Source organism: Lissotriton vulgaris, chromosome 3_1 (genome assembly GCF_964263255.1).
Source record: "Lissotriton vulgaris chromosome 3_1, aLisVul1.2, whole genome shotgun sequence".
Classification (NCBI taxonomy): domain Eukaryota; kingdom Metazoa; phylum Chordata; class Amphibia; order Caudata; family Salamandridae; genus Lissotriton; species Lissotriton vulgaris.
Genome location: NC_141689.1, coordinates 1853127300 through 1853271478, shown reverse-complemented (window position 1 = coordinate 1853271478; position 144179 = coordinate 1853127300). Strand labels below are relative to the sequence as shown.

Here is a 144179-nt window from a genome sequence, read left to right as displayed (position 1 = left end):
GCCACTTCAAAGATTTACACACAAAGATGTGTCTGATCCCATTCCATGGGATGAGGAATGCATGCGCTCTTTTCATGAACTGCAAGATACATTTGTGTTGAGCTCCAACATTGGGAATGCCCGACTTTAACAAGAGTTTTACATTGTTCTGCAGTGAGCGCAAAGGTTGTGCACTATCAGTTTTAACGCAAATTTATGAAACTGCTTGCAGACCTGTTTCATATTTTTCAGCTATGTTAGATCCCATAGCTGCTGCTTTGCCTGGATGTTTGAATGCGGTTACTGCAACATATGTGAGCTTTGAGCAGTATGAGAACATTGTGATGGGTCACATGTTAAAAGTGTATGTACCTCAATCTGTTGACATTCTGCTTATTCGAACTAGAACACAGCATCTTACAAATAGTCAGTTAACTAAATATGAGCAAGTGATTTTGGGAGTAGAAAATGTGACTGTGACAAGATGCACGAGTTTAAATCCAGCTTCCTTGATGCCGTTACTAGGGCATGAAGTTATGATGGATGAAGCAGATCATGATTGTTTGGATGTGACTGAACTGTGTACCAAACCACGTCCTGACATCCAAGATGTCCCGTTGCTTGAGTCAGATTATGTTTTGTTTGTGGTTGGATCCTGTTTGAGAGATTCCAGAGGTACCTTGCATATGCTATCTGCACTGTGGTGGGTGTAGTAGAAGTATTGTGGTTGAAAGTAGTTTATTCAGCACAAGTGACTGAATTGATTGCACTTACCAGAGCTTGCAGCATTACTGAGCAAATGAGAGTAACCATATTTACAGAGAGTCAATATGTTTTTGGGGTTGTCCATGATGTTGGGCAGTTCTGGTCTCAACATGGGTATATGACCTCTTCGGGTTCACCTGTACGAAACAGAGAGAGTGCGAAAAACCTACTGATTGCACTACAGCTGCCAGCACAAATCACAGTGGTGAAATGTCTGCTCACCAAACTGGTCACGATTATGTGATGGTTGACAATTGCTATACTGATGAGATCGAATCATTGAAAGAACAAACTGATGGCACAGAATGCAGATTAATGTTTTCAATTGTAGAAGCCTGGGAAGAAATCAAAGAATTGCAAGATGCAGTACTCCAAATTGAAAGAAGGGTGGATTAAAGCAGGGGGCATCCATCGACAGGAGGATGAAGTTGGGTGTACATAGATGGGAGGCCAGTCTTACCAGATAGTCTATTGTCACCCATTGCAAGGAATTGCCATGGTCCAGCACATGGGGGAGAGATGCTTTCTTGCGTCTCTTTCGACACACCAGGTATAAACTTCGATTCAGAGCCATTGCAGAAAGTCTGTGTCAGAGATGTGTGACATGTCAACAACAAAATGCAGGAATAAAAACATTGGTCAGTACAAGTCATTTGGGATAAGCAGGGGGTCCTTTTACCCGTATGAGGCTAGACTTTGTTGAGATGCCCACATGCAATGGATTAGATTACGTCCTTGTGATTGTGTGTTTGTTCTCTTGTTGGGTGGAAGCAGGGCCGGACTGGGAACGAAAACCGGCCTGGCAAAGTGCTCTGCCGCCCCACCGGGGGTGGGGGGGGGGGGGGGGTCAGTTGGGGATGCGACCGAGCTCTTTGCCGGGTCTGGTTTTCGACCAATTTTGTTACAGGGCTGATTTTGCAGTTATGCTGCAAAAACTGGCCTGTATCAAAAATGGCCCCCAGGGGCCCAAAACCGACCCCACCCTTGAGGCACACCGGGGGATTGCCCGGTGCCCGCAACGGCCAGTCCGGCCCTGGGTGGAAGACTACCCTGCAAAACGCAATGACAATCTAACAGTAGCTTACCTGCTTCTAAGAGAATTGATCCCACGATTTGGATTTCGGACTTCTTTGGAATCGGATAGAGGTTCACATTTCAATAATGAAGTAATATGAATGCTTTGTGCTGCATTGCTAATTGTACAGCAACTACATTGGGCCTATCAGTCTGAGGCATTTGGAGTGGTTGAACAGGTGAATGTAAATGGAAGTCTAAAGTCCCAACTGGCAAAGGTGAGTGCGTCCACATCAATGAAGTCGCTTGAGGAACTGCCTTTGGTGTTGATGAGTTAGCGAAGCATCCCAGACATAAGAACTGGACTGTCCCCAAATAAAATAATTATGGGGAGGGCTACGAGGCAGCGTACACTCTTAGCAAATCAGCTTGTGGATATTACTGATGACTTGGTACTCGATTATTGTAAGGGATTGGCTGATGTGGTGTGTTCTATCTCTCACCAGGTTGTAGAAGTCGCAACTACAGTACAACAGGAGCAGTGTCACAACCTGTGACTGGGTACTGGTAAAGAAGCACATGTGTAAATCCTGCCTGGAACCTCATTGGTGTGCGCCTTATCAAGTGATACTTGTAACCACTAGTGCAGTGAAATGTGGTGGCCTGCCTAACTGGGTGCAATCCGCCCACAGTCGTCGAGTCCTATGTCCTCATGAAAGTGTAGGATCTGCAGTGGATGAACTGGTGGTGACAGAGAGTCGTCCCATTCAGATCGATAACAAAGTAGAACGGTCGATTGCTATTAGGCCTCAAAACACTGGTTCAGACAAGAGTCAAGGACAGTTGGTCGTGGCTGGTGATGAGGGTCAGACTGAAGGGGATCTAACTAAGCAAAGTATTGGCTCAGATAATGTGAACGGTGTATCACAAAAACAAGTGAGAAAGGGAGATCGTTGGCCCAGAAAATCTGAAAGGTTGAGACACATACTTACTGCAGTAAGATTACCTTCAACTGTGATTGAAGTCTCAAGTCAATCTGAGCAAAGTGACACAGACGGAGAAGAAACTGCAGTGCGCAGAACAAAAAGAATGAGAATACCAAGTTAAAGATATGCTGAACCAGACTGGACTTATTTAGCAGCTGCAAATGACTGCGATTTCTGCTACATAGATTCCAACTCACAAAAACTACTTTGAAAGAACTGTTGTAAAGGTGCTAGAGAAGTAAAGGCTGAAAAGAACATTGAAGGGCAAGAAGAAAAGTACATGATCGGACGCTGAAAGAAACACTCCTGTCAACCCTTACAATACAAAGCATACTATAAAATTAAAAAAAGAAATGAGTACCTCTAGATTTGAGTTGGGAGGTCCAAATCTGTCCTCACTATGGCGTAAACGTATATGTGCTTGCTTCTTAACTGCTTTTGTTGTAATATTTGTCTTGTTATTGATAATGCTAAACCTACCTCATCATGTGTATTCTAATTCTAAAACTCATGTGACTACCAGTAGTGAAACGATAAGGGTTCAAGAAAATGTGGTTGTGACTAACGAATTAACAAACACCGATTTACATCATGATCAGTCTATTAATGATTTCTCACTAAACGTCTTCAGTAACCTCCTCTATGAGTACATGGACACTATGGATGTGAGAGACTGTTATACGTGCATGTAACTACCTTCTACTGTGTCTGAGGGAGTGACCTTTCATCACTTCCCTCTAACGTATGGCATTTCTTGTTGTGTACTAACAAGTGTATTCTGTTGTAAAGGGCAATTTCAATATTACTATTCAAATTATGATTTGATTCTTTTCAGAAGTTCCAGTCAAGAAAAATGTAATTGTAGTACCAGATGCATAGAAGGCTGAAATAATGGGAGAAGTTTTTCAAGCCTACCTTGACTATAGATACAGTATATGCGCACTGAAATAATCTCAATTGTGCTTTACATGGTGTAGAAAAGGATTTTCTAAATTCAGTAGAAGATCGACAAGGGGAAACAAAAAGAAAATCTGAATCACAAATAAAGATACCCCCATGGGCGCACAGGGAGGGTGAATTGAAAAAGGGGAAGACACATGCAGCCATGGCTCTGGATTTGCAACATAGAGGGAAGTTGTGCATATTGAGAAGCAAATCAGGTCATAATAACAAATTTGTTGGTTCCATTGAATGTGATAATACTTTCCTACTTGTAGGAGGTTGGGGAAAATATTTAGCAGGAGCAGATCCTGTATTTCCAGGAGTCTATTATGTTTGTGGGAGGAATGCTTATTACAGGATACCAAAACAATGGTATGGATGTTGTTATATGGGAATAGTTTTTTCCAAAAATGTATAGTGTAAACAAAAACAGTGGAACCAATGAGAAAGGACATACACGCTTAAGAAGAGGAATTAGTGCTGCTGAAATTATTGGGGATATTTTTGGAGCTATAACTCTCAGTAAGGGTAATACAAAATTCACACAGAATTCGGAAACGTTCAACTGTAGTAGATCTGCTGTCAACTGATACTGCTGGTGGATTTCTTGTCATAGATGCTGAGATGGTTGCTATCCGATCTATGGTTATACAAAACCGGCTTGCTTTAGACGTACTTCTAGCAAAAAAGATTCAACAGTGTTGTACTTATATCACCAGCATCATGACTCTAGCTAAATTGTTCGAGAAATGCATCCATTCGCAGTTATGCAACCACATTGAGAAATTTCAACTCCTTGACCTCTACCAGTCAGGTTTCAGAGCAGGGCACAGTAGGGAAACAGCAACTAACACACATTATGGATGTTGCCTTGAGATCCCTTGATCAAAATGTCCCTTGTCTCATGATCCTTCTCGACCTGTCCTCAGCATTTGATACCATCAAACATGAAAACTTGACTGCTCTTTTTCAACATAGGATGGGTGTTGCAAAGTCATCCTGTGCCCTAGCTACCCCCCAACTTTTTTGCTGGTGGTAACTGACTCTGACTGAACAAAGGGCTCTGCCTAACCAGGCCCAGGGCAAGTGATTGTTGTATCCTCGTGTGTCCCCTCGCGCTCGCCGCATGCACTGGAGCTTGGAATTCTACGTGTGTATTGATTCCATGTATGCCTGTGCAGCGGTTGGCGTGGGCTCTTGTTCTTCCTAACTCGGCATATACAATAAACTATCTTTATTCATTCAACGGCGTGCAGCGTTCATCTTCCTTACCAGATTACTTCACTGGCGACGTCGGAGAAGCGAACCCACGTGATTTAGGAGCCTACAGCCCCGGGACCTCCGGACAAGATTACCGTTGCTGAAGTCGTGTGCGCAATCTTCACCATGTACTTCGCCGAAGCTTTGTTATCCTATAATTGAAATCATCCTTAAAATCCCGCTCTTTCTGCTTAAGCGGTGAGACTAATACTTTTTCTTCGTTTTTCTCCTATTTCGCTGGTATTTAAATCAACGCATGCGCACTGTCACGCGCTAGGAACACTACCTCTTGCGCGAATAAATGCATGCGCATAAGCTCGTGCTCCACATTCTGTTTTGCATCACAAAGCAGCATCAGCACAAGCAAACTTCATGCTCCACGTTCTATTTTGCATCACAAAGGCAGCGTCAGCACAAGCAAACTTTATTCTTACAGATCCCTCGCCTTTGTGACATCACACAGCTCTTCTCCTGGAAAAAAATTTCTCTGCTCATTTCAGAACTACAATTACCTCACAATAATCTTCTTATCAAAGTAATTCCATCCTAGACTATTTTCAACATTGTTTATGACATCACCTTTATTTCTAATAGCAATTCTTTGTTAATTGAAATGGAGAGTTTCAATGCTCCTCCTCCATTTCTAGCAAGTCCAGGTGAACCTCCTTTGGAGTGGAAACAATGGCGTGAAGGTTTTGAAGCTTATCTTGAAGCAATTGGTGGGGAGAATTACACTGATAAACGCAAACTCGCAATTCTTAAACATTCTCTGGGTGCTGAAGGAAGACAAGTTCTTTCTCATTTACCTCCCCTAACTTTCGACAACTCCTCAGAAGAAGAAACTGATGTTTATGAAAATGCCATTATGCACCTCGATAAACAGTTCATCAAGAAAGTTAACGAGGTTGTGGCACGTTATAAATTTCTGAGTAGACAACAACTTACTATGGAACCCATTGATTCGTTTGTGAAAGATTTAAGAATTCTGGCTGCCAAATGTAACTATCAACAGTTTCATGATCAAATGGTGAGAGACCAACTTGTACATAACGTTTCTGATGTAAAACTTCAAGAAAAATTACTAGATGCAAAGGATTTATCTCTTTCAAAAGCTCTTGATATTGCACACCGTTTTGAGGACATGCAGTTAGGTATTAAAGAGTTGTCCGATAAAAAACCAAAAGAATCTTCTTTGGAGAAACCCAACATTTCCGTAGTTCAAACCATCAAGAAAAATCAAACTGAATCTATTTCCAACAAACCAACGTTTCCTTCTTCATCATATCAAGGCTTTAGAAAAGAAGTAGTTTGTTTCAAATGTGGTTTTCCCGGACACGTGGCAACTGATAAAAGGTGTCCTGCTATCGGACAATTCTGCAACTATTGTAAATCGAGAGGTCATTTTGTTAGAATGTGCAAAACTCGCAACAAGTCCAAAAACTTTTCCTCAGATCCTAGACGCAGATATTCCGATGTTCAAGCCGTGGACATTGATGATGATGTTTTTGATGATATATGCACCGTATATGAAGTAGGAGAGGAAAAAAAAGATTCACCTTTCTGTATGCTACAGATTGGTTCCAAATCTATAAAAGTCATGGCGGACTCTGGTGCAAAATACACTTTGATTGGTGACGATGTTTTATTGAAGGAATTTCCTGATGTTATCTCCTTGTTTCCTTCTGACATTAGACTATTGGGTTATGGTAAAAAAAAACATTGAGGTGTTTGGGTACTTTTGCTCCACTTTATCATTCAAGGGCAAATCTATTCCAGCTAAGGTATATGTAGCCAAAGATGGGTCATGTTTGTTGGGTTGGCCTCAACAAAGAGAATTAATGATGAAACTAGATCCCAACCATCCGGATCAAGTTCTGGGGTATTCTGATGTTATCAATTCTGTTGATGTGTCCTCTGGGAACAAATGGGAAACACTCTTTCCTCAAGTCTTTTCCTCCAAGTTGGGTTTACTTAAAAAATGTAAACATAAGATCATTCTTAAACATAATGCTATTCCCAAGGTACATAAGGTACGCAATATTCCTTTGGCCTTAAGGGAATCTGTTAAAAAAGAACTTCAGAGACTATGTGACTTAGATGTAATTGAAGAAGTTGAATCCTCTGAGTGGCTTTCTCCTGTAGTCGTTGCCCACAAACCCAATGGGAAAATTCATCTTTGTGTTGATATGCGCGATTTAAATTCAAATGTGTGGGTTGATAGACATCCTCTACCCAATATCGGGGAGATGTTTTCAAAACTTAAGGATGCATCTATTTTCACCACACTGGATTTGTCTAACGCATATCATCAAATAGCTCTCCACGAGGATAGTAGACATCTTACATCTTTTATAACCACTGAGGGTGCTTACAGGTATAAGAGAATGCCTTTTGGCTTAGTGTCCGCGTCCTCAGTGCTTCAGCGGGTCATGCACAACATGTTCAAAAATGTTTCTAATGTATTATATTTTCAGGACGACATATTGGTTTTCGGCAAAGATGAATGTGAACATTCTGAAATTCTATTTAAGGTTCTGTCCATCTTACAAGACAATGGTCTTACCCTTACCAAGGAAAAGTGTAAATTTGGCAGAGATTCCGTAGATTACCTAGGCCATTCCATCAGCAAAGAGGGTATTTCTCCCAAATTGAGTTTAGTTAAGGCTATTGAGAATGCTCCCGAACCAGTCAACAAGGATCAGCTCAGATCCTTTCTTGGTTTAGCCGAATATTACGCAAAGTTCATTCCTTCCTTTTCTGACAAAACTTCTCACTTAAGGAAGTTGATGAAAAACCAACAACAATTCATTTGGGATGCCAATTGCAAAGATCAATTTAATTTTGTAAAGAAATGCATTATTTCTGCTCCTGCCTTATCCCCTTTTGACACCAATTGTAAATCATTTATTGTCACTGATGCAAGCAATGTTGGCGTTGGTGCGGTGCGGATGCAGAAGCAAAAAAGTGGTTTTGTCAATATTGCTTTTGCATCGAGACCGTTACGTGGCGCTGAAACAAAATATTCTACTTTGGAAAAAGAATCTTTGGCTTGTTGGTGGGGAATTGAATTTTTTCGCAGATATGTATATGGTACAGATTTTGTTATACGCACTGATCATCGTCCCCTTGTGGATCTTTTCACAACTAAAGGTTGTGGTAAAGCCACTTCCAGAATTGCAAGATGGCAGTATAAATTACAAGATTTTCATTTCTCAGTTGAATACATTCCAGGAGCGAAAAATGTTCTTGCTGACTTCCTTTCTAGCTTACCTGTAGAAGATGATAACCATGTTGCTCCTGATGATGATCCTGATAAAGTTGTGTCAATCTGTGAGGTGTCCAATGGCTGCATCCGTGAAGATGATTGGGTACTGGCTTGTGGTGATGATCGTGATTACTTGGATGTCTTGTCTTTTGTTAAAAATGGTTGGCCTTCCAAGAGCAGTTTATCTCCTAGTATTTTACCTTACTTCCATGTAGCTCAAGAGCTATCCATCCAAGATGAAACTTTGTTGAGGGGTTTGCTTTTGGTTGTACCACACGGTTTAAGAGACACCGTTTTAGACATGGCTCATGAGGGTCACCCGGGCATGTCCAGTATGAAAAGGAGAATAAGGAGCGAATTTTGGTGGTCAGGTGTCGACAGGTTGATTGAAAAAAAGGTAAGATCTTGTGTTGAATTTTGTGTGAGTGACAAATCGCAAAAACCTATAAAATATCAACATGATTCTGTCTCGAGACCTTCTAGGCCTTGGGAATGCGTTTCCATAGACATTGCTGGTCCGATGTGTTTAGGTCGTAGTCCAGTCTATGCCATTGTCTTGATAGGCCAGTTCTCCAGTTGGCCTGAGGTGAAATTTGTTCCCCATGTATCTTCTAGGGTCGTTATCGACTTTCTAAATTAAATTTTTGAAAAAGAAGGTTTCCCTACTTCCATCCTTTCTGATAATGGCACACAGTTCACCTCTGCGGAGATGAAGTCCTTTTGTTGCAACCATGGTATTTTGCACAAACGTTCTTCAGTGTATTATCCTCAAGGTAACGGCATGGTAGAGAGGTGGATCAGAGTGCTTAAGGAAGGTTTACAACTTGCTGTGTGCAACGGTGAAAATTGCTATGATGCTGTTAGGAAACTTTTGTGGAGTTATAGGAACACTCCTAAGTCTGACGGGGATTTGTCTCCTTTTGAAAAAATGCGGGGGAGAAAGGGTGTGTGTAATATGAGCCTGCCATGGATGAGGGATCTTGTTGATGGTAAATACAGGAAACTTAATTCTCCTGTGGTTTGTGCTAATACCAACAATCAGTGCAAGGTAGGAGATTGGGTACGTGTGAGAAAGTCTGGTTTTATTAAATCTGGTGTGTCACACTTCTCCGACCCCTTGTTAGTTGTTAGAGTGGGAAGACAAGTTGTGGAATTGTCATACGGAAATGTTTGGAGCCTCTCCAAGGTTGTTAAAGTTCCGTCCCTGTGTATGAGGCAGTCACCCTCTAGTGGTTCTACTTCCCCTAACCAGTCAGGAACCTCTCTTTCTCCCAATTCTAGTCACTTTCCTACAACCACTCATCCGCACCTGCCTGTTCCCATTCCTTCTCGCAAATTGTGTAGTCCCCGTCTAAGGAAACCCCCTACTTGGCTCAAAGACTACAATGTTGGAAAATAATTTTATCATATCAAACTGTTATGTTACTTTTATTCATTGTATTACTTGTATGCATTTTTATGTTATTATATTTTCTTTTTCTTTTCTAGAAAGGAGGATGTGTTGTATCCTCGTGTGTCCCCTCGCGCTCGCCGCATGCACTGGAGCTTGGAATACTACGTGTGTATTGATTCCATGTATGCCTGTGCAGCGGTTGGCGGGGGCTCTTGTTCTTCCTAACTCGGCATATACAATAAACTATCTTTATTCATCCAACGGCGTGCAGCGTTCATCTTCCTTACCAGATTACTTCAGTGATATGCTGAAAACACTTAGAATACAGTGAAAACACCTACATACACTAGGGTACATTAAGGGTTGGGGTACCCCTGTCATTGGTATGACCTACCCCATATGGTCCTAGTACATAATAAGGCAGGGGGATTGAAACTACCTATCAGTCCCTAGTATAATAATGGGGAATGGCAGTGTAGAGGCCTGTAGCCCTTTCTGCATTTGCATGTGTGTCCTGCTGAAGCCTGAGGTATTTTAAAAAGTGGCTCTGTGATACAGGACTGCTTTTAAAAAGTAAATTGTGCCCAAACTCGACTTTTGTGTTTAGGGCACTTAAAAATGGTTAACCCCCAGGGTCTTCCCTAGGTGTCCCAGGGGTGGGGGTCAGTTATCTATAAGGTGGACCCTTATAAAATTAGTTTTATATGCCCTGGGTAAAGTGAAATTGCACATTTCACTCCCCACATTGTGATTAAAGTGCTGCCCAAAATCGACACTGGTGGTAGGAGCACTGTAGAGGGAGGATCTGCAATATTTATGCATATTTAGAACCCCCGGGGTGGGGGTCCTATAGATATATATAGCGTACTTATAAAATACGTTTTTATAAGCCCTGGTGCTGGAAAAATTGCCCAAGTCACTTTTCTATTTGCAAATCCTAGACCATAAGTTAACATTGGAAAAGGTTATTAGTTAGTAACTGGAGAAAGAAAAGCCATAAAACTAGGATTAAAGGACTCAGTAGAATGGTAATGATAAATCCAACAATATGGTATTGTTGAATTTATTGAATGTATTGTAAAATGTACAAACAGGAAGCTATAAGACTTCTTATGTCTGAAGCCAAAATTCAACCTGTACTGCTCTGCCCTGATTGGTCAGAGATAAGTGGGTGAGCCTGGCTGCTTTGAAGAGGTGATACATTAGGGGTTAAGAAGCCTCTCAGGGAGGAGAGGTTGCTGGGCATAGGAATGCCAGAGCAGGGGGAGGAGTCGTAAACCATGGACTATAAGAATAAGGGGGGACGCCAGGGTCATTTACAACTCTCCTATTTGACCCAAGGCAGGTGCTAGGTTTAACAAAGGAATGAGCAGATGCAAGGGCGAAAGGCTATGGAGATTACCCATCCTGGAGGTGTGTTAACCAGCTCTTTTCTTCCTGCTGAAACATCTGACATATTGAATTTTGGAAGAAAGTGGTTTCTGGGTTAGCATTTTGCCACACTCTGCAGGAAGTGGTCAGACCTTTGGGTGGAACCCTGCAGCCCATTGGACAGGAGTGACCTCCTGCTTGACCCAGAGAAGTTGGAATATGTATCTGAGAAGGACAGAGCGCCTCAGATCTGCTGCTTGAAACTAAAGAGAATCAGAAGGGTCTGCGCTGAAGAGTTTGATGTGCATTTCCAAAGGCCTGGACTCTGAAGATTTCACCATTTTGCACCATTTGAAACTACAGTGATGTGTATCAAACCTGCTTTAAAAAGAACGAAAGAGTGGATTCCCTGCAAGCTACAGGTTAAAAGAGCTCACCTGGACATCACCACAAAGAATCCCCAGCCTGGAGTACCACCAGTGGATTTGTAAGGGTTTTGTTCAAGTGTATTGTGGGAATTGAAGTCTCATACTTTCAAAGACCCTCTTGGAGATTCCAGAACCTTGGATTGTGTGTTGGATACTTTGGGACCCACAAGAAGAACTTCAGGAAGGAGTTCTAACTGGACCAAGCCTGGAGACGTTACCTGAAAATGAGCAGGAAAGACAAAAATGGGTCACAATCCACTTGTGTATTAATGCAGTTTTGACATCACTGAATTGTCCAAGTAGATCCTAAGCTAGAGACATCCAGCTGTCAACTGATTCTAGCTTAAAGCGACCCCTAAACTACATCCCAATCTGAATGAGCACAATTTATTGCAATACATCAATTTTTAATCAATTCTATGACAAGCTGATTAATTGATTTTAGTCATTTAATTAATATAATCATTAGAGATCGTTCAACTGATATGAGCATCATTTGTAATGTTCTCAACCTTGTTTCCACCCCTACTCATTTAATCTTGTTTAATAAGAAACGTGTCACCCTCTTGTACCTTCCTAGATATGTGTATTCATTAGAAATTGTATTATATTTGTAGCATTCTCAGTCTGTTACTCACCCATGTGAAAGCCCTTTACTTTTAAGTTGGGACATACAGACTCTTTATTCTGAATAGCACTATGTGATATTCCCTTTGAAGACCTAGTTTTGGTGGGTAGGCACCTGATCACTGAAAGGGTTGAGCACATCAAATGAATTAGCAATACTTGAAAAAGCCCAAGGCACTAAACTAATGTCGGATCAGAGTCAGGGCATGAGGGTGACAAATGTTTGTTCTACAACAAAATGAAATGTGCATACATTGAAAACAAAAATAAGAACATGACAAATGATGTTGATATGCTGTCTAACGAAGACATTAATTAAATAAATGAACACATCAATCAGCTTTTCTTGTTGTACACTTCAAGGCTTATATATTACAATACTTTGATACACTTAGATTATGGCTTGCTACCAACGTTTATTTGAATTTTATTATGAAACTTTTGTTGATGCCACGGTCTGATGCCTGTCTCTACCTGTAACCCTTAGGGAGTGTTTATTATTATACTGTTGTCCTTTTTTTAACTGTGATAACATACTTTGCTAACTACTGATGTGATTCATTGATCAGAAGCTGCTCCTATTATAGATGATAGACTCTGTTTCTGTGCAATTGGAAACTCGTATGAGAGTTTATCAGGAGTGTTTCAGTAGACTGGAATCTAGTGAGGTTTCTGTAAGGACTTTTGGTATCTGCTCTTGCTCAGTCCTGTTGCACAAGGAAGATAACAACAGAACAGTGAAAAGATTCAGAGGCTTATTTTTATGCAGCCCTTAACCTCATCGATGCTGCAAATATTCTTCTCCGATGCTGGGCCATAATAGAACTGGGTGTGGTCATGACGAGCTCAACACGTCATGAGCACACGAGCACTGTGCCTCATGACGAGCTGAGCTCGTCATGAGCATCGAAGGGGCTAATACTAAATCTGTTAATATGTAGCTTAATTGGTAAATTCACAGTTGGAAGTTTCCCTGCAACTGGAACACCTTCCTGCAGATTTCCAATCTTTACCCTTCCTCTGGAAATCATTGGATCTACAGGTACTATACAGGATACCGTCAGCCTGGAGATGAAGTGCAAAAAAAAAAGAAACAAGCATTTGCAATGCCAATATGTCGGGCTTTCAGTGAATACTGTATGGCAATGTGAAGCGTTGCAAGTAGATAGCATAGGAACAGATATTTATTCATGTGTAAACAAAGAACTGCAGAACATTATTAGTATGGGTTAAAATGTCAGATGACAGTTTCACTGTTAAGCCAAAATTAGCAAATATAAGCAGGATAAACACTGCCCTCCTCCCACCTGCTTTGCTGCCAGAGAAAAACACCATACATTATCTAGCTATCAAGCATATCTTCCCACAACCGCATCCACAACCTCCCCCCTTGTGTTTTCCCTACAACCCCCTCTGCCTCCTAAACCCTCTCTCGTCCGGCTCGCTCGCCCCCAACATCCCAACAGTTGCACAAATTTCCCCTTTCACCCTCTCTCCTAGCAGCCTTACTACTTCTCCCACTATCACCTTAATACTCCCCCATTGGCATATAACTCACACCTCCGACTCCCCAACAGCTTCATCAATTACTCCAATCCTGTCTCCCGCCACACATCCCACCCTTTACCCAGCTAACAGACCCCCCCTCCTCTCACATATGCCAATTGACTCCTGGGATGACCACCTCACACCCTCCCACACCATTGCCTCCTTGCAACCTTAACTCCCATCCCTCCCCTCCCCTGGTTTCCCACCAATCTCACGCCCCAATCCAACGCTTCTGACCAATTGGGACCATTCTCTACCCCCACTAAATCTCCTATCCTCCCTCCCCATCACTCTTCTTACTCAATCTCTCCAAAACATAGAACTCCACCTCTCAACCATCGTGTTAGAACTCTCCTCCCTCAAAAATGGTTTTCACTCCCTCGCCTCAAAGAATCTTTCCAGTCAAACATACCCCCAGGACCTCTTTCCTACGAACCCTTCATCCCACTGCGAAGGGTCTACTCCCTCTATTGAAACCACCTCACCTGATCCTCCAGTAGTAAATGCTCTAACATACCACCCCTCGTTTCGAACTATCTCACCCCCCCTGCCCTACCTAGTTACAATTTAAACCTCCTCGCCTCCACGCAAACCACAAAGTCTCTCCCACTTCACTCATCTATCCCTGTGATCCTTGGTACTAGTAGGACCCCATCCTCCCCTGCTTCGCCCAGACCTCCACAACAACTCACCACTACCCACTCCTGTTCCCCCACTAAAATGATTGACCCCAAACCCCTCAACCGCATGCTGGTTAACTGTTGTTCAGCTTCCTGCCATGCAACTGACTTAGTCTCAAAGAATCCTTGCAGTCACACCTATCCCCTGGACAGCTTTCCTACGTACCCTACACTCCGCTTCCGAGGGGCTACTCCCCCTTTCGAAAGCTCCTCACCGAGCCGCCCTGCAGTCAATGCCCTAGCTTACCACCCCACTTCTCGGACCATCTCCCCACCACTGTTCTTCCTGGCTCCACTCTAAACCACCCTGCCACCTCACCAACCACAAATTCTCTCCCACCTCATTCTTCTATCCCTGTGATCCTAGGAACAAGTAGGACCCTGTCCTCCCCATCATCGCCCAGACCTCCACAACAACTCACCACTATCCACTCCTGCTCCCCCACTAAAAGGACCAATCCCAAATCCCTCAACTGCATGCTGGTCGACTGCCTTTCAGCTTCCTGCCATGCTACGGAAATCGCTGAGACCATTCTTAGCGAATGCATTAACATCGCCTTTCTGACTGAAACATGGCTGAATGACCACTCCGCATCAATCCTTGACCTACTTGCACCCCCAGGTTACACCATCCTCAGAAAAGACAGCCTTATCAAAATTGGTGGGGGCCTCGCCATAATCTTAATCTATAAAGATGAACTTCTACTCACACCCGTCCCACACCCTGACCTGACTACTTTTGAATATCTGAGCGCTGAACTCACAGGTCAGGGCTCCCCCCGATTTGTTTACATAATATTTATCATCCTCCTGGAGACCCTCTCTTCTTTGTCGATAAAATTTCTGATCTTCTTGTTCAATCAGCGGTTAACAACTCTAGTTATCCCTTCCTTGGGGACTTCAACCTCCACTGGAATAAAACTGATGACCCCTCGATCAACCTTATTAACGACCTACTTGATATCAGCACCTTGAAGCAACTTTGCAATTCTCCAACACACGACAACGGTGCCACTCTTGATGCTGTCATCTCCAGCAAAGACCTGGCTATTCTCACCAACATTATACCCATTGACTGGTCCGATCACCACCTCATCCTCTTCACGATCAACAGCTCCATGTCGTCGTCCTCCCCCCTCTAATACAACTAAACAAATTAAACTAACCATAAATGTTCACCTTATCCCCCCCGGGCAAGCTGGATACTTAAATAAAACGCCAGGAACCTTTTTACAGAGGACGAAATATCGTCACAGGAGGAAAATACCCGAATAATACAGTATGGAGAGAGACTGATTTTAACCGCTATCTACGGGCCAAAACAACGTGAAAAATAGACTAAGAGGATAACTGAACCCCAATGACGTTGTGGCAGGGGTGTTGAACAAGAGACTAGAGGTCGAATTTGATCAATCAAGCCTTGAAGAAGTCTGTGCATTAACACCAAATCAGACGAAACACATGTCGGCTAGGAGGTTTTATGAACAATCAACGCATTAAATAAAAGAAAGAAAAGAAGAAAACAAACAGCGACTTGTGATTTGTTCGTTGGTTGCAAAGTGGATTTTTTTGTTAGCTCAGGATAAATGTTGTGTACTTAAATAAAAGCCCTCCTACGACTTACTCCTCTCCCCCACACAACTAATGACCTTACGGATCATTACAACAGATCCATCGCTGAGGTCCTTGACCAAATTGCACCAGCCAAGCTCAAACTACAAAAAAGCAAACCATCTAAATCCTGGTTCAATGCCGACCTTAACAATGAAAGACGAGCCCTCAGGCAAACCAAACGCACTTGGAGGCAACAGCCCTCCTTCTCCAACCTTACCCTCCTCAGAGCAATACATATTTATAACGAAAAAGCATCCTTCTTCCGTTCACAACTTGACCGGGCAAAAAATCAACCGAAAGAACTATTTAACATTATTAAACACCAAACTACTTCTGCCCCCCCCCCTAATCTTACAACTTCGGTCGAAAGATGTGAGGAAATGGCTAGTTTTTTCTTAGACAAAATCACAGAGATTGACCTATCCTTCGCCGCTCCACCCCCACACAGAACCTACCTCCCCTCCCTAACTTTCTCCCCGTACCGCCTGTCTTTCCTTCCCCCCCCTCGGACTCGGCTCAACTTTCCAACACTGTCCCCCACGTGGGACACCCCCCCCCCCCCCCCACACTGTACCACAGCGAAAGAAAAATGCTTCCTGGAGTAACTTTAGTCCTATCTCAGAAAGGGATATCCTTAACATCATCTCCAAGTTGATACCATCCTCACATACCAGAGATCCCATCCCAGCACATCTAGTTGAAGATCTAGAACACATCATTGCCCCGTATTGGCCCACCATCATCAACTCCTCCCTCTCTTCCGGTTTGGTCCCTGCTTCCCTCCAACTAGGTCAAATTACGCCATCATGAAAAACTCTTTAGCCGACCCAACAAACTTAAACAACCTGTGCGCTATCTCTAACCTTCCGTTCTTATCGAAGGCCCTAGAAAAATGCGCCCTGAGCCAGCTGAACAATCACATCAACTCCTTAGACGCCTCACAATCAGGTTTTCGAAAGGGCTGTAGCTGAAACAGCCATGCTCAACATCACTGACGACATCCATCGCTCCCTAGACAAAGGTGAAGCCTCCCTTTTCATTCTTCTTGACCTCTCCGCTGCCTTCGATACTGTTAACCACGCTGCCCTACTCAACATACTAAACAACCGTTTTGGCTTCGACTGAACTGTTCTAAAATGGTTCACTTCCTTTTTTCTACACAGAACACAACAAATTATAATTAGAAATTGCCTTTCCAAACTTCTATCTGTCACCATGGACGTCCCGAAGGGTTCCATTCTCTCTCCCACCCTTTTCAACCTCGTCATGGAACCCCTCACCCTCATCCTCACACAAGCTAACATTGGTTACCACTCTATGTTGACAACATCCAACTTTACTATAGAATCAAATCCCATGCTGAGATCCCTCATCTCAATGATACCTTGACCAAGATCCAATTATGGTTCCATCAAAATCACCTCAAACCTAACCCAAAAAACCCAGAAATCATTCTATTCCGTCCCAAAAACAACCCTCTACCCATTTATCACTGGATCCCTGACATCAAAGCCCTTAACTGCCCTCTCACCATCTCTAACTCTGCCAAATCCCTCGGTATCAGCATCAATCAGAACCTCAGCCTCACCCCCACATAAAAAACTCAGCCAAAAGTGCTCTCTTCGTACTCCAGCACCTGAAAAAATTCCAACCCTTCATTCCAACCGATGACTTTAAATTGGCTGTGCAATTGTTGGTCCTATCAACAATTGACTACGGTAATGCCACCCTCACAGGTACTCCGAAAGTCCACCTTGCCCCTAACAAAGCCGTTCTTAACATTGCTGCCAGGCTGATCACTGGCTGCAAACGATACAACCGCATCTCCCCCGTCCTCAAGGACCTCAAATGGCTCCAGATTGAAGGCAGATCCACCTATAAAACTGTCTGAATCACCCACAAAGCCCTCCATCAAAACACCCCATCTTACCTCACTGAAAAACTCCACAAAGCGGGCTGCACCAGAACACTGAGTAGCACCAACGCTCTTACCCTTGTCCCTCCTCTACTAAAAAAGAAATCTACACAATCTCGATCTTTCTCGGGAAGTGCACCCTCTGTCTGGAATGCTTTCCCTGAAGAACTACGCTGAAATCCCTCCTACCCCTGCTTCAAAAAAGTACTCAAGCAACTCCTTCTTAACAAATACTGGAGCTCTTAAGTACTTGGTCAATAATTACTCTGCCTTATGCAGCTATATCCCATCCTACCTCTACCACTCTATCTTCTATGACATGTTGCTTAATCCTTGATCTTCCATGTTCAGCTCCATTTAATTTATGCGCCACATGTGCAAATTGTTTATCTTACTGTCTCATAAGTACCTATGCTGAATGTCAATCTGAATCTTCAATATAACTTGTAAAGCGCTCTGAGACGCCTGGGTCCAGCCAGCGATATATAAAACCTTTTTAATAAATTAATGTCTTGTGTACCCCTGGAAGTCCAATCAAAGACAGTTGGATAAATAAACAAAATGAACACCCCTGTGGGGAGGGCAAGCAACTTTTGGTGGAAGCATACTACCTCTACCCAACCAAAACATATATTCCTGGTTGCCAACATGTGGGTGGTGCCAAAGTCCATCTCCTGGTGATTTTCACATAATTGCTTGGCAACAGCTGAGCTGTCAAGCGAAACCATAAAACAAAGTAAAAGGTCCTTTGCCATTTTGCACCCACAAACTAGGACTACATCCCCACAGCCATCAGGACTGCCGGAATGCTCCAAAGTAGGAAAGAACTGAAGATGTGCCACTTGAATAATGATACTTCATGATGCAGTACCTGTCTTTTTGGGTTTAAACAGCTTTATATAAGCCAAATTCGCATAATAAATAAGGCAAACAAGAAGAATATAAAAACAAAAAAGTATGCATATTTAACTTGATGTACCGAAAAGCTGTTTATGGTTTTATATAGTCTGAAGGGAAAGAAGGAGCGGTACAAGAAGAAAAAGAAGGGAGCGAAGTAGAAAAAAGGTGATATCAATACCCAATTGAAGATCAAATAGTAGCATGCATCTAAATGGAAAGAGAAGTAATTAAAAAATACAACCAAAAGATAATACAAAGTAAATGTGTGGAAAAAGGCAGAGAAAATTACAGATTATGGGGGTTTAAAGTTTTCAGAATGAGTAGGAATTACATTTTGTTTAACAAGAAAATGTAATAATTAGTTAACGACATCCAATAAAAGTCTATTAACCTGCGGTCTACAAAAAGAAGAAATCCTAACATCTAATCTATGATAATGACAAACATTATTCCACCAGGCAGCAAATGATATATTAGTAGAACACTTCCAATTAGTAGTGATTTGCTGAATAGCTAAGGCCAGCATAAGATAAAAAAACCTTTCTTATCGAATTTTAACATAATTGCATCTGATAAACTACCAAGAAAATGCAAAGAGGTGGACATAGGACAATGTAGAATAAAAATGTTTGAAAGTTGAGACCACATTTCCCCCCAAAAAATAGCAGGAGGACAGATAACAGGAAGATGTAAATTTTCCAGGCAAGTTCTATCTAAGTTTTAGCACAGGAGGGGATTGGGCTGAAAAAAGTATCTATAAATAGGCAAAGCTTTAGAAGCAAGTGTAAGCAATGTTAGAAACGAAATGGGAGACACTGGGAGTTGATGGAAATGAATAACGAATATCTAAAGTAAGTTCCATAAGGATAGAAAATGTATACCAAAATGCTTATGGACAATTAAAAGATGCTTGAAATTGAAGAAAAAAAATGAGAGTTCAAACCGTGAAATAAGTCCTGAACCCAAATAATTCCCTTTTGTCGCCAAAACTACAAATAAAGGGGCCAAATATTTATAAGAATCACAAATGCCATAAAGGAGAAGACAGAGGCAGAAGTCACTTTGACGCCTGACTTAAGCAAAATGTTTTACGGTGTGTCCAAAAATCTCGAAAGTTTGCCCCCCCCCCATCTGCTTAAAGTTTTTGGAGATGAGAAAGAGAAATTTTAAATCTTCTGCTGTTCCAGTGAAATTTGGAGAGAAGAAAGTCAATTTTTTGAAAGTATATAGATGGAATGCATATAGGAATCAGATAAAATATATAATAAAATAGGAGTGATAATTTTAATGGAATCAAGGTGGCCCCACCGTGACATGAAAAGGAGATTCTAAGATATTTAATCTTAGGCTTAATCCAATGACAACCTGTGGGTTCAAAGGAATCCTTATCACAAAATTTTGTAATGGGCAAAACCTCAATTTAATCAGAACTAACTTTATATCCCGAAACAGCAGAAAAAACTGAAATTTTATGAAGGAGAGCAGGAATTGAAGAATCTGGATTGGAGTGAAAAAGAAGAATATCATCTGCATAAGAAGATCATTTTAAAAGGTAATCACCATAGTGAAAGCCTAATAAGAGTATTCTTGTGAATCTATACTACTATTATAAAGAGAGAAGTGTGTCCTTTGAGCCAGGTAAACTCAAAAACTACACCACCAATCCAAACACCCAATACATCTTTGAAAACGTCAGGGCAAGCAGATGGACATAGGCTATATTAAAAAAACAAATATACGTTATTTAAAAAATTTAATATAAAAAAAGTAGTCCCTTGGAAGAAGCACCGGCCGCGACATGCGTGCTGACATCAGGAGCGTGGGGAGGAGCGGCGTACAGGAGCAAGAGGAAGAGGAAGAGCGGGGGACGTGAGCGCGGGGAGGAGCGGTGGACAGGCGGGGAGGAGCGGTGAGGAGTGGCGGACAAGCGGGGAGGAGCGGAAGAGCGGTGAACCTGAAACAGCCTTAACGTCGGGGCGGGCGGGGGCACTAAAGCAGCCTTAACGTCAGGGCGGGCGGGGGCCCAGAAGCAGCCTTTTGCTCCCGGACAACGTCATGACGGGCTGCTAGTATGAGATAAAAAGGGTTCAAGAGCTAAAACAAATGAGGTGATAAAGGACATCCATGATGACCCCCCCCCCCCATTGTAATGGAAAATAATGGGAAAGATGGCATTAACTAACACAGAAGTTCCTGTTGCTGAATAAAGTAAAGAAACCAAAGCTGTGCCAGGCAAGGGGTTTAAATATATAAAATAACCAATTCACCCTATCAAATGCTTTTCAAGGTAAATTGACAGTGCAGCTAAAGGATAAGAAAGAGTAAGAAAGAGAAATAGGTGTATTTAATACATTAAAGAAAATTCTTGCATTGTCCAAGGTCAAACTGCCCTTCACAAACCCATATTATTCCTTACTTATTAATTTGAGTAAAATACTCAAGACGCAGAGCAAGTAATTTGGCAAAGATTTTGTAATCAACATTTACTAGAGAGATGGGACAATAATTTTTACATTGAAGAGGGTCTCGACCATCCTTATGGATTAGACAAATTGTAGCATCCAGGAAAGTTCCTCCGATTTTACCGGATTCATAACAGAATTTAAAAAGATGTAGCAATTTTGGTAATAGCATATTGCAGAAATGTAGATAAAATTCCACAATAAATAAAGCCATCAGACCTGGTAATTCACCTTTCTTAAGTGAATTGAGGGCACTATATAACTCCAAAATTGATAAATCAGTTTCCAGGGATAGGGAATTAAATGAATCATGAGGAGGAGGTATATAATCAAGTTACGCCTCAATAAGAGAAGAATGAGCATGAGAATAAAGTGGTTTGTAAAACTTTATAAAATGTCTTTATCCTTGAATAAGTGCAGCCCATCAGAGGAATGATAGAGGCAAAAGAAGTATGTTCTTTGAAGAACCTTTGAACAATTTACTAAACGTTCACCTACCTTGTTATGGCCTCCATTATAACGAGCACTAGTACGCAATAAGATGGAAAAGGCATTGTCTGTAGTTATCTAATTGAATTATAATTTAGTAGAGACAAGTTCTTGTAAAGAAGCATCAGAACATGTAGTATAGAATTTATGTTTTAATCATTTAATGTTAGGTAACAGGGATTTCTGCTGTGTAGGAACATTTTCTTTTTTTTAGACAAAATCAATGCTAAAGCTGCATACTGCAGCCTTAAAAGTATCCCACACTAACTGGGGGGTGTATCAGAATCAGCATTAAGTAGAAAAAAATCATGAGCAAAAGATGTAAAGGAAGAGGAAAAAATTGATCTAATAAAAGAGAATTGTTTAATCTCCACCTATTTGACTTGGGATATGAAGGGCGTAGATCCAAATCAACAAGTGATGTATGGTCAGAAATAGCAATGGGCTCAATAGTGGAGGAAATAAGATTTTGAGTTAGATATTTAGTAATACAAATATAGCCTTAACGAGAAAGGGAACCATGTGGAGGAGAATAAAAGTTATACTCCTTGGCAGTAGGATTGCATAATATCAATGCATCAACTAAACAATTTATTGCAATAGTGGACTGGAATTGTTAGTGAGAATTGTGGGGAATAAAATGAACCAAAGAATAGCAACCAATATAAGGATCCATTAATTGGTTAGAATCACCACCTATAATAAAAAAATCATCTTTAAACTGGAGACATTTCTATGTTATATTAGGCCAGAATAAATAATCTGGTTGAGTTGGACCGTAAACATTAAACACAGTTAATGGAATATTATTAATAAGAAGTTTGACAATGAACCAACGGCACTCCGAATCAGTTTCTTGAGAGATAACAGTACAATTTAGCCTTTTATGACATAGAAGAACTACTCCATTCTTCTTCGTAAGAGATTGGGAAGGAAGAACTAAACCAACCTAATTTTATCTGCACGTTAAATCCTCATCTTCTGTAAGATGAGTCTCTTGAAAAAGGATTAAATCGGGGTTATAAGAAGCTAAATGTGATAACATTTCTGTTGTTTAATAGGATTAACAAAATCCTTCAAATTCCAAGATATTACTCTGAATGTAATATGCATGAACAAAGAAGATGAATACAGAACAATTAATATGTTATTTATTTTCAATGTAGGGCACAATTAATTACCCTAACATAAGTAGATAATTCTACACAGACTGATTTTTATTTACAAGTCAAAGGTGTGGCTATGGGGTGTTGTTTCACCCAGAAATTGCTAATCTTTTGATGGATTGTTTTGAAATGCAACACATCTTTCAAGACACCTCACCTTTCAAATCTCACATTATAAAACGAGTATGTTTCATCAACGACATTTTTAAGATGTGGAAGGGGAACCAGGAGGAGTTGGAACAGTTCCACATGTAGTTAAATTCCCGCACTCCAGACCTGAGATTCGCCAAGTCATCAAGTAACGTTCAAATAAATTTTTGGGATGTCTGGATATTTGAGAACGAGGGCAAGCTGGAGGTGAGTTTATATACCAAACCTACCGATAGAAACACGCTTCTAGAGTATACCTCAAGACATCCTAGGAATCTCAGACAATTTGCCCTATGAGCAATTCTTGAGAATCTGCCGAAATTGTTCAAATAAAAATGACTATTTTAAAAATGCGGAATCTTTACAACATAAATGTTGTGATGGGGGTATCAGAAGAAGTTGGTTCGGGCTGCCCTCAAAAGGGCATGGTACACACCCCAGGAAAGTCTTCTAACACCTAAGAGTAAACAGGACTCTGAACAATTGACATGTGCGCTCACTTTTAATCCTAAAGTTAATAAAGTGAAACAAATTATCTTACTTAACTGGAGGTTGGTTGAACATCTCAATATCCCCAAACCATTCTTTTACTTTCGGGGAGGTAAAATCCTACGACAATATCTGGTATGAGCAGCACATTCACAACCTGTCTAGAAAGATGTGAGGGGTTTATTGGATCTCCCAGCGTTGGTAGGGCATTACCGAAGCAATAATTGCGCTGCATGCCCACAGACAAATGATTCATTATTTGTATTGATTCACAACAAAAAACATATCCAACAGATGTTATCAAATTGTAACACAAAAAACTTTGTGATATGTCCATGTGGGAAGGCATACATCAGTCAAACGACCCAGGCTGTTAAAATGCGAATATTACAACATAAATCGTGAATAAGATGTAGAACACAGGGAGCCCCACTAGTCCAGCATTATGTGCAATGTGGACACAATGAGAATGATTTAAGCTGGTTAGTACTCTTGGGGGTATATTCACGAAGAGCTATCGCCGAATTAACGGCACTTTAGCGCAGCCAAAGTCATGATAAATTTACTGCGCCATTCACAAGCTGGTGCTAACATCCCACAGCAGCGATTTTCCCATGATAGCAGCAGCAAAAAACATTGCCACAGAGGCCCTCCGCAACCATCGCTAATGAGATGCAGAGTAGGCGTTCCTGTCTAAAAAGCCATGAAAACACGACACCTTAACATTCACAACGACCAGCCAGATCGGCGATAAGAACACAAAACATGCGATAAGGCGTGTTACCAGCAGGAAAATAACACCTGCTCTGACCTGGTGTAAAGTCAGACCATAGCCTGCACCACAAAAGGAAGCCCAGCCCAGGGCACCACGGAAGAACAACAGATGCCATGGAGCCACATATCATGCAGCCCGGACACCCAAGAGGGCCACAACACCCACCCGGAACACCCCCCCCCGGACCAACACAGAGGCAGCGCAGACAAAAACAGAGGCCCCCCCGGAAACAAATCACAAAAATAGTCAAGGTGAGAAGGAAGAACCGGCAGTATCCATCGTCATCGCCGAGAGAGACTGAATGAATTTCCTGATATCTGCTGTCTCGTCAAATGTCAAAATAATTTTTTTAAATTTAACTTTAAATGTGCAGGGATGAAACAATCAATAACCTGCACCCATAGAACGCAATGCAGTTTAACTATGACTGTTGAAACATCTTGTGAGAGCAACAGTTTTGCACCAGACCACATAAGTTGCTTCTTAGTCTTTGCTGCTTGTAAGACTTATAAAAGGTCTGTAAATTAAAAAAATAATATGAGGACACCATGAGGCCTTGTTGGAGAAGAGGATTAAGACAAGAGAGGACCTAGGCGAAGGTGTACGCTGAATTTTTAAATTGGTAGTTGAAGGTAAATCCACAAACTTTGGCAACAATTAGGTGAAGGTGGAGAGGGGGTCTGCACCCTCAATACCTTCTGGAAGACCATGTAAACGTAGGCTGTTGCACCGATTTCTATTTTCTAGGTCTTCAGAGAGCTTTCTCAATAATAACACATCCTTCTCATTAACAGTGATTTTAGAAGATGTGTTTCACATATCATCAACTAAATTCTCCATCAAAGTCACTCTAAACTCCATAGATGACCATTTATCGTCCAGTACTTGAATACGACTATTATTTTCCTCAATAAAGGGTCGTAAGGCATGAATTTCCTCCAACAGTGTCGACAGAGACAGGAGAAGACAACTTCGAAGGAGAAGCAGGATCCTGTTTAAGCCTTTGATGGCAAAGGAAGGTGACTGTACTTTTAACAGTGGAAACGCAGAGGCAGCTACACAAGATGAACATGAATGTGGATGAACATGAATCTTCAACGAGCGACACTGTAGATGACCATGCAGAGGCAGCAATAACTTTATGAGATTCTTTACTGGAGTGTAGGAGATTTTTAGCTCTGCCCATAAATGACATGTGCACTTCTGCAAAAGGAGAATGAGCCTGTATGAATTAAATTGAGCAGCTGAGACCAATAAGACTCCTCAAACAATCAATACCGGCAACGCAGAATGAAGACTGCTATGTAAAAGTAAGAATGACTCCTCAGAGAATTGCAGGATTAATACAGTAGATGGCTCATAAAATATATAGGGTAAACATAGTTTTAAAACAATTCTGCTGAGGCCATTAGTCTAAAAGCACTAGTTGAGCAAATAGAAAAGGTATTTATCAATAATACTTCAACCGCAATGAAGTGCTGAGGAGAAATGATTAAACACAATAAAAATACAAAATGGTGGCTGCATCTGTGCAGGAGATGCCAACAGCAAATTTCAGTTCCATGAGGGAATGACAAATATTCCAAAAGCAGGTCTCTTGATGTTTACCTGCATTGAGCCGGTTGTTTCAGGGACAAACACAAAGCACACACCGCTATGAAAAATTTGGCAGTTTCGATGCGCTATGCTTCTCCGGAGCCAAGCAGCCATCTTGGGTGGCATCCAAGCCACGCACCCTCCGATGTAGTAACAGTTTCATCCCGCTCCTAGACACCAGCTACCCCTCCATCACATGTTAATTGCATTTTTGCCTATGATACTGTATAGTGAGTCATCACTTTTCAGGTAGATTGAAATAGTCACAATTTGAGTGGTCTCCGACGGGTGACAAAACCTGCTTCAGCCCATGGGGGACCCATGGTGTACCTATGCCCTGGGTACCTTAGTACCATATACTATGGACTTACAAGGTTACACTAGTAGCCAATTTGGGGTGTACCTAAGTACTCACCATATCCCATGTAGGAAAGATTCACAGAGACAGGGGTCCTGATTAGCAAGATCCCAGGCAGACTAGTCAGAAAAACAATGACACCAGCAAAAAATGGGGGTAAGCATAAAAGCAGATTCTTCTTTCCTACATGTAGTAACTTGTATTGCAGGCACATTAACTCACATTAATTAGGAAATGGTTGCTTTTCATGGAATGGGAATACTAAATTGAATAGCTCTGGGTATTTTGTTGTCAAATGAAGGTGGTGTGCTGTGTACTTAAGTTCCAAAAATAGAAAACAAGGGGACCCTACTCACAACGGAATCAGGGTAATTAATTTTTTTTTAAGAAGAACAATGGCACCTTTGGAATAGATACTGGATAATGATTTAAGAAAGCCGTAAAATACGTATATAAGGACAGGGTTTGAACTACCAATACACCATTCTAGTTCAATAAATTGTATTGAAAAAAATGAATTGCAGTAAATATTAATATACATGAAGCAAAATTATTTACAGTTGAGTAAAAGTGTCCCAAGTGAAAATATGAACCAAAGTATTTAGAATAACATAAGTGATAAAATGTGCAAGGTTTCAATAATTTGTTATTCATAAAAGCGACCACTTTCTTTCATCAATTTATATAACATCTATACAATCATAGAGTGCTGTATTCAAAGGTTCGCTTTTCTTAGTTGTCGACGGCGTTTCGGACCTAGCATGGGTATAGGGTCTCTTCAGGACCTATGATATGGGACATCTGATTTTAGAAACCGCTAGGTCGGTGAATTTTGTGAAAGCCGTGTGTTAGTGAATTGAAACTACTTACTAGGCAACCCAGCCAGGTTCCCTAGTAAGGGCCTGCGTCTAGTGATTCAGCGTGGGAGCACGATGGCTGTCTTCACGTTGTGAGAAGCTACACTGAGGTGTGCAATTATTTTCATTCAAGTAAATATTCGGATTAAGTTGCTACTACCAATGGTAGGGGGAGGACTGCGTCTGTCAGCCTTCTCCTCGGTACAATGGTCATTGTACCGAGCAGAAGGCTGACAGACGCAGTCCTCCCCCCTACCATCGGTGAAAGAAACCACCTTGGAGAAACTGCTACTACCATTGAGCAGCCGCAACCTCATTCAATTATTTACTTGAATGAAAATAATTACACACCTAAGTGCAGCTTCTCACAACGTGAAGACAGCCATCGTGCTCCCACGCTGAATCGCTAGACGCAGGCCCTTACTAGGGAACCAGGCTGGGTTGCCTAGTAAGTACTTTTAATTCACTAACACACGGTTTTCACCAAATTCACCGACCTTCTAGCGGTTTCTAAAATCAGATGTCCAATCTCATAGGTCCTGAAGAGACCCTATACCCATGCTAGGGTCGAAACGCCTTCGACAACTAAGAAAAGCGAACCTTTGAATACAGCACTCTATGATTGTATAGATGTTATATAATTTGATGAAAGAAAGTGGTCGCTTTTATGAACAACAATTTATTGAAACCTTACACATTTTTTCATTTGTTATTCTAAATACTTTGGTTCATATTTTCACTTGGGACACTTACACACTAAGTGTATATAAATATTTACTGCAATTCAATTTTTTCAATACAATTTATTGAACAACTAGGATGGTGTATTGGTAGTTCTTTCTTTTTGACATCTCCCTCAAACCCTGTACTTATATACGTATTTTACGGCTTTCTTAAATCATTATCCAGTATCTATTCCACAGGAGCCATTGTTCTTCTTAATAGCGTACTTAAGTTCCAGCAGTGCTACATTTTTGTGCCCGATACCAGCATGGAAATGAAATAATAAATATATTAACTAATATTGCGAGAGAAGCTAAAACCCCAGAAGAGACTAGTGTGTGGGAAACAGTTGGTTCATTGTTTAATCAGATTAAAAAGGGAACTGGAAAGATCGTAGAATGATTTGGTGATGCAGGTGGAAGCCTATTTAAGAATACTAACACCATAAATATTACCGTTGGCCAAGTTCTAAAATTAAAGATTTTAGAAGTTATTTATTTTAAGGTAGGTTTAAAACATGATTATGAAAAGACAGACAACCAGAAAGAGAAGATATTGAACTTGATGACCTAAAAGCCAGAGTTTGATGATGAAAGGAAGGCCTTGTAGAAGGCAAAATTGAAGAAGCCAAGAATGATTGATAGTGTGTAGAGTAATTTGTTGAGGATTCAGAAATTAGAGGGGGGTGGGATGTCAGTGTTTTAAATTAATGTTTGACTTAGTTATTTGGTTGGCATAACTAGACAAGTTTATATGAACTGGTAAAAGTAAGCCTGCATTTGGTTTTGCAGTGACAAAATGAGAAATGCTCGTTTTAAAGTACATGACTGAGTTTCAAACCTGAAAATAAGTGAAACAGAAGTCATTTTATGGTATGGTTTTTCGAGCTGAAATGTAGTCATGTGTGTTCCTTGAACCATAGCCACGTGCAGAATGTTCCTATATTTGCATCAAATTCAAGGCTGTTTGCCAGATTCTACTCTAGCAGTTGTACGGTCTATTATTTTTAGCTGCTACACACGTCATGTTATTTCCTTCATTTTATTTTAGATGTATGACTTTTATAATGACGCAAGAACGTAGGTATTCCTAAATGTCTCTCATTCGATGTATCATTTCCTTGAAAAATTTCTGGTTTATGTGCAAGTAACTTTATTAGTACAGTCCTTTGATATCTGATCTTAACCAGTCAAGAGTGTTATTTTCACTGCTTCCAACCCACACATTGGGGCTTTTTTGCGATGTGTGCCTCGCTTTTCTAGCTGCAGAATTGTGCACACTATGTTAACCTATTGCTTTATATCTGGAGACTTCTCAGTTTCGAAGATAAGAAATGTCTACGTTATTCTACTTGATTTATACTTTGAACTGTGCATGTTCGACGTTAGTCCACTTGCCCAATCATACTTTGGTTCTGACTATTCACTTGCTCAGGAGGTTGCCCCTATGGTGAGCCTCTCACAATTGCATGATTGATGCCGATTTGACCAACTAGTTTTTGCTTTGTGTAATGAGTCTTGAATTTGAATAAACTTTTATGGTTTTGATTTCAAATGTTGCCCTGTGGAGGTTTGTTATAGTTGCACAGGGCTATCTTTTTATGAGACTCACATGAGCCTGATCCTCTGTCCGAACCCTTCTGTTAATTGAAACATTGACAATATCCAGCCATTTGAGACTTTTACATTAACTGCCCATAGAGAAAATAGATCTACTAATGGCTTTGGGTCTTTGCCAGTGGGCCTAATTCTCTGGTGGCCCTGATGCCTTAGAGCACTACTGGAGGGCTATACCATGCATAGGCAGGATAGACCCGCTGGGAGAGGAGGGGGTATCGCTATTATAGCTAAGCATAGTCTACGATGCCAACGGGATACTTCCCCCATTTTAGATAGTGAGGCGGGGAGCTTCACTGTTAAAGTAAAAGAAGGCTGTACGTTGAAGGGATTCCTTATCTATAGACCCCCAGGCCCTATGGCTCGGTTTGGGGAGAGTCTAGTAGAAAGCATTATGGAGGCTGCGCTCCGTAGAGACAAAATCTTGGTACTAGGGGATCTTAATCTTTACTTGATTAAATCCACTGACAACGCTACCAAGGACCTCTGCCAGGCGCTAGTAAACCTCCAACTGAATCAGATAGTAGGTGGCCCCACTCACCAGCTAGGACATTTGTTAGACCCTATATTTGTCAACTGGGGGGGGATGTAGAAGCAATGACTCCCATCCCTATCCCATGGTCGGATCACTATCTGGTACCATTCTCCGTACGCATTCCCGGGACAAGATCATTGGTGCCAGCACCGTTATATCCCTCTAGGCTCAGATGGGCAAACTTCTCCCAGGCAAAGTTCGGTGCGGCACTCATCAAAGGAGGGAGTCCGGGGGGGGGGGGATGATGCGGATACTGCTAATTCCAACCTCTGCAAACGTATCACAGAGGCACTTGACTGCACGGCTCCACTCTCTCGTGCTAAAGTAGGTGGCCGCACTCAGAAAACTGCCCCGTGATACAGTGATGAGCTGCGGGCTGCAAAGGCAGCACTGAAGCGAGTAGAAAGGCAATGGCGAGTGGCCTTTTCGACGGAATCCAGGGAGATTTATCTAACTGAGAGGCGACTCTATCACAGACTAATCAGGAAGTCCAAAGCTGTACGCTATGCCACCAGAATCAGTGAGGCTGGCAACTCCACGAGGGACCTTTTCTTGCTTTATTAATCTCTCTCGGGTGGGATACCAGCTACTGCCCCAGATGAGTGTTCGGCGGAATCTTGTGAAAAGATCGCAAACTTTTTCGCCGAGGAGGTAACTAAAATCTACTCGTCATTTCCTAATCACCCCATGGCAGGGACTGAGTTTGTGGAAACCCCGAGGGATTGGGGGAATAGACACAGACTGACTAACTTAGTTACCCCGCCCCCGGAGGACCTCTTAAAGATATGTAAATCTATCAAGTCCGGATCCCCTCGGGACCCCACCACGCCTAAACGGCTAGCGGATAGCTTGCCAGTATTGGAACCTTACATCAGGCATCTGTTAGACCTGTCATTTAAGACTGGGATAGTGCCTAGAGACTGGAAGCAGGCGGTGGTTCTACCCTTGAGGAAGAAATCAAACATCAGTTTCGAAAAATTAGAGAACCTCCAACCTATCTCCCTTCTGCCCTACCTGGCTAAAGTGGCAGAAAAAGCGATTAACGTACAACTGATGGATTTCGTGGAGGAGGCTGGCCTCCTGCATGACACCCAGTTTGGTTTCCGTCCCCGCCACTCTACCGAATCGGCGCTCCTGATTGCAGTGGAGACCCTACGCCAGGGGGTGGATGAAGGGCAGACCATGGCCCTCATCCTACTGGACCTAAGTGCAGCATTCGACACTGTAGTACATACCACCTTGCTACAGTGTCTGAATAATGGTGGAATATCGGGCACTGCACTTAGCTGGTTCCAGTCCTTCCTGACGGGGAGAGGCTTCCAGGTCCGCCAGGTTGATTGCTATTCCGGGGAGATCTGTTTGGGACAGGGCGTGCCCCAGGGCTCGTCACTGAGCCCTACCCTGTTCAATCTTTATGTCTCCCCAGTGGCCTCTATAGTGGAGGGTCATGGCCTGCACATAGTATCCTACGCCGACGATATGCAGCTGGCTATCTCCCTATCGCGCGCACCGGGTCTTGCAGTGGACCAATTCAGAACCTGTATGCAGGAGTTGTCAACCTGTATGTCCACCAATTGCCTCAAATTGAATGGCAATAAGACAGAGGTGCTCGTGGTGGGCGGGGGGGTGGGGTGGGGGGGGAGGGAAGTCCATCTGTGTGGTCGTCGGCGTGGTGGCCCTCTTGCCTAGGCGAAGCTCAAACCCCCTGTTAGGAAGCAAAGAATCTTGGAGTTTGGCTTGACTATGATCTGTCCTTTGGACCCCAGATAGGCCGTGTGGTGGGTGTCTGTTTCAGCGTCCTAAAAAGTTTGCGGAAGGTCTTAGATCTACTTCACATGTCTGCCCGCAGGACGCTGGTACATGCCCTCGTCACATCGCGCCTGGACTACGGCAACCTGCTGTACCTAGGAGCATCTAGTAGGGTATTAAATTGTCTCCAGGTGCTGCAGAATGCGGCAGCCCGCCTCATTCTGAAGCTTCCTAAAAGATCGGCCTCCAAAGTAGCCCTTCAGACTATTTAATGGCTTCCAGTGAAGAGCAGGGTCGGGTTTAAGGCCCTTTGTACCTGCCACCGTATCCTTTATGGGAGGGCACCAGCACCACTCCAGAGCCTGGTCTCCAAGTACGAACCTACGCGAGCATTGAGTTCCTCCCATGGTGGCCTACTAAAGGTCCCTAGGACAAGAAAGGCTCGCATGGGAGGCAGATCATTTCGCTACTTGGTGGCGAAGGGCTGGAACGCCTTACCCTTGGATCATCGCCTAGAATGGTCTGAAACGGACTTCAGGAAGAAGCTAAAAACACATCTCTACACACGATAACTCTAGCCGGCTCTGCCGCCTGCCTGTATGAGTTTTGTCGGTCTTAGAGCAGGGACACGCTAGTTGAGCGTAACCGCGCGCTTTCTAAAACTCCCTTATTATTATTATTTACAAAGCATCTTTCAGAAAAAATGTAGTACATTCATTGCGGTCTACGTCTGCCCATCAACTTCTCAATCCATTTAGCAGAAAAGTCAGGCGAAGCGACTCTTATTTGGTTAGCTCATATTGACTGCCTGAAATGGTTTACCTAGTTAGCTTTGTGATATGGTCTTTTACTTGATCCTCCGGCGACACTGATAAATGTCTCTCTTCACTCTCCCATGGGTTTTCTTACGGTTCTCTATGGTCTTCAGTGGAAGGATACCAACACAGGTAACAGAGCACTTTATACAAACAAAATCCATCTAGAAGGCTTAGTATATGTACTGCAGAAACTCACATTAAGTGGCAGCGAATTAGCCAGTATTAAACCAGCCACAGTAAAGGTTCCGAAGCATCCTCAGGTGACCAGCAGGAATGGGCATTCTAGAGCCAGCCACGTTAAAGGGCTTTGGAGTTCCCCTGTGAGCGGCTGAGAAGCAAACCAAAGGAAGGGTTAATATACAATCAGAAATAGCGCATAGTCAGAGGAGTGAACCCAGGAGTGATAGAGGAGTAACCCAAGAGGTCAACAGACATCACACATGCATGAATCTTTAAGATCTACCCAAGAGCGACGATAGCATAGCCCATTAGATTGGCTGATGTTAAGAGACCCACGTGATAGGGAATGTAAATCAGTGATTAATGGAGAGAGGGGTTCAACATTAGATGAGTGGTAGGAAGGATTTTGCCAAGGGTTGTCACCCTATGCCTCACTTAATCCTATGAGGCACAAACAGTGAAGATGCCAAGAAGATACCCTCAAGCTCTCTGCCATGTATCTGAATGATGGGGTAGGTGTTTAAGTAAGAACAAAAATGTGCCAGGAGGAGGTCAACAGTATGGTGTTAAGAACGGGCACACCCCTGAGCTGCAGGTAACCACCAAAGAGAAGCGAGACTATGTCCTTTACAAAGGCAAAGAATGCAAGATCCAGAAGTTCGGGGAAAAATAAAGCTGTGAAGGGCACTGGAGAAGGTGGGGAAGAAAACACAGGAGCGAGAGGAAGGAGGACAATGATGGAAATTATCTCAACCCCAGAAGGCAAAGATGCAGCATTATGGTAAAGCGCTTAAAACATGCAGAGCCCAACCATTCACAGCCGATGGGCTGCGCAATATAAAAATAATAAATAAATAGCGCACACCATGACAGACTTACAGACACATGATGGGCACTAGCAATGATCTCCAGGGCTTTAGATCCAAACCGGAAACGTTTTTAAATCAATGATTTCCCAATAAGTTGATATTCCTACAATAGAAGTAAACTTTACACCACACACTAGGGGTTAACTCCCAACTATCCTCACTTGAAGATGCCATCTGCAGGCTTTCAGAGGACAGGGAAATGCTGACGTGCATTATGGTTAACACCAGGGGTAACTGGATGCCTAGGATCTTCATTTTCAAGAGTATTTCCTTCGTGAACTCTATCTTCAATTTCTAAGAACAAAGACATAATCTACCGGTTGAATTAAGGGTCATAAGAAATGAGAAAAAGGATAAGGTACATATTTCTTCCTGAAAACATCACTGATAATCACGGAGCGTCCTGTGCTTCGAAATGTCCAATGAAAGCATACTTTAACAGGGGCTATTTACTTTGTCCACTCAACTCTTTCAAAAACATCCATTAAATCGAGCCTCTAGAAAGTGCATTATTAGGGCACAAATGAAATGACTTTTCCCACTGGCAAATACAAGTAGTAAGGTAACGCCCTCTTTTTGCACGACCACCCTCAAAGTTTTGGGCTGATTCAGGTGATTTGTCAACTCTGAAAAAGCACTGAGGCCTGCTAACCAGACCTCAGTTCCTTGAACATGTAAGTTTGATTGGCCTATACCCAAGTGGCATAAACTAACCTATAAGTCCCTAGTGCAGGGGTCTTCAACCTTTTGTGCAGTGAGAGCTACTTCTGATCAGTGAAAATGATTGTGAGCTACTGAAGGCCAAGCCACTCGTCCAATATTACCAGACACCCCCCATTCACAGTTTCATTGAATCGAAGTTTAATTTTTATAGAGCCAGAGACTAAGGTTTTAACACAATACTTTGACTACAGGCTCTATGGCAGAGCTGCCTTGTGTGTCAGTGAGATCTTGGTCTTTGAGGTATGCATGAACAAGTATGCATACCAATGGGATATATATAAATGTGGGGGTGAAATAGAGTCTGTTGTATGTACTTGCGGCACAGGACATAACTATTACCAGACGTGGGCAGTTCCATGTATAACGCAAACATACAACCATTTTTTTAATTGGAGAAATATGAAGTGAAGAAAAATGTTATGCAAAAAATAACACTTCTCCACTTTGAAATGGGAGAAAATGTAAATGAGTTTTATGGAATACATTTTATTAAAGTGTGGCATTTACAAACAGCAGGCATCTTGGCCCCAGTGGCCTGTCAACATGTTTTCATATTTATAACAGAAAAGTTGATCCATTTGGAGGAATTTAAAGTAAAGAAACATGCTTCTTAAAATATTGATACAAAATTGATTTAAATTGAAGAAAAACAGACAATTTTTCATAGAAATAATTTTATCCACTTTAAATGTTTCCCATTTGAAAACAATGATAGTATTTTTCAGTTACAAATATGGCATAGTGTCTACTAGCCACTAGGAGCAAGAAGGCTTCTGTTTGAAAATGTAACAATTTCAAATGGGATAAATTGAAAATCAAGAGTTAAATCGAACATTAAGTTAATTCTTCATTTTAAATTCCTCTCAATTTTCTCTCATTTAAAAGCGGTCAGAAACATAATTTTGCTTTAATGCTCCAATATGGAGTTGACAAGAACTTTTATTTAAGGTTTAAATACTTCAGTTCCTCTGTGCTCTTGGTCAAGAATCTGACTCCAGCACTGCTCATTATCAGGCCCTGCTATCTGCAAACTGAAGATCATAGAGTAAAATAAACAGTTTTCCCTTAAATTTAAAAAGGAAAACGTGCCCCTGTGTTTATTTTAAAATGAACTCTGGGATGTGAGGTACTAGGTTTGCACAATCGACTGGTTGGAGACAATTGCCCTAGTATATGGCACTGGGGTACCCAGGGCCTGTACGGTAAAGTGTCCACCACAGAGACATCAGCTCTTGCTGTGCCACCCATAGTGGGACATGGTAAAATGGGTTTCTCAGCGTGCAACTACAGATTGGTAGAGCAGTTTTAAGAACTGCTAACTCGACTATGCTATTTAAACCAAAGGCAAAGCTCATAATTCCCTTTTTAATGAGTATATGTAACCTTACAGTAGACCTTTCGAGTCCTACGGCAGGGTGCAGCATGTTAAAAAGTAGAACATGTGTTTTACTTGTTCTAACAATAAAAATTTACAATTGTTTTTACTGTGGAAGAGACTAGCAGCCCCATTGGAGAGTATAGATTTGCAAACTGACAACTCAGATGTGCTAACTTCTGAATTGGACTACTAAAGTTGGCACTTCCAGGAATAAAACAACTTGGTACATTGAGCCTAATTTGATGCCCAAGTTCAAATTAACGTAACTTTAAGTTAGTTGCCACTCTGCAACTCAAGTTTCTAAGTGTCCTTTTGCAAATGCTGCTTTCTACCAGCCTGTGGAGATGTATAAATGACTCGCAGAACAGCTAACAATAGAGGCCTGCTGCTGAAGACTATATTACTGTAACTCCATGTAGCTTGTAATAATGGCTAAACTGATGGACAGATTACAAAGACTGGAGAAGCGAGAAGTCAAGTGGATTACAGGTCTGAAAAAAAATCACGTTATTCTTTAGCAATTACAGGAAAAGACATTGTGCCTGCTGCGCAAGGCAGCTGATGGCACTTGCCCTATAAAACGTTCAAGGGTTTCAAAAACCTTAATATTAGAGAATCTGTGGGTAAAACTTGCCTCCTTACTACACAAGTAGAGAATGGACAGAAGGAAAATATTTGCCTTCGGCTTTAATTAATCAAACGATCAACCTAAGTACCAGTGAGGTTTCCCACGCTGCAATTCACTTTGAAATATTATTGCTGTTGTGCTGTGATTTAATCTTATGGCAGGACCGATTTCAGCCAGAAGTTATTATTCTGGCCGCATCCCAGTCCATCGCTTTTTTGCACACCCTGCCACCTGTTTGGTCCCAGCCATATGCAAATCAGTCTTGATCTTGCTCCAATGGGAACTGTCCAGCTTGAACTGCCAGACTTGGTCCTCCCTGAACTGGAATACAAGCAACCCAGGACCGGTTTCAAACTAGTTAGGGCTCTCCAGCCAGGTACAGCGTGGTTCCAGTGACCCCACATCTGAGCATACCCCTTCCACTTAGTGCAACACTGAAGTATACATAAAGTGATGGGTGGAATGCTTGAATTAATCTCAGCCACTGGTAATTACTTGGGGCCGTGTCCCAGTCCATCATTACTTTGCACACCACAGGCCGTATTACATAAAGTACCCCGGGAGCTCAGCAGGTGTTAGTGCCCCCTTTGCGCATCCCCGGGGCACTTTGGTATTACAGAAGGGCCGCAGACGCTTGTGCCCCTTCTGTAATACCGATGGTGCTGGCACAGGAAGCTTCAGCTCTATCTTAAGGGGGGCATGCCCAATGTAAATGAGGGAATCCCTTTGCCTCTGCGCCTGCACCGTATTACAGATGCGGGTGCAGAGGCAAAAAAGCTCTCAGGAGGCACACTGACAGGAGGCGGGAAATGGGGTCCTATGGACGCCCAGACATCCCCTTACAGGCAGGTGCAGTCACAGACTGAATTCACCCGCAAGGGGTTCTCTATTCCCCTTTAAAAGTACAGATGGGTGCCGCCTGCACTGGGAAACAGAGTGGCTTCAAAGCAGCCGATCCGTTTTCACATGAATCTGCTGCCCCCAGGACAACACGAGTTTGTGGCTATCCTGAGGGCAGCACACTCATCATAATATGACACATTTTCCTTTATTGCGCTGTGCCCACCTTCTAAAAGGTGTGCCCAGCGCTATGAAGGAAAGTGCGCAATATGTATGATGCTGACCCAGGTAACCTCTGTACAGACCCAGCCATCTGCAAATCAGTCTTGATATTAATTCAACAATTCCATCCATCCATTTTTGTATAAAGAATTAAGGGCATATTCACAGGAAAATATTGAATGAAGGGCCATTTTTTAAAATATGCATGCTGAAGAGTTTGATTTTATGTAGCTGGAGGCAGTGAAGGTTGAAAAGTAACATTAACCAGTACACTCTTCCATTGCAAATTCAAAGTGTCTTCCAATGCACAAAGCGATAAGGCAGTATACATCTATTTAAAACATACAAACACGGATTATACCCAGGGTAGGGAACTGGAGTCTATGGGGTCTCAAGGGTGAGCTGGCCTTCCAGCACAACAAATACAAACAATTGTCCAATGTGCCCAGGGCACAGTGACTTCTTGAACCAGTGCCCTCCTTAAGCAGGGGCCTATGCCTGTAAAAACAGTGACAGTAAAGTTTGATGACAACTTTAATCTATACATCAAGTGACCACAAAAAAGTAAAAAAAATAAAAAAAAGTAAAACTGGTCCTGGGAAGATCACCTAGGTGAAGTTTATTGTTGTAGGAAATACCTGTACAAAATGTTGTATTGAGAGCCAAATAATTAGGGGTGGGCGGAACTTGTGGAATTTGACTCAGCAGAAATCTAAAGAGTTACAAAAAAACTCTGCAAGATTCCTTGGAGTTCCACCAACAGGCAGAAGTAGGGAAGTTGCGCAATTCGTGCTGTGATTTAGTGCCAGGAACTGTTCAACGGCACCATGCGGCATGCCAGAGGCGCACCTACTCAAGTCGATTTTGCTGCTGCTCGATTCGTTTTTCTACATGAGCAGTAGCCTTCTGACTGCGACCACCCGCATTAGAAAAAGCTCCATGTCCTCCCAGGAACATGAAATCGCTCTTGGGGGATGCCAAATCTCACTCGCACTCGTCAACTTACCATCCAGGAGCAAAACGCGAGAATAAATTGTGCCACGCGGCGATTGCCAGAATTTGGTCAGAACTCCATGCTACAAGACTAACACAGAGTCAGAAGAATTCCGCCTATGCCACCGGCGGAACAGAAAATTTCACTCACCCCTACAAATAATATCAAATACTAGTCTCACATAGCGTCCAGTACATCCACTTACTCTTGAAATGCCATGACCTGCTTTCTTTGTGTCGAAAAGTTTTATTAGTGCACTGGAGATATACAACAGGAGTTCAAATGAAGGAGTAGTACAACAGTGAACTGTTAACTGTAGGGTAGTGAGATAGTTTATACGGGGGAAGATAGGGCAATTGAGAAAAGGGATGTGTGAGGAAGAGCGGGGGGTTGGTGGGGGAAAATATGGGAGAGGTTGCAAAGGTCGGAAATTCAGCCTGGGGGGGGGGGGGTTAGAGGCAGACGGCCAGTGTTCCAGCACCAGACGTGGGGCTTTTCATTGAGTTTCATTGAAGGGGGGTGAGGGGATCCATGCCAATGTTGTCAGTTTTATGGAGTATCCTGGAGAAAGGGAGCCCACGTCTGGGTAAACACATCAGTCTGGTCCTGCAGACCATAAATGACGCATTCATAGCAGGCCGTCCGTATTATTGCCACCAACGAAGCTTCCTGAGAGGGAGGCAGGGGAGAGCGCCATTTGCATAGGATGCAGAGCTTGGTTAGGGATAGTGCTGTGTGTGGAGGCGGCGTTGTGGTTGGGATAGTTCCGGCAAGCGTCCAAGAATATGTAAAAGAATAACAGGGGGGTGTAAAGGGGAGCTGAAATGGCATGAATGTCCCAGAGTATCCGCTACATAAGACCAGAAAGGTTGGAGTGAAGGGCAATTGCATAAGATGTGGGTATGGTCGTATTGAGTGTCCGTGCACCTCCAGCAATTTGAATGAGGCAGAAGACCAGCCCTCTGAAGTTTTTGCGATATCCAATGCCACTCATTAAGTGACTTAAATAGACAATTTCGTAGGGTTTCTGGTGCACCTCTGTCCAGGGCTTCGGGCCAGTCCTCCTCCTTGGTGATTTGGAGACAGTTTTGCCACTTGGTGTGGAGACTACGAGAGAGGGGTTGCGGAAAGATGCGAGTCATGAGTGCATTGTATAGCCCCAACATCACGCCCCTATGTAAGTCCCTCATGCTCAGGTACTCCACCCCTGGGGAAGATGGCAAGGACCATGGGCGAGGTCCCAGGCATCCCAGCAGACAGTGCTGCAGTTGCAGGTGTTGCCAGGCCCGACACAGGTGGAGGCAGAGTTCCTCCACTAGGTGGTTAAAAGGTTCCAAGTCTCTGGCTAGCAATACCTGGTCTACTGTGAGAATACCCACTGCAGCTCATTGCGGCCAGCAAATGGTCTGGCCATTGATGCAGAGGGCTGCATTTCTCCATAATGGTGCCCTGCTATTAAATCGAACTACTCCAAAAAGGAGGTGGGTGGGGCCATGAGCTGCTTTCAAAGAGTGACCTCATATTTTCAGAAGATTCATAGGAAAGATTAAATGGGTCATAAGTCACCTGACGCTCTGTTTGATCATCAGCGTAATATTCTTACCAAACATGTAAACACTTCTGCTTTAAATTGGTTCTCATTGTACAGAAACTTTACCAAGGGTATGTCAGAAATGAGATATAACACCATCACCACCACACAAAATAGAGAAAGACAGAGGGAATACAACTCCCTGTAAACGGGGACTTTATTAACAAACAACCAGATATTCAGACATGTGAAAGATATGTTAAATATAAACATATTTACAGGGAATTGCTTGAATACAAAATTTATTTACATTTCCAACATTTATTTACTTTTTCCAACAAATTATTTTTTCCACTCGTTACCAATAAAAAGGTAATAAATTTAACCACCTGCTTTAACAGATGAAAGTAAAGAGTTACAGGTTAGTTAGGAACAATATACTGTGTATTATATCATTCCCACAAATAAATAGTTTGGGGAGGGGACGTGAGCTGGTTAATGTAGTATGATAGAACTCATTGCCAGCGATTGGGTTAAATATGATCAACATTAGTGCATCGTAGGTTCAAGATCTATAGCCGAATCCTCAGAATGGTTGCCATAATTTGTTGTTCTTCTCTCCAACACTGTTAAAAAATGTAATACTAAAATACATTAGTGTGGTTAATATTGAATGCCGGAACAAATCCCGAACACTGTAAAATACTAACTTAATTTGTCAAGATTCTGTGCCTCCCAATTCTCTCCCACAGGGAGTTTGTGCGCCATTCTTTCCTGCTCCCAACTATATTTAGCACACCAGGTCAGGATGGAAATCCCAGAAACCATCAGAGATTTTTCTCCCACAGAAAAACACTAGCCCCATTCCTACTCATTCCAATGAGGTCTTCCACTCTTATAACAAAAGCATGTTAGGGCTGGATTCTAAAAGCATGTTAGGGCTGGATTCTAAAAGTACCAAAATATAGCCTTCTCAAATTATTTAGGAAACGAACCTCGAAATCCCAATCTCTAAAATGGAATCAGGAGAATTCACGCAGAGAAAGTGCTGTGCAACAGACCACAGTCTGAGTCTCTTGTCAGATGAAGCTAGCACCGGTCCTATAACTCCACTGCTACAAAAGCAAGACAGACTGAGAACAACTGAAGGGCTGCCTTGTATTTCAGGAATATATTTCTACCATTACGTTGCTCACATTGCTCAGAGGTAGGAATAGGAAGCCAAACAAACGGACCAGGAGCATACGATACTACCTGAGCATACAAGTGACAAGGAGTTAGGTTTGCGGCCCTAAATGTGTAGTAGCCAACAAATCCAGGTTTATATGACATATACTCTTTGCATACCAGTTTCTTTCACCACACATGCAGGTAGAACACCAAACACGTTTAGGCAGCACCCAAATTCAGAGTCAAACAAATAACTTCAGGAGAAGTGAGGCACGCCAGGAACAGTGTAAACACCAACACCAGTTATGCAAAAAATCTGTGCTAAAATAGAAGATTTAGAACCATGTTTGCTGTATCACTTCAAAACAAAAGGAAAGGGTGTTCAGGGAAAAACAGAAAGCCAGTATTTTATGGTTAGTGGGGGAATGTGCTAGAAGGTTGGGTCGAGAAGTTAACATTCTAGAGCAGCCATTCAGCGTTTTTCTACATTTTGTACAAAAATTAACAATGGTCACTGAACTCGGGGGGCAATACAATTATTTAGTACAAACTACGGTAGAAATGTCTCTTCTTCTGGAAACACTTAGTTATTAAAGCGCATTAAAACACACTTTGTTTCAGACACACCAATAGGAACAGGAAGAACACTCCTACGAACCGGAAGTTTCACAAACATGCATAGCAGCTTTCAAGTAAACGGCAACCTGGTAAGGGAATGTGACGGCAAAAAAGAATGCATCACAGACAAGGCGGAGCTGTAACATTTTGATATGCACGCTAAAGATATGGCACTTCCGTAGTTTAGAAATAAATCCTTAAAGCAAGACTCCATGCTGGCAGTGGGACACAAGAGAGAGTTAAAGGCCAACATAACCTAGTCAGAGTCGGAGTAATCCTGCTCACCAGGTGAGCATTTCGTGTTCAACATGGTCTTCCTAACACCAAATCCATCTACTAAACAAAAAGGCATAACTATCATTGCAGTTCATTTTCCACACAAACTGAGGTCATCTTTGAACTTGTACGCAGCTACATCAAGTATTTATAATATTTACGTACAAATTATAAACTTGATTTCAATTAAAAAAAAGAAATAACATCTAATGTGCTGGTTACAAAACTGGAGTCCTTTATGGTAAATTTCCAAGATGTATTTCTCTCTTAGCGTACCACCAACATACAGTTGTCCTTCCCACACAGCAGAGGTATTGACATTGCATTTTTGCTCTATCGCGGACGCTTAAAATGTATCCGTATTGTCATGACAGAATAAAGACAAAAGAAAAACGTTGTAGAATGTACCTAAATTAGCATATACTGTTGACCAGCAACATTGTCCTGTATTACTCCAGTGCAATCAATATTAGGAAATATTTTATTGTACACTTTAAAAAAAAGTCTTTATATACACAGATTTTACTTCAGTAATGGTTTCCATATTTTACCCAGAGTGGCTTTTCCAGTGTCTTTTAGTTTAATTGAGGACTTCTCCATTATACCCCTTTCCTTTAATGAAGTCACCGTTTTAGCATGTGGGTTTGGACTTGCTTCTATTTTCTTTCCACTAACTCTCAGACTACTTGATCGGTTTAGAGACGCCACACTGCTATTCTCTTTGGCGGTCGGGCTTCTTGCCAGGGTCTCAGTCTTCCCTTTCGGCTGTGGCTGAGAGGACAGTCTTGTGGAAGTTATGGTTTTTGAGGGGGAAGGTGGATCCCCTTTTGAACGCCTTGATGAGGAAGCCACGGTGTTCCTTGCAAAACTTGGAGTAGCCGCAGGTGCCTTTGGACTAACAGCCACTGGAGTCTTATTGACATCTGACTTAACCTGGGTGTTCATGCTGGAGCGGCAGATTTTAGTTTCTTCCGGCTTTGGTCTCTGAATATTCCTGACCGGTTTCGCACTTGGTTTTTTGATTGAGCTCTTCCTCTGCAGTTGATCTCTAGCAAAACTGGGGCTGTTTGATGTAAGATTTCCTCCTCGCTGTAGTAGAGAATCTTCAGTCACTGAGCTGCGTTTAAAAGGGCTTCTTGGCAGTGTGTCCATCTTGCCCCCAACAGAGTTGCGGTGCACTGACTTAATTTCTGGACTGCTAGTTTCCCTAACTACTGGTTTGATATCTGTCCTTTTCAAACTACTGGCAGATCGGTTGGATTTAGACATGGTAACCACCTTCCTCATGTTCTCATGCTCAGTATCATTGAGCATTCGTACTGGTTTTGAAGGCGATGAGTTGCTGTTGTGAGTGCCAGGTAGTCTAGAAGAACTTGTAGATTTATCTTTCAAAGAGTTGCTTCTGTTTCCACCCTGCATGTCTTTACCTTTTGTTATCCTGTCTCGGTGAAGGCTCGACTTTTTGTTGGAGTCTACTGCCTTCGTGTTAAGTGGAACAGAAGTCTCCTTTGCAGAAACAGAGCTCAGCCTAGAGGAGCGCCTAGAGTCCTGATTTCTGGACTTGGAGTTTACAGAAGGGCTCTCAATTGTGGTTTGATCCGCTGCCATTTTGAGATCACTGCTTTCAGAACAGTCCAGAGTCAAAGAGCAGTCTGTGGTGTCTGTTATATAGAACAGCTGGCCATGCTCTTTGCTGTCAGAGATGAACGTTTCTGGAGCAACACCACTTGAGAACGAACCTTGTGTGATATTTGTTTTACTAGGTGAGGTATCATTTGCACAACGAACACCTTTAGAACTTTTGGTAGATGCTAATGTATTGTCTTCTGTAATACTAAGAGACAGCAAACTCAAGTCATCCGATGTCTCCACTTCCATGACACTGATATCCTCCACATTTATGAATGGCACCTCTTGCATGTTTTTAGGACTCCCGCAATCAAACTGCTGCAATCCCTTTACTAGTTCATATTCCTCAACATTAACCGCCAATGGACTTAAAGTAGCTCGCTTCTGAAGGCGGTGGGCATGTTCTACCTTATTATTGTTGTCATCAGGCATCTCCACAGTGGTAGCATAGATATCATTTAGGATGCTGCATGTTGTCTGTGAATGTTGAGAATCTGATTGAGAGCTAGGATTGATTTCCTCCTTCTGGCTTAAGTGCAAACTATTTGATTTGGTATCTTTGTAGTCTTTTTCCTCCATCCAAGCTATGCTTGGCCTTGCTTGTCGCACGTTTACACGTGGGAGGCTATTGAATTTATTGGTTTCATCCACCTTAGTGGTGTCTAGGAATGTCCGCAACTCTCGGTCTTTTGGGAATGCAGAGGAATGTCTAGATCGCCTAGAGCTGGGGGCCCTGCAGAACGGACTTGGTGGTCTCTGTTGAAAGAAAGGTAAAAAGTCTTCAATGCCATTGGTTGCCAGCAGCACTACATCATTCTCGCTGCTACTTCGACCAAAGCCCCCGGGTTCCAGTGAACGTCGTCTTATCTCTAGCTCCTTCAATCGTTGTTCCTGGCGGAGGTCTTTGATTTCCCTTTCCCTGTTCTCCTACAAAAACAAACAAAAAAAACAGTGTTATAGTACGATTCATTAATCTCACTACCTACAATCATTTAAAAGCTCATAGCTTAGACTGATAAATAAAACATCACAAGAATATGGTATGAAACATAAACCAAACAAGGGTTTCTTAAGTAAAAAAAAAAAAATGTACCAGTTGAGAAAGACTAAAAAAAGGACAATCGTTCTGCAAACCTTCAGTAATATATGTGCTATAAAAGTGGTTTGCCCTAACAATCAATTATTTTGCAGCTGGAATATTTTAGTCTAGATGGGAAGGGTTACTCATGTTCATAGATTCTTCACCTGCATATATAAGTAGGAGCAGAAACTGCTTTACGACATTTAAGTGGGACTCATTGACTATGCAACCGTGATGCTTCACAAGACCAGCATCCACTTCTAAAACATAGTTTACTTTATTATCAAACTAGCCATCAAAGTTGAATGAAAGTTAAAATATACATATCTGTGAGTGAAAAGAAGCTATGGACTGCTAGTAGTAATTGTGGTAACGGATTCCTTCTTACTCCTTTGCCTTGCTCTCTTGTATTTCTCAATCTAAGTTTATAAGTTGGTATCAGCATAGAGTTAAGCCAGACAGGGTGCAAAACCAAAGTAGACAAAGGACTTCACAAATGATATGTAAAGAACAATGCTTGCGTACAGTAGCTAGAGCAACCTGTGGTAGGATTTGCTATGACTGTTTGGAAATTTCTGCAGCTCAAACTGCAAACAGATAAATCCTATTGGAACTTCCTTGAGACAGAGTTAAAATCAAAACACTAAAAAGGCAAGAACAAACCTAGCACAGAGCACCAAAATAAAAACCATTTCTGGTGAATAATTTTAAGCTGTCCCTATTCCGATCCCAAAAGAATGAATTTCAATTATTCCAAAGGAAGCAGGTATGGCCTAGAAAACTCCTTAAATCTCTTGCCAAAGGTGTCTCCCTCTGTAATTACGCCCAAGAAGCAGAAACAATTCCGGGCTCTTATGCACAGATCTGGGGATAGGAGTGGACAGTGCGAATTGTACTTTAACCAAAGCAATTTGAAGCAGAGAACTTTTTAAATAAGAGTTGAAAGTTAAATGTGGTTTTTAGTGAGCAAGTGGAAAAGATTATGACAAACAATTCCGTATGTAATAGGACTTGCCTACCTAAAGCAGTTTCTAAATAATTAAGAATCAGATCAAGAATGACCTCATTCAGGTGGTCAACATAGAATGTCAGAAGATCCCTTCCTATTCAGATTGTGGGGCCTTTAAAATCCCCTCAAGGATAGTTAACAGTGATGGTTCAAGAACTCTGAAGACACCTTAAGAAGGAAAGCTAAATCAGTAAGACATGTCACCTTGGCTATAACAGCCATGCAACGTTTTAAAACCAAATTAACTGAACTTCAACAATTTCCTTGGTGAAGAAGGAAAATCTCAAAGTAAAAATATTCAGCAAGGCTTTTTTTAATATGGGGAAATTCAGACCATGCAGGCAAAGTGGCTCCATCACACGTTTCTTCTGTAGAGGTTTATGGTCACTGAGCTAAATGATAATCATTGATATCAAGAGACATTGGTTTGGATTCCCATAAGGCAAACTCAGTCTTTTGCCTTTTTAAAGTCAATACAGAGAGCACCGTTGAATAGGTCAATGGTACCATCATGTTAACTACATTGCTTAGAAACAGCAACCATGTGCTATGAAACACTATATAAAAACAATATTATATGACTAACAGGTTTCAAGCTAGCCAACAAAATTCATTTCTCTTCTGGACAATAAGCGTAGGTTCAAAATGGATACTTTCAGATGAACATGCAGATTAACAGATACAATTCTGCAGGTTTCAACTTGTGTTCCTGCTAAGGTGTAAACATAACCTGGTCAACAGCACACACGAGGAGTTGGCAATGCCATTTAATTCAAACCCCTCATGAACTTCAAACCCTTCATTATAGAGGTTGCCGTCGTCCGTTGCTAGATGAGAAGATCATCGCTCACTTCTACTGTATATAGTACGCCTTGATCCACATTTCTCCCTTTGTGATAAACAAGGCAAGCTTCCTAGATGGAACCATGACATGATAAAAACCAAGAACTGCATAACAGGAAAGGCACCATGGACAATGGTGTTCAAACTGCACAAGTGTTGCAAGAGTCTCTGATGTACCGATGTGCTGCACACTTCATTGGAGTATCTAGGAATCCTTAAATCTGACTCCAACCAGACCAAGAGAAATTTCTAGCAGTTAACCGCTCCCATCTTTAGAACTTTTTCTAGAGATTTGACATGAAACATTTTATCAAGTATAACCTATTGCCTACTGTTAATATTGCAAAGAACTAACTTAGTAACCTGTCTTTCTTGCTAGACTAAATTCTTTAATTCACTTCCTTTCCTGTCTCTGAACTTTGTTTTGTGGTTGAGAAGCCTAAACTTTGCAAGTCAGCCTTGGGATGAATTATCTTTCTGTGGACATTGGTGCTCAGGTCTATGTTCTGCCTAACACCACAACAAACTCCTTACAGAATCCTCCTTACTACAATACAGTTCTCTACTCGGATTGTGCCAACACTTTAGTTTTAAAACTGTAACAAGACTATGCATTCTTTTTCCTATCTGACTTCCCATTGTAACTTAATAAAGATTGCAGTATTGATACTCATTTTGTAACGTTAGCCCAGCCTAAAGCTGCTACTTTAACTACTCATTAAACCAGGATACACATTGCAATATCTAATATTACAAACATTTTATAAAGATTTGTCCTGTGTCACAGTGGTTCGTTCAATTCGACAAATGGATGCGAGCTGTGACTCCTCGGTCCAAAACAGTTCTAAGTTTCCATTGTGTGTTTCACATCTAACTCGGCCTTAATGAGTTCTACAACCATTTCTCCTCAGCCAATGTAAGATCTGCACTTGGCATGTCAGGTTATCAGCATGGTGCTTTCTGCCATTAGTACTGCCCTGAAGCAGTAATATTGCTCATTAGGTTCAACTTAAGGATAAAAGCTTATGCTTTACCTATCCACAACCAATTACTGGTGACACAGACTGCTGTATCCATGGCCGTATGAAAGTCTTTCCGGAGGTCAGTCTGCCTTCTTAGGAGGCACACAGTACTTTCAACGATAAATGCTATAAAGAAGTCTTTTACTTTGTCCATTTGAACGTATTAATGGCAAACAATGAGGGCAGAACTCTGTGCAAAATTCACCAATATATTGATCTACTTTCTTACTGTCCAGGAAATCCGAGACTGGGACTCATCCATAATGACTTCTACCAAGGAATGGCTTTGCCATAAGTAATGTATTCTCCTTCAATGATTAATGAACGACCAGCCTTAGATCAGCTTTTCCTACCCGGAGTTCCACAGAGCCAATCTCTCTAGAAAACTAAATATTATATTAATAAAGGTTGCAAGCATGTAAAACTCAAAATGAACAGTAAATGTGAAGGAATTTGAAATTGGAGACTAAAAATGAAGTTGTTATTCTCAGCTTAATTCGGGGGTGCAGCGCAAGTACAGTAAACAGAATCTAGTAAAGAAAATAAGGTCCTCAGTTAAACGACTGATATGTGGGGACTAAAACAGCACGCGTTAGAAGTAAAAAAAGAATGTCATCTATTGGATCCTAGCATAATTGATTCAGGTTTTAGAAATAAAACCACATTTTTTAAAAGCTCTAACCATCTTAAAATTATGATTTTTTATATTTGTATGTTGATTAAATAACAGGATTTATAATATGTATTTATTTTCATGTACATTAGTTTCTCTATTACTGTTTTGGGGTTCAAATCACAGTAATTGTTCAGGCTGGGTTCCCATGTTCCAGTACTAATTTAGTATAGGTACACAGAAATTTAAAGCTTAAGAACTGCTGACCTAGATGTCATTGGTGGCCCAGGAATTAAAGCTTTCGCATTGCAAGGGATCAGAAAAAGATCTTCGGATGGCAATGTTTTCATACACTTGGAAATGGAAAGAGGCATTCTGATCAGCCCAAATTTTCAAGGATCAGCTGATCCTAGAGACCAGGGATTCTCGCAATATGGTAGCTGTTTACCATTTGGTCCGAGAACCTCAGCTTAGGAAGAAGCCTCAATCTGCCTTAAGTGTTGCAGCAGTACCCAGCAGAGGCTTTACATCTTACAACATAGGTTTTGTTGTACAGTTGAGACCCCAAAAGCGAACAAGGCGACATATATCTAACTTGAACTTGTGAATGGAAGAAACACCTATAACTTATCGACTTGGAAGAGAAAACTTTCCTAACTTTGCAGCTGGGATCCCTGGTGTCCCTAGTGCCAAAGTACAGAGTTTACTTGGAGCCGCATGGCAGATGCGGCTTGAAGGTTTAATGCCTATTTGATAAGGCCATGCTTAATCATGTAAAGCAATTAGATGACCTAAGGCTACTAGACCACAAAATAAAACCTCTAAGTAAAAGCAAAGCAGATTAAAACTGCATAGGCACACCACAAAATAAACAATTGAAAATACTTGTACAATAAGCAGACAGTTATATAAAAAGAGCAAAACACGTAAATGGCACTTGAGAATTGCATGTTTTGAGGTCTTCCCAAGTGCCTTAAAGAAGAGGCAAATTACATAAGTTACAGCTCCATAAGTACATGACAAAAGGGACACTTGCAGGAGCTGCAAATAACAGTACATAAAGTGGTTAAGGGTCCTCCAAAATAGATTGGAAAGGTTTCACAAGTGCAAGCAACCCCTAAAAACGATACCCTGCTGTAAGACCTGAGAAAGGAAGAACTCTACTGCTTGTATTACAATTGACGACAAGCTTTGGCAAAGCAAACAAGCCAGTGATTTAGCCAAAGCATGCATCTTTAGCACAATGGAGAGACACAAGCAGGAGATAGTCAGCAAGAGTATATAGAAAAGGCATGTAATGCAAACAATCCCTCACACCATTTAATGCGCACTCTCGATTAGAGGCAGAAGGATGCACTCAACCAGCCAAAAGCATAAGGTGTTGGAGAAATACTCCACTGGGATAAAGTAAGGCTTAACAGAGTCTCAAGCTAATTACTGGTTAAAGAAAACCAATAGCTGAAAGGGGTGGATCTTAAGCCCATTCCAGTTTGATAGTTTGAGTCAAAACCCAGACCATAGTCTGGAATTCACCCCAAGACACAGGGTCTTGGGGTGAATTCCAGACTGTAGCAACATTTTAACAATGGAAAAGAGGATAGAACATGCAAGAAAAGATTAAAACTATATGAGGAGATGCAATGTGCTCTCCTCCGATTATGCATACAATGCCCTCTTGCCAAATTATAATCTGCTATAGATTTTTACAAGTGACTAGGAAGATCATATTAACAGAGCGTAACTGGTTGTAATAAATATCAGCAGACTAATTTGCAAAGTATAAAGAAGCCGAGACACAGGTTCATATTAACCCAGGTGAAATTAGCCCATAAGTATTTATTTTCCATTACCTTAACAGCTTTGTTGAATTTATCACAAAAATCTCGGAAAATCTGGAAGCATTCATCCAGCTTCATGGTGTCCTTGTCCTCACAGAAAAAGTCAATCAGAGCGTGGCTCTCCTTCGTCAGCTCCTCCTTCCGACTTTCTAGGTCTTTTACTTCAGTCAGAGATGCCTAAAGTGAAACAAGAGCACCATAAGCAAGAATCGCATGCATTTTAGCCACACACACCAAAATTCAGGTGAGCAGCAAATAAATGTTACTAACTAGCATTTTGTATAAACCACTTCAAGAACCAAAACTGTGCAGTAGATAGATAAAGTTGTGGTCTAGTGGCCAAGTTGTCGATTTCGAACCAAGGAACCCGGAGCCCTTGGTTCAAATCCAGATGCTGGCAGGTAACGGAAATTTCTGAGATTCTGGGTGAATCACTTAATCTCCCTGTGCCTAAAAGCGATATGTGGCTTGTTGCTTGTCCCTAAAGTCAAGAGGTCCAGGATGGGTGATAGATCTTTTCAGCTCTTGGCAGCCAAGAGCTGGAACAAACTCCCTCCGGAGCTTCGGCTGGAAACCTCTGAGTTTAGGTTTAGAAGAGCTTAAAACATACTTGTTCCTTCATTAATAAGACTTGCGCGCCACTGGTCTAGGATTTTGGTATCTGTCTCTCCCACTTACTTCAGCGCAGGGACACGCCGTCTGGCGTAACCAGGTGCTTTATAAATTTCATTATTATTATTATTAGAAATGCAATTGTATATGCATGAAATGCAATAAAATTCCAAGCTGTAGTTCGCGAATTGATGTACACAACAGTTTTGACAATAACTCCAAAAATGTACTGCAACATCTCCCAGCGCCCCAGTATGCATCCTGCTCTGTTTCATCCCAGCTAAATTGATGCTATGCACAATCCAAACTTTTTACTGTTAAATTTGCCTGAGGGCAATTTCATGAACCAAGCAGACTAAACAATAAAATATGATCAGACCACCACACTGAGTGGTAATGTAGGCATGGGATACACAAATAATAACTGGACAACAGTTCAAACAATCATTGTTGCTGCTGTATAAATAGTATAAACGATAAATGGTGTAGTTAGCCCACTTAAACAGTTTTCGCACTACCTATATGCAGGCTTTACATTGCTATTGGCACTGGACTCAAAAAAATGGCACAAAGCATTTGTTTTGTCTGGAACAAAATCCCATGTACATAGCTTTATTACATAGGCTAGATTTGGTTTGATTTTTTTAATATCCTTAAAATAAAAAAGGAGAGCTGGTTAAAAAAAGAAAAACAACCTAAAAATAACAGTAGAGTGAAGCAAACAGTTCAATACAACTCTTCAAAAAAACTGAAGAAAGATTGTTGAACCATGCATCTAGAGGCACACAGGAAGTATCCACCGTGGAGTAAGCATTATGATAAATTACATTGTCTTTACATGTCAGTTTGAGAAGGAGGCAAAAAAAACTGGATTGAAGCCAACGTGGAACAACTCCCGGACAAAATAAAACTGGATATGGAAACTGAGAAAGAGGGAATCGGAGCTCCAATCTCTGTATAGTACCTTGGGTTATGAGAAGGCAATAAATGTTAACTACCGTAATCGCCTCTCGACTCACACCAGAATAAGTAACATAACAGGGAGGTTTACCCCCAACTTGTTTAATGGCAAAGATAAGCTTATAAATAGAGATACTTATTTTATGGTATTTGAGATTCCCATCTCTATTCATCCGTATTTATTTCTTATTAGTTTAATCTGTGTTCCTCCCAATTTATTTTGGGCTTGGTTTTAAAACATTAAGTAGAAATTAGTGGTCATCCCCATTTATTTTACGGATAAATGTACACTCGAAATGACTGATGGGTTACAATACAATGAATACACATACATTATTAATCAATGGATTCATGAAAACGTGCACATTTTAGTATAATCATTCTTCACATCTGCAGTCATTTAGGCCTCATTGGGAAACTCCCTTCCCCAACACAAACATGTAATCCACACTTTCCCCTTCCTAATGTAAATTTCAGTTTAGAGTTCTATATTTGCTATCAGACTTCTGGCACACCGGTTATGTGCCTCAAGTCTTCCTTACTGGTTACAGCCTCATGGGGAGCACTTCACCATGCACTTCCCACTTGTGTTGTAAAGACCAATACGTCTTCGAATCCCAATCATAAATATATATTTTTTCATTTTATACGTTTTTATATAGCGCGGTCTTTACCCGAAGGTTTCTGAGCGCTTCACAATAACAGTAGCGTTACATGAGGAGACAATAACAAGTGGGCATGTTACAAAAGCAAACGTTACATTACATGAGGCAAAGGTGACAATTGTGCATGTATCAAAAGCAAACAAAATACGAGAGGTAGCAAATGATACATTACAAGAGGAAAAAGTGACATGTGTGCAAATTACATAAGCGTACAAAATACAAGAAGAGGTATAAAACTGCAATAAATGGCAGACACTCAAAACACAACACCACATTGGGAAGGCACTTCTATAAGCATGGAATACAGAATTTCCTATAGTGGAAGAACTTCCTTCAGGGAATAGAGAGGGTGTGAATTAGATTTGGAAATGTCTTTAAAGGAGGAGAACTTTGAGGTCAGTTTTGAAGGACCAGGAAGAGGTGGTGGTCCGGAGCGGAGGCGGAAGGGAGTACCAGATTCTCACTGCATTGCCTGAAAAGGATTGGGCCATCGATCTTTCCTTTTTGAAAGTGGGAAGTTGAAGCAATACATTTTTCCGCATTGCGTGATGGTCTAGAGCCTCTAGAGAGTTTCACTTTATTTGCCAGGTAGCAAGGAGAGGAGGAGTGCAAGGCTTTGTGGGTGATACAGGCAGTCTTGTAGATCGATCTTGCCTCAATGGGAAGCCAACGGAGGGTGGATAACATGGGAGTGACATAGTCGCTTCTTTTGGCCCCATATATGAAACGAGCTGCTGAATGGAGAACAGATTGAAGGGGCGGCAGGTGGGATTTGGGGAGGCCAGTAAGAAGAGAATTGCAGTAGTCCAATCTAGAGAGAACCAGCAATTGGACCAGGGTTTTAAGGTCTTGCTCCGGGAAAAAAACGAATCCCCCAAAGAAGGTGCAGTTGGTATTGAGCAGACTTTGCAATGGAATTGATGTGGGAGAGTAGATTGAGTTTTTTGTTGAGTAGGACACTAAGGGATTTTGCGCTGTCGACAATGATGGGTTTATTGTTGAGTAGATTTATCTGATCCATCCATGATTGAACTGGAGGAGGAGAAAGTGAGGAGGAGAGGAGGAGGAATTCAGTTTTGGAGGGATTCAGAATCAGTTGATGAGTTAACATCCAGTTTTGAATGGAGTCGAGAGTAGATTTTAGGATGGTAAGACCGTGTGTGGAGGCACCTTAAGGTAGATTGAGTGTCGTCCGCATAGAGATTATAGAGGATCCCGGATTTACTTAGGAGATTTCCCAATGGTTCTGAATAGAGGTTGAACAGAGTGGGTGAAAGTATAGAGCCTTGAGGAACACCTTGTCCTACAGCGAAAGGAGATGAAAGACTGTTCGCTATTTTGATCATTTGGGATCTATCAGAGAGAAAGGAAGCAAACTATTTAAGTACAGTGCCCTCCATGCCCATTCTCTGTTGAAGAGTATTAAGGAGAGTGTTGTGATTGACAGTGTCAAAGACGGCAGAAAGGTCAAGGAGAATTAGAAGACAAACCTCCCCCGAAACGAGCATCTGCTGTGCGTCAATCGCTTGCAGCAGGGCTGTTTCAGTGCTGCAGTTTTGAATGAAGCCAGACTGGAAAAGGTCAGGAAGATAATTGTCCTTGATAGAACGGGAGAGTTGTTTAGCTACACATCTTTCTGTGATTTTCGCAAGAAAAGGTAGGTTAGTGATGGGGCGGAAGTTGTTGAGGTTGTTCGCATCAGCGGTGGGTTTTTTAAGCAGAGGGGTAACCTGCCCAGTTTTGAAGGAAACAGGAAGGCAGCCTTGACAGAGGGAGAGGTTAACCAGAGGGGTCCAATAGGAAAGAGAATGGGTATAGAAGTCAATGACACTAGGGATGGGGTCAAGGAAATGGTTGGAAAGCTTTGTTTAGAGGAAGCATTTGAGGAGGGCATCTTCAGAGATGGGGTCAAAGTTCTGCCAAATGGCTAAGGATTTGCGCTCCTCTGGAGGGGTAGGATGAATGACCCGATTCACAAGTGATTTCACTTTTTCATCAAAGAATATAGCGAATTCCGCTGCTTTCTTTATGAAATATCATAATTGTATCAGATTTTTCATGTGAAAGATCAGGTCTGACTGGTTCTGTAAAGAGTAGCACAGTGGGCACAAATCACAAAGGACTGGAATGTGGTCCTGAGTAATTACCATGGTTGAGGTTATTTCATGCAGGTCATCAATTACTTTTAGGTTTTCCTAAGCCAAACACTCCAACCATCCATAATCAACAAATGTGGGAGAATAAAAATTACATCAAGTAGCAGATAGAATCTCTACAGTCTCCTTGTAACAAAGGCACATTAAAACTTAATCTGATGTTCAGCCAGGACTCCTATCATTATGTGGCTATTGCATGCAGGACACGATGTTAAGAAATTAGCCTTTTAGAAATGCTTTCTGCTACTCTCCCACACAGTAGATAAAATGTACAGTGTGTATCAATGAGGAACAACGAGTGTAGAGCAATCGAGCAAGCAAGGTCACTTTCATTCAGACTTTGCCAAATGCTTTCTAGCCACTATAAACTTCAGAGTTCACGAGTGCCCAAATGTCATTAGACAGATGGTGAAAACTGAGCCTTTTGAGTGCACAACAGAAAACAAATGCTCGCACCCTCAATGACAAAGAGGAACTAAAGATTCATATCATATGCCTAGTGAAGACAGACCACATTAAATCAGAATCGTGTTGCTCAGAACAAATGGTTGGATTTGAAGAAGCTAAACCAGTCCTGGACACATTAACATATCTAATGAACCTGATCAGGGCAGGTGCATGCCAAAGACGAATTTTATGAAAACGCCCTTTGATCACGTGTCAAGGAAACGCCCAGGTGGTAAAATGTATTTTCCATCTGGAGCACCAAACATCTTTGTATTGTCCCTGAACCAGATAAGAAGTATCAGGTGGACAGAGCATTCAATGCCAAGCGCAGACCTGAATTAAAAAAAGTAAAAAAGTGCACAATGTGAGTCTCTACAAACTTATACAAGAGCTTGTGTTTGCCTACAAACATGTGGTCTAAAAAATGAGAGCCCTTCAATGGTGGCTTATCGGCGGCCTTTTTTGCACCCGATTTGGGAAGAAAGTAAACGGTTCTGACACCAAAAACCGGGTTGCAAAGATTTCATGACAGTAGGATATGGAGGACTGAATTTTCAATTGCAAAACAACAAGTATCTGCTTAGAGCACTGATAAATCCTTTGACTTAGATTAGAGAAAATACACATAGGTTTTAAATTAATATGCCTCTTTTTCCCGCTGTCCGTCACCCCTAATAATGTAACAACGTGGTCGTTACAACAACCGCGTTGTAACCACGCATACCATTATCCTGTAAGTTGTAACAACAACTTGCGGGGGGGTGCTGGATGTTGGAATAGTATAATTTCCTATTGCAATTCCAGTCTGTGCGGACAGTAGGGAAGGTGTTGGATTTTAAATCCAACGCCTTCTCCCCCCCCCCCCTCTGCAAGTCGTCGTTTCGACTTGTGGGGTAATGGTATGCGTTGTTACAATGCAGTCGTTATAACATGTAGGGTGACTGTTTCATGGTCAGGGTTGTTTACCGTTTTAAATATCATCTGTGAAGATGGGAATTTACCTGCAAGAGGCACTCTTTACTTCTTTCACTGACAACAATTGTTTTGGACACTGGTACATGCATTTCTTGAAGGAAATTTCTATTAAGCTAACCTTTCATCTGAAAAGAAAGTTGACATGCCACAAACTACAGATGCTTCAATGTCTGGCAGCTGTCCTGTTCGGTGGCTCATGAATATAACCTTACAAGCCGAAACACTGCAAGGGCTGCGACAAAATTATACATTACAGCCAGAATCCATGACTTTCGATTTCCTTTTTTTATCCCTTTCATAGTAATATTCCTTTAGTGTAAGATCAACAGTAGGCAGAGAGACATTTTGATGACTGAAGCAAATGGTTGCTTACTCTGTATGTAAACCTTTCTACTCAAAGCAAAACGAAAAAAAGGCCCATCACTAGCACAAAAGTAGCTTACATGGCAAAGATCTACTAAACTTTATGCATGCTGGGCTGCTTAACTTCAAAACGACAAGACCTATGTAGAGTACAAATAATGGACCTGAAAGAAATTTGATGGAAATGACTATTCACACATTTTGAAGCTCGGACAAGCCTTTAATTTGATCCATTTTAAGAGTGAGGCAAACGTGTTCAACTTTTTCATTAGATTGCCAATGAATCCAGCATATATACCTCCTTTCATCTCCCAGGATCCAAGTTTATGTCTTCAGTCTGTTTAATCCCTTATCTAAAATTTCTAATGTATGCAAACTGGTTGAACACCAGTAAAAATTAAACTGCAGAAGTGATGACAATTGCCTTGGTTCGGTCATTCCGATTATGGGTAATACCCAACTATATGAAAAAATAAATATACAATAAACCACCTTCAGAACTGCATAGAGTAACTCAGAAGCACGTCTGACGTTCTCTGTGTTCACCAATACCAAAAGAAAATAGGTAGAAGAGCCAAAACTGAACTATTAAACTTACAATCTCTTTTGGGCAGAAAGGGCCTATCCAGTGGCGATTAATGTGGCAACTGACAAGCTCACCAAAGAAAAATCAAGAATTTGAGCATAGTATCGCGAGCCACTGTTCAGCCTAGGGCATTGAAGGCAAAACTTGCCAGAGGAACTCCCATCCTTAAACAAAAAAATTTTCTTGGACAATTATTTATGATACAGACACTTTACATTAAGAAAAAAAAATTAAGGCTATACTCGAGAGCAATTTAAATGTCAAAATATCAGTTGGTCTTTCCAATGTTAAGACTTAATAACTTTATTGCTCATACCTGGAGGAACTCTTCTATTTGTTGCAATAGCTCAGGATCCTTGCTGACATTGTCCTTCAGAGAAGTTGTCTTCATGGACAGAGATCTTAACTCCACCTCGATGTTATCGATGGATAACCTAAGAACACAGGTACAGAAATAAGAAATAAGTCACTGCACCTTGGATACCGAGTATACTTTGGTGTGGCCAAATGTGCTTCATAATGCCGAGTTGGTGAAGCAGAAAATTCAAACATGAGCACCTCCTTCTTGGTAAATCATCCAAGAAAGCACGCGGAAAGCAAACGTTCACCTAGACCATGAACTCTGTACACATTACTAATACACAGGAGATACTTAGTTGAATGTCATGGATATAGAAAATACGTGTCAGATTTTAAGTAACAAGTTGGTACATATAATTCATACTGAAAACAGACATTGTACTGCTGCATAACTTCATTGCTGAATTTAAAACAGGAAACTAAATATCACTAATTGTAGGGATTTACGAATGACTTGGCAAATTACCTACAAGACCGATTTCTACTCTTGCACAAAAAGAAAAAGACCAACTATTGACATACACCAATAAGGTGTCCTCTTGTGTCCACAAAGCTACAACAAACGAGACAAAACTGAATATCTGTGCTTTAGGAACAATGTGCAGCTAAGCAAGCATCAGCTCCCAAGGCCTGCACGCAGCCTCGATTATACATTCAATTAACATTAACAAAATTATATTTTTTTAAAAAGGCAATTCTGAATATCTGTGCTCTAGGTCATATGTTCAGTTAAGCAAAAATATTGCTGTGTGAGAGTTAAAACCCCAAAAAATTGATAACTGCTTACAGCTAAAAATAATTTGGTCAAAACCTATTCTTCTAGCATTTTGTCAAACGCAATATATCATCTTGGGGACTCCTGCCGAATGGGCCCGAGCTAGAAAGGCCAGAAAACTAAGGTGGTGGGGAGAAGTGTGTGTGTGTGTGTGGGGGAGGGGGTGAGAGGGGAGGAGTTAATTAAGGGGCCGAGCGGGAGAGGCTGGTTAACAATGGAGGGAACAGGCAGCAGGAAGACAATGTAGGGCATGGAAAGTGTGGGCAGACAAAGGAGAGAGTGGGACGAGGCCTGGAAGACAATGCAGGTCTTTCATCGGAATTGTAACAAAGGCTTGTAAAGTTAAAACAAAAAGAAATATAAAAATATAATTGAAAAGTTGACAATTAAAATATCTGGTTGGTCAACCAAATTAGAGCACAGAAAAAAGGACCACCTGCAGGGCAAATGATAATAGCAGTTAGACAAGTAAGATGAGAAGTGCTGTTAGCGCTACGAGGGGCAGGGGGGCAAATGAGAAGGGTCTCAATGAGGGTGTTATATAAAATGCCCACCGGTCAATCACAGGCGCCGATCATTTGTGTGCATACCTTGCTTCCAACATCCTTGTTTTGATCACTTTTATCACACAGGGAAGCATTACACTCCTTTCCCATCAATAGCAGGTTATTAAACAGGAATTGTGAAAGTCAATAGGACTCACCTATGCGAGAGCTACTGACTTTGTCAAAGTATTTTAGCCATGTTGTACACCAGTGTGGCTTCTATTAAAAATGGCTAAATGTTAGTGGCATAGAGGATAGTGGCTTGGAGAGGGGCTTGGAGCGTTGTAGATTGGAATGGTGAAGAATGGAGTAAGGGTATTGTGGAGTGGCATAGAGTGCTGTGCATTCTAGCAGCAGAATGGAGCAGCAGAGAGTGACGTTGCGTAGTGTGGCATACAGTGGAGAGGCATAGAGTGGACTGGTCTAGAGTGCATTGCCTAGAGTGTTGCAGAGTATTGAGGGAAAGAGTGTAGGGGCATTGATTTCAGCTGCAGAGTCCAGTGGCATAGAGTGAAGTGATGCAGAGTGTAGTGGGGTAGAGTTCATTGGCATAGAATTTAGGGTTACAGAACAGTGTCAGAGTGCAGCGGCGCAGACTAGAGTGCAGCGGCGCAGACTAGAGTGCAGCGGCGCAGACTAGAGTGCAGCGGCGCAGACTAGAGTGCAGCGGCGCAGACTAGAGTGCAGCGGCGCAGACTAGAGTGCAGCGGCGCAGACTAGAGTGCAGCGGCGCAGAGTAGAGAGGCAAAGCGGTGCAGAGTAGAGAGGCAAAGCCGTGCAGAGTAGAGTGGCAAAGCCGTGCAGAGTAGAGTGGCAAAGCCGTGCAGAGTAGAGTGGCAAAGCTGTGCAGAGTAGAGTGGCAAAGCCGTGCAGAGTAGAGTGGCAAAGACGTGCAGAGTAGAGTGGCAAAGACGTGCAGAGTAGAGTGGCAAAGCCGTGCAGAGTAGAGTGGCAAAGCCGTGCAGAGTAGAGTGGCAAAGCCGTGCAGAGTAGAGTGGCAAAGCCATGCAGAGTAGAGTGGCAAAGCCGTGCAGAGTAGAGTGGCAAAGCGGTGCAGAGTAGAGTGGCACAGCGGTGCATAGTAGAATGGCAAAGCGGTGTGGAGTGGCGTAGAATGCAGTGGTGTTGAGTGCAGTTATGCAGAGCAGAGTACATTGGCATAAAGTGCAGTGGCATAGAGTAGAGGTATTGAATGCAGTTGTGTAGAGTGCATTGGCACAGAGTAGCACGGCGTAGAGTGCAGTGGCGTAGAGAAGATTGTTTCAGAGTAGGGTGAAATGGCAGAGTGCAGTGGGGTAGAGTAGAATGGCATATAGCAAAGTGGGGTAAAGTGCAGTGGCATAGATTAGTAGTGGAGTACATTAGATTGGCGCAGAGTGCAGAGGCATAGAGTTCAGTGTTACAGAGTAAAGTGCATTAGCACAGAGCATATTGGCATAGAGTGAGGTGGCGTAGAGTGCAGTGTTGCATAGTGGCATAGAGTGGAGTTGTGCAGAATAGATTGGAGTGCAGTGGTGAAGAGTGCATTGGCATGCAGTAGAGCGGCAGAGAGTAGAGTGCAGTGCTGTAGAGTCGAATATTCATGGTGTGGTAACACACTGCCATTAAAGACAAAACATTTTCAATTGAAATGGCCATTACATTTGCACAGACATACCGTTTCACTAATAAAACTATACAGCACACAAATGATAACATATGGAAATGGCATCATATAGTGTATTATGTTATGTTATGTTAACATTATTTATACAGCGCACAGCTGCCCCAGCAAAGGGGCGTCCTGGCGCTTAGACAGATACTACAACATAACACGCAGGAAGAGGGAAAAAAAGGAGGAATGACTATCCAAGAACAGGAAACAAAAAAGTTTTAATGGCACGCCTGAAGGCGGACAGATTATTCAAAGCTCGAATGTGCACTGGGAGCGAGTTCCACAACCCCGCGGCAAGCACTCGGTAAGAGCGGCCACCCATTCTGCTGAGTTTAAAACGGGGACAGACCGCAAGATGAAGAGCCTCCGATCTCAAAGATCTCGAAGGGATGTAGGGGATGAGCAAGTAGGCAAGTGCCGGCGGCGAGGAGAGCTTCATGATTTTAAAGGCCAGACAGACCGATTTAAACTTAATCCTTTGTCTGACCGGCAGCCAGTGAAGGGCAGAAATAGTGCTGGAAAAAGAGCAATGCCTGGGAAGACCAACAATGGCCCGCGCCGCAGCATTCTGTACCCTTTGTAGCATGGATGCCTCAGCCTGGTTTACCCCCAACATCAGCGCACTTCCGTAGTCCAGCCGAGATAAAACCGAGGCTTGGACCACGTGCTGCCGGGTGGCAGTGTCAAAGAACTTGAGGACCGGTCTTAAGCCTCGCAGGATACCGTAGCAGGTGGCTGCAACCTTCTTCGTGTGGCCTGTGAAGGTGAGCGCCGGATCCAGCCAGACCCCTAAGTTTTTTACTTCGGAAGCTGGATGGGAGTGATGCCCAATTCTGGAGGACACCACTCGTCTCCCCAGAGCTCAGCATGTTTCCCCAAGACCAAGACTTCAGTTTTTTTGGCATTCAATTGTAAGCAATTGGTTCTCAACCAATTTGCTACTGCCACAAGTCCAGCTCGGAATCTGGGGGCATCCACTTCAGGGTCTCCACTCAGTGTCACCGCCAGCTGACTATCGTCTGCATATGAGGTCATCGTCAAACCCCACTGTTTGACGATTGCAGCTAGCGGTTTCACATAAAGGTTGAACAAGGTAGGGCTCAACGAGGAGCCCTGTGGGACCCCCAGATCCAAAGGATGAAGAGTGGACTGGCAGGGTGGTATAGCCACCTTAAAGGTTCGATCAGAGAGGAAAGATCGGAACCACTGAAGGGCGGTCCCTGCTACTCCAGCTTCCTCCAGGCGCTGAATCAACACACGGTGGGACACAGTATCGAATGCAGCGCTCAGATCTAATAGCAGGAGCGCTGCCGTACGTCCGGAGTCAAGCACCAGGCATAGATGCTTGATCATATAGAGCAGAGCGGTCTCGGTACTGTGTCCTGGCCGGAAGCCATTTTGGCTAGGGTCTAGTATCGGATTACGAGCAAGGTGATCAGATAGGATGGAATTTACATGGGCTTCGGTGACTTTAGCAGTCCAAGGAAGAAGAGATATGGGGCGGTAGTTCTCAGGCAAAAGAGGGTCTGCATTTGCCTTCTTCAAAACTGGGGTGACTACCGCCTGTTTCCACGAGGAGGGGACCATTCCGGTTGACAACGACAGGTTGATCAAGGTGAGTATCGGAACTCGACACAGAGGGGAAAGCGTCCTAATGAGAGCTGGCTTCAGTGGATCCAGAGGGGATCCGCTGAAGCCAGCTCTCATTTGTTTTTCTAATATTAAAGTATTTGTTTCCAACACACTTCAGAATTTACAAATCAGGTGCTTCATTTGTGCGCTCCTAATTCAGAAATGCCAGCACAGTTTATTTCAATGTTGTGTGCTAGAAAAAACCTTTCCTACCCCCAGTAACCTGCAGTTTTCAAAAACGAGCACTCGTGGAAGAATACAAGCGGAGTTGGGGTGAAAAGGCTTTGCTCCTTGGGAAGGACAAACTCCTGCTTTATCGAATATCTTATACAGTATGTCTTGCATGTCCTTGCCAATTGAAACATATAGGCAGCACTATACACCCTACAAAGATGTGCATCCTTGAGCATCAGAGGGCTATAACACACAAAGATGATACCTATCCGGTAGCATGAGGTTTTGAATCCCATCGTCAGAGCAACAGGAGTCTTAAGATTCTTCTGTATAGATCATGTGCCACCAGATGTGAGAGGAGGGGATAGAGTGCTTATACCCAACATGCTCGAATCCAGATACATCGGAGGCTTGCAAATAAAAACTCCAGTGGGTCTGAATGGCAGAGAAGAGCTAGAAGTACATCTGTAACCTGAAGAATTAGGACATTATAGACTGTGATGAAAAGTTAATGAATCAATGTATTTAATGGAGTGTACATTAATTGTTGTTTGCGTTCCCTTATTTTGCAATTTTCTATTTCATTTTCTATTATCTAATTAAATAATCAAGGACTTGCTTGGATTTTAAGGAAGGATGAGTGTTTCACTTCTGATGTCATGGAGTATTCAATCAGAGTGTTTTTAGAGTAACATGTTAGTATTACGGAGACCATAGAATATGGATCTATGCAAGCCCATATAGAGCATAATAATAGGACGGCAACTCAATTATTCCTTAATCTGACACCTAGTCCATACAGGGCATGATGATTTGTTAGATTGGTTACTTTCAACTTTGGGGGGCCGTCGCAGTACACAGGAGTATATGGAGGATGCCCATTTGGGTTGTATTACGTGATGACATGCAATCGTTGCGGTATATGTTTTTGGATTCAGTATGGATTGTGTTATCAGGTTAGCACAATTTCCACACAATAAACGTTACGCAATGCATTGGATATTCTTTTCGGAGACAAGATTATAGATATATATTATTATTATTATAGGAGCTTATAGAGCGCCTGGTGACGTCTCTCAACGTGTCCCCGCGCTATGGAGAAGAGTGTTGCTTAGATGGAAGCAAAGCATCAGACAGTTTAGATGGTGAAAAGATATGTTTTTAGATGTTTCCTAAAGGATGTTTCACTTTTTTCCTGTCTGATATTCATAGGAAGGGTATTCCACTCCTTAGCTGCGAGAGTGCGGAAAGATCTGCCTCCAAGTCTGGCTTTTTTTGGGCGCATGATCTTAAGCAAACCTGTTCCCTTCGAGCGTAGGGATCTGGAAGGTTCATAGGGTGAGGCTAAGTCAGACAGATAGGAGGGGGCTCTATGGTGAATGATTCTGTGGCACCAGAGAAGGGCCTTGAATATTATTCTCTTTTATGGGCAGCCAATGCAGAGTATCCAAGGAAGGTTTAGAAGGAGCTCTTCGCGGGAGTCGTAGCACAAGGCGTGCTGCTGAATTTTGTAGGACCTGTAACTTCCTAATGTTTTTTTCTGAGGTGCCCAATAGAAGCACATTCCCATAATCAATACGGGATGTGATGAGAGCCTGCGTCATGGTGCGCCTGGAACTCAGAGGAAGAAGATCCAGGGTGCGACGGAGCGTCTTCATCACTCCGAAGCATTTTCCAACTGTTTTTTTGACATGACTGTCAAATGAAAGTTTGGTGTCAATCCAGACACCCAAGTTCTTGGCCTCCTGACTGGGGGTGGGTAAGGATCCCAGACATGAGGGCCACCAATCCTTGGTCCAGTTGGTGTTGTTCCCACCTATGACGAGTACCTCTGTTTTTGTTCCGTTTAATTTGAGGCAATGCTCGTTCATCCATGTAGCCAACTTGCACATACATAAGTTGAAGTTATCTGCCTCAGAGGAGGGGGATTGAGACAGGGAGATCAAGAGTTGAGTGTCGTCGGCGTAAGAGACAAGCTCTACGCCGAACGATTGGACCACCTCTGCCAAAGGAGACATATATAAGTTGAACAGGGTGGGACTCAGGGCAGAGCCCTGAGGTACCCCCTGTTCTAAGATCAAACTGTCAGAGAGATAAATCCCTCTTTGGACCTGAAAGCTTCTGTTGGTTAAAAAAGCCTTCAGCCAGCCTAGAGCCTCTTTAGTGACTCCCGCTCTGTTTAGACACTGTAGCAGTATGGAATGAGCTATATATATCACACACAGACACACACACACGTACGGGTATACACACTTTTTTTCAACACACCAGCCAAGATTCTGATTTCCAACCTTCACAAACTTTTTAGTTTTAAGTTCACCTTTGCCCATGCAGAGTATTTCAGGGAATTACAAGACAATTTCACACAGCTCAAACCTGGTCAAAATCGAAAGATATAGGCTGACTTAACCTGCAAGTTTACCTTTTGCATCACTTGTTTCCACAATGGCAAATGCCTGTGAAATTTTGCTCTGCAAGCTTACCTTTTGTGGCACATTATCGCAAAAGCCTCTATGCGGACACAAACGTGGGAAAGCATCAAAACCAGATAATACTGCAAAGATTCCACACAGAACTTCATGGAAACAAATCTTTGCAACGTCCCACATCCCAGTGTAAAGCCACACAATAAGTTCTTTGAGGCAGAGGGGAAGGCTCTCTGATTACCTGGCGGCATCCTGGACATGCTGGATCTTCTCCGAAAAACTCAGAAGAGCTGCATCTTTCTTCTGGGCCTCCTGCAACACACAAAGGTACGCTTAACGTTATGCACATCGGGATTCTCATCCACAAGCAGGTAAAAGTAAAGAAAACATTTTGGGATAGTGCCGTTTACTCAAATAACTGAACCACTGTGGAACCAAAAGTCTACAAACAAAACAAAACTAGATAGTGATAGTGAATCGTGTCAAACAAATGTTTACTAGATGGTTATTCAAGCATGGTAAGGATAAGTATTGCCTGCTTTCATTCGTGCCATTGAGAGCAGCTGCAACAAAAATCTAAAACCTTACAATTTCGTTGTAGGCGTTGTTTTTTGCCGTATTTGTTTTCTTTTCTTTTATGTCTTTGATGTAGAGCAAACTAGTTTAAAACTGAAGGGCTATCCAGCTGTTGCTGAACATCCAACAGCATGGTCTTCGGGTCCTGACTGCGTCCATGTCACACAAACCAGGTAGTAAACCTGGTTGGAATAGGAGACACATGCACATTAAATAAATATATACATATTACATCGCAATTTTGAGGCACGAGGAGGTAAATGATGTGCCAAGAATCGCATAAGTCATGACTAGTGCCTAAAGTATAGCTAGTGGAACTGACAAGAGAGCTCAAGTTTACATTAGGTGGTTCTCAAACATTTGCGACAAACAAGTGAGCTTAAAGTCAATGTGCTTTACGAATATGGACTAGAGGTCGTGTTCATCTCAGAAAGCTGTTGGGCAGAACCCTTGGCACAATCTGTCTCTAAGGTTTTACGTAGTTGATGCAGCTAAATGTCAGTAGCCAGCGGTGTCTGAAAACGATTTCAACACAACTATTTGTAAAAGCATTGTACCTAACTATTGTGCATCCCAGAGCGGCACAATTACACTTGTTGTGACAAACACATAACTCTGACCACACAACAGGCTTCTTCCACAACTTGAATCCAGGTTTCAATTAACGTCCAGACTGTGGTAGGCTATGTATGTTTTTAAGACACACAAGAAAAGATACATGCAAGGAATGAAAGAAAAAACTGCTGCAACTGTGTGGTCTGACCAACAACTTACTTAAAATATTTTTTCGCAATTTAACCATTCAATCGTATAAATATCTGGATTAAGCAATCTTTTAGCAGCTAAATCACATTAATTCAGAAGAACTAAATATTCCTTGGAAACTGTCTGTGGAATGCCGTATTATGTTTGAATCTCAAACCAAGTATAGTTTAAAAAGCAACACTTCAAACTGCCTCACAGAAATTTAAAAATCCTTATTGATTGTGTGCGTCTTTGCCCGGCTCCTGGCAGCATCATATTGATCTGTGCATTGGAACATTAGGATCTAGGGGTCTATGCAGTTCGAAGGATCCTTCCAGTCTTTATTGGCTTTTATTCAGAAAGTGGCGAAGAGTAATTTATGCAGACATCTCCTAATAGGTGCACAAAGCACCTCCTTTTGCACATATGAAATGTCACTGCTCTAAAGAGGAGGTGTTCACTGCAGATTATCAGCACTGTGCTTTGAATGAGCGAGCTAAGGCTATATTCAATAGAGCTTCAGAGTAATTTGCACCGTGATTAAGCGGTACTACAAGAACAGGAACCACCGAAAATCCACCCAACACGAGTTAATGGGCACTGTTCCTTCTCAACATTTTGGTTTGAGTGTGTGGTATTTAAAAAGCACTAGACCAGGTCCTTGCTTTCTAGACTTTCAGATGGACCAGACCCAGAAGGAACGTGACTTTCTGTACCCAGACAGACACTCTGGTCTCTATCGGGATACAACTGCCTGCCTTTGTAGCGATGATCTCACTAGGAGAGCAGAAGGAGGCAGCGTGCATATTTTTCATTATAAAGCCACAGAAATGAGGGATCTGACAATACATCATGGCTGATGGCATACATAAAAAAAAGCAAAGCTTAAGTCATAAAAGTGCCCTCTTCTACTGCTGTGAAGATAGGCCATGCTCCACAGAATACTTAAGACAGAGGTGCTCGCACAGCCGTCCAGGCACCTAAAACCAGATTGGCAATCGCAGGCCAGGACCAAACCTTGGTGTCAAATGTGCTAATTTTCACAAACTCCGATTACAGACCAGCTATGGAGAGATTGTTTCTGGACAGATTACCAAATCAACAGCGCATCATTCATAAAGGTATTGCCCACAGTGATACTGTAGTGGACGGAGACTAGAACTTGGGCTGTTGACCAGACAAAGCAGACACTTGAGGGGCGTGAGGGCCCACACATACTTCTTACATGGCCCACAGCAGTTAGTACCCAGTACCCTGACCTCAGATGTACAAAGAACGAGTACTGTCAGTCAGCAGGTCTGCACAGGGATAATGTCCATCAGTACCCAATGCGGTTTATAGAATGTTTTAAGGTGCATGCGCTTCTATACTGTCAAGGCAAACCCTCCAGCTCATCTTGCTATCCACAGCAGGCAACATTTGATGCACATGCATCTGTGCAGTTTGCCCTCCTCGTGGATCCACAATTTGGGAACAGTTCTAAGATGTGGATAATCACCCCAAAAAATATTGGATGCATAATTATTCCAACTATTCAAGCTGAAGAATTGGGTATATAGCAAAAGCAGGAAGTGCTCAAATCACTGCACAGTTGGTGACACTAGAATGGACGGTCTCCACATGCTACAACCAGGTCTGCAATTAACCTGTGTTATATTCCATTACAAGGTGTCAAAATGAGAAGCTTGGAAATATACAGCTCTCTCTGCCAAGTGTTCACCCAACTGTAGAATTCACCTGTGCACACTTGAATGCTCTACCAAATTTAATTTGGGCAAGGCAGTCGCTTCTCTCAAGCTACAGGGCATTAAAACAAACTTGAAACAGTTTTTATATCCCAGCCACTGTAAAAAACCATACTCCCAACATTCTCCCTGCGGCTGAAGAAGGCTTATTACAATTCATAAAGAGTGTGCATACTCACAAAAAGAACTCCTCCCTACAATTACTTACCAAAGCAACAAAATGGAGCAGATTCATTCCAGGCTTGTTCGCTTTTGTGTCTGCCAGCTTCAGCAAGGACGACAACTTGAAGCCAACAGCGTTGCCAGCATAGCCTCCCTGAGGGGAAGAGAGACAAGGCGCCTTCAGAGGAGGGCTCGGTGAAGCAAACAAGGAGCTCCATGCAGTACTGAAAAGAGATACTCACTGCGTTCATGATATTGCCAGCCTGAAGAACAAGGTACAAAATGGAATGAAGCTGCTCACACGTCATTAGTTCTGGAGTGCAGAGAAAAAGAGGATATAAAGAATATTAATCCAAGATTCCTAATTTGACTAAAGGCTACACTGCATAGTTTAACAACAAAAAATTAAAAAGGGAATAGAAGAGCTATGAGAGAAAAAAATAAGAATCCTATTGCATACATCAAAACGGAACCCTGTGTTTAGCTCTTGGTCTGGTGAGCAACCTATAACCAGGGCAACCATCAAAGCTCACAAAACACCCGGCGCAACAATTCGGAGCTATAGAAAGAAAATGAATGGGCCTCAATGAATAAGAGGCCGCTTGAAGAAGGCATTTTCCAAGCTCCACCGTCTATGTTCATGGCGCATTCGTGCACCGCAGGATTTATGTCTGTAGACTCAAATTAGGGAACAGGGCATGGTGCTGAATAAAGGGACTGTGTTAAATGAACTTTTAAACATGAAGCTGGGTCCAGCTTTCAGGCCCTTCACCTCCTCTCCTCGCCACCCACACAAGCGCCCTTTGATACCCCCGCCTCTGGCCATCAGCACAGGGCCTTGTGGAGAAGATCAACAAGAATAAAAACCCACAGCATTGGGGAGTGGGAATGGAGACGGAAAACCAGAAAAGTCAGAGGAAAAACTGCTTCTGCAAACGCGGTCTTTGACCAGCTAGGCTAGCCAACGTGGGCAAAGGGTTGGCCAGAGTTTGCTTACCACGCATGGCAACCAGGATCACCGACATCTGCTCGTTCAGAGAGGAGAGCGAAGGTGCAAATTCCTTCTTTAGCACCATTGCTTCAATTCGGAGGGAATAGCTGTAAAACACACAAACAAATGAAACAGATCACTGTGAGAGCACTCGATGCAAACAGATTTATTGCCAGACTTACAACAAAAACAGGATCAAATGACTTACTTTGGCACATGTATAAGTAAGCACATGAAGGAGTCGGCCAGTGACAATTTAGAAAGGTCCCCACTGAAGGCCTTCAGTATCTTAGCCTAAAGAGAGATGGAATAAGGAAAAATATTAAGGAACATAAACATAAGGGAGAAAACCGCTCACAACAAGGCACAATAAAGTAACTGCATAATTTAGCAAAAACACCGGATAACTGCCAAAAGTCAGCCTAGCGTACAAGACCGCGCTCAGAGTTAAAAAACAAAAGAAAACAAAAAATTGCAAATATTTTTATGAACCATTTTTTTCAAGCTCAGAACGTCAGTTCCGTGACACTGGCACAAAGATCTTGGAAAGATTAAAGAAAAGACTAGACAAAAGAACACCATTTTTTTCTACGTTTCTACAAATGAGCATTTACGGGCCCATCTTTGAAAACTCAGAATTATAAACTGAATATGCACTCAGCAAAGTTAACCTTCAAGAAGGGTTCTGCCACAGTGGTTATGCCCAGTGTACACTACACAGGTTTATTTATTTTAAAAGTTTTGTATAGCGCGGACAAGACCCCGAGGGGTATCGGAGCGCTTCACAATAATGGAAGGGGTGAACAAGGAAAGAGAGGACATTGTAGAGGGAGTAAGAGGTTCATACAGTAAATCACATATTGTCTAATATTTGTGAGTTAACTACGGAATAGGTGTGTAAAACATACACTGCCTGCTGTCTGGACTCCTATTGGAGGCCAAAGCAGCATATAGAACCCAAAAACCATATCCATGCCTTCAGACGTCAATCACACATTCCACATTGTGACAAATGAATAATGACAATTTTTGTCAATAAAAGTTAATAAAATAGTTCTTTTTTTTCAAATTGGTTCTTTCGCCCACATTACATGGAAGACTACATCTAATCATGCCCCATTCATTAATTGTAACATGATTTCCATGCTTTGGCGGACTTTGTCAAAGCTAATGCGCCAAACGCAACCAGCAGATGAAACCTACAATCCAATGGGTCTCAATGAATCAGAGTAATCTCTACCACTAGAACATGGCTAGGCCAGAGGTGCGGTGCACACGTCAAAACCTCATTTTAGTAATCACAACCGAACCTATGTAGTTATCAGTGCAGTATAAGGGTCATCTGCTTATGGTGCAATGTTGTATGTGAGATGTGCAACTGACGACTCAGGAGTTGAATATGTACTCGAGATCAACTTTACACCGGAAGCCCCATGTCTGGCATGAAGGAAAAGGAAACAAGAAAAAATTCTGCTGTGCACACACACCCTTACGAAAGCTAGCCTTTTATTCTGCCACTTCGGGATTATGCAACCACAAGAAAAGGGACAAGTTCAGCCTTGGGATGGTGATGTGTGGATCCAACTTCATTGGAAAGAAAGATAGCAGCCATGACGCGGTACAGTATGGTGGCACAGGAGGACTCCTGTGACTTCAGCTCTTTTCCAGCAAAAACATTGCAAAATGGATGCATGCAACTCAGCTGCCAAACGTGACTTTCCCGTTTCCAGGTTAGGAAATGGCAGCCATTGGACAACTCCCAACATGCCCGTACACAGAAGCGCCTGCAGCCAACTTGCTACAATTCTGGACATGAGTAAGTCAGTATCTGAAGACCGGGTATGATCCACCCCCTCTTGTGCCAACTCCACTGCACCCTAGCACACTGTTGACACTAATAACCAATTATATTGTAGCTTCCGGTCGCAACCCAGCAACATAAAAAACACCACGCACACAAACAAGAACATTCCCTTTTTCTGATAACACAGGGCATGCAATGCCTAAGCGTTCGCTTATGCAATAACGTGAACAACCTGTTTGGTGCTGCTATTCACTCGTTAGTTTTGAGGCTGAACAACCAAGTTATTACAGGAAGGGAATACAAGGACCAGAACTGTCAAACAGAACACAAATAATTCACCAAAAATGAGCTGATTCCAAGTTAAAAGTTCCCATATCTTTGCAAGTTCAGATTTTTTAACTGCTAAAAATGTTTGTCCCTTACTACTATGAAAAAGATACCCAGGATGTTTTGCGAATATATAAGTATTTGCATCAGCAGTAAAATTTTCATGGAAGCACTAGTATATGTGTGAGAAAAAGAAAGTTGTTAAGGAATCCACAATAAAACTACCTAGAGCAATGAGTACGGTGAAACACAAAGATGTTTTTTCCCAAGAACACTGGCACCTCAGTCATCATAAGAATCAGAATGCCAAGCCATGGTCTTCATTGACATGATAAACGCAGATGCTCATACATGCCCAACAAAACGTACAGATGGCAACAGGATGCTTTTTTTCCATGTCCTAAATATGTAGGTCTGTGAGCAGTAGAAGTGTGTGGCTGAAGATGTTCTCCATGGACCAGGACACTGGGTTGGAGTCAGTCTCCAGCGCCTCTTTAATTCTCCTATCAAGACTCAGCTCTTTGATGGTAAAGGAAATCCATGGACTGAGTCGAAGGATATAGGAGTAATAAAATCCCACCAGAGGACGCTTGAAGTTTGGACCACAAACACCCAATTTAGATGTGTCACAGTTCACCACATGGACCCTATGGTCAGCTCTCAGACGCATGATGCAGGGAGCAGCGGGAAGCCACTGATGGATCTCTGCTCAGTCTAGCATTAAAGAGGGTAGCCACAGGTGTGGGGAAAACCTCCAGGAGTAACAAGGTATCTGGGGTCTTTCAAAGGAGGAACGAATGCACAAGGTAGGACACTTACTAAAACGTGGTCCTTAATTGGAAGTCATCGCAAAGACGTGCTCTGCAGAAACGTTATCATATTAGTCAGCCCAAAAACAGGCAGAAGTACTGCATTCTAGGCCCTTTGCACCCTATCCAAAAGACCCTCTGAAATTTGCAAGTAGAGGACATGAAAGCCTTGGGTGTGGGAATTAACTGCAAGTCCTGCAGCTATGGCAAAGTTTCTTGAGGAAGAGAGGCGATATTGGCTTAAGTTAAGGAATATTATAAATGCAGCTTTTAAACACCTACCTTACATGGGTCTTAAGAATAGACGACAGTTAAAAAAAAAAATACACAAACACATGAAGTCCTGGTTGTTTTGTTGTTTTTTTTTTAATTGAGCATCAGTCGGACGATGGCACGGGCCTACAACGGTGCTATGGTGCTACTATGTGGATACAACATAGTTACTCTCCAGGATAGGAAAAAGAAAATCACAATCCAGGCCCAGAACGCATCCACCTCATGACTCAAACCACACGTGAGAAGCAACTTGTGACAAAACTCTGAAATTGATATATACTGCACACCTACACGCTGGATGGGACCATAAAACTCTGGCACAAGGAGACAAATATTGGGTGCACTAATAGCATTTCCAAATATTATATATTTTTAAAGCTTGATTATCTTTCATTGACCAAGTATGGGGCCGGTCCGTTCCTGTTTTTGAGATCCCAAAATACAATTTCTGGTCTTAATGGAAAAACCAGAAACAACCAGCAAATGTTTTAACTGACAATATATTTTAGATGGGTGTTCGTACATATGCTCAAACCCCTTGCCTCAGCACCCTAGTTCAATATTTTAACCTTTTACCATTGACTCGCATCGATCCGACTCCCCAGTAAAATGTTCACCTCCATTAAGAGCCAAAGGCCAAATGAACTGCACACACTGCGTGATATGTCCGAAATCAGCCAGTTTACCAGATTTCCCTGCAGTACGAATTTGGGCTCCTTCACAGCCCAGTGTTGCTCCATAGGCAAAATAGACAAAAATGAAGCTCGTCTCATTAAAAACACATTACTTGCCTCTCAATATATCTATTTAAATTGAGGGACTAACAAAGGTTTGCTCTTTGAGAAGGCAGAGTGTCTTTTATTTACACAAGTCACGTTTCACTCGATTGCCAGATACCTGGCTGTAGCATCTGTGCCAGGAGCAAGTGGAATTCAAAACAATTTGCTGAGATCCATCTTTTCAGAATAAACAGCTATTTCCAGAATGGCTCTAATGTATACGGTAATCAAAGACTCGAGCAAATCTTAAATGTTCACTTAACTTTTCTGGACGGGAAACCACTGTGAATCCGGTCCATTATGTCAAAATATTGCAATAAATATATTTCATTTTGTGATGCAAAAATACAGCTTTTCAATGAAGCGGGGATCTGCTCTGTACCGCAGGAGTGCATGTGACCTAGCACCCTTCCCTGTAGCAGAATTGGTCGAGGAAAGGACAGGTGTAAATAGTTACCGAGCTGGAAATATTCTAAATAACTAATAATTTATTCGCGTGGTTTTATAAGATTAAAAATAACACTTGTTTGTTCTAGCCATTGGCCACTAATAATGTATCTGTTTTTCAAAGCCAATCAATCTTCCGTGCAGCTATCCAAGAGCACTTGATCTGTAGTCACAACATACAGGACGTGTTCACTGGTCACAGAAGGCTTTGAAAAGCAAATGGCGAAACAGACATGAATGTAAGCAAAGAAACCAGATGGCACCCTAGAATAACTATTTATTACAGCTCGCTAATGAACAAACCAGTGATTTCACTAACTCTCCTAGCAGATGTGCTGCTAGATTAGGTCTCTCTGGTTAAAAAAAGTAGGTTATTTTTAAAAATGCCAGACGGGAACTACAAAGAACACAGTTTGCCAGTCTGTAATAGCAAGACTTGCTTATAATTCAGTAAAGCAGATTAAATGTGCATCGTTTTTTCAGGATACAAAGGCAACTCATATTTCTGTATTCGTGTACAATAGTCTTCAATTGAAGATAAACCGTGCATAATGCACATCTTCTTTACTAAAGATCCAGGCAGTTAGCACTAACGCATACCGACTGGCGAAGAACCACCAATCACGTTATATATAACACTCAACCTTCTAGTACTGCCTGCATGCGTCATGAACAGGAACCTTATATGCCATCTAGAAAACGGTGCACAATAAGAACTCTGGGCAAATAGCCCGAGTCTGGCCACTCTAAGGTATGCTAGGATGATATTGGGTTATGTACAGAGTTGCACTGCAACAAGAATGTGACGAATACTGAAGTGCGGCAGATAAAGAATAATTGTTCCTTATGTCATTATATGCCTTGGTGGGAAGCTTGCTAGGCTCATAAGGGTTGTGTCATAATACTGTATCTATAAATGTCATCCGACATGAATATCATGCGCTAAATATGGTTCATAAAAATATTGTCCCAATGTTTACAGATTTTCTATCATCGACTCAAATGGAATGGTATTTTTTGTAGAATATATTTTGGGCACAATTTTTAGGTAAGACATTATTCTAGCGACAATATTCTGGTCTCACAAACTCAGTAGGGCTTCAGGGTAGACTTGATAGGCGTCAAAGTGTTATTCTAACACTTCACTGGCCAGGTTGCCAAGATTATCATTACAGAAGTGAGGAGACAGCACTGCCATTTTCGATTAGAAAAGGGACACAGTCCTTTTTAGGTTTCGCTGGGGAACGGAACCTTTAGGCTCCGCCTCCAGAGAAATCTATTGATTACAGTAAGGACTCTGGAATACGCCCCCCTGTCCCATTGGCTAGCTCCATAAATGGAGCCTAGCCATTGGACGAGGGGCCTGTCCGTCAATGCCGGACCAGACACGGGGGCGTTCCCGAGATTCTTTGGCTTTTGCCGACGTCACGCGACGTCAGCCGAAAGCCGGGAACGCCCCCGAGTCTCCTCCGGCCGGGCCGTGCTTGCTGCTGTCCTGGGCATCGTGAGTGTTTTTCCCCGGCACGTTTCCCGCCTCCCTCCCGCCGTTCGTGTTCTCTCCCACCCCCCTCCCCCCTCACGCCCCCTGTGTCCTCTCCCGCCCCCTCCCGCCGTCCGTGTCCTCTCCCACCACCCCCCCCTGTCCTCGTAGGTGCTTGTTACAACTTCCGTTTCTGTGTGCACTGCAGGGTGAGGAGGAGGACCTCTCTGCTGAGCCAAGGGAAAGCTGCAGGAAGGGACAAGCCTTTCACCGGCGCCCGTACCACCGGAGGCGTTAGGAAACCTGATACTTCTGTACGAGGATTACTATCTGGAATAGAAAGAAGCGAAAAATAAAGCGATCGTTTGGCTGTGAACCTGCTCGCATGGGAAGTGTTTATTTTTCTTTCCTAAAGGGGAAGCTGGTCTGAGGCCTACATAGACAGACGGAGGATAGGATCCCTTTACCATCCCTGTTAACAGCATCAGCGGGAATATGGCTTGAAAACGTCCTAAAGTCTTGCTTTTACATTTTTTTTTAAACTGGAAGGATGGACGAGAATCTGTGAGCGCTGCCAATCGGCACTTAGACTGAGCTCTCCAGCAGCAGCTAGGTGTTCTCCTCAGAGTGCCTGCTCATCTCGTGCACCGGAATGGCTATTGGATTTATTTAGTTTACTTTCAGCTGGAGGACACCTTGATCACCCCCCCCCCCCATAGGATGCTGTGAAAATCAGAAAGGAAAACGGCACCATCTTTGCTTTTTCAGAGCTGCACTAGGTCTTGGATGAAGAGTGCTACTTTACCCTTTCCACGCTTGTCTTTTTTCTGTTGTATGTGTACTTTGAATGTTTCTCCACGCTTTCCTTCTTAGTTGTCAGCTATTTTCGTTGCTTCTTCTTTCCCCGCCCCGTTATTTGTGTTGCTGGCCCCATTCACGTTTGTAGTCTGTTTGGTTCCAGTGAGTGTTGGTGTTCTGCCTTTTAGTGCCCTGTTAGTGTGTAGCCGACATGCTGATTGGAGCACGTGTGCACTGCTGCTATTACTTGGCACACGTGTAGTAGTTGTTTATTCTCCATGCGTGTGGGCACTAATGTGTGTGCCCGTGTTTAACCATATGTGGTCGTTTGACAATGTTTATAAGCTGGAAAGACTGATAATTTAGTGGATGTGTGTAAAACTATATCTGTCGTGGGCATTTCCTCTTAAGTGTGTGTACTCTTTCTAGGACAGCTTTTTCTGTATGTAAACGTGAGGTTGAGTACTTTGCCCATGTAACTAGATATTACTGGCGCCATTATAAATGTTGCCACTCGCTTCCCTGTTTGGTCCTCTAGGCGTGTTTGTCTCCCTTAATCAATGATCGTAGTTGCAACTTCGTCAATTGGGGACACTGTGCTGCTGTTTTGCTAGCAGACCCTGTGTGTTTGAGTTGCTGGTGTGATTGGTGCCCTTTCCCGTATGCAACTGTTGACGGAGAGCTTCTTCCGCTGTGTAGTTGTAAATAGTCACTTGTGTTCAGGTGGAAGTAAAACTTGTCCAGCCCCCTGCGTTCAGCTCTTAGTGGTGGCACTGTGTGCGCAGCCGTTAATAGTGACCCCCTCGCGTGCGTGTGGTTGTTAAGTGGCTCGTCTCCTGTGTTTAGCTGCTCTGCTTTCACCCCTCCCTCTTCCTCTCTCCCATGCTGGATGTGTCCAGGCCCCCGGAAGCAGCAGCTCCTCGTCCTCCCTGCTGCCGATGAACATGGGGGACTACTATGACCCGGAACACCCTATTGAGTAAGTATTTGCACCGGTGTGGCTGTTTCTGTCTTTCCCCTGCTTGTTTACTTAACCCTCCGCAGTCTGAAACAACAGTTTACGACGTGTTCCCGGCACTTCTCCCTCAGAAAATAACGTGCATGTGTGTGTTTTTGTGGGCTGCGGCAATCATGCGGATGGTACATCCGCCTTGCCTAAAATCTGTCACCATGTTAAACAACCTCGCTGTGCTGTTCCGTGTGTAGTTTGTTAGCGACGCATGTTTTTATGCTTACATTTTACAAAATGAACGTTTTTATAAATATTTTTGAATTGACATATATTTTGTTTTGGTGATTGGTGGCCGTACCTAATTTAATAGTAGTAAACACCCCGGTCTCACAAGTTTACCAAAATGAAGAAAACCCACGGCGGTAGTACTTTATTTTGTGGTGATTTTAAATGAACCGTCGTACGTAGGATTTCATTTCCTTCTCCTTAGACGTGTGGCAGTTGGGCATTATTAACAGTTTTGTTATGTGATCTTCAATGCCGTTTTTAACCCTTTTTGACGGTGGCCGCGGTGTACTACCCCCATTGGTTTTATCTGGTTTGAGGAGCATGTTTGCAGTCTCCCTTTTAGTTACTAGATATTGAACTGTTAAGGAAAAAATACGATTGTCGGTAGACCAGCGGCCTCATTCCCCCCCACGTAAATGGAAATATTTATTTTTGACAGACCCGTGACCTCCACACGGTCACTATTTTGTCAACGCTGCGCCGACGTCGCCTGAGAAACGCGGCCTACGTGAGGCCTGCACAAAGCTCCGGATCCTCGGACTCGCGTTAGCAGGTCTGCCGGAGGAGGGTTTCGTTAAAAGCTAGGCGAAGAAACAGGGTTTTCCCTCCGCGTTTCTACGCGGTTACCGTCTTTCTTAACCGAAATGCCTCTCTGCTTTCGAACCCTGGCGCAATTTATGCCGGGAATTTTTCTTGAAAATATTTTTTTAAACGACTTTTTCTGTACAAACAATATTGCCGTAGTCCCATAGTTTAGCCACCCGTGTTTACTACAGTGTTACCACTAGAATACACCCACGCCTGGCCTCGCTCAATTTGAAGTTCTCTTGGTTTAGTGCACATCTTAGTGGTTCAAAGTCTTTAAGGAGCGATACTTTGTGTCCTTGGACAACGTGTTAATTAATAGTTTATCGACAAAATTAAGGGTATAGAGCTTCGGCTCTTTTAGAGCCAGCTTGAAGTTTTAAAATGGCCAATAATAAAGATCCATTGTGAGCCTCGACTTGATGAGTAAGGCTGTTGTAGAAGACATTAGGTTTACACAAAGTGCTTGAATTGTTCTGAGGTGATTCAGATTAGGCTTCAACGTTTTTAGATTCTCAATCAGCGGGATCTTCGCTACGGTGCAGAACCTGTGAGAGCTGTGAGGGCTGTGAGGGCTGTGTGGGCTGAGAGAGCTGAGAGCTGTGTGGGCTGAGAGAGCTGAGAGCTGTGTTGGGCTGAGAGCTGTGAGGGCTGTGTGGGCTGAGAGAGCTGAGAGCTGTGTGGGCTGAGAGAGCTGAGAGCTGTGTTGGGCTGAGAGCTGTGTGGGCTGTGTTGGGCTGAGAGCTGTGTGGGCTGTGTTGGGCTGAGAGCTGTGTGGGCTGTGTTGGGCTGAGAGCTGTGTGGGCTGTGTCGGCTGAGAGCTGTGTGGGCTGTGGGCTGTGTGGGCTGTGAGCTGTTGGCAATATAAATAACAATGCCATAAGTAAAAAAAAAAAAAAAAGTCATGAGCAATGCCAATAACTAACTTTTCCAAAGGCGAAACCATTGCATTGTAAATGCTTGTTATACTTTGATGTTGAAACCCTTGGAAAAACAAAGGGCATGACTGTCCGAAGTCTCCCACCCATACACCAGCCCATCACATTGGCCACGAGGCCAAATGGAGGGAAAAATCAAAGATTTGATTAGATGGGAAAAGCATAACCCAAAGCGATGTCAAAACGCTTTAATCTGCTTGCAAGATGTCCACAATCTGCACTTTCTACGTTCACAAAAAGACCAGGTCTGGTGTAATACAACAGACAACATCTTGAGAGTCTATTTCAGAGATTTTCTCACAACCTTCAATGTTGCACTGTAAATACAGAGTGGTTCCATATCATACGGAGCATCACCTACCAAGGTGGAGCAAGTATTTGGATTAAGCTGTATCTTTCAGCAGCATTTGCTAAAGTGGCCCACACCACCCTCTTTCATATACTGAAAGAGCAAGAGCAAATGTGCCACTGTCCTTAAGTGGTTGACCTAATAACTAGACAGCCTCTACTAATAAAGCTGAACAGCACCATTGGATCTATGTCCCCTCTGCCATCAGGTAGCACAAGGCTGTATTCTGCCACAGGTCTTTAATCTCCACTTGCAAATTTTTGGCTCTTCTTGCATCTTTTAACACCTCTACACTTATGATATTCTAATGCATTCTTAAGGTTTCTTCCCAGGAGGACATTGCCTAACTCCATGAGGTTCTGAAATCATCCAGTCTCGGATGTCTTTTCATCACCTCAAACGCAACCCTCTTGAAATGCATTTCTCTCTTCTACAAATTCCATTACAAATATGGCATGACATCTTGCACTAAAGTATTGCTCTAAATCAATCCTACAAAAAAAGGAAATAAAGACAGTCGTTTCAGTCACATGACCCCTATTTTAAACTGCGTTCCTATGGAAATTCGTTTTTTTTTTTAAACCAGACTGCATTATTCACACAGCCATTTGTTTTCAATCCCTAAAATATTTGGCAGGACATTTCTGAAGTAAGCCACTTTATTGGCTCCAACCCTTCTCCTAGAAATAGTTACCTTCAGGAAACAAAACTTTCTCAATCGTTTTCAGGGAGTGGACCATTTTATGTAACTTCATCCACTCAACGATCAGCGCAAACCCCACTTTAGTGACACACAAACTTTTTTTTTTTTTTTTACAGAGACTTGAAGCACCTTCAGCTCCAAAGGTAATTTCAAACAGGATGATTTAACTTTCAGTGTGAATGTGCACAAGAGCTATTATGGAATTCCCCACCAGGTTTATATGTGTTGCATCATTTAGACTGTTTACTTCTATTGACTTCATTTTACTTGTATGCATATCACCTGATCCATTTTGAAACGGTTAGCCTTCAAAATTGAGGTCGCAAAACTGAGGGAATCACCATTTTAAATTTGTGTAGTCTCAACTTATCTCAACATTTATCTTCCTGTGAAGCGCTCCATCACTAGGAGTTTGATTTGCTTCAAAAACATATTTAAAAGTTGTTGATGTAACAAATAAACATTCTAGCCAATAAAAAGCCATTCCAAACAATTAAAGCCAGTTCCTCAACCTAACCAACTGCAGCTGTGTTTTCAGAACCCCCTGTAGATTACTCATGACTATGAAGTTATACGTGGGAAGGATGGACTGGAACACACAAAGTCTCAACCCACAACCTGCATGTAGAGCGCGTGCAAACCGGTGAACTAGTCTTACTTTCTCTCAAGTTATATATGCTTCATGAACATGTGATGCAAGACCTTTAAACTTGCAGCATAACTAAGGAAGGGAGGGAACAAAGCTTATCAGTCTAATCACCATTGACAAATATTTGACCTGTGGTAGGATGCAATGACGCTATTCTCTGGTTCGAAAAGCAGGCAGATGAATACAATGACTCATCCCATGGAAAGTGAACAGAACCTGCTGCCATTCCACACTCTGGCTGAGTCCGCTCCTTAGCAGAAAAAAGCACTAACAGAAGCGGACACTCAAAGGGGGCATCTTCTAGTTACTCCTCGCACAAGACCTACATTTAATAAATAAATAACAGTGTTCTTGTACTGGCACTCACCACACAAAAGCCAGCTCTACCCGATTCATAAATGGGAAACAAAGGTTTGTTTCAAAGGAATAAAGCATAGGGTCAGTTCCAGTGCTTAATTTGAGCCGGTGGTTTTCAGTACTCCACACCGGCGCTTTTCATGAGCACCAGCTAAGGATACATTCATTTATGGTAGGCAAGAGGCGATTACATGATTTTCCCACAATCACAAGATGTTGAGCCAATACTGAGCTCGAAAGACTCTAACCTGGTTACCCAGCTCCGAAGTAGGCAGCTCTGTCCATCACGCTAAATCTTCTCCCCCACCTGGTTAGCAATTGGCTCTGTTTTAGGCGGCGCTAACAGGAGAAATGGGGTGGTGCAAGCTGATTACTGACAAGATCCCAGGCCAGTACTTTAAAAAACAATGTTTTTTTTTAACAAACTTTTTTTTAACTGACCTTTGGTCAGTTCAGTCTGTTGACTGATCTCTTGGAACATCTACACAGAAAAAAAGGCTGAGTTATTTTCAAAGTTATTTTTCTGCTCAATAAAAAAGGTCTTTTTTTGGTTTTAGAATTATTCATTTTTTTGTAGTAGTAGTATGAAGAACATGACCAAGTTACAAAAACCAGAAAGGTCAACCAGAACGATCTAACACTTTAAACTCGTGTGAACAGAACAGCACCTACTTTCCATTGCCTGCTTCTCCAATCCAGCTATTCATGTCTCACTGCTACAGGTAATTTCTCTACAGTCAAATATTTATGTGGTTTAGAATTTAGGGGCGGGAGTGTAGTACGAAGATTATCAAAACACAACTTTTTGACTTGGCACAAGGTCTTTTGGTGAGAATCTATCCTGTAAATATTTGTTCTGCAGTGCTAACTGTGATAGCGCAAGCAACCACACTGCGGCAGGTACCATGAAGTCAGATTCCAACAGTGAAAGTATAATTTGATTAGCTGCTGAACGCGCATAAAGCATAACACTTGAGGCAGCAGCCATCAAGGCACAACCATTAAGTATATTATGGCTTCCTATTTGTTTACACATTTATTGTTGATTTATAAGGCACTACATATTGCGGTTAACCCACTTCAAAATGCTATCGGGAAAGCAAGTTATGGAGAGGAACGAGTGAATGTTAAAATTATACGGACACAAGTTGGTTCACAACATGCAGAAGGAAACATTACAGTGCCATAAGTGGAAGGTGAGTAATCTTCAGAGTTTACAATCTTCAAACATTGATGCATCATTACATATACTAATGTATGATTTACATTGCCTTCCGTGCTTACTGTTAAATCTGTTTGTGAAAACTCAAACACAAATTTAAAAATGTGACAAAGACTACAAATCAGATTTCCAATTTTCCACTGTCTGTTTGAGCAATGTGCCCCTAGGACCTCTTCCCTATACACTCCTCAAACGGCATGACGTACGTCATAGATGGCCAGTTGCTAGGGACTGACTCCATCCTTGGTTTGGGGCTCCGCCTAACATTTGAGGGCAGAAAGTGGCTTTAAAAACTCTGGCCATGGCCGATGAGGCCTTCTTTGTCTTTGGTGCTACCCCCTTAACCAAGCCTTCTGCCGCTGAGAAAGGAAGCTTATGAGTGTTTAAGCTTGCTTCTCACTTTCTCCGCCTTACACTTTTTACAGTTATCATCTGTTTCGGCTATACACGGTTGTTCTTTATAGAAAATACCTAGATGCGTCTCTTCAAACAGCATGAAATGCGGGTCACCTGTTATACACTGCTATTTCGGCCTCCCTCACACTTGACCCTGACTTAGAACTTTTATGTTTGACAGACATATGATATGGCTATTAGCATACCAAACATACCAATTAGTTTCTAAGGGCTTTGAGAACGGTGTTAATAGAACTAGTAGCCAGCCAAGGGTATCAAGTTACCTCCTTGGGACAGACAACTACTTTTGCATCACGAACCACAAGTAGTAAAATTCCTCCTGTTACCCTGTGAAACCCTCTAACAGATCCTGGTTTATAACCTCTACATATGGGTGGCTACTTGCAAAGCCATACCTTTACACGCTGGGTTCTTCCGCAGGCACCTGTGGAAGTTCGACCAGAAGGATTTTAATGCATAGACTAAGTTTGTCTTACAACGTCAAAGTGCCTGAGAAGACTTTCAATGTGGTCTCGTTTACTATTCAGTAAGTCCCAGGTAAGTCCCAAATTCATCACGCCAGTGGACGGTAAATGGTAATTTCACAAAAATAATGTTCTTTCTCCACATATCCAAGACAACAAGATGAGTCCTCAATTCAGCTAAATCAAACCTCGGAAACCAGGCTCATAGCTGGATTCTGTGACCCCACTCAGTTCAATCTCATTTTCTTCCAGGTGAAGACATCAAGACACCCTTCAACGCCCTTGCCCTACACATTTTCTATGTCAACAGGTCCCTCGAACAATGTGGAATCCCAAGGTCCTTGAAATTAGCTATCATAATTGCCCAGGCAAATTAAACCAACAGGAGAGTTCAATAAACAGGAACTCACACTACAACTAGGCTTCCATACCAACATTCATTCGGCAGAAGCAGATGTCCTCCATGATCTAACAGCATGATTTGATCTACTCAAATGTCCTTGAAAGAACAAACTTCATCCTGACTAGGGTGCATTTCAAATCCACCACACTATCAGACCTTTGTCTTCCAAGCATAGACCTCACAATCAACAGAAAAACAATCACTGATCAGGACTAAGGACGCCCCAGTTTCAAATAGGACTACGTTTTCTAACCTGTCACCTTTAGTAAAAACAAAGAACTACAGTGCGCCTCTCCTTTACTAGACATAAGTGGGCAAGCACTTACTGTAATCGGGCAATACAATAGTGAATGAGTAAGGTAGATTTCAGCTGGTGATTGCATCAGCAGCAAGAACAGATGGAAAGAGGTGGGAGGTATTTGAATTAATATGCCCAAAGAAAAAGGCATGTGTCTTGAAAAAACACAAAAAATCTGACAGGAAAAAAAAAAGAAAAAAGAAAAAGAAACTGATGCCAATATCCTATAGCGCATGCCTACTGGCTTTTCATTGTAGGCTGCATTAGATTGGCTATAGTGGGTTTTCCTGCACACACTTGGGTGTTTGCTTCGTACCTGCATGCGTGTGTCCAGTACACCCAGAAGACCAACGCTATAAATATAATGTTGATGTATTGACAGCACGAGGAAAATAGCTGCAGCCATCACTGTTGGCCGTTGGTATGACCGACTGCCTCTGCGGCGCAGGAAGAGGCAGAAAGCTGCAAGTGTGGTGGAAGGAGGCATTACCAAGGACAGCAGAGGAGCTGGGGAAAACTCGAAATTCATGCATAAATAAACGGTTGATGACAATGTAGCGGTCATAACACAGATCGAAAAGCTGAACTGCGTGGGTGTGAACAGTCTTATTGGTACTTTCCAACTGGAAGAGGCTAATTTTTGAGAATGTAGCCCAATATTTCATGAACCCAATTTCCCTCCAGAATGTAACGACAATTCAATTAAGTCCGCGCTCACTTTATGAAGTAATGCGTATTTTCGTATGTATAGTGGCGGGTGCGAACAATTATTAAAAAAATAACAAGCAACGACACGAGAGCTGCAGTAAACGGAAAGCAGCTAAATTGCTCAGATCTGGCAAATGATTGGAGCAATTTAAAGCAATGCCCTGCCCTCAAAATTATTCCGAGACAGAAATAGGGAGGCATTTAATGTGTACGGTTCCACTTACATGAACTGCTGCATTTTTACATTCAAATGGCAATTATTTGAGCTAATGATTGCATTGCACTTGAAACAGGTGTGAATCAACACTACTCAGCGTCTGAATTTTAAATAAATGAATGGCAGCAGAAATGCCGAAAGTTAAGAAGCTCTTGGTTAGTTCTGCAATTTGTTCCATGATCCCAAGTTGCATGAAGTCAAGTTTCAGGTCCCAGAGTGCACAGTACCGCTCAGTATTGCTTTAAATGGGCAATTGTGTGTCCCATGAGCGAACGTTATCCAGAGGAAGTTTCTGATGGTCACAGCATCCCATGAACAGTGCAATGCCTTCACAAGGAACTGAAAATCAATGAACTCGTCTCAGTAAATACGCTCACCTCCCTCAACAGAGACACAGGTAAGAGCAGGTGGGAATTTGAGGTCCACAAGTGCTTTTCGAAAGTGTGTTGCACAAACTGCTTTATATTTAGTAGCCCTCATCCACTTGAAACCGGTCTGCGCTGCAGTCACTCAAAGGATGAAAGGCTGAGTCACTGTCCAGGGGTGAATCTCACAGAATGCAACTAGTAGTTTACGCAACCAAGCTGCACTACTTCCTGAAGAAGAGAGTAAAGGTGTCTTGGGTCTAGCAGTTCTGAGAAAGACAAGTATGAAAGGCGTGCCAGGTTGCGCTGGGCAGGTGAAAGGAGAAACAATGAAAGGTGGTGGAGTCATTTGTAAGGAGTATTCACTGCACGCTGCTACATACACAGATGGAAAGTCTTGCGGAGCAGAGGCTTTCATGATATCCGAGTGCGTATTCTTTATGCTCTCGGCTAACCCAACAGATATGGTTACAATTCACAGTATTTTTTTCCACCCCTCGGTTATATCCCTTCTGCGTTAGCCCGGCTCTGGCAGACTCCTACAAAATACACTTTGGCACTGTCAGTTCTTTGTACCTAGGTCTGGATTACACCCTTGAGCTATGGATTAACTATGCTATTTTATTAAACAAACATATTGAAGTTACTATCAGTGGTTTTAAAAAGTGACACAAAAATGCCAACTACTAATCACGTTATACTTTTATCATTATGTTATCTGACAAACCGGTCATAATCATTTCAGCCTTTTCCTAAACCAATGCTTTCACTCTGCTTTCGGTCATTCATTTTGCGAGTCTCCATTCCCACCATATTGCACCTCCTTTTCAACTACATTCGCCCAACCACAATCAGTCACTAGTAAATGTGGTAATGTTAGATTTTTTTTTTAACTGATTCTAGAGAATGTTACTACCTCCACTGCAATGACCTTCACAGGCAGTCTCTGCGGTCGAGTAAAAATACTGTAATATTTAACAGGGTCAGCGCAGAGTAGATTTGGCTTACAGGAGTGACATCAGCCTACACTTGAGAAAGAAAGTGGGAACATATTCATTTAGGATAGTCTTTGTTTAAATCCTAATTAATCTCTATTTTATCTGTACCAGACTGTCCAGAGAGACAAACACACGATCACCCCTAGGGCCTACAGCAATACGCAATTCCCTGGAATGGTGAGAAGCATTCTTCACTCCAAAATCATGTCTTCTTCAGTGCCTAAGCTGCCTTTCAACTGAACCCTCAATGAAAGACAAAGTGGTTTAGCTGCACTGTTTACCATGTAGTACATTTCATGTCCCAGACCCAGCTGACCAGGCAAACGCATCATGGAGATACAAATTTGCTAAAAATATACATTTGTTAGTAAGATACCCGATTGAAATCTAGGTATGAGCAAGACACTTTCCGTCATTCTTCGAAAAAGAATCCCTCTGAACACACCAATTAATCATGGCATGCAAACACGCACTAAAATTGGACAACAGGCTGTGAAGAAGTGCAAATGGAAAAGTATTAAAGTTCTCTGGATGGCGGATTGCTTACACATAAATATTGCAGAAGTTTCAAATGCCAGCTCACGTCACTTTTTTACTCAGTTTGTGGCACATGAGAAAGGTTTGTCTTTTGCAAGCACAGAATGCTGCTCAATACAATGTTTTTACCGTCACAGCGAGTGCTCTGCTCATAATCTAAAAAGACCAAGCGATAAAAATAAACCGGGAAGTACAAACATGCTTGTGTGGCTAAGGTGAGTGGCCTGCTCACAATCACGTAATAGGAAAAAACTGTAGAAAACTCATGCACGGTGTGCAAACACTTGATCTGCATTGGGAGTGGTCCGGTGAAAGGTCCCATACAGAGTGACACAAGCAAGCACGTGGCCATGAAACACACATGCACACATTTCTACGTCACAATTCGAATCAGAACAGAAACGTAAAAGCTGATCCGCCTCTGTGATAAAATGGATGCTGTCCAGCAAGAGGCGGGCTTCTGACTTTAGGGTGAGGTAACTTACCATTTGAACCACTCACGTCATTAGCTGGTTATCTCATCACTGAGGTGACTTGCAAGCTTACACCTCGTCATATGAACGAGTCCACAGCACAGCAGGTTTTATTCTACATGTTAATCTAAAGAAATAACATCAGGTGCCAGGCTGTGGCTTACAACAGCGCACACTTTTACATAACACAAGAGACGGGCTGGAGTGCCTGTTTAGACTGCGGTGTGGGAAGGCACAGATCCAATTTGACTAAAAGACACGGAGCAATCCACACTTTCCATAATGACGCGAGGTCGCAGCTTTCCACAAATAAAACATTAACCCTTACCTCTTCCGCTTCTGGTAACAACTTGAGAAATTCACGCAGGCTCTCCGCTTCGTAGACATCACACCTTCCCAAGCGAATATCTTCAACGATGTCCTCAGCAGACCTTGGAAGACATTGTACTTGAGTTATCAGATGAACTAGACAGCCACAAGCTTACATGGAAATTATAGCAACCGTCCCCACCCTTGTCCCCCCCGCACTGCTTCCAGCGCATGCAGCCATTTTGGATGAGAAAACGCACTGAACATTGACCAAGAATGTAATTGTATGCAAAGGACGAGGACGCATATGCAGATACTATGTGTTAAAAAGTATCTATGTGGAGAACCACCAAATCTTCAATTAAACATTTTCAATCAAGGCGGTTATTCTTGGGTGATGTATTTGATTTTTTCCCCACCCTTTTCCTTCTCTTCCACAATGGGGCAGAGGTGGTGTTGCTGGAGAAGACCGATGGAAGAGATGAAAATATGGAGAGACTCACCTATCCTATTGTACCCGTCACCCCACTTTGGGGCAGATGTATCATCCGTTTTTTTTGTCGCAAACGCTATCATTTTCAAAAAAGCAGCGTTTGCGGGAAAAAAAAAAATCGGCAAATGCAATATTTGATCAAAATCGCATCACAAAATTAAGTAATCGCAAAATTTGCGATTCCTTAATTTTGCGCAAGCATTTAAGGAATCGCAAAAATCGATTTCTTAAATGCTATGTAAGAAGCAATCCAGTTTTGCGATTTCACATTAAGAAATCGCAAATTACCACCAACTTGTAGTTGGTGGTAATTTGCGATTTCTTTCACAAATGCACTTTTTGGTATTTGTAAAGGTGCCATGTGGCGCTCATACATGCCCTTATGGCATGTATGTGCGCCATATGCGCACACATGTAAATTTCAGGGGTGCAGCAGGGTGTCCTTATGACACCCTTGCACCCTTGAAATTATTCTCAATTTGCGATTCTCAAATTGCGAATCGCAAATTGAGAATAACTTCCCATTCATTCCTATGGGCCTCCTGGCCCATAGAAATGAATGGGAAAATATTCCTTAATTGCGATTCGCAATTTGCTAATCGCATTTAAGGAATATTAAGTAATCTCAAAAAAATTGCGATTTTCTACATACATACCATTTTGCAATTCTCAAATAGAGATTCTCAAAAAATCGCTATTTAAGAATCGCAAACATGGATGTTGATGCATCTGCCCCTAAATCTTTTAATTATGTATTTATTTTGCCAGTATGTTTCTACTATTCTTCTCTGGTAGCTGACATTTTCCTTTCTGCACTTTTGGTGTTATTTAACAATTCTTCGCAATCAAACTCCCCCTCTGGCAGCCTGGCATTAGGCATGGTTTTGCCTTTCTCCACCTATTCACATTCATTTTCCCTAAATAAACATCAAGTGACAAACCAAGTTTCAATTCTCATGATGTGCCATTACATTTATTTTCTAACATTAAACCCAGCACCTTACACAAGACTTGCAAAAACGTGCAAAGGGAGCTGGCAGATAAGTATTGCTAGATCACAATCCATGAGCAAGCAAAATGAAAAAACATGCAGACTTTATAATTAAAGACAGCACACTCGGTGGCAAAGTGACCCTTAATTTTATGATGAGCTCACAAACTGTCACCGGATTCTCGCTCATCAATAGTTTATGCTGTGTAATTCAGTCACAAAAACCCGCCATGATAGTAACATCCAGCAAGGCGCCTGCTCTCTGCCAAAACCAAAAGGCGAACAACTAACCTAGCAATGTTGGCCACAGCCACATCAAACAAACGTCCACCACACTGCAGTCTCTGCTGGAGATTCTAGGCATTAAGCACTTGACTCACGACACGTCCTGTCGTGAAATACTTTATGCTGGGTGTGCTCACAGCAGCTGTGGCAAGGTGGATTCACCACTCACAGCCGAGGCCAATAAAACACACCCTGCACTCTGGCAGATCACTCTGTACATGCAGCTCACAGGACTAGTTGCAGGTTAATATTTCCTTATGTGTCCCAATGTGCTATTTCCATCTCAATGTAGGAATACTATGCACATCAACAATCTGTCCTCAAAACAAAAGAATCTTACTTTTTGAATTGCTTCAGAAATATCCCAATGTTCATGCTTCTTTTTGCATCCAACAGAGAAATCTGAAATAAAAAAATAAAAAAAAGGTTTTAAATAATAATCAAGGACATGCAACGCAGAACTTTCCAGTTGAAACCCTTGCCACTCCTAAAACTTACGCCATTCAAGGAAAGCCTCAATTATTGATTGCATTGGGTGCGGTGTCACTGTGATCGGAGGTAAGGAGATCCCATTCATGAAATGCTACACCTCAAGAGACACCGAGTACGTACAGTCCATCGCAACCCTTCTGTTTGGAAAGGTGTATGAGCAGGACAATGCCCACACTCACCTGTGACCAGGGAAACCAACCACTGTACACCTGATCAGTAAAAAAAAAAAAAAGCTGACGTGTTGTGTGCACCTCACTGAATGTATAGCAGAACTCAATGACGCATTCAGAAACCAAGACAGGCCATTGCAGGCAAGGGGATAAACCACTATGTGGGAGTAAGACACGAACAGAAAGTAGGCTTCTTTTAGACAGTACTGGAGAACATTTTCAATTTTTTACTTTTAAGGTGGTCCTCACTCAATTTAAGAAAAAAAATCTTTTGTTCCTATTTTTGTATTATCACCCGCTATGTATAAATAGCTCAGCAAATATTAATTTGTAATACATTAGGCAATTCCAGGAAGTCTAGAATAGAAGGCTCAGCGACAGCCCAGAGACATTCAGGTCACATGTTCAATTCCTAGAGTAATGCTTCAGAGATCAATAAAGCAAGGACCATTGATTGGTTTAATAGTATTTGAGTGCCTAAAGACACTTCCGTTGGTGGTCTGCACTGTGGAACTACTTAGTAGTATTTCAGATGCATGAAAATGAACTTGAATAACCCATCAAGACATTCTAAAACGAGTTCCCCGCAATTGTATAAATTCCGTGCCTTGAGGTGACCAGCTTTGCAGCATGCTATGTTGGAATACATTAACTTAGCTACTTCTACCCACACTGTGGTCTTCTGGCCCCTCTTGGCAATGACTGAAAGCTGCACGTTCAGAGATGCAAAACTTTCGAGCTAGTTGCACAATTTGGTTGGGGGGGAGTGGCTGCAATTCGCCTCACCCATGGTGTGCCTCCTCAAGTACCAGCAATGAGGCACAGCCTGTCTACGTCATGGAAAATGAGGCGGCCCTGCAGCAGCACATGGCTACAGAAAACCACTTTACACCCAAGTGCACTACGTCAGCCTCCACACTCAACTGTTATTGCATTTTAAATGATCAGGGAATATCATGCACATAACTACAAATATTTCCTAAAAAAGCAGCGGGGGCTCCTCCGTTAAGGCGGAGCTGTGTCGCCCTCCCAAACTCTCCCCCCCACCCCAGCCAGCAGATTAAACATACAATCATAATAGAACAGGTTTATCATAATTTTATTTTTGTTCACAGGTATGCATGGGGGGTTTGCTAGCCACCTTCGGGCGGTCAAACAGACATATGTGCTGAGATCTCTCCAACTCGAGCTGCGTTGCTGGGTTAGAGAGACAGCAGAGGCTCCCAGTATTTCTGCAAAAGCAAATCTAGACCAATCCTGGTGCTTCACTCATACGTCCAGCAGCATGAGAGAAGCATCTGGATTTGCTGCAGGGGATTCTGGGAGCCTCAGCCTGTGCTGCAGTGGAGCTAGAGGAGCTGAAAGTGGCAATGTTATTTTTTGCTTCAAATCTTAAACCCGATCGAGCGTGGAATGGGAAGGAAGAGCCAGGAATAGTACTGTCTGAACCTCAGCTGTTTTGTATCACAATCCTGGCGATAAAAAACAAACATTGTTCCTCGAGTGAAAGCTCCACATACGTACAAAAAACGAACGCTTGATTATGAGCTTGAAAAATTGAGCGTTTCACAGTGTGCAGATATTCACCATCCTCCATTTTACATCATGTATTAAGAAACAACTGGTGAGGTATGAATACCAAGGTGCACTTAAAAAAAAAAAAAAAAAAGTAAAAACTTTGAATGCAGGACATTGTTGTACGTCTTTTTTGCTTTATTCTATATTTTGCAAAGATAAAACTGCCTTACTATGAATTGCTGCTGTCGACAAGAACTGAATAAAGCATTTCTCATGCGGCTTTGATGCCTTCACTGAAGTACAATTAGCACCTGTCAGAATCTTCCCTCGCACGTGACAATGGAAGTTATTTCAGGTATATTCACAATAGCGCAGTGGTGGCTGCAAAATGAAGCAGGGGCTTGCCGTGAGGTGAGGGTGTGCTAATCAGTTCGTGGACATTTTGTCTGAAGACAAGTGGACACTCCACATGTCTCACCTGTGATTTTCATAAAAGACAAAAAATCTATTTGAAAAATGAATTTATATTAAGATTTTTACTAAACAATGCCTGTCAAATTCTGGGACAGGGAGTAAGGTGAAAGGCTAGTGTTCTCTCTGGACGCCTTGTCTTGAGGCTCCGCCCTCATTCACACTCTCCTCCGCTCTCCATCTGAACCCAAGTGCTAATGATGTGCAAAAGTCCAGGTCTGCAGCATCATATCTCCTTGGTGATATGTAGTCACCTGGTAACCCTATTAATAACACAAACAGAAAAAGACGAGCGTGGAGGCAAAAGTAACAAGATTATTTCCGAAAAATCTGAGGTTGAGGGATTGCGAGCCAATACACCCCGCTAGGGTACTGCATTAAACCCAGCAGCACTACTCGTTCATTGGTTAATTGAGGTTACCAGCACCAACAGTTCAAGGACCAACTCTCTCCCAATCACAGATGTAGTTTTTAAACGGGTTCAGGCGAAAAATCACTGATGTGCCGTAAGCGTTGAACATTTGCTATATTCGCTGCTGTACAGGGCCTAAAAGATGGCCCTCAACAAAGGGTGCATTTCAGGCCTGAAAACGCAGAGAGACTACAGACTGCCATAAGCATCCTTTTTATTATGGTTTATTGCCCAGATTTGAAGAAGAATGCTTACACAAAAGTGTCTGCCAGCAAAAACACCACAAGTTAATTGCAACGTTGCACAATACTGGTCAAGCTGTAATTGCAACGTTGCACAATTTTGGTCAAGGTCTAATTGCAACGCTGCACAATATTGGTCAAGCTCTAATTGCAACGTTGCACAACTTTGGTCAAGCTCAGTGTCCGCCATTTTCATGGCTTTGGGTAGGTTTCACTTCCCATTGTACAATTCTACACAGATAGATTTTGAAACGAAAACAAAATGCGCTACTCTTAGCTGAAGTGCAAAAAGGTTGGACTCTCAGCAGCGCAGACTCAGTCTTTCATCCATCACAAGGTCCAGCAAACAAGTAGAATGGAGGAGGGTACCAATTGTTACCTATATTAAAACAGCAGGCATTATTTCCCTTGGGACTGTACGGGTCTTAGAAAGACTACGGACCTGCAGAGATGTAAAGCTGGACAGATGTACAACAATTACTATCTCCTTAGGGTCATGGTTGGAAGAAGCAGGATGAAACCGGCCATGTCTGCAACAGTAATGTCAAAGATTTTAGCAAAAAGTGATTTTTTTTGCTGGAAAACCAGGAAGCATCCGCCAAATACATACATCATACAATAGGAGCGACCATCATTAGTTCACCAGCTGCAACCGCACAAAGGGCCCGAGGGCTTTATCGGGGCCCACTACACCCCAATTAATTATTTCTCTCTTTTTCCAAGTTGAGGGGTCGGCGCCTCAGTATTCCCCGTTAGCATAGGGATCATAGCACCCATGATTTAATTCATGTGGGGAGTTAGAAAAAGTCTGGCATTAACTACTGCAACACCAGTGGCCAAACTTAACTGGCCCCTGAGCTATGTGTGGAAAAAGTCCTAATTTCTCCAAAAGTTTCTTTTGAGAACCTATAGTTTCCTTCAATTTCCATTTAGATATGAACCTCTCCGTATAGCCCATTGACCAAAGGAACTTTTTACTGCAAATGGAAAGTCACTTTATGTCATTTGTCAAAGAGCACAAAAAGGAAACGTTATGTTTAAAAGGCAAGCTCCGGAGTCGTGTCATAGTGACATTGGTCTCATGGCCTCGCCCCATATCCAGGACTCAAGTTCTTTAAAAAAAAATTAAGTGGGAGGACTAAACAAGTTAGGCAGCATGCAAGAAACATCGCGGTGCATGACATCACAGTGCATGACACTGCACTTGGCATCACAGAAGCGACCTCACAGAAAGTAACATCACAAGAAGTGACATCAGATATTAAGACCTCACATGTTTAGCAGGTCTATCATGAGTACATTTAAGTACATTATGAGAGTTTAAAGTTAAATGTTGCCTTTGGTTTGCGCCAAAAAAGTGTCTCAACCCCGACGCAAAACCTGGGCCTTAACATATATATCACATATATACATACACATACACATACATACATACATATATGTATATGCATATGCATATACGTATATATATAAAAAAAAAATTTTTTTAACTCTGCCACAAAGAAATTGGCAACAAGGAGAAACGTGCCAGTAGATCTGTTCTGTCTAATTGGTTGCCAAGTCTGCATTTTAAAATACCTTACGGGGTTAAGGCACCTGCTGCAGGGATCTTTGTGTGCCCAGTAAATAGCAGGTAATAATAATGGTAAAGTAATTCTGGAGGTTAACGCTTTCTTGCAGAGATCTATGTTTTGTCTAGTCCCAGATTTGAATCAAAGCAGTATAGAAGGTTAAAGTGTCGCCTGTAAAGCATATCCTGTAACATGCAGATGGCAGATTTTTATTGTATGTACTCAGTTAAGTGTTACTCCTTTTAACAGATCCCTTGGTTACTTGCAGTTCATATAGTGTAACCCTTTATAATACATCACAGTGAACCATGAAGGATATGCGACTCCTACACCATTAACCATCACTGTCTTATATACCACATCTTGTACATTGATTTCCACACTTAATTATTAATGTCAATGTATAATGTGTAAAGTGCTCAGATGCCCTGCATTTTCGATGAATAGCACTATACAAGGAATACATTAGTGGCATTGAAATAGTTATATGTTTAAATAATGAGACAGACCAACACAACTGACATTCTTACAGTGCATGCATTTCTATACAAGGACTGAGCAGAGGCAAAAGCTGTCTCTCTTAAGTGCCTGTGAAGTGATAAGAAGCGGTGTGCTACTGTCATTCACCCTCCTATCCCCCCCACCCACCCACACGACCCTCGCCCTCCCCCCAAAGATCCCTCAAACCTCGCCCTGTGTTGCATTTACATCTAGGTGTGAGGGTCCAGACCGCATCCACCCAGGATACTCAATGAAATGGAGGACTGATGGCCCCTTAACTTTGGCCTTTTCTTTGGCCAAGCTGGAGGTGAAAATTAAAGATCCACCTCGCCGCCTGCATGTTGCTGCTGGGAATGGAAAGCAGAGAACCTGCAGGCGCTATTGAACGTGTCCCAGAGTCTGAAAATGACACAAGGTAAAGGTTCAGAGTATTTCTGTAGGGCCCAGCTTCTTGCCAGGGTGGACGGTGTCTACCCTGTGAAAATAGTGGGTAGACGCGTTTAACCGCGTGTGCCCACGACTTGTGCCCTGCCCATAAACCAAAGCCTTGCAACTTTCAATTGAGGTCTTCGCCAATCACATTCATTTCCTCAGCCAGCAACATAGTAGTTCATTCAGGACAACTTCAGCCCGCCCTGCTGGCGAAGCGGTCATAAAAATGTCCCTGTGCGAGATTAAGGATGGCGTGAACTCATTTTTATGGCAGTCTGTCAACTGTAATAAATCCTTGAGTACAGAGTACTGCAAAGCTCAGGGACAACAAGTAACGCCTACGGGGTCAGCCCGCACGCAGCAGCAATCGAGGACATAACATGTCCAAAGACTTGTTGCAGAGATGCACTTAGTATGCTGCCTAAGACAGAGTAGTGTCTTTCAGCTGTAGAGCAGGTGTCTACAGACGAGGCAAATTGTAATACATAAAAGTTGACTAAGCAGTCTGGCGTGTCCATTGCCCTCTCTGCTCTAACACGGCAGCGTCTCAATCTTGGCTACGAGGCTACAGTTAAACCAGTGTTTACTAAGCGCTTTCTGAATTACCAAATCATGTATTCTTAAAACTTAAGTTGAGTTCGGTCTGTGCCTTAAACAAGGCTGCATTACACCTCCCAGGCTGCTGCCTCACATTAAAATACAAACAAACCACCAGAGAGCAACTAGCGATCAAGAGAGACGACTTAATGCAGAAATGCACGTTCACATTCGCGGTGGTGGTTAAAGTCCCACAAGTGGAAAGAGAGGAAAGACTACTTAGTGTTGCAGCCATTCTACAATAGAAAAGAAGAGTTTTTTTGAGCGTGCTCCCAAGCATAACTGAATTGCACCTAAAATAACCCAGTAGGAAGGGGCCTTCTTCAGTCATTCAAGGTGCCATATTTCGAAACTGCTACCAATCCAGGCAGAATGGATGCCTACAGCAAAGATGTAATCATATAGAACACATTTCATACTGTGGTAGTTTCACAGAAAACAATGTCATGCAGATAACATGCAGCCTGTTCTTTTAATCAAACCGCATTCTTGTTGATTTATTATTAATACAAACAAAATAAACTGTACAGTGACTCTACACTAATGCACCAATTACCTCTGGTTGTGTGATGGAACCATGCATGCCGGTTCCACGCGGTCTCAACCACACATATGCCTTTATCACACATGTCTTTGCCATACATGCCTTAACAATGCATATTTTGTTGTAAAGACATATCCCTGGTTAAGGCTTGACAAGCAAGTCTTCCACCCTCCCTCCTCTGTCCCCTGCCCAGAGTGCCAAAACTACCCCCCTCCAACCCGAAACCCAACCCCCCCCTCTGAGCCCTAAAAACGTCCCTGCCTCCATCCTAAAAACGATCCCACCCTCCCCTAAGCCATAAAAACTACCCTGATCCCTGCCCCCACCCGAGCCCTAAAACGCCGACCCCCTGACCCGACACCTAAAACTATCCCCTCCCTCCTAAAAACCAACCCCCTTCCATAAAGCCCTAAAAACTACCCTGACCCCCCAGACCTGAAAGCTACCCAGACACCCCCAGATGAAAACTACCCCGACCCACGCAGCCCCGTAAACTTTCCTTACCCCTGCAACCCCGAAACCTACCCCCCTCAGCCCATACAAATTACCGCGTCCTCTGGCTCTCCCGGTCCTTCCTGCGTCCACCCAGCCATAAGCTAGACCAAGCATTGCCTTAACCACACATATGCATGTTTAGACATTATGTATGGTTAAGGCAATCGTGGTGGTGCTTGCAATGTTTGAACACGTGTGGCTGAGCCTGCATTGTTTCGACTGTTGCCCATGACCTCTACAAGCTTGTTGCAGTAACCTAACCCCTACAGGTGTAAAGTTATTCTTTTCCAGCAGCCAAATGCCCATAGTGGTTTTGCACCGATGTGAGCTAACAGCAATCAGTATGTTGGTCAATTAGCATCTTAATTTAGTCTGGCAGCCTAATTTTGAAACCTGGATAGCCTGGCAATGTAGACGGCGTAGCATGAATTCAAAGCTGACAACTCAAAGCAGCCTGGTGGCACAAGCAATACACTACAGTATGGAATTATTTACAATACACTCCTTTTACGTCAACCACACATTTAATTTGCCCTTTCCAAATAGGTTTACTGCTCAAAATCTATTTTGTTACCCAGACTACTCAATTATTGCCCTCTCGCAATCTCCCTCTATTGAACTTGTTTCATTCACAAATGATAACACACTCTAGAATACACCGGTCACACCTTCATTTAACACAGTGCGCGCAAGACCAATGTTCTAGTCCTTCTGTGACATCTATTGAAGGTCTTTGTAGAAACAATAAATTCCAGGAAGAAGATATTCAAATAAATGCAGTTGAGTTTATTCCTTACAAATGAGCACGTCCCAGTACATCAGCTGTCTGCAGGAACTGCCTGCCAGTGAATCCCCAAGTACATATTAGAACCTACAATTCAAATGAGTACACTACGTGCTTAAAGGGTAATACACATTACAACACTACACAGTTAATATGGAATTACAATGGAATAATTAAATAAGCACATACTACAGTCTTCAGTCGTTTGTTGCGTTTACTACCCTGGAGCATCAGCAAGTTTTAGAACAAATATATGGACTTCTTCCTCTAGATTAATAAACTATATTCTAATAATCTCAGTCCTCGCACAGGCCCCTGGGGAGAGTGGGATTTACTTGTAATCCCCTGCCAACATCTCATTCTAAAGCTGCCCCTTCAATACCTCTCACCTGCAGCCACTAACTCTAAACCCTCGCACCACAGAAGTGGCAACACAAAGTATCTCAAAGTGTGAGATGTGTGGAAGTACCGTAGGCTGATTTTATCTAGTTGGGTGTTCTTTGTTGTTTACAAAAGGTGGTTACACGACGCACATTCCATTGCATTTAGCGTTTGGCCTGGAAAAAGAAATCCACTCCATTCAAAGGCGGACTTATCAGTTTACTGTTTGCACCACAGAACAAGATCCTCCCGCATCATGGAGCCAGGTTGCCTCTGACCTTTGCTTGCAAGTCACCAAGCAACGAGGCAGAAGCATCTGAGTGGCTCGTCGATGGAAGCAGAGAGATACCACCAAAAGCGCCTCACCAAGCAACGGATGAAGCGATGCCTCTGCTTATGCACCCGTGGGAACGGCAGACCCTTTCAAGCACTTCGCACAAGGTCAGAAAAAGAAAAATAACACCACTAGGGTCAATGTACTTTACACAACTGTATGGAAAATATACAACTCACCAGAAAAGGAACAAAGTCTTCCGCCCCAAAAACTCCACACTAAACGATAAGGAAAGGGTTTTTATACTATAAAATACAACAACAAAAAACACTGGATTCTGCAAGTGAATCAATCAGTGCCAGTGTTCGATTTTTTTTTTAATTACTCTAGGAAGGTAGCAATTGAGTAGATATTGATTTCAATGAATGCCTGAATAATGCAGTTATAATTAACAACTTGGAGGTAGAGGACAGTTCCAAAATTTATCTGTATCTCGTTTAGGTCTTACACATAACAACTAGTAAACTTGAAAGCTACATAAGTAACAGGCACCCTCCGTTATCTGCCTCTGTACATGCATCTCTATGCCCTGCAAGAGGTCAGGCGCTATGCCAGCCAGCTGCATTCAGCCATTGGATATTTTTATCTCAACTCCGATTGCTCATATCAGCTGCTAGCCTTTCTAAATGTCCTGGATGTTTTCATTACCAATACGACCAGATCCTTAATGTTGAGCTACTATGTCGTCTCCCCCTCCATTTAATTATCTACAGTACCCATTCTTCCGCTGATTATGTTTTTGATAATTAGATCTCATACTACCTCCTATGCAGACCAACGCTTTAGCACTTCCAATAGCTTGTTTGGCAGTGGTAGGAGAAAAGCATGTACCCAAAGGAAGCAGTGGAAGGAAAGAGCTCATGAAGACTCTTGGATGGTTTGGGCTACATGCTTTTTCTGCTGTTCTGCACAAGCAACCTAGGTGCACTGTACCAGACCGAGGGAGGGAGGGGGGGGGGGGGGGGGCTGGCGAGGGAGAAAGCTGGGGGTTGGGGCTGTTAAGGGGAGTTGTGGTTCTTTGTCACTGAAATGTTTTTTGAGTAGAATGAGAAGCTGGATCAAGCACATAATTGTTATAGACAGGAGGATTGATATCAAGGGTTACACGTCGCTAGGGCTACAGTGTTTGTCAAAGCCGTGGACCGCAATTAGTCCAGTTAAACCTGTGCCTGGGATTATGCGTCACCATTGAATGTGCAACTCCGAGGATGTACGAATGATTGGTCAAAAATGTCTTAAAATGACTAAGATATTTACTGAAGCATCCTAGGTGTGCTACTGTGAGAAGTCAAAACAAGATGCTATCTTTCTGGATATGCCAGGAATTACATCATGGTATTGCCTATTTTCCAAAATTTAACACTGGTGTTTTCTTTCCCAATTCCGGACACTGACATTTTCTCCAGATGTTATAGTTAGGTAGGAGAGAGGGGAGGCTGCAGGTTTTAGGATTTTTACATATCCGGTCTGTGGTCACTACTGACCACTTAACTATCCCTGGAGCATGCTCTTGTGCTGCTAATGGACACAATAAAAACAATGTTTTGCATTCCCAACAATGTAAGCATACTGATGTTCCCCGATGGAGTTGGGCGGCAGTGATGGCCAGTGGTAAATAAAACTGGTGAGGCGAATATTTGACCCACTGATAAGAAGCAGCAGTGCTCTTAGGCTCAACATCATAGTTCTCAATCGTGGTCAGTTTTAAATGGAGTTTATAATGGGCCACAATTATGGGCTCTGGAGTGGAGTCTGAAGGTACTGCACGTTTCTCACAGTGCCCGTCAGTGAGTTAAATCAATGTAAAATTAAGAAAAATAAAGATGTACTTACCCACAGTCTCGTGCTCAGTGCTACTCTTCGTCTCGGCAGTCTTTGGCTCCAGCACAACCTCCTAGAGCCTCGGTCAACTCTCCTCTACCAATCCAGACGCTGTTCTCATGATGTTCATGCAGCACGAGAGAAGCATCAAGATTGGCTGAAGTGTGCTGGTTCGACGCTTTCAGGAAATGGGGCCTGTGCTTGTTCTCCACCCAGCTGTCTGGAGTGTTTTAAGTGCACGTCATACTAGACGTCACAAGAGCCGGCCAAAGTGACATGCGCCCTTTAAATTGAAGTGCAGACAGTTCCTACCTGCTGCTGACCCCGCCCCCAGACTCGACTGATGCCAACCTAAAAAATGGTAATAATTTTGTTTTATTACCATTTTATTTTTCATGTTTCCTGTACTTGCAGCAGAGTGGCAATGCTCCTCTGCCCTTATGGAGGCACCACTGCTGTGCTGTGGTTTCGCCTGCAAACCATGCATTCGAAGCTGAGAAGATCTAGCATTGGATGGGGTGACCCCCTTCCCCCAGGCCTTAATGGAAAGAGTGTCCAGTCTTTAACTTGCGTAACAGACAATGACATTCTGGGGTTGGTTATCTTGTTTTGCTCCCATTGCACTAATTAGACTAGCACACCTGAAATCGGTGCTTTGTGGGTGAAATTTCAGGAATGGGGCACAGTCTGGAGTGAACTGAAGTAAGGTTGTGACCGTACATCGGTCAGGCCACCAGGGAAAATGGAAAAATACCTCTGAAGGAACGATTTCAGGCACTAGCATGGTTCTACAGCCAAGCTGTACTACCCGCTGAACTGGCTGATTTCATGGAAGGACGAGAGGGCTTCATGTAGGACACCAGAAGCTCCCAAGGATGGGCTAAAACTGGAGCAGAAGGAAGGTGTTCAACTCAGATGGTGCAGCTTCCCACACTTCTATCGAGGCTTTCAACAATTTAGAAAGGTATTGAAAACTGCTCAGTTACACAGAGATCCACTTTGAACCCTTTATGTATGATTCTAGGTTTATTCAAGTTCCTAGTCACTTAGTCATAGCCTGTTCGGCAAAGTGAGACACAGGTGTCTATTCTGCGCCTCCTACCTTTCCATTTTTGAGACACAAATTATTGCTTTGTCCATTTGTGTTAAAGAGGTCAATTCAAATTTGTTCACTGATTATGTGAACGAATTCACCTCTCAAGTAACTCGAAGCAGCATTCTTGTTGTGATCATCAAACGTTATTTAGAAAGTACAAGGGGTTAATGTTTAATAGAGATTGCTGGTCGAACAATTCCTTTCCGCGTTATTTTAAAAAACAGCATTCCTTGTGGCCATTACCTCCTCAAAAAGGGTTAATGAACAGCAAGCTCCGTCTAATTCGAAACGTGGTCTATTGCACCTCCCCCAAACATCAACCAGACCAGGCTACTTTCAGGATCACATCCCTTCTTCTCAATTAGGACAATATCGGCTCTCCTGGATATTATGGACCCCCATATTTCACGTGTAAGAAGCTCGAGGGTGAACAGCAGGGGTTAGCGCCTATGCGGAGATGCTTGCATCAAGGAAGTTACCCTCAGTTCTTGAATTGCAGTTTATACTGACAAGCACCTCAAATTTGCCTTTTTGCTCAGTTACTTTAAACTAGCCCTGGGCGAAGAACTACGCTCCGTTCGCGGAGATTGCGGAGTTTCGGCAACTCTGTTCTCCGCGGAGAACGCGAAGTTGTCAAATACTCCGCAAACTGCTGCGTAGCGTAGTTCTCGCGCGCTCAATAGCATTTTCGCGTGCGCGAGGATGCTTGTCGGTAAGATTGAGTTGCCGAACACGCAGAAACTGCAATCTGGCACAGAATTACTCGCGAACACGTTAGTAGTGACCGGAAATAAGGGGACGCGGGCGGGACAAACTTCATGGGTAACTTCGCGCGCTACACATCCCGAGCATGCAGGCAATCAATCAATCAGGATATTTGTATAGCGCGCTACTCACCCAGAGGGTCTCAAGGCGCTTGGGGGAGGGGGGTCCGCTACTCCTCGAACAGCCATGTCTTGAGTTGCTTCCTGAAGCAGAGGTGGTCTTGGGTCAGGCGGAGGTGGATGGGAAGGGAGTTCCAAGTCTTGGCTGCCAGGTAGGAGAAGGATCTTCCTCCCATGGTGGATCTTCGGATGCGTGGCACGGCGGCGAGGGCATGGCTGGTCGATCGTAGATGGCGGGTGGGAGTGTAGAAGGTCAGGCGGTTGTTGAGGTACCTGGGGCCCGGGCCGTGGAGGGCCTTGTGTGTGTGGGTGAGGAGTTGGAACGTGATTCTCTTGCTGACGGGGAGCCAGTGAAGGTCTCTCAGGTGTCCGGAGATGTGGCTGTGTCGGGGGATGTCCAAGATGAGTCGTGCGGAGGCGTTCTGGATGTGTTAGAGTCTTTTCTGGAGTTTGGCTGTGGTTCCGGTATAGAGGGTGTTTCTGTAGTCCAGTCGGCTGGTGACGAGTGCCTGTGTGACCGTCTTCCTGGTTTCGGTGGCGAGCCATCGGAAGATCTTTCAGAGCATGAGTAGGATGTTGAAGCATGATGATGAGACGGCATTGACTTGTCTGGTCATCGAGAGGGAGGAGTCCAGGATGAAGCCCAGGTTGCGTGCGTGGTCCATTGGTTTGGGTGCGCTGCCCATGGCAGGGGGCCACCAGGAGTCGTCCCAGGCGGAGGGTGATGATCCAAGGATGAGGACTTCCGTCTTGTCTGAGTTCAGTTTCAGGCGGCTGTTCCTCATCCATTCGACTACGTCTTTCATCCCTTCGTGTAGGTTGGTTCTGGCGGTTCCTGGGTCGTTGGTGAGGGAGAGGATCAGCTGGGTGTCGTCGGCGTAGGAGATGATGTTGAGGTTGTGTTGGCGTACGATGGCTGCGAGGGGGCTCATGTAGACGTTGAAGAGGGTGGGGCTGAGTGATGATCCTTGTGGTGCGCCGCATATGACTTCGGTGGCCTTGGATCTGTACGGGGGGAGGCGGACTCTCTGGGTTCTTCCGGTGAGGAACGTGATGATCCACTCCAGTGCCTTCTCTTGGATTCCGATGTTGCTGAGGCGCTGCACTAGGGTGCGTTGGCAGACCGTATCGAATGCTGCAGAGAGGTCCAGGAGGATGAGGGCCGCTGTTTCCCAGTTGTCGAGCAGGGCTCGGATGTCGTCAGTGGCTGCAATGAGGGCGGTTTCGGTGCTGTGATTGGCGCGGAAGCCGGACTGCGAGTGGTCGAGGCTGGTTGGGCGAGCGCAAATGGTGATCCACTGTGTGAGGTTGTTGGCTGCTTGGTTGGGGTCCGTTGAGCTGGCAGGAGGGTTCTGGCTCAGTGAAGTGGTGAGCTGGTCGGTGGTGATCTTGTTCCAGTTCCTGCGGGGAACCGGTTGCGGGTGGTGGTGAGTCGTGGTCTTTCTGAAGCTGAAGTGGACGCAGCTGTGGTCTTTCCAGTGGAGTCCGGTGGAGTGGCTGAAGGAGATGTACTTGCTGGAGGAGAAGACTGGGCCAAGCGTGTGTGCGGCGTAGTGGGTGGGGGTGTTCACCAGTTGCATGAGTCCGAGGTTGGCGAGGTTGTCCAGCAGGGTGGTGGTGGTGTTGTCGTTGTTGTTCTCCAGGTGGAAGTTGAGGTCCCCTAGGAGGATGTAGTCAGCGGAGGCGAGGGCGTGCGGGCTGAAGTCTGCGATGTCTTCGCTGAATTGTGTGCGAGGTCCTGGGGGTCTGTAGATGAGGGTGCCTCTGAGTGTGGTCTTGGGGTCCGTGTGTATCTGGAAGTGAAGATGTTCGGCGGCTGTGAGGGTGTCGTCTGAGTTGGTCGTGATGCGGATGGTGTTCTTGTGGACGATGGCGATGCCTTCTCCTGTCTGGTTGAAGCGGTCTCTCCGGGTGATCTTGTATCCGTCCGGGATGGCGACGGCGATGTCGGGTGCTGAGGAGGCGTTCATCCATGTTTCCGTGAGGAAGGCGACGTCTGGAGATGTGGTGTCGAGCAGGTTCCAGAGTTCCACGGCGCTCCAGAAGACAAAAACGGCTCGCGAACGGGTCAAGCAAGCTACTACGCATGTTCGCGGAGTTATGCGTAGTTCGCGGAGTGCAAGTGCATCTTCGCGTAGCTCGCGGAGTGCGGCTACGCGAACTACGCCCAGGCTTACTTTAAACTCTTAAAATGGGTTCTATCACACCCCAGGAGCTCTTTGGCTAATAGCTTCAACCCTTGGTCACAGGGTTGAATCTTAGCAGGGCCTCGTCAGCATTTTCTCCTTCCAATGTCGTGCAACGACCACCAATAGGTCAGAGAATACAACAAACAAACACAAATTAGAATTCTTCCACAGAACACAAACATCTTTGTTACTTAGAAAAAAAGCATGTGCCCAGATAGAAATTGTTGTGCAGGCACAAACTCCTTTGGTTTCTGAAAGCAATACTTCAAATGTCATTTCCAGAGAGGAGGCTCAATTTGGCCAATGTAGTATGATCAACTTTTTCCACAGCATCCCTCATCTTTAGTGGGTGGACTTCAGAGCGCAGGGTGCTGGAGCGAGAATTTGAATACTCTTCTGGCATGGACTGGCGGCTTCCTCTATTTCAAGGAAGATTCTTGAAGGCTTTTATGGTTCAGAGTCTCGGGATTCATATAGGAAAACCTGGACTTAAATTCACCTTTCACGGTAATTTTACTTGAGCTATCTTTAGTATTTAATACAGTTTCCCAACATCTTACTTGACCGGCTCAAGGGAATCGGCAGAGATGAGGCCCTGCAGTGGCTAAAGTCTTTCATTGAGGATCGCCCACAGGAAGTCTTCCTCTTCCTTTAAACCTCTGGTTTGTGGCATACCTCAGGGATCTGAGCTTAGACCCACCCTTTTTAATATCCACCTTGAACCACTTGTGAAACTCGTGGAGGCATTGGCCATGCGAGTGGTATCCTATGCCGAGGACATTCAGCTCCTCCTGGTCTTACAGGAGGACTTGCCTGTGCAGCATTTAAACTGTGCCTGAAGGCAGTAGTCAAATGGATGAATGAAAGATGAATCCAAGCTTAATTCTGGGGGAAGAAAATCCTCTTTTTTTGGCATCAAGATTTCTCCAGATTCTAGCAACTGGTGGCTGATAGAACTGGGTGCTCCCAGTGCTAGTAACCTTGGAGTAAAATTCGACTCCAACCTTTCATTTGAACCCTAAATTAAGGCAATTTCTGCCTCATGTTTTGCAACATCGAAGTCACTTAGGAGGATGCTCCACCTCATCACAGTGGACTCTCGTAGGACGATTGTCCATGCATTGATCACAGCTAAACTTGTCTATGCGAACAGTTTGTATTTAGGGCTACCTAATACAGAGTCTTCAAACCGTGCAGAACTCTGCTGTGTGCCTAATCCTAAATATTCCCCCAAAAGCCTCTGTGTCTAAACATCTTCACTTACTCCTCTGGCTCCGGGTCACTAAAAGAATCCAATTTAAGGCGCTGATCTTTGTTTTCAGGGCCTTTACGCAAAAAAAGACCTATCTACCTTGTAAGAGGTTCCAAGTCAGATCCTGGAGATTGAATAATCTCTAGCTTTTTCTGCTACCTCACATCCACAAGGCTGGATCATTGGGTTTCCTTGCCTCCAAGCTGTGGAATGCTCTTCCCCTTCACTTGCGCTGTAGCGCTTTAGAACCTATTTTCAGAAAAACCCTAAAACCTTGCTGTTTGATTCTTGCTTATAAAGGCACCTCACTTGCTGACCATACCCTCTCGCTTTTTTATGTACAGCTAGCGCTGGAACACCTCTTTGGATGCTGCTGAGCAATTTGCAAATGTACTGTATTGCAAGTATAGGGGATGGTCAAACCTCACACCCTAAATGGGATTGGATGCCACATTCTGCAGGGCTTCAAGTCTGCTTACTAAAGCACTCTGGACAAGGAGCAGATGCAATTCAGAAGTCATTCGTTATGCAGTGTGGTGCTTGCATGTGCATTGTTTTCCTATACATGTCAAACATGCTTTTAATAGCTACACATTTGTTCATATGGCCTTTAGTTACTGGAAAACATTCTGGGCCAGATTTAGTTTGTCACCTTTCCACGTGGCTACAGACAACGTTAACCTTCAAACTTACCTAATGTAATCCAGCCTTCAAAATCGCACAAGAAGGAGTACAGTGACAGAGTGACCTTTGAATCCCCCCCCCCCCACCTTCAGCCATTGGCTTTAATGTGTTTTCATGGTTTGCCACTGCATGGATGTAGACCACATTTCATCGAGTAGCCATGGTCTCATGTTGCGTTTACATTTGGCGATTGGCCATCGTGTACTCCTTTATTGAAAGTGCATCATTATGCACACCCTATAATTGAGGCCAGTATATGTTCCTCGAATTACTTACTTTGCAGAGCTGCCATTTTAATTGACTTACTGGCTCTTTTTGCTCCGGGATTATCTGCTGGTTGGTTGCTTTAGCCGGACAAGAAAGCACAGCTATAGTAGTTTGCAACAATAGTCGCCCATATGCTTTTGCTTTACAGTGCTCTTCAGATTTACTGTTTTTTGCTGTTTCCCAAGTGGAAACATGAGCACATAGGTTTTCTTAAAATTGCATTGAAAATTCTAACCATTTGTCCAAAGCATGCAATATGCAATTACAATAATGTGCTGTGTGCCCCTGATAGGTTCACCACTTCCATTTCAGACTTCGTCTAAGGATGCCCTTTCAGAACACTCTTCTTTGAGGGTACTGCTTAACTCTGCTGACACTGTCAGTTGGGCAAAGGGGCCAGACTCTCTGTTTCCATATTGTTGTGGTCCAAACTGTTGCTTCATTATGGGAATTTCTTTCTAGGACAACATACACAAGGTCGCACAAATATTATCAACAACTCCCCTAGCAAAAAACCTAAGTATATTGGTTTTGCCAGTGCTTCCAGTCTTGCACACTGTGCTGCCAGTTCAACCACTTTGTAATCCTTCTTATGCGTTTTGTCCAGATTTTCTGCTAAACCCGTCTTCGCGTACAGTTGCGCACCGCCAGCATGAGCTTGAAATACGTTGCGCTCCTTTGGTTCACGAGCGCCCAGAGGCACCATGGGAACATGGAATCCAGGAGTTAATGAGGAGGAAACATATGGCACGCTGCAGTTCGGGGGACTGCAGCGTGAATCAGATTTCTATTTTTACTTGATAGGCTCAACTAGTCTGAAGATAGAAGCCTCTATTTAAAAGGCCACTTCCAGTCTAGTTACCCGATTTGTTCTTTTCCCCAGGAGGTGCTGGTTCATCTCCTCACAGCAGCAGGAAGCTATCGGAGCCACAGAATGGCCTCGCGCGCAGGCTGACAGTTTGCAACACGTCATCAGTCCAAAGGACTAACGGGGTCCTCCGTCCCCTTGCACCCAAGCTGGCACGAGTGCATGCGCAAGATTAGGTCACCACTGGGCCTCTGGGAGCTACCCCTCATGTCAGAGGTGTAAACGCGCAGAGGGCCAGAGATGACCTTATAACAAAATTAAAAAGGTGCCATTTCCGATTGATTTACCCTTCTTTCAAATTCGCCCCTGTACTTCGATTTCAAGGTATATTAAAACAAAAAACAAAAGCACATAGGACCCATGCAAATCACACAGTTAAGATAAGGCAGAGCAAGTCATGAAAGTAAAAAAGAAATGGGCATAACCGGTCGAAAGAATAACAATACATTACAAGTTGTGTCCTATTGTGGAATGCTGTCCTTGGGAACAGGCAACATTGGAAACTAGATTTAAAAAAAAACATTTGCCATTTCGATGGCCACCACTACAGAATTTGTATCTATTTCTTATACCCAATATGGTCATGAATAGTTGGTCTATTCTTTTTTTTGGAGTCCATTTTCTCATAATTTACAAGCGACCTTTCCATAAAAGATGAATGCTGTCAGCCACTGGAAGAAGGACAGATGTGTTAAGCTTAACTCAGAATTCTCCACCCCCTTATCTGGGATGCCTGCTGGTGGTCCGCAGCTCTTGAACCCCCTCCGACACAAAACCTCTGCATCATCCTAGACCCCTTGCTCACAATGAACTGCCAGATCAACGCGGTCTCATCATTCTGCTTCCCCATGCTACGTTTGCTCTGAAAGATCTTCAAGTGGGTCCCCGACCGAGTCCAGAAAGATAGTCACCCAAGCACTCATCAGCAGCAGACTCGACTGCGGTAATGCACTCAACGCCGGAATCACACAAACTCCTCATGAAACTACAGAAAGACTCCACCAGACTCCTTTTCAACAACCCCTGCCGCAGCCACATCACCAGCCACCTGAGACCTCCACTGGCTCCCAAACATAAGAATCACCTTCAAGCTCCTCACACATGCCTACAAAGCCCTACATGATGCGGGACCTGCATATCTCAACCAACACCTCACATTCCAAGCACCCACCAGAGACCTCCCCTCCACCCAACTGGCCCTGGCCACCGTCTCATGTATCTGCAAGACCACAGCCGGAGGAAGACCCTTCTCCTTGCTTGTAGTAAAGAACTAAACACCCTGCCTCTCCACCTCAGGCAATCACTGTCACTGAATCAATTCAGTAAGGACCTCAAGACCTGGCTCTTCTACTGAATCATGGTGCCTTTGACGGATCAGCAGCCAAGCACCCCCTCCCCCTCCAGCACTTTGAGACCCTTACAGGTGAGTAGTTGCTCTTTACTAGACACCTACTGGACTGATTGATCAATAAAAGGTTAAAAGTAATAGCCATTATCATTTAGCCATTCATAGTCCACCACAAACAATGAATGGTCTCTAGGTGCTTCAATGGTAGCGGCTTAACCTCCATCAAGGTTATTTCATTTGAATGCTCAGAAGAATAAACGCTCCCATGGCCTAAAAAGTACACAACTCTACGACAAGTGCTCGGTCCACCAAGTCATCTAACATTTAGCTATGGTAAAAAATGTCCATGGTTTTTAAAGTAACCAGTATTTATGTGTGTGGCATTTCAATGGAGATCCCAAGGACCAGAAATCTGGGGCCAAGGGATCCCAACCGCAACTTCGAGTTGTTGAAAACTATACACATATGCACTGTACAAACCCATGTGTCACTAAACCACCAAATCCCTCTAAAGCCCTTTGGGAATGCCGGTTATTGCTTTCTTTCCAAATGTCTGTCATTTGGATTTTTGTCTGACACACCAAAGCAATGAGGAAGAGGATGTATGCGATTTTTGTTTTGGGTAACACACTAACTGAGAACAAATTAAAATGCGCATAACTTAAACGTCAAAAGCCCACAATGTGTGTGTCACTTTGTCTCGGTCTGCAGACTGTCAGGCACCCATTGTTGCAAAATTCAATATTTGCAGCCATTTTATCTGATTTCCCGGGATGTCCTGGCTGGTTACTGAAGCACTTTTGCCAAGTAAAGAGGCTCAAGATAAAGGGGGACAGCAGCTGGGCGACAGAGTGGTTGGAATGGTCTCTAGGTGCTTCAATGGTAGCGGCTAAACCTCCATCAAGGTTATTTCATTTGAATGCTCAGAAGAATAAACGCTCCCATGGCCTAAAAAGTACACAACTCTACGACAAGTGCTCGGTCCACCAAGTCATCTAACATTTAGCTATGGTAAAAAATGTCCATGGTTTTTAAAGTAACCAGTATTTATGTGTGTGGCATTTCAATGGAGATCCCAAGGACCAGAAATCTGGGGCCAAGGGATCCCGACCGCAACTTCGAGTTGTTGAAAACTATACACATATGCACTGTACAAACCCATGTGTCACTAAACCACCAAATCCCTCTAAAGCCCTTTGGGAATGCCGGTTATTGCTTTCTTTCCAAATGTCTGTCATTTGGATTTTTGTCTGACACACCAAAGCAATGAGGAAGAGGATGTATGCGATTTTTGTTTTGGGTAACACACTAACTGAGAACAAATTAAAATGCACATAACTTAAACGTCAAAAGCCCACAATGTGTGTGTCACTTTGTCTCGGTCTGCAGACTGTCAGGCACCCATTGTTGCAAAATTCAATATTTGCAGCCATTTTATCTGATTTCCCGGGATGTCCTGGCTTGTTACTGAAGCACTTTTGCCAAGTAAAGAGGCTCAAGATAAAGGGGGACAGCAGCTGGGCGACAGAGTGGTTGGACAAACCAGGTGAGCAACGTCACTTGCTTTGTTCAAGTGACAACAGAGGCCCCCACCTAGAAACCACAGAATCTTAGCTGTGTGGGCTTCCATAGCAGAACAGGCAAAATGTCAGTACTAAGAGTTGAACACAATTCTGCATGAACCACTGAAAGAAGAAAAGCAAACGTACCAGTCTTAAGTCCCCATCCAGAGAGCAAAAGGAGTCAATAAAATGGGATCTAAAACTCTGGCTCGGTCGCTGAAATTGTAGTAGGGTCTGGAACCAGGAGAATTAAACAAGAATTTAAAAAGGACAACGCAAGTTCTGGCTTTTTAGAGTACAGACCGTCGTTTATAAGGGAAAACCTGCCCATGGAGGACAAACAAAATTTAAACAGGATGCAAGTACACAGTGTATATCAACTGTAGACAAAAGAATCTTACGTGATGAACAAAAAAAGCAATGCTACCAACTTCGACATGGCAAAAATATGTTCTATCTAGAAAAAGTTGTTCAGAATTATCCTTCTGAACAGAGATTTCTTAAGGCATGGTAAAAGTGGGCCCTGGACCATGGCCCCAGCTTTTCAAGGGGCCCCCCTGATACAGTCAGCTCTGATGTGTTCTGTGTAGAGTTAAGCCCTGATGACCTTCAGTAATTCTTAAACAAGTTGTTTTAAATAGTGTTTCGCGTTAATGCGATTGAGTCTATTACAGACATTTTGTCAAGAAATGTTGTGTTTATATTTCATACAGCATACATAAAAAGTTTATTTTATAATAAACAAGACATCACATATGAGAAATAGGAGGATGTCGGATTATGTGCATTAACATTAGTGAGCTGCTGCTGTATTACTATCCCTGAATGATAGATGATTAACTTTAGAATTTGGACCAGGCATCTGTGCAATGTCCGTGACCTGACCAAAGAGGACATGAAAGAGTTGAAATAAGATCATAAATTCAAAGCATTTTCGCTTACTTGAAATCTCTGGAGGCTGGAGTTTTGATGGGAGCTACCTAGCTCAATAAAAAGGAAGGACTCTGCCTGATGTAACACTGAAACTGGAAGAAATACACAGACCCTATCATAACACAAGGGCAACCATTTGATGTGGGGGCCACTATGAGGTTTCACAGTTGAAGACCTAGATGACAGTAGTCCCTAATAAAGAACAAAAACAATCTGAAGTGTCCCTCATCGTAATACGGAAGCTGGGAGTCTGGACACTAAAATATGGGATGTGGGTGATCATATATTAATTTTCTTGCTGTTGGAAATCGAAAGACTTACCAAAGCCTTGAAGAAGTCTGTAAGGAAGAAACAAGTTGGCTATAGGCAGTAAGAGGTTTTTAAGAAACGGTCAATAAAAGAATTGATGAAGAACAAGGAGCCTGTGTGTTCAGGTTACATTAGGTGATATTTAAATAAGAAATCTCTTGCCCAACTACTGTGGATGAATGTGTGAGGTTGCGCGGAGTCAACATTGTATAGATCATGTGTAGGAGTTCTCCTATGTTAAAAGCAAAGACGTTTATCCTTTTTTTTACTCCGGCATTCAGAAAAAAATATTGTCTGTAAAATTATCAACACATTAAACAGGTTTTCTGTGCATTGCCCCAAACCTCATATTTTAAATAAATTCAGCGCTGTCCCAAACTGGGGCCCCCAAAATATGTTCAGCCCGGGCCCCAAAATCCTTAAGATTTCTCTGAACAGATGACACCCTATGAAGTATTCATGATTATACCATGGCAGGATTAATAGAGCTTTGTCACCCGCATGCTCGCAGGTTTCACGCGTTTCTGATATCTTAAATTCAGTAAATAATCCCCTCTTCCTTGTGTCCTGCAGTGCTCCTGGTAGACACAGCAATCACAGCCAACACTCAAACCGATAAGAAAAGCAGCTGACCCCCACCAGAATCAGGCTGACATTCACACTGTTTGGGACCCCCAGTTTTAAACATGAATGGAAGATAGTCAAAGCAGAAGAAATCGCAGCAATCCTTGCATAGGGCGCCCTGTTGCACATGAGGCCAGGGTCTTCTGGTTCGACCGATCTCAACTTGGAAGACCTCAAAGAAATGCCACGAGAGGGGTAGAGTGGCACCCAACTCACACTGTACCGGAGTAGCAAAAGATTATTTTTTAAGAGCTGTTGGTATGATGTGGCTTGATTAAAGAGGGCCAATGGAGAAATACGAATCAGGACTAATGTTTCAATCTAAAAATGCTTGCAGGCATACTGGCCAGTGCTAGATTACACACTCCCATTTTGGGACTAATCTAGAATTTACACTTATCTAGACACATTTGTATAGTCCTATTTTGGCACACTTTTAGATCTCAGTTAAAAGGAAGTTTATGCTGCCTATAGAATAGTCCAGTTGCCGAGATCCCCGCTTTCCATAAAATCAGCAGTATTCTTTGGTGCATATTCCTAAACTACCACACTGCTTTACAATGAAGGACTACTACAAACACACTACACGAAAAAGCGGTGAGTGCTTTGTAAACGTTCCCAACTGTCCAGTTGTCAAGTTAATGCTTTTCACAGTCTCAAGCGAGTATTTCTAAACCATGCAGATTAACCTCAGTTACAGACGTGCACCTTCTTCTGAGGCGGTGTGCATATTCATACACCCCAACACTACTTCAGCTCAGTAAGGATACATTAAATGTTGTTTTATATTACAATTTTGCATTACTGCTTGTACGTTTCGGAGTAAAATATGTTTACATGCATCCTCCTCTGGTGAGTAATGGCGCAGTTGGCCTGGATTTGTGCATCTTTTAAAGCGTTGTTTCTGTCAACACCTTTATCATATCAAAGATTATATTGGACAGCTTAATTATCTCCTCTATGGGATTAACATTTTGGCTGCGGACCAGCACCGTAGCATCACTGCAGCCCATACAGGACATTCATTATCTACCACAGATCCAGGGAAGGATATAGAGAAAAGGATACCTTCAGTTGTACTTCAGGAAGTGTTTCAGGTAGACTTCAAATAATGGTCACCCACATGAGCAATTCGTAAACATCACGTCTGTGTGACTGGTTAGTCTTCAAAGGGAGTAAGGGTCATGCAAATAATTCCAAAGGCAGATCTGAATCCATTCACGGAGATGATTCGGTCGCCGCAAGACCAAGGCTGCTGCTTCATTTCTTTTTTTATTTTTTTAATCTTGTGTTGTACCTTCCTTTGAAGTCATTCAGGAAAGTGTGTCGCCTAACTTCTCATTAGGTTATATATAAGAACACAAACTACATCTGAATTCTTATTGCTGGTAATTTTGGGAACCTGCGATCAATGAAAAATCCAAACTCCAAGGAAAGAAAAATGTGGATCTTGGATCGTATTTGCAGTCATTCCAATGAAATGGGGGGTTGTATTTTTTTGTACAACTAGCCTGTGGAAATAGTTTCTACATAGTGTTGGAGGTTTCCGAAGCAAATGCCACAAATGCGAGAAGTACTGCTGAGAGAGGAAACCCGCAAAGAAAACCTTAAAAACAAAAACAGGCCTGCTTTGCAAACTATTTGTAGAGTCTAAGACAAATGATTAGGGAGTGTGGCAAAAGAATATTTTAATTTACGAACCAATTATACTTGCGTCTGAAATGATATACTGTTTCCCAAGCTAAGCACCCAATGTTAAGGCAGGAAAACCAATTATTTTGCCTTTCAAGTGGACCAAAAGTATTTCTTACATACCTGCTTTGATCCTCTAAAACCAATTAACCCAGAATTAGGAAGTACCTGAATGCCAAGAAGGATGCAGTGTGGGCGTTTGACCTTTGACATTTCCTGTTGGGCGAACACATCTCAATGGTAAGCTGAATCCATGCTAATAACACTTGCACATTTAATGCTTTTTTGTTGGTCATATGCACAAAAAGTTTCCAAAGGAATACAGTAAGCCAGGAGAAGTGAACATAATGTGTCTTCGGAACTCTGCATTCAGCTGAGGTTCATGAGGATTTAAAACTCACAAAAGTAACATGAGCCTACATGTATTGACCAAAAAGGAAGCCAGTCCAGACACAAGCATGCCGGTGTGCCCGACTCACTTCCATCATGTATCCATTACAATTCGAACATGTAATTGCATCGGTTTGCAGAGTGAGATGAGTAGGTTTAGTTGGTTAACCCAGTGCCTGAAGGAACAAGCATTGGAAAAAATCAATTCTCTCCTTTTTAAGGCAAAGTGATTTGCTGATGCTGTAAAGCTGTAGATAAAAAAACAAAAAGGAAGAGCATAGGTTGTGCTCACGTGAATACTCTAGTATGACGCTATGGCAGCCCAGCATGCTTGTGCATGTTCATTTGGCATGGCACAGCAGCCAATTGTAATTTTTTTAATGCATTTATAATCCCAAGATGGCTGGCACCGCGCTTGACGCAGTAAAAACAAATTTGAACAGATGAAAAAGCATGTTTAAAACAAAGTGGCCTGGAAATAAATGGAAGTTGCTGGTCTCTTATTTAAAGATTGTGGTTGGAGAGGTTTGGGAGTAATGGGTGGTTAGGGGAACCGGTAGGGGTGAAGTAAACGTGAGGGGAGCAACAGGGAGTCGGAAGGAGAACAAGGGAAGAGCTTGAGGTGTGGCAAGGAAATAAAAATAAAAAGGCATGGTGTGGGAAGCAAATAGCGCGCTGGGGTGGTGGAAAGTTGGAACAACAAAGAAAGTAGAGGCAATTGGGGGGCAGCACACGAGGGAGAGCGAAATAAAACCATGTGTTAAAGAAAAAAAAATAGTTTCCTAAAAGTGAGCAGTGGAAGGATACAAATTAATTTCAGGTGAGGGATAAACTCAAGCAGCGGAAGGGACGTCATGGAATAAGAAGCAAACAAAATAGAGTGCCAAGAAAGCCAACTAATGTTAAACAGCTAACTGGTGTCTGTACGAAGGAGCTTAAAAACAAAGTCCACCAAGCAGCACTGGTTTAATATAGCATTAGATGTATATAAATATAAATACCAAGCAAACCAATACCGTCCAGGACAAAAACGTAACTACCTCCACCCCCTCTATCAAGTTCAATTTCCTTTCTCCAGATACTCATTCCAATCCCAGAGAAAGACTCATATTACCAAATTCCAGTTCGGAAACCCGTTGCAAGGTTTTGTTCACTTAAATAAAAACTCTCCACAAAGGACAAGGATCTAGGGCCCTAGAAGGTGTAAGCAGAGGGTCATTATCCAAGCCCACGCCTTTCAAGGCCCTGCACTTGTTCAGCAACATTTATTTATAGCCTCCACTGTTTTTTTTTGAGGAGGCATCTAACAGAGATATCGTCAAAAGCTGGCTTCGCGTTGTTTTCTCTTAACCTGCAAGATGTTTTTTTTTGTTTAACTTAGAAAATGTTCAACCTACGGGGCCCCATTAAAGTGGTTGACCCAGGACCCACAATAACTTCTGACTTGCGTGTAAGGATCTATTATAATCATATTTTCTTTCTAGATTATAATGGATTCCTGCATCAGTTCTAATTATTTGAATCATAGGACATTGGTCTACAATGTACATTGAAAATGTACAAAAAAGCAACACACATCACAAAATGCAGGGATCCCAGCAAAGGATGAGACAAACTAACATATTCCAGCTGCATCTTACATTTTTAAGCGGTCACCTACATTGTAAAAAGTATACAAAAACTGATGACGGACTGCATAAATTAATCTCAGCCACTTTTAATTACGCAGGGCGTATCCCAATCCATAGCCACCTCAGTTAGGAACCAGCTATTTGCAAATTCGTCTTGACCCTGCTCCAATGGGAACCATCCAGCCCAAACTGCCAAGCAAGGTCCTTCCTGAACTGGAAGGCAGGCAACGCAGGACCTTTTCGGTCCTGGTTATGGGCTCATCCGCTGGTTATAGCTTGGTTCCAGTGAAAGTGTGCACAGTGGCTGAGATTTATTCAAGCATTCTGCCCATCACTTTTCTGTTGTTGCAATCTACATCGTCAAGGCACTAGGAAATAAATACTTGCATTGGATATTTTAGATCAGCTCCTACCTCCTCTTTGGCTTCTCTAAACGAAGAGCCTGGACTTCTGGTTTTCGTCACAATCGCAGTCTTTACCGCTTCTTGCTGTCCGAAGAGTTCCTCAATAGTCTTAGTATCAATTTGGTACTGATGCTGCCTTGCAGCCATGGTCCAGATGTTCATCTTGCCACGAACCTGCTCCTCGGGAATAGTTTTCCAGAAAAAACTGCGTAGCCTCTTGTGTCTGGAAAGACTGTTCGAACCATTGGGGAGAAACGATGGTGGAGGCGGAGGTCCAGGGGGAGGGGGAGGTGGCGGCGGTGGGGGAAAGCCTGTAGCTGGAAAAGGACATGGCGGAGGTGGTGGGGGTGGAGGCACCGTTGTCCCAATCATTAATTCAGCACTGACAGAAATATCCCCATTTTCTTTTTCATTAGCGAGAGAGACGCAGTTCATAACATGCATTTTCCTGCCCTCTTGGAAGGGGGAGATGCTCTCGTTGAGAACCATAGAACAGAAAAGTGAGGGGGTTTCAGTGTCTCATCCAATGGGAGGGAGGAATGTGCAGGCCCATCTCGGCACCTGCAACAAAAGACAAAAAGGTAATTAGAGAGGGATGTGGTGCTTTGTACATTACATCCAACAGCATTATATTACAGACCTCACATTCAGCGGATGCTTTCAGAGGGCTGCAACCAGGAGAAATAACAGCTTACCATGATGCTCTTTTCACAAATAGCGTCACCGCACAAGATGACTGCATATGAACTTGTCAGAAGCGTTCTGTAAACACACACTCAAGGATTTGGTTGCCCTCTGCATGTGGGGGATTAGACTTGAATGATCTATTTCCCTGTCGTTTTAGGGCAGCTTTTGTATAGTCGAGACTGGTGCACATTGGGAGTAATGGGGTTTTCTGAATCCATCACACCTCTAAGGATATTATGTTAAGCAAGAAAACACAGGAGCTGAAGAGAGAAGGGTCACAACAGTACACCAATAAGCATCACATCACAGGACAGACGGGCCTACAACCACGCCCCACCACTTTGATAACCTGCTTACTGACATACCAGCCTTGTTTATTAATTATTACAGACTCCAGCATACAACAAATACGCAACATCTTTACACTGTGGCCAGCTAGAAGCCCAAGTACCCTACTCTACTGCTCCACAGCACCGTCTGATGAAGAATTAAAGAACAAGTCAAGCACATTGGTGAGCTTTCACTGATTAAATCGAGATTTGCACTTTGACTTTGATCCCCAGAACACACAACTCCCTGTGTATGGAAGCCACACCTAGGGGATCGCTGTGCAATGTTTCACATCATAGGCTCTTCCCACGTCAGAGGTCAGGTACGCACGCAGCCTGGTCAAACACTGGGGCTTCGTCTCAACTCCAAAAATCTCAACTGTTTAATTGCTTGAGGAAGTCACAACAGAGTAAAAATATTTTAATTGCGTGTTGTCAGATTTTACAATTAGACTAAAGTCTGCACTTGAAGGTATGATTCAAGCCACTACAGCCAACCACCTGTACGCCAACATTTCAAGTTACTGACAAACCAACACCAGGTACATTATAAACAAAGGGCTGCAACCTCATCTACACACAGTCTGCACGTGGCTAAAGCGGTACTATTTTGACGTGCAGGCTGAGCACAATACTTCTCTAATACCACTGCAGTGCACATTCCAACAGCGATAAGAAATTTGGGAGTAATAGCAAACATTAAATAGCCACCTTGCGCTTATTAGCAAATTGTACATCAATTTCCAGTATAGCCACCCGATCAGTTCTTTAAAAACACACTAATGTTACAACTGCAGGAAGTAACAAAACCACTTCTTAGATTGGGCATTCTTCTCCTGTTGAATGGTAATTCTGATGTGGGCTTTTAGGGGACTTTAAACTGGACAGCAATTGATTGAAGGTTACAAACATGCATCACAACCCCCCCTCTAGGACAACACTTTAAAACTACAACTGGTACAGGCAGCCCCAATGCGACTGGATCTGAAGACACACAAGTCTACCACTAGGTATTACTACACCATGTTTTGTGACATTATGTTGAACACCTGGGCAGTGCTAGAGGTCTGAAAATAAAACTAAATTTCTCTTCAAGGATTCCTATAAATCTTTTATGTCTACGAAAGTTACAAGGCCTTGCAAAGCTCACTAGCCTCAAACATACCTCAGTGGAGACCAAAGGGTTGTTCTCTGATGTAATGCACCCTTGTTCATTAAAAAATTGTGTTTGGTGAATTCTGGATTTTTTGCGGAGGGGGGGCTTCACTCGAGCAATTGATCATTCTTACAAACAGACTATAAGACAAAATCTGGATCAGGGTTTCACGCACTACAATGTGGAAAGTGAATAAAAATTGCTGCAGCATGTCTCAATATCGTAGATGCCCTCTAAAAACTGACCGAAATTCTGATTGGTACAAGAATTTAAAACAAATACAAAAGAGGAAAATATTTACTCGTCTTCCTGCAGTGACTTGTGACAAAGAAACAAAATTATTAATCTTTCTGGGAACCTTTTCTTCATCAGTTTACCAAGATGTTTTGGGCAGCTGTCCGTTGTTTTTCTCCAGCGCACTGGTGATCTCCAAGGAGGTAGTTGCTCCATCTAACAATTTATAAAAGTATTCAGAAGAATGCAAGAGGCACCCAAATTTATACACCAAAATCCAGTTCTTATTTTTTAAGAAAATACTTTTTTCTAACTTTATATATGCGATTCACATGAATAAGTGCACCCACGGATCAATGGATGCATCCCTGAGGCAGAGCACACCTTAGGTTCTTGGGAGACCAAGACTCCAAATATTTATGAGCAGTCAGTTTGCAGCTTTTATTTCCGATTCATTCATTTTGATTCATAACGTTATCAAAGTTCAATTCCTATAAATTCCATACAGTTAAATTTCACTTGCAGTTTTATATCAAATCCTTTCATGGGATGGGTAACCGTGTTTCCGCGTATGACATTATTGCAATTACTGCAATTCATGCATGATCGTGTCCCCCTGGCTTGTCCTAACTGGACAGTGTTCTTGGTTAATATTCCGCGTATGACATTATTGCAATTACAGCAATTCATGCATGATCGTGTCCCCCTGGCTTGTCCTAACTGGACAGTGTTCTTGGTTAATATTTCTTTGATGTTGGCACTTCGAGTGTGTGCAAAAATAGGAGGGTTTTTGAAAGCTAATCCAAAGTCAGGTTCCATACTTACGATTTGCCAGTGTTTAAGAATGATTTTTTTGTAGATTGCACTCATGGTGAAAAATGTAGAAACCAGAACCATCCTGGGTTCTTCAGATTTTTGTGATCTTTTGAATAGTTGCTCTCGAGGGATATGTGTTACTCTCGTTTTGGCTTGTTCAATAAGGTTATCCGGGTACCCCCTGTCTTTAAACCTTTTGCCCATCTCTTCAAGATGATAATTAGTTTGTGTAGGGTTTGATGTGATTCTTTTCACCCTCAACATCTGAGAGTAAGGCAAATGTTGTTTCAGTGAGGGTTGGTGAAAGCTGGAAAAGTAAAAGGGTATTATTTCTGTCTGTATTTTTGCAGTATAAATCAGTTTCGAAGCCTGTGGTGGTCAAGGTGATTTTCACATCCAGAAAGGTGATAGTTTTGTCACTGATCTCCCAAGTGAACTTTATACGTTCATTAATGTCATTAAGCGCCTTGAGTGACTCATGTAGTTTTTCTTCAGTGTTCGTCCAAACGATGAATACATCGTCTATGTAGCGTGCAAATAGTTTCAAATTATTGGTCCAATTTGGGTTGCCATAAATGTTAGTTTCCTCGTATTGCTTCATGTAAATATTTGCGCACATGGGCGCTGCACAATTCCCCATTGAGGTTCCAGACAGCTGTAGGTAATACTCATTGTCCTATTCAAAATAACTTTGGTAAAGTGTGAAAATCATAAGTTCCATCAAGAATTCTTGCATTGCTGGCTCAATATCACTTTCTAGGGTGGCTTTTTCCATTGCTTCAATCCCACCTGCATGGGGGATAGACGTATACAGGGCTTTCACATCCGGCATATTAACAGTGAACTTCTAACAGTGAAAATCTCCTAAAAGAGAACGCCAAACCCCAGCAACTTCTGAAGTAAGTCGGCATATTGACACCGCTATGATGGTGTTGTTTAATTTTGTTTATGCCCGAAGTATTTGCGGGTACTAACTCGGTTCACCCTTATGTTTGTAGTATGGTCGGATAAGAGTTCTGACCCCAACTTATGTAAGTGCTTTCATTTTTTTTATCTTTGCGCCTCGAACACTATGTCTAATACACTTGTTTGTTTCTACGAAGCACTTTTCAATCGAGCTAGTTGAGCCTAACGCGTCCTATTAAATGCATGCCATACTTTCACTGATTACGCCCAATCTGAGCACTATATAGCATGCTACCTACCTCACATTCAGGGTGCCTTTAACCTTTTTTGCGATTTGGAATTTTGGTTACTACTCACTTAGGTAATGACTATAAGGCAGGTTGGCCATCTTGGTATTTTATTTAAGGCTATATTTTGTATTGTAGAGCACCCGGATGAAGGGCTCCTTAGCCCGAAATGCATTGGAGCATTTAAGAACATTAATACACTTCCACAAGTGAAATTTAACTGTATGGAATTTATGGGAATTGAACTTTGATAACGTTATGAATCAAAATGAATGAATCGGAAATAAAAACTGCAAACTGACTGCTCATAAATATTTGGAGTCTTGGTCTCACAAGAACCTAAGGTGTGCCCTGCCTCAGGGATGCATCCATTGATCCGTGGGTGCACTTATTCATGTGTATTAGCATTGACGTGTTAGGACGGACACGCCACCTGAAAGAGCACCCAACCACTATACATTTGGATTACTTGATATATGAATTGTGATAAACTTTAGGCTGTGCACTCTCCGTCTTGCTAATTTAATTATATGCGATTCAACAGTTAGAATTGTACAAGTCTCATACATATAATTGCAAACCTATTCATAATTAACTGGTTTAAATAACATGCAATATATAATTATATTTAAAAAAATTGGGTATGCCAATAATTCCTCTAGACCGGATCACTGCTAATATGTCCAATGCCAGAGCAGCCAACAAGTATTTCGCAACACCTGTCACTTTTTCAAGGCCTAAGTTGAAGTTCAATTTCACGCTCGGACGACCAGCTTTTAATAGTTCATACCATCTGCCCAATCGTGTTTAGGTCCAAAAGCTTAGTTTAAATTCGGATTAGACGATCAGTAACTCTTTTGGTATACTGTGGGTCTATGTCTGGAATACTTTTTTCTGGGAACCATGTCTTAGTACAACGTTAAACACTTAGTGAAAATAATCTGACAAAAAACAAACTTTCTAAACTACAATGAGCATTTGAAATTGCACAGTATGGTACAAATGACAAAGTACATTTCTAGTGTTCTTACAATGTTATTTCTGCCTCAATAGTCTATCAGAATAAAGCTCTAAAAACCACAGCACAAACCAACAGGGAAGGTCATTCAGTGCCCCTTATTATACAGACTTTTGAAAGCTGAAATTTCATAAGCAGACATTTCTCAGCGACAAGCTTCCCCGCCAAAAGCATACTCTGTTTTTTTGCTGTGGGTAATAACACTGTTTTTGTACCTCCCGTTTTGAAAACTGGATATCCAAGTAGGATCTACTAAAATATCTGATGGATTAAAGCAGAGATGGTCAACACCATGTGATAATAACTCAGTCCAACTCGCAGGCATATACTAGTCATACCAGGTGATACATTCATATAAATTCGAGAAAGGGAGATTTTCAATCCAATAAGAATCTAGGACATAGATTTTAATGGCTTGTGACATTATTGTTGTATGGAGGATTAAAGCACACTCTAGAATCCAATAGAAAGCTTTTGGCTACAGGGGGTTGGGGCTTCCCCATCAAGAAATTCAAAACCACGTCAAATAGGTTCGGTCTAGATGCTGGCCTGGGTAACCCTGGATAGGGAGTATCAGAATGGTGGCAATGCTTTATTTCACTGTAGAACCAGGGTATTGACGTACACAATGAATCAATCATTACAATTGCCTCATGTTAAGAATGCCAACTCCTCATTTCTCCTCCCGAGCAAAAATTGTCCATGACTGGATATCACATCAATTTGATGCCACTGGTGGGAACCTTTTGTTACCAGAAAAATATGTGCATTCCAAGCAATTTTACTTTAAATGGAAAAACGATTCTGAAGGAGATTTTTGCACATCCATGATTGCTTGGAATTTAGCCATAGTTGCTTAGAATGTTGCCATGCTTGCTTCTGTTCTGAGGAGTATGTGCGTGAAGGCAAGGCTTTGGAAAAGGCTAAGCCACAACATAGCTCTAGCAATCACAAGTCAAGAGTATTTTTGCTTAAAAAATTAATGGTAAACCCATGCACGTCAATTAAAAGTTAACTAGGGGGAGAAGCTGCTTGCAGTTTGGTATGTCTTACACTCCAATTGCTACTTCTGCACCCAGGAGTCACAAAAAGGCAGTGGCTTAGCTCCTTCAACTAGATGCTTCAGAAGCAAATCTAAATCACTGAAGGGTGGTCGAAAGGTCAAACCTTTGATACCATCAGTTCCTCAAAAACTGCATGATTTTACTTCCACTACTCTTACAACCACGATTTCTGTCTTTTGCATTAACCCATCCAAGCATCTAGCCAATGGAAACGACCGATTCAGAGTTTGCAACTCGAACAAACACTACGCATGGTGGGAATGCTTCTTTGAGCTAGTAAAGTGCCCAAGCGCCCCTAGAAAAATAGAATATTTGCAAATTCTATACAATAAATATTATCCAAGTGATCACCAGCTGTAGGGGGTCATGGATGCTCTTGGTTCAAATAAAAAGGCTCTGAAAACATACTACAGATGCACAGCAAGCTATGAACCTTGCTGAAAATTTTAAAACCACAATGGAAGTATAACAGAGAAACAGCGGAGTTTACAGAGACCCCCTCATGAATTACAGGACAGTGGGTCGAATCCCTTCAGCTGTAGCAAATATTAAGATATTTTTACTTACGATATGCTCCACTACTGCAGCATCATCTTAAGCCTGTTTTGTGTTCATTAGTGCGTCTCGCGCTGGCTCAGGTTGAAAAAAGTGTTTAGTGGATTATTTTACTTAACTGTTCACAGGTCAACAAGCATGAAAATCATGTGTGCAACTAACACCTTACGAAAGTCTCGGGTGTACGCGGCCTTTCTACTCCTGCAACAATGCCTCGTAAAAACATGATGGCCAGAAGCGCCCTGAAACTAACAGCTCATTAATACAACGGGTTGTTCGCAAATAGAAGCTAAACAACCCCATGTCACCTTTGCCCGACTCTTTACTCAAGGACAAGTATCCTATCAGACTTCAAAAGACAAAATCCCAGGGAGGTCAAGCTCAAGCCACCCAGATCAAATCTAGGAGCAGCCTCTCCCCCCTCCCGGGAGAACAAGGCCCATTTATCTCCACCCTGCCAAACACCCGCCCCCAAATTAACAGCCAGCTGGGTTGGTTTCCTCTCTATAAATCAGGCAAATACTTAAAACAAACAGGCCATGTCAAAGCCAAGAGGTCTGGCACTTACAAACCAGTGTATTTTATTAAATTATTTTTACAAACATGTAATAGCCATTAAAGTTTTTAGGACAATACAAAACGATTGCCATCTGAGGTGGCATGCACATGTTTGCAACAACAACAAAAAACTTCATAAATAAGACATCACAAACAAATTCTATGAATATGACACTAGAATTTGCACCTCACTCCTTGGCATAGCTCTGCGATTCCAGTCAGGCTGTGCTACACATCATAGCTTGCAGATGCATCTGTACAATTAGTCAAACCAAAACTACAACACCCAGAATACATCAGGTTTTCAAATAAACCACTAGGATGAGAAACGGTTCGCACAGATGGCGTTGTGGCGAGTGGGCCTGCTATATCACAAGTCTGCCAAACGCATCAACAGGGACCCAGCCTCTGGGGTTCGCACCCCGTAGCAGTGCAAGAAGGCAAATTACCGGTCCTTCGGGCAGAAACATTAGATGCACCACCCCGGCTGAACTCGAACCACTCACTACTTGCCACTGCAAAGTGTTCCCTGAGGCTACTTTAGTTTGCAGAAATGTACGGTTCAACTCGCCACGCACAGGAAGCTCATCAATAAAAAGGGAAACAATGGAAAATGGATCCTTATTTTCAAATTGTTTTCCAATAATTACTCAAAATAATGTTAAGCTCCATCACCTAAGTAATTAATATTCATCCACCGGTTTTCTGCTACTCTACCGCTTACCACAACTGACTTAGTGTTTTGTTAATGCACTTTGCACGTTTGTCGCTAAGTAGTTCACCCCGACATTACTACAGCTGCCCATGTCGTCTCTCGGCCACATTGTGCGCTGCTGTAAAAAAGTTAACAGTCAGGCGACATTACTGCCAGTTCGTGGAGGACGAAAAGTGAAATACAGCAGATGTTACAGTGAATCATTAGAAACGTGACGCTCCTCTCTCCCTGCTAACTCTTACTGCCTTATCCACAAGAGCAAATACTGGCAGAGAAAACTGGCGTCTTTCACTATCACTGCTTAGGAAGTGCAATTGTGAACATCAGAGTTTCCAGGTTAAGGAAGCACCCACACAGATCCATTAAGTGCACACGGGCGATCCGTGCAAATACTCCCTACCGCATGTCTCGTTTGGCAGCCTCGACGAAAAGGAGCACCGACCACTCTAGAAAAAAAAAGTCTCAGGAAGAGAGAGATGCAAATGCATCACAAGTCCACAGTGGTGAGGCCGGGCAGACAGGACGAGGCCTCGTTATGCCTACTGCAGCCCCACCCCTCGAGAACAGCTGAGCAAACCAGGGGGTGAGTGGGTGGGTAAAGAAACGCGACAGGGTCACAGGGACGGTAAATCACGCTGCCATACAACAACCAGTGTGAACTGACTCCAGTGCCTAAACTATTCTTCCCACAAGCCAGTGATCCTATCGTCAGCCAAAAGAGGCCCCAGTTCACCAAAGAAGCACGAGACTACGAGGAATGGGCAACTTAATGACATGCAGATTTATTCTGTACACATACTTACTGCATGACGACAGACATGTGGCGTAACGCCACACGAGTCCTCTCAGCCGCGCAGAGGAATATGTACACATACGTACTGCATGACTACAGACCTGTGGCGTAACGCCACACGAGTACTCTCTGCCGCACAGAGACAGATGGTTCTGTATACATACGTTCTGCATGACTACAGACCTGTGGCGTAACGTCTCACGAGTCCTCTCAGCCGCACAGAGGCAGAGGATTCTGTATACATACATACTGCATGACTACAGACCCGTGGCGTAACGCCAGACGAGTCCTCTCAGCCAGCACAGAGGATTCTGTATACATACGTTCTGCATGACGGCAGGCCTGTGGCGTAACGCCACAGGAAGCCTCTCTGCCGCACGTGACCCTTAAAACTCATAGCTCATAAATATTCACGGCCCATTCATTGACTGGGGTTCCCTGAAAATAATGTCAGCCGCCGATATGCCATGGGTCTGTCCCGAATGAAGGAGGGTATCCTCTGATAACACTCACAGGTGGGAGACTGGTGGAAGTACCACGTTTCGGGTAGTCCCGCCAAGACTACGGACACAAAAATACACTAGTCACTCACGATTCAATACACGTTAGCATGGAGGGAAACTAAAGGGCCTTGCACTGGGTCACTCAACATCGTAAAGTTACTCTCGGGCCGCACTGGCGGTATTTGCACAACTCCCGCCTTCGCCTGTAAACGCGCGCGGTGGTGCAGTGGATGGGATAACCCTGACAGAAAGAACTGCTCCCGCGGGAGCGCCGTCATCGACAGAGACTTCTAGGCGCTGAGAACAAACAGTCCAAGCCACCAACCGCAGCTGAGGAACTGAAAGACGACAAACAGATGCAATCAAAGGGCTCATGCTCCCACCACGATAAAACGAATGCGCCCCCGTTACTAATTGACAGGAGAGGATCCCGGCGCTTCCCTCCCACACAAAAGAGTAAACAATGATTACTGAAGAGCACCGTTTATGGCATTGCTCATTTAGGAGGGGGGGGGGGGGAAGAGTCTAACAGGGCCTTTGGGTGTTAATCTTGTTTAAAAAATACACAGGGATGAAGCAGAGGCCTTCAGTGAGTGAATTATGGCCGCTGCTGATGCGGAGCGCTGAGGGAATTCATTGGGTGGTGCGCTCCGTCCAAGGCATTTCCTTTATCGCTCCCATGACAGGTGTCCTTGCACCCGCGGGAGATGGTCAGCCCCAGCTGTCTTCATTCACTAATATGGAGAAGCACCGAACTGTGAGCAGTCAGCAGCCAACCACCACCGGCTCCCTAGCACCGGGGAAGGGGAGGCAGCAAAAATGTGAGCCACACGACCATGGGGAAAAGAACAGGCACAAGGTCCCTCACATGCAGCTTGGACAAGCTAACGACCATTTCCTGATGAGCGAACTTTGACCTCTAGGAGATGCGCAGGATGCCCTCTGTTGTTATGGCAAGGGCGTCAACAAGAGGCGTGTATGGAAACCGCAGTTTTTATGACTTCTTGGATTTTTTTCGGGAAGGGGTGGGTGGGTTCTGGGGTCGTTACTGTATTATGAAATACTGCACACGTTTTGTTTTGTGCATGCATGGAATACTGTGATGTAATGATTACCTGTGGCGCAGATTATCGTTGGAAGTTTAAAATGGGCCATTTCAAATGTGCTGTAAAACTCAATATTTCATTCTCACTTTGCCACTGGGTGGATTTGCCGTGGGAGCACTCACAGGCTCAAACTGCCACACATCACTATTCCTGGTATGAGCATCCCAAGTGCAGACAAGCCAAAGAGAATGGAGCTGTGGCTTGGACACTGAGACCCCACCACCATCACTCCCCAATCAGGCCTTGTACACTCTGAAGAAAGAAGATCAGATCGATTCCAACAGGTAAGTAAGGCTAATACCACCCTGGACAGATGCACCTCGTAAATACAGCAGCCGCCGCGCCAGCATGTGGTGCCTGTACATGTTTTTCATAACGTTCTCTCTTGGCACCTGCACCTTTTTCTGAGATGAGTAAGAGGCGAGGTTGGGACTGTTGGCAGCTGCCTTACTCTCCTGTGCTGGGTTGGGAATTGTCCCGGGCACCCTAGGGTGACCTGCGTTGAACTCCCACGCAGAACCAAGAGCCCTTCCTCTCTGTAGCAAGCCCGGACACCCTGAAGTTCAGGGAACACTAGCTGGGATTCTCAGCAGCTGCCTTGTCCCATACACTTTATAGTGTGCTCTGCATTGAACCCTAAAACGGAGCAGAGAACCGCAACTCTCTGTAGCCAGTTCAGTGATGTGAATCCACTGGTCGCACTCTAATGTTAGCCTTGTATCTCAGAAACAGGTAACAATGCTCTGAAAATCTAAAGAGACCTAGGTCTGCCCCAAAACACTTCCTGGGTCAGGGAACCCAAGAAAGTTATCCAAATACAAAACAAAGATGATCCTTGCTGCACTAACAATATCATTACTAAAAACAAGCAGTAATACAATGGAGGCACGGGAGGCATGTGGAGAGAATAGGAGTGGACCCGCATGCATGCCAAAGGCTTTCAGAAAAACACCAGCCAGTGGTCAGCTATAATGTGATTAGTCAGGAATTAACACCAAAACTAGTAGTGTGGTGGCGAGACTTCTTTTCAAGTTACAGAAGCGGTTACCTCTTAATGAGATAATCCACCACAAGCCAGGAGGAAATCAGCAGCACTACTCTATCCTTGGCTAAAAAAATTGAATCTACAACCATACACAATGGTAGAGAAATAACTTAAGCACACACTGAAGAGCTACACTGATATACATAGCAACATAGCAGCCAACAATACTTTGCAAATGTTAAAAAATGCAACACTGATTTATACTGATCTGAACATCAGACACTGCACTGCAAACTCTTTACCCAAATCACAAATAGTTTTGTAAGAGAGGTTAGCAAAAATGCACCCATAATTCTAAAAATAACAAAGAAACAGCAGGACGTAAAGCCATCTCCCCAAATTAAGTTCCCAAGTGGTTTGTCAAGTCAAGCAACTGTAAATGAATTAAACGTGCCCTACTCCATGAGTTTTCAGGCGTCAGTTCAAAGGGCCCATCACCAACTGAAGACGCAACCAACACTCTAACCACATTGTTTCATTCAGCATTGATGCTTGACAGTCCCCTCTCACTTCCCATCTTGGACAAGAACAATGCAATAATGTAGGTATGCTGCATACATTGAGGAACACTGAAGGGGATATAACTTATGGAAGACAGGACTATCTTCCTCTATAGAAGACACCTTCCACTAGAGCATTCAGAACAGTGCAGTATATTTTAACTGGTGTTGTCCTTGAGCCAGCCTTCAAGGAGGTGCTAGTGTGCTTCTGGCAGAGTCCAATTCTTGTTGTTCAGCATGTGCAAGAGGTGCCAAGCAGAGTTTATAGTCCATAAAATCACGGCGCTGGTGGAGTGAAGAACCACCAGCCTCTTGAATTTTCATTTGCCCACAACTATACACTCAAATCTCATCTGTGGCTACTTCAAAACTAACAACTCTATTTAGGGGCATAAACAAGGAAGAAAATAAACGTGTTTGCCAGATTAAGGGAATTGATCAGAACATGGAATTTAAAGGGTACATTCCCTATGTAGCAAGCATTATAAATGGCACTTCAAAAAGAAACAGTGGCAAAGACAAAAAGTCTCACCTTTGAAAGATGTTAGCCAACTTTTTGACTTTTCCAATGCTTGTTGCCGATGCTAAGCAGTAAAGGGGGACGGTAGCAGCTGTTGCCAATGCCGGACAGCAAATATATATATATATATCCATAATAGCCGGCCCAGTGTTATGCAGCAAGTGCACAATTGTGTCACCATGAGGGCGTCATGATTCTGCAGTGGCTATTTCACGTATTTTTATTTAGCAAAAGGAATAAAGAATCTTCACAGGGAGGGGGCAGGTGGAGGAATCAATTCTGCCAACCAAGGACTGGGTAGCAACTGAGGAGATACGGAATGAAAAACGCTAACCGGAACAGGGTGAAGTTAGGGGATGGGAGGGTTGAAACTGTTCCCAGGGGTGAATTTGATAGAGAATATATTATATACATATATATATATATATATACACACATACATACATATATATATATATATACATACATATATACATACATATATATACATACATATATACATACACACATATATATATATATATATATATACATATATATACACATACATATATATATATATGGAAGCCTTCAATCCTCTCTGCACGACCCAGCCGGCGCCCTGCCAAAGGATGAACCACAGACACCTGAAGAACGTGGAATGCAGGTCTTTTATTTTTCAATTCTATGTCAGACGCGTTTCGAAAACCGTAGTTTTCTTTCTCAATGTACAAACATATAGTCCACTTTTGGTTTTTATACCATTTTTTCAAAATGTGATGCTTTCACCCTCTCCATGTGACAAAATAAACAGAAAGGAAATACTGGTCAGGTATGCATGCTGAGACTTGTAGTTAGCAAGACCTCATCCAACAATTTAGCATATGTATTTTATATATACACACACACACACACACACACATACACACACACACACACATACATATATATATATATATATATATATACACATACATACACACACACCCATGGAGTGCTGCACAAAAAGATAAAAAGTAGTTCACGGATGTCCGCCCTGGAAGGATCCAAGTCAGGTATGCAGAAGGAAGGTAAAGAAGCTCTGCTCTAGGGGCGAGAAACGAAAGAAGAGGAAGGAAAGCCATCGAATAAAAAACAAGCAAACGAGATGGACATGAGAGCAAAGTAATGCTGAGCAATGCACGGATACAAAGCCCACTGTGAGTGCTAGCATCCTACACAATGGGCTTTTAGGCAACAGACAGCTAAAAGCAGTCTGTAGGAGAGACCTATTCTCACACACACTGTGCGATTAAACTATTTTTACCTGTGCAGGAAACCCACGACTGCTCAGATGTATCGAAATATTTTACAGGTTTAGGAAATGTTTACTGTGAAATTATTTTCCATTTCAGAAACAGGATCACAGGGAGGATTCCAGCGCTGGTATTTGGTTAACTTTTCTATCAGATCAAACATGTACATCCGGTGGAAAAACGCATGAGCTGGAGCTAGAAAGGGGCACTGCAGGGTGAGGCCGAGCAGAACAATTCTTGATGGGAGTGGAGCCCTTTGGGCAGGTTAAGTAGAGCCACAACAGAAACTGAATCCACTCGATGGGATTGGACAAGATTGGGTCGTGAGAGTTGTGCGATCTTAGTGCATCCAGTGTAGAGATCAGTGTGCAAACCCCATGGCCACAGGTTAAATCCTGCTCAGCCTTTCATCTATCCAAGGTCAATAAAGTAAGTACTATTATTGAGTTCAGTAATAATCAACGCGTGTTTCTTGGGCCTGGACAACACAGGAGTAGGAGTGTGCTCTGTAACTGCAATAATTATAGTATTTTAAAGTCTCTTATTTGAAAAAAAATGCAAGACTTCAAGTACGGTAACACAAGTTTAAATTGAATAGAATATTTGATTCTCTGGTACTATGTACCCTTTAGAGCTTCCAGGCTGGATAAAGACTTGTTTGATCTAAAAGAAACGTCACCGTGAATGAAGGAAATAACAGATCCGTTAACAGGAGCAGCATTCAATACAGGCCACAAAAAGCTGAGCCCAGTAGACAAAGTTACAGAAAATGCTTAAAAGGGAGTGGCGCGCCCATTGCCTTTTGCGCATGCTGCAGCTCACAGCTGTCTCAGCTAGACAAGCATCTTACTACTTGAAAGGGGGGGGGGGGGGGGGGAATGTTCAAAGACATCAAGGACCTCGACAGCCACCTGCCACACGACACACCAATAACACAGGCTGGGTGTGGCGGATGGAAACTACAACGCAGAAAACAGGGTGGCACAACAGGTGCATGCAGGCACCTACGGTAGGTTTTAAACAGCCCTGAGAGGAAAAAATGTTGTCTTTAACATCTTCCTATTCTCCTTCAATAAAAGAGAAGGTTGGGGGGGGGGGGGGGGGGGGGGAGGGGGTCACGATCCCCCCCCCTCGGGTTTCATCAGCTTCTACATACAGGCTCCTTCAACTGAGCAGCCTGCGTCCCCATTCTCTTCCCCACCCAAGCGCACCCATCTTGCATAACACACAAAAACGCTCAACTATCTGATGTGCCAGGGGAAGTTTGAAGACGTGTAACCAGAAAAAGAATATACACCTGTGAACACCCCCAACATAAACCAAAGAACGCAAAGGATGGGCCTGACAAAGTTTACACAACCGCTTAGTACAACTATACGGCAGCGTATCAACAACATGGATGTCGATGGTAACAACCACTGTAACCAAGAAGGGAAGTAAACAAAGCAGGCTTTCCTTCTTTGGAGGAGTCGCAAAGATGTTTCCAGAAAGTACAAAACATCAGTCCTCTCGATCACTTTAACAAGACTTGGCAAAGCCAACTACCCTTGCTTTTTACCTTGGCCAACGCAGTCCAGCCAAGCCTCTATAAAAAGAAGTTAAACATAAAAAAAATAAAAATGAACAAAAAGTATTTATATAAAAAAACAGGGACGGGTAGGAGAGCAATGGAGGAGTAGGGAATGTGGTCAGGTGTGAAGGGCGGGCAGCACACATCAGAAAGGAACAAAGAGCGATAACACACATGCACTCCTATGAAGTTCTAAAAAATAAAAATAAACACACAACAGTTCACTGAATGTAAACCATGGAAGGACAAGTCACATGACCAAAATGTATTAAAGACGAATTACTACAAAGGAAGGACAACAAGGAATTAGGATGAAAGCCATCGAATAGGAAGCAGGGAAATGTTATGGATATGGCAGCCATCTAATTAAGGGCAATAGACTGACACAAAGCCCACTACATCTATATATTATAATGTATTAAACACCATAGACCTGAGACCTAAACAAAATCAGCAGTCAATGGCTGCTGGTGGAAGCTTCCACCAATTAAAACTAGAAAGCATATCCTACAGCAGGGCATCCTCGTAATTTCAAAATGATCAAAAAATCTAGTGTGTGGAATGCATTGGAGTTTGTCGGTGCTGGAGTGATATCGTCATCCGTGCAACCGACTCCTGCTGACAGACTTTTGGCCATTAAGGAACGAGCTAAATGTATGTAACAAGAGAGTGCGTAATTAATATGCAAACCGATTACTTTAGGTCTAGATTTTCACTGTTTCTTAGCACTGTGCGAAAGTCCGCCAATATATAGTAAATCTTCATTTTACAAAGAATGCAAATGGCAGTGAGGAATGTGGAACTCTTTTTTAAAATCATTACACAATCTTTCCTAGGAAAGAAAGGTATTAAAATTTGAAAATATAATTTAATGTCCTCACTACACCATAAAAGGTAAGAGGACAAATCATTTTGAAACCTTGACTTACAACTGAACCAAAACAGGGGAGTGATGCGGATTCTCTACTAGAGTCTGGCAGAGAGACTCGCACCCATCAACTAACAGGATACAAGCTATAAAGTTCCCTGCTTGTGAGAAGCTTTTAAATATATGTCACCTTAACCTTCTGCCTCAGTAGACCATTACAAGCCTCACGAAAGATGGCCTTCGTAATTGATAATGTACAAACTGGATACTAGTACACAATTAATGCAGCCTTACTTCCATGTCACTATCAATAGCAAAAGGGGGAGAGAGAGAGAGAGAAATAGATCGAGATGGATTCGTTCTCCCTGGGCAAATGTAAATAAACAAAAGGAATCCACTCCTTCAGTAAAGGGTGTGTCCTCCAAAATTGGGGAACACCCTTGTTGTTTTGGGTCCCCTCACTCACCAACTGGCCCCTTGGTGTCATGCTTCATCATTGGGGTCCTCGTACCCCTCTACGGGGTACGGCGTGCTGCGACCTACGAATACGCGGGAGCACTTGGAATGACTGTGTGGTGGGGTGAGAAGTGGTAACCATGGCCAACACTTCCAGTAAGGTACCACCAGGAGATTCTCCACCCGTAACTCCTTTACCTTCCTTAGGACCCTCAAGAGTAAGGAAACAGAAGGAAAATGCATACAGGCGTGTCTTACGCTATGGAAAGGATAGTGCATCCCACCCAATCCCCCTCACACTTAAGTTGTGGCAATAGTGCACTCTCACTGGACAAAAACAAATCCACTTCAGACTCTCTAAATCTCTGAACTATCTACTGAAATGCTGCCTGGAAATAGTTAGATCCATTAAGGAGAGGCAAGAAACTTCTCAGAAGGTCTGCATGCCCATTCTTCTTCCTTGGAAGGTGAACTTAGCGAGAGAGCAAATTAGCCTCGACCCATGTACAATCGTCTGTGGCTGAGACGAGAAGGACTGCAGGCTTAAGCCCCTTGATGCTGGACATATGTTACAAAAACACTGTTGTCTGTCCTGATTCTGACAATGTTGTACCCCTCCAATAATGGAGAGAAGTGCAACAGCGCCAACTGGTCTGCTTTCAGCTCCTTACAACTGGATGAGAACATCTGAGTCATAGGCATTCTCCATATGTTGATTTGTTCTCCTGAATTACTCCCTATCCCACTCAAGTTCCATCCATGGTCAAAATTGTCTTTCACTTGCTGACGAGCGTTAAAATCACAGGAAGAACTCATCCAAATACGGAAAGACTAAATCCTTTTTCCATGGATCAACCCTACCAATGATGCAAATACCTGGTCCCATGGGGATCATTTCTAACCATACATCATGTGTAATTCTGAGGTATATAACTCAATTAAGTCTGTAATATACCAGCATCCCATTCACATCGTAAAGGATTATATATAGGATAGCCATTTAGGAATCAGATGTGGTTATCATTGATTTGGTCAAGGCAAAATTTGCACCGAGTCTTTTGCTCTGCCAACTTCGGAAAAGTCCTTCAATAAAGGCGATATACTGGAACCGGCATATGCTGAGGCCATGATCACAAAACCAGAGGCTAAACATGCTCTCATCACTGCCGTTTCAACAACTTGAGCTTGCCACCATGCTCGCAACATGACTGGAAACCGCTAAAGCAGATTCCCCCATAGCAATTTTACAATTATCATAAACCAGTATGACAAATGTTACTTACTTTGATACCCCTGCGGCTTCGTGAACTCAATTTATAGATGAAATTAGTATTACCAGTAAATAATTGAGGCATCACTGGCTAGGGGATATAGTCCATTTCTATAACACCAGAAAAGACAGGGTGTGAAATTGTTTACCAATTGCCTACAACAGTGGGACCCGCTCCCTCCCCAAAAAAATACTACATTGAATTCATAAGGCCCTGCCAACCGTGCATCAAGTGCTTGCTTTTATGGTACACTCCCGCCTGAAGAACTAGTAATTCCAGTTGTCAGGACATTAGGAGATCACGTTTTCCTGTTCCCGGGAGGATCCAGGACAACGTGATTGTCCTACAGCAGTCCCACTGAACAATAGCGCACGAAAGGCACAAGAAAGTTCCTACCGGTCACAAATCAAAAACCAATTCTTTAAATGCAGCGTGTATGCCAATGCAAGGTATAAACAAAACGTGTAGGAAACATTACACCTGCTTCAGTAAGCCATTGTCCCATTGGGCGAGGGGCCATTCAACGCACAAAGCAATTGCAAGCAAAGGTGGAGACTTGGGTTTCCTTCTGTTACAGCCAGGTTACCTCATATCTAGGGAGGGTATTTCTGAACAGGAGGTAAAAAACGTAAATAAAAAAATAATCATACAAAAACAGGGGCAGAGACTCGAGACAGTTTTAGGACAATCGTGTATGGAAAACAAGACTCGCCATACATTTTAATGGAAAGCCAAAGGTTTGTGGTGCATATTTGAAAACGGTACCCCAACCTAAGCCCTAGGAAACAGCAAAACAAAGCATACATCACACCCGTGTTAAAGCAACAAAGTATTAGAGCCTTTCCTCGGGCAATGTCCACCGCAACAAATCATCGCAGCTGGTAACATACTTGGGCAAAAATAAAAAGCAGCGGGTCACTCCCCGCTGAGATTGAGAAGTAAAACACACGGTCCACATGGTAATGCCATGCATAGCCCCAAGGGAAGCCCAAAGAAAGCATCAACACAACCCGCCGACGGCAAGGCACTGCTGGCTGCTCGACGTAGGGGGCAAGGTAGGCGGTCAGAGTTGCTTGAAAGAAAATATCAATTTAAAAATAATAAAATAAGGAAAGCATTCAGTGGGAGTCGCCCCGGGTGTGTCTTGTATGTACAGTGACAGATCAACAGGCAAACAGCGAGGGTGCATGTGACTAACGTGGGAGAGGCGTCGCCTGCCCTGCTCCCAGCTGGGATGTTTATTGTTGCTGCTGTAGTTAGTGCGGACCCCTCCCTGGAGGTTCATGCCTGCCACAGGCAGACACCGGGACAGCTGCAGCGCACGGGACCCAGGCGGACACCTGGTGGGTGGGTGGGAAGACACGGAAGCTGCTGAGAGGACTGGCGGGGCCTACAGACCCCCGGCTCGACCTCACTAAGGGGTGGGCTAGGAAGGCTGAGGGGTACGGGCTGTAGGAATGAGTGCACCAACTCACAACACTGCACACTGCATCCGTGCCAATAAGGCTGTGTTAGGCAACAGCTGGAAGTTCATACTAATAACCTATGGCCTCCCGCCGCCCCCAACAATCTGAGAGGTTGAGGGGGAGCCCCGTAGAGCCACCACCCCGGCTTCATGGTTATTCCCGCGACTTGTCCCGAGAGGAGGTTAGATCGTGGGAGGTCTCGAGGAGGTGGATACATCGAGGCCGCTCTAAGGAAGGTCCGCTTAACACCGGGCCTGTCAATGAAAGCGCCTCTTCATACAGCACAAGAGAAAGGAGGGCTGCTGCCGACGCTATGCACAATGAGCAGAACTCCCGAGCCCCACCACGCCTTACACCGCACTTCCGCTCCCTCACCTCGCGCAGGAACAACACTGTTCCCGCTGTCACATTTCGTTTGTTTACTCCCCTCCTCCAAACCCAATAAGCCCCATGGAATTCCCCCAGGGCTCGTGTTAGCCTGGGGGAATTCCATTCCACAGGTTTCACTAGGTCTTCGTGGGAAAAGTGGAGCAGCCTGTTCAGAGGGTCTGGAAGGGGGGGTGGGGGGGGGGGGGGAAGACTCAGAGGCTGTCCGGGTTGTGTGATGGAGCCCCAAAGGGGCACAACCCTGCAGCCACTCAGAGCCTGGGAATTCCGGCATCAATCACTAGTGTGAAGAGGGGAAGGGCGGGGCTCGGAGACGGGGTCTCTAGGGCCTGAACAATGGTCAATGTATGTCAGGCCTTGGGGGTGGGGAAGTTACAGCCACAGAACAATCCTGTAGGTCAGTGAAGGAATAAGTGAGTTAATAGACAGGTCGCAGCAATAAGGATACACGACTACGGAATTTGACAAGGATGCGGTCCACCCGAGACACTGCAGCGTCAGCTATTTTTTATTGGGGTGAGGGGGTGCTCAGGGAAGGGAGAGAATGCTCTTTTAATATTATACACAGGTTCAAATCACTGTAGGGACATCAGTCTTAAATCCTATAAAGAGAAACGGATTACGAATAACAGCGTCGTCACAGTGATTAAAACAGCACAGCATTATAGAGATTTACTCTGAAACTTCATTTGACAGATTCCGCAATACCTGCGCACTTGCAAGCCTGCTATGAAATAACACCTGCGCACGTGCAAGGCTGCTAGCAAACTAGCTCAGAGCCGCAGCATACCCTAAAACCAGCCGACACAGTTGGTTTCCACACATTCAAAAAGAAACACACAAAAAAAACCAAAAAAAATTCCCGCCCCTCGTCAAACTGAAATCAGAATTAAGCGGTGTTCTTGCCCCAAATTAAATGACAGCTGTTTTCTCGCATTCACCACACGTATGTTCATGGTTATGTTCATGGTTGACTTGCGGGCGTTTTAATAGACTGCCTTAGAAACAGTAGTTCAGTAAAGGGAGTTTATTATGGTGATTTGATCACCCAGTCCAATGCCCACCCCCTCCACCCTGACACTCGGAAGACATTCCTCACTGTCATCCTATCGGTCTCCTGTCTAAGGCACCTGCCTACATTTGATCGAGCCCAGCGGTGCCCACGGTGACAATCCGAAGTCCCAATGAATGCTCCAGGTTGGGGTGGGTGAGCGGTGTCCGTGGAGTAACGGAAAATGACGCGGCCCCCTCGAAACGTGATGAGGGAGTAGCGACTCCCAAGTATCCCATAGATTAACGCTCCACGAAACAATACATCCACAGTAGGCAGCGCTACATATGCTTGATTTTTTATCAGGACAGGGGATGGGTTCAGTTTGGCGAGGGGGCTGGAGTACAATGATCATGAGGGTCCAGCCGGATGTGTTGTCACCCTTCCCCCCCCCCCCCCGACCACAGCAGGTGCAGCTTGGGCGCAGTTATGTACTCAGAGGCTGCTCTCTTTGGTCCAGGGATCTCCCTCTGTCTGTATACAGAGCTCCTCATGTTCAATACAAATCATCCCGAGCTACTAATGTGTTATGACAGTGACCATATCAGTCACGATTACACAAGTGACCGGAACAGACAAAACATTGGTCACCTCAGCGGTAATGTGAACATGGCTTTAACACTTTGGCTTGCCTCTACCTGGGTAATACACACCTGTCCTTGCTGCAATGCTCTTGGTACCAAAGTAATAACATAAGCCCGCCCGCCCCCCGCCCCCCAATGATGCTTCACTCAAATATCAGCTTTTAATATGTTTTGTAATATAAAAAAAAATCTCCAAACATAAGTTTCTGAAAAAAAGTTGGGAACATACACACATTTTGATCTTGAGAAGACGTTTTTCGGTTTTGGGTCACCTATATTCAATAAGCCAATCAAAAGCCTCCTACTCGGGGGGTAGCTGGAATGCTACCAGAAGCTAACCAACTACTCTTGAAGAAGCCTGTTCTAGACTTACGACCGTTATAAGCTGGTCACCCCCAAAAGGTATGATTAGTTGCAATTACCAGCAGCACCCCTTTACTACACCACAACCTGCCGCTCAGCAGTACTGTGAGCCGGTATAGCACGGGAGCGCCTGCTCATTCTCGGCCCTATACTAACCTAACACAGCCCAGCAAGCAAACAACTACGACCCTACACCACTGCGCCGGGAATGGCGCGGATTCCTCCATACAAACCGCGCGCCCTTTGCTGGACCAGTGTCGCTGGAGCGGCAGTACTTACTGTGCACTCCGCCGCTGCCTCCCGGGCGTCCACCTGACCCGCAGATGCTGCCCTCCACCTGCTTGGCTCTGGGACCCCTGCGCTTTCCTCGACTGGTCCGGAAGCCCTGCGCTGCCCTCGCCGGATCTGCTGCTCCTGCCCAACCCTGCTGCTGCCTCCCGGTGTCTCCGCGGCTCCGTCGACCCTGCGAGCTCCCAGCTCTCATCCAGGACTGGCTGCCGCCTCTGCACTGGCTCCAGCGAAGGAGGGCTGTGCGCGTGCGCATGCGCACCCGCAGGTGATTAAACAGAAGCCCCAGGGGAGCGGTGGAGTCACTCCTCTTCCACTAACCAAGCCTGCTCCTCCCTCCACGCTGCCGCCTCTGTGTGTTTTACCTGATATCCCACCCAACTCGCTCTGGGAAGTAAATTCGGTCACCTTTGATGAAGTACAAAGGCACCTTGACTCATGCTGCCGACTGTAATCCTGAAAAGGCTGCACTAAAGTTCTTATCTCGCGGATGCTCAAATTTGCTTCTTAGTCGTCTCGCGCAAGTACATAGCAACATTAGTACTGCAAACAGGACCAGTTGAGGGTTAGAAGAGTGAGTGGGGCCCGCACACCGCCCATTAACAGATTCCTCGCATGCATTTCCAAGAGGGGCAATTTATCAAGCAGGAAAGAATCACTAACATGCTAATTTTATAATCCTCAAAATTGAGTAGCTGCAGCTTCATGGATGCTTTAAATTGTTCACTGACGGGTATGAGTAATTTACAACGTTCTGTTGCTTTCATCGCATTCTGGGTATATTGCAGGAAAAGCACACTATATATATAATAGGTAGCATAATGCAAGGCAACGTGAGATTCCTGCGTTGGTCGTCAAATCCGTTGTCTCAATTAGGCCAACACACCGAGCTGAGAAGAATGACCCCTATGCCTTATGGAAATTAAAAATAACTTTGGGCTAGAAAAATGAGGATGGGTATGACATTGAAATCACTTAACAGAGAAACGCAGATATTGATCTCAGCTCAAGAGTGCTTCCAACTCACCTAGTCATCTTGCAGAAGTTATCACGACTAGGACAATAACCTTAAGAGTTTTTAATGGACAAAAGTCCTTCGGAGCAAGAGATAAGTCTCATGAAGGCAGCGCAGCTTGTACTCGGGCACGTGGTCAGTCAAAACATTTTAAACAAGCATTGGCAAAGCTAATAGGTCTTGTCTATGCAAGAGATGTTGGCTTCGCTAAAGTGAGTTAGACATGTTGCACACCAGTTTGGTTGCTATTCACCTCCTCTAAAACTTAGTGGCGTAGAGTGGCGAGGAGTGTAGTGTCTTAGAATGGAGTGGCAGATAGTGAAGTAGAGTGTCATAGAGTTGAGTGGTGTAGAGTAGAGTGGAGGCTTGTGGAGAGTCGTTGAGTTTCATAGAGTAGAGTCAGGACTTTAAGTGGGATGAAAGAACAGGGGGGGTCTCTCAAAGGGGCGTGGCCAGTGTAATTGAGGGCGTGGCTTAAAAATCACATAAGGTAAAAATCTGCGCTCAGCATAGTGTGCAACCTAACTTATATTTTGCTGTTTCTATCATTGCATCCAGATATATGATACAACAAGTAACATCATACCTACATCAAATAAGGACTATTGGCTTTGTCAATGTTTCTAGGTTGCTTCTATATAATATTGAAAAGGCTTCCAATTAAAGCCCCAGTAACACCAAAACAATGTTGTTGCTCCTGAGATTTAAAAAGAGAAGGGAAAACAAGAGAGAAAATGACTCTCTTTAAAGGATTTCCCTTCTCTTACCACGCTCACCTGGCATGACGTAACTTCTCCACTAGTGAGAAGTGAGCAGTGTGAGCATGCACACATCGATGTGCTTGCTGCCACTGCAGTCCGGAAAAAAACGGACCACAAGTGCCAGGGCACAAAACAGAGCCCGATAGAGACCCGTTTCGAGGCCCCTTTAAAAAAACTGCCGGTGCTCAGACCCCCTTGAGACCTGGCCCACTTAAAGCCCTGAGTAGAGTGTCATAGGGTGGAGTGTAGTTGAGTAGAGTGGGGTGTCCTTATGTAGAGTGTAAAAGGGTGGAGTACAGTGAAGTGGCATGGAGTAGATCGGAGTAAAAGTGGCATGGAGTAGCATAGAGGGATTCGCCTAGAGTGGACTGCAGTGACATAGAGTGAAGGGGCATAAAGTGCGGTGCATGAAGTGGAATGACATAGATTACATTAGAGTGTTGTAGATTGGAGAGGAGTAGAGTGGAGGGATGTAGAGTGGAGTATAGTTGAGGGGGAGTGTCATAGAGTGGGGTGAAGTGTCGTAGAATGAAGTAAAGTGTTGTGGAGTGGAGTGGAGTGGAGTAGAATGGCTTGGAGTGCATTGACGTAGTGTTGTGGACTGTCACTGAGTGACAAAGAGTGGATTGGCATTAAGTGTTGTAGGGTGGCATGTCGTAGAGCGGAGTGGCATAAAGTGAGGTGTCATGGAGTGGAGTATCGTGGAATGAATTAGAGTAGAGTGAAATGGAGTAGAGAAGAATGGACCAGTATAAAGTGGAGTAGAGTAAAGTGCAGTAAAGCAGCGTAGAGTGAAGGGGCATAGAGTGGAGGGGTAGAGTTGAGGGTCATAACGTGTTGATAAAGTGCCATAGGGTGGAGGGCCATGGAGTGTCATAGAGTGGAGTGGCATAGAGTATCCTAGAGTGGAGTCTCATTCAGTGTTGTTGAGTAGAGTGTCATAGCTTGGAGTATCGTACAGAGGAGTGCCGTAGAGTGAAGTGAGATAAAGTGGAGTGGGTTATAGTGTTGTGTTGTGGAGTGGAGTAGAGTAGAGTAGGGTGGAGTAAAGTAGAGTGGAGTATAATGGGGTAAAGTGAAGTGCCGTAGAATGTTGTAGAGCGTCATGGACTGTCGTAGAGTTGCAGCCCGTAGAGTGGAGCATATTCGAGTAAAGTGTCATAGAGTGTATAGGCGTAGAGTGGTGTGGCATAGAGTGGAGGGGCAGAGAATTTCATAGAATGGTATGGAGGGGTGTAGAGTGGAATGGCGTAGAGTGGAGGGACAATGAGTGGAGGGGCATTGATTGGAGAGGGTATTGAGTGGAATAAGGTGTTGTGGATTGGAGTGGCAGAGGGTTGAGAAAAGTGTTGTAGAATGGAGTGACCTAGAGTGGAGTAAAATTGCAGAGTGGAGTGGAGTAAAGTGGGAGACCTAGAGTGGAGGAGAGTAGAGTGGCGCACAGTGAAGCGGCATAGAAAGGAGTGTCATAAAGTGGTGTGGCAAAGAGTGACATAGAGTAGAGTGACATAAAGAGGCATGGAGTAGAGTGGAGTGGCATAGTGTGGAGTGTCATAGAGTGGAGTGGCATAGCGTGGAGTTGATTGAAATTGCAAGGAATGGGGGGAGGAGCTTCGTGCGTATCCAAGATGGACGCGTGAGCACAGGGCTCCTGAGACCCTTTCCGCCTCCCGCATCTATCCTGCAAAGTATCCTGATTTGGATGACGGGTACTTTTCGCTGATGCCCTGCTGATACAAAAACTTTTTTTCAAAAATCGATTTGGCCACGGGAACCGGACTTACTGCACTTTGAAAACTTGCGGCCTATACCGAAGACCATCCACGGGCTTGAGTCCCCGAGGTACCCAGGTGGCAATTGAACGACAACGGCTGGTGTGACGCGTCCACTGCTCCTGTGGTACTTTCGGTTTCGCTCTTGGTCATTGTTGACGGAGACTTGCTGCCGATCGGCACGGCTGACCTGATTCTGCTGCCAGTCCTACGCTTGCTTTCGATCCTCGCCCTCTCGCCTCTACAGGCTTGCCGCAAGGGGAATCATTCTGACCAGATCCCAAAGGTTCCGTCAGAGCTCGTCGCCCATCATGGCGGGCAAGGCGGATACCGAGAAGCGTGCCACCAGAGGCTCATACCGAGGAGGGGTTGCCCAATCCCAGACCATAGATCGCTTTACCCGCCCGAAAGGATCCCCTGGCGGGGTGAGAAAGGTCTTTGAGGAGACTGGTGATGGTCCTCCTGCAACTGAGGAGCCGACTTTGAAGGATGTTATGGGCGCCATTGCAAGTGTTTGGACAACTATGGGCCAGCAGTATGAAACCCTGGCAGCTAAGATAGACACAGTGGCGATCGAAGTCAATCTTATCAGGACGGACTTGGGGAAAACCAATGAGCGGGTCAAGTCCCTGGACATCAAGACCGCGAGCCTGACCACGGATGTCTCGGATCTCCAGACCGAAGACCATAATCTCCGAACGTCCAATGACTTGTTTGCCCATCGGCTGGATGATTTCGAGAGCCGGGCCAGACGCAACAACGTCCGCATCGTAGGCTTTCCAGAGAACTCCGCAGACTTGTCTACAGACCTTCTGGTGGAAGACCTCGTTTTAAAACACTTGTCACCAAAGGGCCTCAGTAACTTTTTCACGGTGGAGCCTGCTCATAGAGTCCCCAGTGGGAAGCCCAAGCTGGGGGCCGCTCCGAGGCCTATAATAGCCAGGATTTTTAATTTCCGGGACAGAGACGCTATCCTGCAAGCCTCACGTACCAATGGTCCCACTAAATTTGAGAATGCGTCGATCAGTTTTTATCCGGACTTTACACAGGCGGTGCAGAAACAACGTATGAGCTTTACGGGGGTGAAAAGGCGACTCAGGGACATGGGACTGAAGTACGCCATGCTTTTTCCGGCCCGCCTGAGGATTGAATATGAAGAACGTGCGCTCTTTTTTGACCGCCCGAGGTGGCCAGTGACTGGTTAGACACTCTGCCAACACACCGTACCAGCCTAGAGAGTTCGAGGGGCGCCGAAGGTGGCTTGGAAGAACAGGAGTAGTGAGTCTGCGCCGGCGAGCCAATTTTATGGACTTATGGCAGTGGCTCTGTGACTGTTATGTCTATATAGTGTGGATACCCGGGGGTGGGGGGAATCGGGACTCTTCCTCCTCTGGGGACTTTTTTCTCTCTTCTTGTAGGTTAGTTTAATGGGGCGACAGGCACACTGCAAGTTGGGGTGGCTTTTCGGTCTACCGCAGGGGTGCAGGGTGGGGGTGTGTGTTTTTGAGGGTTCTATTGGGGGTGGTGGGGGGGTCTTTTCTTTCTTGTTTGTATCGAGGCTGCGCGTTGTTCCACATTTTATCCTATGTGCCTGTTTCGTGGCGGGGGGGGGCAGAGTGTTCATTTCTGGGATGAGAGGTAGGGGGCTGAGGGGGCTGAGCTGGAACGTCAACGGTCTTGGTGATAGGATAAAATGGGGATAGTTTTGCAATACTTGAAGCGATGCTCCCTAGATGTGGTTTTACTCCAGGAGACACATTTAGTTGGAAATACGTGCCATGCACTGAATAGACGGGGCTACCGTATGGTGGCCCATTCTGGATTTACCACTGGGTCGAGGGGGGCGGGCGTCCTGGTCAGGAACTCCCTCCACCTGGAGATAGATCACACGGTGCTGGATGATAGAGGCCGCTATGCGGCTATTACGGGTCGGTGGGAAGGGAAGACGATCTCCATTTTGTCTGTGCATGTTCCGCTCGGTCTACAGTCCACCACATTTACTGATTTGGGTAGGGTGGTCCTAGGGTTCCCTGACGGCATGTTGGTTGTGGGTGGCGATTTTAATTCAGTTGTCAGTGGGGATGAAGATCATAGCCCCCCAGACTCCTCCCCGCATCGCAGTTATGGCTGGGGAATTTTTTGGACATGTTGGGTCTAGCGGATTGTTGGAGGCAACTGCACCCTGGGCAGCTCCAGTATACCTTCTACTCGGGAGCACATGGGAGTCTCTCGATTCGATTATATCCTCATACCAGCGGTGCAGATAGTCTCTGTAAGGGAAATCAAGCATTTAGTTAGGGGGATCTCCGACCACTGCCCACTCTGGCTCACTATTGACGTACAGCTGGGGGCTGGGGGTCGGATTGCCCCGATCAACCCCTGGCACCTTCGTAACCCCAAAATTAGAACGGAGGTGGTTAAGTGTATGGATTACTACTTTGCTGAGAATGAAGGATCGGTGTCCTCCCCTGTCTCCTTGTGGGAGGCTTATAAAACTGTGATCCGTGGTCAGGCTCTATCTTTGATTGCTAGCGACAGGAAGTGCAAAAATGCAGAAGTGGTGGGCTTGGAAAATGAAATCACTGGGTTGGAGGAACAGATGAAGTTTGGGGCTACACCTGAGGGACTACATTCTCTGGCCCTTAAACAGTCTGAATATAGAGCTCTGGTGACTGACACGGCCAAGGCAATGAATCGTGAGCAACAGGGGCGTTTGTATGATGTTGGTGACAAAGCGGGAAAGCTGATTGCTTGGCTAGACAAAAGAGATAGATTGAATCGGGTGGTGCCTGTTGCTGAAAAAGTGGATGGTACGAGAGTGGTGGACCCGGTTAAGATAGTTGAGGTCTTTGCCCAGCATTTTCAGAAGGTTTATGCGCCGGTCTCAGATAGGCCGGAGGAAGACTCGCACTTGTTGCTTCGGGATATCGCGTTGCCTAGCCTGTCAGAATCGGACAAGGAGCTTATGGAGGTGGAATTCTCCACCGATAAAGTAGCGCTCGCCATCCGCTCCCTTCGCTCGGGGAAGGCCTCAGGTCTGAATGGCTTACCAGTCGAGCTGTACAAGCAGTGCCCTGAAAAATTGGCGCCGGATCTTCGTCGGATGTTTTCGGCATCGCCAGATCTCGGGTCCCTTCCCCGGGACCAGAGACTGGCGTCC

At 43.4% G+C, this 144179-nt stretch overlaps 1 protein-coding gene across 1 annotated transcript; it reads right to left on the bottom strand.

Annotated features, from left to right (window-relative positions):
• Window positions 1–40025: 40025 nt before the first annotated feature.
• FHDC1 (FH2 domain containing 1) lies at window positions 40026–137717 on the bottom strand. The gene is made up of 12 exons (XM_086962311.1): window positions 137463–137717; window positions 115111–115662; window positions 88544–88605; window positions 86454–86556; window positions 68691–68776; window positions 68489–68589; window positions 67734–67804; window positions 67538–67645; window positions 64506–64576; window positions 57015–57132; window positions 49947–50111; window positions 40026–44455 (listed from the first exon to the last, which is right to left on the bottom strand). Exons 2-12 carry the CDS (start codon window positions 115588–115590, stop codon window positions 42422–42424), a joined length of 3399 nt encoding a protein of 1132 aa, XP_086818437.1. The 5' UTR covers window positions 115591–115662; window positions 137463–137717; the 3' UTR covers window positions 40026–42421.
• Window positions 137718–144179: the final 6462 nt, after the last annotated feature.

Excerpts from the sequence above, each read along its gene's own strand:
- FHDC1 (XM_086962311.1), bottom strand. The coding sequence starts at position 115,590 with ATGGTTCTCAACGAGAGCATCTCCCCCTTCCAAGAGGGCAGGAAAATG. Across the intron at positions 88,606-115,110 it reads TTAGAGAAGCCAAAGAGGAG|ATTTCTCTGTTGGATGCAAA; the intron begins GTAGGAGCTGAT and ends TTTTTATTTCAG. Across the intron at positions 67,805-68,488 it reads GATCCTGGTTGCCATGCGTG|AACTAATGACGTGTGAGCAG; the intron begins GTAAGCAAACTC and ends TCTGCACTCCAG.